Raw genomic sequence first — 129,535 nt, 5'->3', positions numbered from 1 at the left:
GGAGAGGGTGATGGAGAGGGAGGAAGGGAGGGAGTGGGAGGAAGTGAGTGGTGGAGAAGGAAGGGAGAGAGAGGGAGGGAGGGGAGAGAAAGGAAGGGAAGGAGGGAGGGAGAGAGATAGGAAGGGAGCAAGAGAGCTGGAGAGAGAGGGAGGTAGAAATAGGGTGAGGGAGGTAGGGAGAGAGAGAGTGTGTCAGAGGGAGGGGGAGAAAGAGGGAGGGGGAGAAAGAGGGAGGGGGAGAGAGATGGAGGGAAGGAGGGAGGGCGAGAGAGAGGAAGGGAGCAAGAAAGTTGGAGAGAGGGAGGGAATACAGGGAGAGGGAAGAAGGGAGGAAGAGAGAGAGGGAATCAGAGGGAGGAGGAAGGGACAGAGTGGGAGGGAGGGTGAGAGGGAGGGTGAGAGGGAGGGAGGGTGAGAGGGAGGAGAGGGGAGGGAAGAAGGGAGGGAGGGTTGGAAGGATAGAGTGAGAGAGAGATGGAGAGGGAGGGAGGGAACGAGAGGGGAAAGAGAGGGATGGAAAGAGAGGGAGGAAAGGAAGGAGAGGGAGGGAGAAAGTGAGAGTGGGGTGGGGAGAGAGGGAGAGAGAGTGCAGGAGAGGGAGTGAGGGTGAGGAAGGGAGGGAAAGGGAGAGAGAGGGAGAGAGAGGGTGGGAAAGAGGTAATGATATGCATATGCAATTCTGTATGTTAACATGTTAGACCTCCAACCAGCAGGTGGCAGCAGAGCTACACCATGTGACACTGCAACCTTGAGAAGTCTGGGTGAGGAGTTGTCATGGAAAGTTGTGTTTAGTATTAGCTCTTGTATTCTAGCTGTTAACAGTTTACAATTCATTAGTAGTATTAGTATTGTTTTCTACCCACGTTATTGTAATTTAATAAATCTTAACTAATCACAAACTAGACGTTCTTTGGTGCACTGACTCAATCATTGCAATGCACTAGAACGTAAGATGGTACTAGGAGTCGTGATCTACGAGTTGAAGAACTTAGGAAACGGTACTACTACCAAAAATCCACTAATCGACGAAGAGCATCAACAGAACACATCTCAACGCTCAATTGGTGACCAAAGAAAATGATGGATAGTTTGAAAACACCAGAAAGTCTTTGTGTAACTGGGTAATGTAAATTGGCACGCTTTTAAGCTGGAGTTCCTTGTACATGGCAGCTCTAGGTTCACAGGCACAGCCTGATGAGAGCAAAATAACGCTGCTGCTCACTGTAGCAGGTCCACATGCGATCAAAATCTTTAACACGTCTGTATTTGAGCGAGAGGCAGATAGTGAGAACTTTAATGCCATCGTTAAAAATTTCGATCAGCATTGTACCCCGAAGAAGAGCGAAACTTTTGAAAGGTACATTTTCAGAACGTGCACGCAGCAAATTAGGCAGTTCGACATTTTTCTCATGGATCTAAAGTTAAAGGCTCAAACTTGTAATTCGGCACATTAAAATTATCAATGATCAGGGATCAAATCGTATTTGGCATAAAAACAGTAAAGTGCGTGAACGCCTTTTGAGGGAAAATGTGCTCCAGCTCCAAGACACAATAACAATTTCCCATGCCAGCGAGTTAGCTGTGCTGCAAATAAATACGTTAAACATGAAAGGTTTAGCCACAAAAATCGGGAATGAAGCCGACACCAGACGTTGTGATGCAACCAAAAGTAAAATATGGTCTCAACAGCGGTGACCATTTTTAACTATTGGCAAATGCCATCATTGGCGCTGGAGCGAGGCAACTTCCTGCAAACTGTGCCCAGCATACTCTCTAATTCTATCTTTTACTCTCATTCCATGCTTACATTCTGCAGTCTCTCCTTCCTTCCCTATGTACGGTATGCATTGTCTGTATAGCATACAAGAAACAATACTTTTCACTCTATACTAATACATGTGACAATAATAAATCAAATTAAATCAAACCATTTTGTGTAAGCAGTGTGGAAATAGGTACTTACAGAGGCAATGTCCCGCATTTGGGAAAATTTGTGTGAAGTGCAAAAGCAAAAACCACTTTGCCAAGCAGTGTTTTTCCAACAGAAAAGTCGACTCACAAAAATGTATAAACACTTTTGAAGAAATTAATTTAGAAGATACATTCCTTATTGATGTCATTACTAATGAAGACAGGGCCAACATAGCCAAGCATAATGTAATGTCTTTGACGAACATAAGAAGTTGTAATAATGAAGTATGCACTGTAAATAAAGATAACTGAACAGTATCTTTCCTCATAAGAACATAAGAACATAAGAACTAGGAGCAGGAGTAGGCCATCTGGCCCCTCGAGCCTGCTCCACCATTCAATGAGATTATGGCTGATCTTTTGTGGACTCAGCTCCACTTTCCGGCCCGAACACCATAACCTTAATCCCTTTATTCATAAATCAAACGTTTATAATGCCAAACTCGACACAGGAGCGAGAACGAATGTAATCAGTATCACGGAAATTGAAGCAATGAGAATCAAGCCGAAGATTTTGAACAGACCAGTATTTTAAAAAGATTACAATGGTCAAAGGATTAGTTCTTTAGCCGTGTGTGAGCTTAAAGTTCAAGTCAAAGATAAAATCCATAAAGTGAAATTTTCAGTTGTAGCCACAGATTGTAAATTGTCACTAGATGCTTGTGAAACACTTCAGTTAGTTAAGAGAGTACGTGGTGCTGACTATGCTTTGAATGATCACAGTGGATCGATGGTGCTGACTATGCTTTGAATGATCACAGTGGATCGATGGTGCTGACTATGCTTTGAATGGTCACAGTGGATCGATGGTGCTGACTATGCTTTGAATGATCACAGTGGATCGATGGTGCTGACTATGCTTTGAATGGTCACAGTGGATCGATGGATTCAATGGCACCAGCATTACCGGAGATTTCTCAAGATTTCAGTGACTTGCCATTTACTTTCCGAATTCAACTAAAGGATAATGTGCAACCCATAATACATACTGCAGGAGAGTACCTGCACCATTAAGGGAGCAGTTGAAAGCTGAATTTGATAGAATGAGGAATCTGGGGGTCATTAAGAAACTTGAAAAGTGAGGGTGGTCCCGAGTCCAGGGGTGGCAATTTTTTGGTGTATCAGAAAACCCGGGGGTCCAGTGGGACGAGAGAGGCTGATGTCTTGGCCTTTGCCTCCCTGGTAGCATGGAGACGGATCTTGCTCGAATGGAGAGACTCGGACCCCTCAAAGGCAGGGGTGTGGGTGAGTGACATGGCAGGGTTTCTCAGGTTTGAGGAAATTAAGTTTGTTTAAGAGGAGCTCGGTGGAAGGATTTGCTCGGAGGTGGCAGCCATTTATCGAAGCAGGGGGAGGCGGACAAGGTAGGAGTGGTTTGGTGGGGAATTCTTGTTGGGGTGTTGGTTATGTAAAGCCAGGTTGGCTAGATTGGGCTGTGTTGCTGTCCACTGTCTTATTATTTATAATATAAATGCCTCAATAAAATATTTTTCAAAAAAAACAAGAAAATCGAAGAATCAACAGATTGAGTAAATTCAATGGTGTGTGTTAAGAAACGCAATAACGGGGCAGCACGGTGGCACAGTGGTTAGCATTGCTGCCTACGGTGCTGAGGACCTGGGTTCGAATCCCGGCCCTGGGTCACTGTCCGTGTGGAGTTTGCACATTCTCCCCGTGTCTGCATGGGTTTCACCCCCACAACCCAAAGATGTGCAGGGTAGGTGGATTGGCCATGCTAAATTGCCCCTTAATTGGAAAAAAATAATTGGGTACTCTAAATTTTAAAAAAAAGAAACGCTATAATGATTTAAGAATATGCATAGATCCTAAAGCCTCAATGCCAACATCAAGCAAGAACACCAAACGTAAAGAAATAACGAACGAAACATCGGGTGCGATGTGCTTCAGTAAACTGGATGCTCAGCAGGGTTTTTGGCAACTCAAATTGGATGAAGAGAGTACAAAGTATTGTGGGCGAAATTCTCCGCCCCCCACGACGGGTGGGAGAATAGCGGGAGGGCCTTCCCAACATTTTTGCCGCCCTCCCGCTATTCTCCCCCCCCCCGCCGAAGTCCCGACCCGAATCGCTGCCGCCGTTTTTTTACGGCCGGCAGCGATTCTCAGCTGTTAGATGGGCCGAAGTCCCAGCCCTTTACGCCGTTTTTACGAACGGCAAACACACCTGGTCTTGCCGTTCGTAAAAACGGCGTGACTAACTCGCTATTAATAACCATGGCACCGATTGGCACGGCCGTACCACGGCCGTGCCAAGGGTGCCATGGGCCCACGATCGGTGGGCACCGATCGCGGGCAGCGGGCCCGATGCCCGCGCACTACTTGTCCTTCCGCCGCCCCGCAGTATCCATTCGCGGGGCGGCTGAGGGGCAACCCGGCCCGCGCATGCGCGGGTTTCGCGCAAAAACGCGATGACGTCACCCGCGCATGCGCGGGTTGGAGTCTTCCAAACTGCGCATGCGCGGCTGACGTCATATGACGCGTCAGCCGGCGCTAACTCCGGCAAGCGGGCTTAACGATTTTCGTTAAGCCCGTCTTGCCGGAGCCTACGGCGTCGGGCTGCTAGCCCCGACCGGGGACCAGAATCGGTCCCCGGTCGGGAAGGGGCGCGCTGCCGTAAAACCCACCCGGGTTTTACGGCAGCTTTACGATTTCTCCCGTATGTTTAACACTCCATTTGGGCGCTTCTGTTTTCTTTGAATGCCTTTCGGAATAATATCCGCATCTGAAATCTTTCACAAGGCAATGGAGCACATTGTGGAATGTGTATGTTGATGATATAATAGTATGGGCTTCTACAGAGTGTTAAGAAATGGGCTAAAGTTGGACAAAGCCAAGTGTCAATTTGTCAGCTAAGACAACGTGTCTGAGAGAAGTTATCAACAAGATGAGTACGTTTCAATGGACAGAGATGCATGAGCTTACTCTGAAGACAGCTTTGGCAACATCTCAGGGCTAGCAATTTTTGACCGTACGAAGAAAGCAAAAATCTTGACTAATGCATCAAAGGATTGGTTAGGTGCATTTTTGTTGCAGAAGGAAGATGGAGAGGATTGGAAGCCAGTTGCCTCTGCGTCTAGATCCATGGCTGATTCAGAGTGCGGGTCGATACGTTCAAATTGAGAAGGAATGTCTTGGACTAGATAATGGCTTGGAAAAATTTCATAGCTATGTGCAAGGCCGACAAAGTTTTCTGGTAGAAACGGATCACAGACCACTGTTAGCCATTGGCAAAAAACCCCTAAGTGAGATGTCACCACGCATCCAAAGAATGATGATGAAGCTCCAGTGGTATGATTTTGATCTAATTTATACTCCAGGTAAGCACATTGTAGTTGCAGATGCGCTATCAAGAGCTACAGCCATGTTGGAAGACAATCATATGGAAGAAGATGTGCAAGTTCATTGTAATCTGATAACAGAGACACTGCCGGTATCTGATGAAAAATCAAAACTAATTGTGGCAGAAACCAAAAAAGATGAAGTTCTGCAGATAGTAATCAAGAATCTCAATGAGAGATAGCCAAAAGGGTGTTCAAAGTACCACAGCATCAGAGCAGAACTAAATGTAGCCAATGGATTCCTACTAAGGGAACAAAGAATAATAATACCACAGTCTCTGTGAACTGAAATTTTACCAAACATTCACGAGAGCTACCTCAGAATTGAAAAGTGTAAAAGGAGAGAATGAGACATGGTATATTGGCTAGGGATCAACAGAGGTATTCAAAGGATGGTAGAGGAATGCGCGACATGTCAAAAATTCCAACAGAGGACTTCCAGTTGCGGCTATGCGGAGCTAAGCCGCACGTTTGGCAGCTCCCGCTATTTAGGGACTTTTGGGCCGTTTCGAGGGACCCAAACGGCGCTGTTTTAACGCATCCCGGTGGGGGAAGGTGCCTGGAGGAACTTGCCCCACACTATATGGTGCTCACCCGGAGTGGGACGAAGAAAGAAGCTGCAGCAGCTCCCCAAAAAAAACGGGGGAAGGAAAACAAAATGGCGGCCGGCGCAACACCCGAGGACTGGTGGAAGTGGGCGCAGGAGCAGCAGGCCTCTCTCTTGCGTTGTTTTGCGGAGCTGAAGGCTGAGCTGCTGGACTCCATGAATGCAACTACGAACAAGCTGCTTGGGACCCAGGCGGCCCAGGAGGTGTCTATTCGGGAGTTGCAGCAGCAGGCCGTTGAAAGGGAGGAGGAGGCCGTGGTCCTCGTGGGGAAAGTGGAGTTGCACGAGGCACTTCATAAAAAGTGGCAGGACCGCTTGGAGGAGCTGGCGAAAGAATCTGAGGATCCTGGGCCTGGCGGAGGGGCTGGAGGGGTCGGATCTCCCGGCATATGTGACCACGATGCTGAGCTCGTTGATGGGAGCGGGGTCCTTCCATTTGCCCCTGGAGCTTGAGGGAGCTCACAGAGTGATGGCCAGGAGGCCCAAATGAGCCCCCGAGGGCGGTGCTGGTGCGGTTCCATCGATTCAGTGACCGGGAGTGTGTGCTGCGCTGGGCCAAGAAAGAGAGGAGCAGTAAATGGGAGAATTCGGTAGTGAGGATCTACCAGGACTGGAGTGCGGAGGTGGCTAAGCGGCGGGCCGGGTTCAACCGGACGAAGGCGGTGCTTCATGCCAAGCAGGTAAGGTTTGGAATGTTGCAGCCTGCGCGCCTGTGGGTGACATACAAGGACCGGCACCATTACTTCGAGTCCCCGGAGGAGGCGTGGGCCTTTGTACAGGCGGAGAAGCTGGACTCGAACTAGGGTCTGGGGACATACTTTGGCCGTCGTTGTTTCCGCTGTTGCAGTTTTGTTTCAACTTTTTTAACTTCGACATGTGTTATGTATGCTGGTTTTCTGTTTGCTCTGTTTACGGGTGGGTTTGTTGTTGGGTATGGTTGTGGGTTAGGTGGGGAATGTTGGGGGTTTGTGTTTTATATGTTCTCTTCTGTACGGGGCTGGGGATTGAGGTGAAACTGGATTTTGGGGAACTGTGTCAGAAGGGTGGGGTCGGGCAGTGTGAAAGCGCGGGCTTTCCTCTGGTTTCCCGCGCTGCGGGGCAGGGGGGGTGGAGCTGGCGGTGGGGGCGTGGCCTCTACTGGTCTTCTTTCCCGTGCTGAAGCGGTGCCAAGGAGGTGTGGCAGGAGGGGGGATGACCCCATGTCGGGAGGGGCCAGGTTTTGGCGGGCGTTGCCGGGGTCAGCAGAAGTCAGCTGACTCACGGAAGTACCATGGAGGGTGCGTCGTGGCTAGGAGGGGTCCTAGCCTGGGGGGGGGGGGGGATACCGGGTTGCTGCTGGAATGACTAGGAAGGAGCCGGTGGGGCCGGGGGGGAAGAGAAGAGGCGTTATCGCCATGGGGAACGGGTCAGGCGGGGCGAGCTGGCCTGGGGCGAACATCTGATAAGCTATGGCTAGTCGGCGGGAGAGGGGGGGGCGGGTTGCCCTCTGATCCGGCTGATTACCTGGAATGTGAGGGGGCTGAACGGGCCGGTTAAGAGAACCAGGGTATTTTCCCATCTGAGGGGGTTGAAGTCGGATGTGGCTATGCTCCAGGAGACCCACCTGAAGGTGGCGGACCAGGTTCGTCTGAGGAAGGGGTGGGTGGGGCAGGTTTATCACTCAGGATTGGACGCGAAGAACCGGGGGGTGGCGATTCTGGTGGGGAAGAGGGTGGCGTTTGAGGCGGCTGAGGTGGTGTCGGACAAGGAGGGCAGATATATCATGGTGAAGGGTAGGCTGCAGGGAGAGAAGGTGGTGCTGGTGAACGTATATGCCCCGAATTGGGATGATGCTGGCTTCATGAGGCAATTGTTGGGCCGCATCCCGGACCTGGAGGCAGGGGGCCTGATCATGGGGGGAGATTTTAACACAGTGCTCGATCCCACACTGGACCGGTCCAGTTCAAGGACGGGCAGGAGACCGGCGGCGGCCAGAGTGCTGAGGGGGTTTATGGACCAGATGGGAGGGGTGAATCCCTGGAGGTTTGGGAGACCGAGAGCGCGGGAGTATTCCTTTTTCTCTCATGTCCATAGGGTTTATTCCCGGATAGACTTTTTTGTCCTGAGCAGGGGATTGATTCCGAGGGTGCAGGATGCCGAGTACTCGGCCATAGCGATTTCGGACCATGCCCCGCACTGGGTTGATCTGGAGATGGGAGAGGCGGGGGACCAGCGCCCGCTCTGGCGCCTGGATGTGGGGCTGCTGGCGGAGGAGGAGGTGTGTTAGAGGGTTCGGAGAAGCATTGAGGGGTATCTGGATACCAATGATACGGGGGAGGTCCGGGTGGGAATGGTCTGGGAGGCTCTGAAAGCAGTGATCCAGGGGGAGCTGATCTCCATCCGGGCCCACAGGGAAAGGAGGGAGAGGAAGGAGAGGGAGAGACTGGTGGGAGAGCTCCTGGATGTGGACAGGAGATATGCGGAAGCACCGGAGGAAGGGTTGCTGGGAGAACGGCGCAGTTTGCAGGCCAAATTTGACTTGTTGATCACCAGAAAGGCGGAGACACAGTGGAGGAGGGCGCAGGGCGCGGTATATGAGTATGGAGAGAAGGCGAGCAGGATGTTGGCGCATCAGCTCCGTAGGCGAGTTGCGGCTAGGGAAATTGGTGGAGTGAAGGATGGGGGTGGAAATGTAGTGCAGAAGGGGACAGAAGTAAACGGGGTCTTTAGGGACTTTTACGAGGAACTGTACCGGTCGGAACCTCCGAGCGGGAGAGAGGGGATGGAGAGCTTCATGAACAGGCTATGTTTCCTAAGGGTTCAAGAGAGGCTGGTAGAGGGGCTGGGGGCGCCGATAGAGCTGGTCAGGGGGATCGGACAAATGCAGTCAGGTAAGGCCCCGGGGCCGGACGGGTTCCCGGCGGAATTTTACAAAAAGTATGTGGACCTGTTGGGTCCCCTGCTGGTGCGAACCTTCAATGAGGCATGGGGGGGGGGCTTTGCCCCCGACGATGTCGCGGGCATTGATCTCTTTGATCCTAAAGCGGGATAAGGACCCCTTGCAGTGTGGATCATACAGGCCTATCTTGCTCCTCAATGTTGACGCTAAGTTGCTGGCGAAGATCCTGGCTACCAGGATAGAGGATTGTGTGCCAGAGGTGATTCATGAAGATCAGACAGGGTTTGTCAAGGGGCGGCAGCTCAACACAAATGTGCTGAGACTGCTCAATGTTATCATGATGCCGGCAGTGGAGGGGGAGGCGGAGATAGTGGTGGCGCTGGATGCAGAGAAAGCGTTTGATAGAGTTGAGTGGGGGTACCTGTGGGAGGTGCTGGAGAGGTTTGGATTTGGGGAGGGATTCATCAAATGGGTGAGGTTGGGGGGGGGGACGGGGACGATGACTATGTTTGTTTATTTTATTTAAATTTGATTTATTTAATTTTAATTTATGGTTAAGTTCTCTTGTTGGGGTGAGGGGGGGTGGGATACATGTGTTGTTACGGTTTGGGGGGAGTTGCGGGTGTTATGGGGCAGTTTGTTGCATATTATTACTTGTTGTTATATTTTTATATTTTCTGTAAAAAATTCCAATAAAAATTATTTTTAAAAAAATAAAAAAATTCCAACAGAGACAAATAAAAGAACCAATGCAGGTGGGCGGCATAGTGACACTTCCGTGGCAGAAAGTAGTAATAGATTTGTTTTATCTTGAAGGGAAAGAGTATTTATTGGTTGTAGATTACTTTTCCAATTTTCCTGACGTGGCACAGTTATCCAGTTCGTCAGTAAGTGTGTTATAATGCATACTCAAGCTATCTTTGCTCGTCATGGCATTCCACAAAGAGAACAAAGAACAAAGAACAATACAGCACAGGAACAAGCCCTCCGGCCCTCCAAACCTGTGCCGGTTATGATACCAACCTTTGCCAACCCTCAGTACTTCCTTGTGTCATATCCCACAATACCCATCCTAGCCATGTGTTTGTCAAGATGCCTTTTGAATGTCGTTAATGTATCTGCTTCCACAACCTCCCCTGGCAACACGTTCCAGGCACTCACAACGCTCTGCATAAAAAAAACTGCCTTGCAGATCTCCTCTAAACTTTGCACCAAGGGCCTTAAATCTATGGCCCTTGGTGACTGACCCCTCCACCCTTGGAGAGTGCCTGCCCATCCACTCTCTCCAGGCCCCTCATAATCTTGTAGACCTCTATCAGGTCACCCCTCAATCTCCATCTTTCTAATGAAAACAGTCCAAGTCTACTCAGCCTCTCCACATAGCTAACAACCTCCAGACCAGGCAACATCCTGGTAAACTTCCTCTCCACTCTCTCCAAAACCTCTACATCCTTCTGGTAGTGTGGTGACCAGAATTGTGCGCAATATTCAAGTGTGGCCTTACCAATGTTCTATACAACTGTTGCATGACTTGCCAGTTTTTATATTCGATGCCCTGCTCAATGAAGGGAAGCATTCCGTATGCTTTCTCGACTACCTTGTCTACTTGTGTTGCCACCTTCAAAGACTGGTTGCCATGGGTGACAGTGGTCCATGTTGCAGTTAAGAACATAAGAACATAAGAACTAGGAGCAGGAGTAGGCCATCTGGCCCCTCGAGCCTGCTCCGCCATTCAATGAGATCATGGCTGATCTTTTGTGGACTCAGCTCCACTTTCCGGCCCGAACACCATAACCCTTAATCCCTTTATTCTTCAAAAAACTCTCTATCTTTACCTTAAAAACATTTAATGAAGGAGCCTCAACTGCTTCATTGGGCAAGGAATTCCATAGATTCACAACCCTTTGGTGAAGAAGTTCCTCCTAAACACAGTCCGAAATCTACTTCCCCTTATTTTGAGGCTATGCCCCCTGGTTCTGCTTTCACCCGCCAGTGGAAACAACCTGCCCGCATCTATCCTATCTATTCCCTTCATAATTTTATATGTTTCTATAAGATCCCCCCTCATCTTTCTAAATTCCAAGTACAGTCCCAGTCTACTCAACCTCTCCTCGTAATCCATCCCCTTCAACTCTGGGATTAACCTCGTGAATCTCCTCTGCACACCCTCCAGTGCCAGTACATCCTTTCTCAAGTAAGGAGACCAAAACTGAACACAATACTCCAGGTGTGGCCTCACTAACACCTTATACAATTGCAGCATAACCTCCCTAGTCTTAAACTCCATCCCTCTAACGATGAAAGACAAAATTCCATTTGCCTTCTTAATCACCTGTTGCACCTGTAATCCAACCTTCTGTGACTCATGCACTAGCACACCAGGTCTCTCTGCACAGCAGCATGCTTTAATATTTTATTGTTTAAATAATAATCCCGTTTGCTGTTATTCCGACCAAAATGGATAACCTCACATTTGTCAACATTGTATTCCATCTGCCACACCCTAGCCCATTCACTTAACCTATCCAAATCCCTCTGCAGACTTCCAGTATCCTCTGCACTTTTCGCTTTACCACTCATCTTAGTGTCATCTGCAAACTTGGACACATTGCCCTTGGTCCCCAATTCCAAATCATCTATGTAAATTGTGAACAATTGTAGGCCCAACACGGATCCCTGAGGGACACCACTAGCTACTGATTGCTAACCAGAGAAACACCCATTAATCCCCACTCTTTGCTTTCTATTAATTAACCAATCCTCTATCCATGCTACTACTTTACCCTTAATGCCATGCATCTTTATCTTATGCAGCAACCTTTTGTGTGGCACCTTGTCAAAGGCTTTCTGGAAATCCAGATATACCACATCCATTGGCTCCCCGTTATCTACTGCACTGATAATGTCCTCAAAAAATTCCACTAAATTAGTTAGGCATGACCTGCCCTTTATGAACCCATGCTGCGTCTGCCCAATGGGACAATTTCTATCCAGATGCCTCACTATTTCTTCCTTGATGATAGATTCCAGCATTCTCCCTACTACCGAAGTTAAGCTCACTGGCCTATAATTTCCCGCTCTCTTGCTACCTCCTTTTTTAAACAGTGGTGTCATGTTTGCTAATTTCCAATCCACCGGGACCACCCCAGAGTCTAGTGAATTTTGGTAAATCATCACTACTGCATCTGCAATTTCCCTAGCCATCTCTTTTAGCACTCTGGGATGCATTCCATCAGGGCCAGGAGACTTGTCTACCTTTAGCCCCATTAGCTTGCCCATCACTACCTCCTTAGTGATAACAATCCTCTCAAGGTCCTCACCTGTCATAGCCTCATTTCTATCAGTCGCTGGCATGTTATTTGTGTCTTCCACTGTGAAGACCGACCCAAAAAACCTGTTCAGTTCCTCAGCCATTTCCTCATCTCCCATTATTAAAACGTTGTCAGGAATGGAGGGAATTTGCGCAGAGGAACGACTTTAGGCATGTCACATCCAGTGATTTATATCCACGGTCAAATGGAAAGGCAAAGAAAGGTGTGCAAATAGTAAAACCATTCCTTAAAAATGGATGGACAGCCAGTATGATCCATATCTGCCATTTCTTGGTTATCGAGCATCACCTTTGTGCAATGGTTTGTCATCATCATAATTACTGATGAACAGGAAGATAAGAACAATGTTGCCATGTCTTTCAAATCAACAAGCAAGTCACAAAATAAAACATCAACTGCAGTCTGAAAATACCAGGTTAAAATCCAAAAGGTTTTTATCAAATGACCAGCTTTCGGAGTGCAGCTCCTTTCTCAGGTGAGGAAGGAGCAGTGCTCCGAAAGTTAGCGATTTGAAACAAACCTGTTGGACTTTCACCTGGTGCTGTAAGACTTCTTACTGTGCCCAGCCCAATCCAACGCCGGCATCTCCACATCACAGTCTCAAAGGAGGAAGCAGAAGAGATACTATGACAGGTCAACCAGGTCGCTACAACCTTTAGAATGCAATGGTATCGGCATCCAGGTACATAAATCCCTGAAAGTTGCCACCCAGGTTAATAGGGCTGTTAAGAAGGCATATGGTGTGCTAGCCTTTATAAGCAGGGGGATTGAGTTTCGGAGCCACGTGGTCATGCTGCAGCTGTACAAAACTCTGGTGCGGCCGCACCTGGAGTATTGCGTGCAGTTCTGGTCACCACATTATAGGAAGGATGTGGAAGCTTTGGAAAGGGTTCAGAGGAGATTTACGAGGATGTTGCCTGATATGGAGGGAAGGTCTTACGAGGAATGGCTCAGGGACTTGAAGTTGTTTTCGCTAGAGAGGAGAAGGCTGAGAGGTGACTTAATAGAGACATATAAGATAGTCAGAGGGTTAGATAGGGTGGACAGTGAGAGTCTTTTTCCTCGCATGGTGATGATCAACACGAGGGGACATAGCTTTAAATTGAGGGGTGATAGATATAGGACAGATGTCAGAGGCAGTTTCTTTACTCAGAGAGTAGTAGGGGTGTGGAACGCCCTGCCTGCAACAGTAGTAGACTCGCCAACTTTAAGGGCATTTAAGTGGTCACTGGATAGACATATGGATGAAAATGGAATAGTGTAGGTCAGATAGGCTTCAGATGGTTTCACAGGTCGGCGCAACATCGAGGGGCGAAGGGCCCGTACTGCGCTGTAATGTTCTATGTTCTATGTTCTAAGGGTGGAGGATTCTGATGGCTGGCTAAAGTGTGCGAAAGTGATATAGAAGATAGGTCCAAAGTCCTATACAGTCAAGGACAGGTACTCAGGAGGAACAGAAGAGCTTTGTTAAAAATTCAGCAACCTGTTACTTCACTGTCAGCAGATGATGTGTGTGAAAACTTCTGACTATCCAAACCAACGCAACCTGACCACAAATCAACTGTACAACCTGAAGATGCACAGAGTAATGCAGTTCCAACAGAGGCATCTTCAGCGGCACTAGAATATCAAGCAGACTTGGCGGATCAACAAAAGCTTCGAAGGTCAACGAGACATCCAAATAAACCTGACAGACTGAATCTGCAGTGGACACTGTAATTGTAAATAATCTGAATTGTTATGCTGTGCATACCATATGTAATTGGTTGAAATGTTGTATATTATACCGTTGTTAAAGGAAAGGGGATGTAATGATATGCATAAACAATTCTGTATGTTATTATGTTAGACCTCCAACCAGCAGATGGCAGTAGAACTACACCACGTCACACTGCAACCTTCAGGAGTCCGGGTGGAAAGTTGTGTTTAGTATTAGCTCTCGTATTCGAGTTGCGAACAGTTTACACTTCGTTAGTGGTATTAGCATTGTTTCCTACCCACGTTATTGTCATTTAATAAATCATAATTATAATAATAATCTTTATTGCCACAAGTAGGCTGACATTAACACTGCAATGACGTTACTGTGAAAAGCCCCCAGTCGCCACATTCCGGCACCTGTTTGGGTCCACAGAGGGAGAATTCAGAATGTCCAATTCACCTAACAGCACGTCCTTCAGGACTTGTGGGAGGAAACCGGAGCACCCGGAGGAAAACCCACGCAGTCATGGGGAGAACGTGCAAACTCTGCATGGACAGTGACCCAAGCCGGTAATTGAACCTGGAACCCTGGCGCTGTGAAGCAACAGGGCTAACCACTGTTCTACCGTGCCGCCTCATAAATGAGACTATCTTTGGTGCACTGACTCAATTATTGCAACGCACTAGAACATACTAGGAGAGATAGGGAGGGAGGGAGATGGAGTGAGTGAGTGAGGGAGTGACAGAGAGGGAGAGAGAGAACGAGAGAGAGGGGAGGGAGAGTGAGGGAGCAAGTGAGAGAGGGAGTGCAGGAGTGAATGAGAGAAGGAGTGAGGGAAAGAAAGGGTGGAATTGTGGGAGAGAGAGGGCGGATGTGAGGGAGAGCGAGGGCAGGGATGAGGGAGAGAGTGGGTGGGAGAGAGTGGGCGGGAGGGAGGGAGAGTAGGCGGGAGCCAGAAAGAGAGAGAGGGAGGGAGAGGGTGGGAGGGGGGAGAGAGTGGGCGGGAGGGAGGGAGAGAGTGGGCGGGAGGGAGGGAGAGAGTAGGCAGGAGGGAGAAGGAGAGAGAGGGAGGGAGGGAAACAGGGTAGGATGGCGAGAGAGGAACAGGAAGAGGGAGGGGGAGAAATAGGGCTGGATGGAGGGGGAGAGCGGGAGTGAAGGAGGGGGAGAGATGGGGATGGATGGAGGGAGAGAGCGGGAGTGAGGGAGGGGAGAGATGGGGATGGATGGAGGGGGAGAGCGGAAGTGACGGAGGGGGAGAGATGGGGATGGATGGAGTGAGAGAGGGGGAGAGAGGATGAGGTGAGGCAGGGAGGGCAGGCTGGATGGAGAGGGAGGGAGGGCTGGGACGGAGAGGGTGGGCGGGCTGGGGCGGAGAGGGAGGGAGGGATGCACGGAGAAGGAGGGAGTGCTGGACGGAGAGGGAGGGATGGGGCGGAGAGGGAGGGAGGGCTGGGGCGGAGAGGGAGGGAGGGATGGACGGAGAGCGAGGGAGGGCTGTACGGAGAGGGAGGGATGGCTGGGGTGCAGAGTGAGGGTGGGATGGGGCAGAGAGGGAGGGTGGGCTGGGACGGAGAAGGTGGGTGGGATGGGGCGGAGAGGGTGGGAGGTATGGGGCAGGGAAGGTGGGTGGGATGGGGCGTAGAGGGAGGGAGGACTCGGGAGGAGAGGGAGGGATGGATGTGACGGAGGGAGGGAGGGATGGGGCGGAGAAGGTGGGAGGTATGGGGTAGAGAAGGTGGGTGGGATGGGGCGGAGAGGGAGGGAGGACTCGGGAGGAGAGGGAGGGATGGATGTGACGGAGGGAGGGAGGGATGGGGCGGAGAGGGGCGGCTGGGATGGGGCGGAGAGGGAGGGAGGGATGGGGCGGAGAGGGAGGGAGGGCTGGGGCGGAGAGGGGTGGCTGGGATGGGGCGGAGAGGGAGGGAGGGATGGGGCGGAGAGGGAGGGAGGGCTGGGGCGGAGAGGGGTGGCTGGGATGGGGCGGAGAGGGAGGGAGGGATGGGGCGGAGAGGGAGGGAGGGCTGGGGCGGAGAGGGAGGGAGGGCTGGGGCGGAGAGGGGTGGCTGGGATGGGGCGGAGAGGGGTGGCTGGGATGGGGCGGAGAGGGAGGGAGGGATGGGGCGGAGAGGGAGGGAGGGCTGGGGCGGAGAGGGAGGGAGGGCTGGGGCGGAGAGGGGTGGCTGGGATGGGGCGGAGAGGGGTGGCTGGGATGGGGCGGAGAGGGAGGGAGGGATGGGGCGGAGAGGGAGGGAGGGCTGGGGCGGAGAGGGAGGGAGGGCTGGGGCGGAGAGGGAGGGAGGGATGGGGCGGAGAGGGAGGGAGGGATGGGGCGGAGAGGGAGGGAGGGCTGGGGCGGAGAGGGGTGGCTGGGATGGGGCGGAGAGGGAGGGAGGGATGGGGCGGAGAGGGAGGGAGGGCTGGGGCGGAGAGGGGCGGCTGGGATGGGGCGGAGAGGGAGGGAGGGCTGGGGAGGAGAGGGAGGGATGGCTGGGGCGGAGAGGGGTGGCTGGGATGGGGCGGAGAGGGAGGGAGGGATGGGGCGGAGAGGGAGGGAGGGCTGGGGAGGAGAGGGAGGGAGGGTTGGGGCGGAGAGGGAGGGAGGGATGGGATGTTGTGAGGGTGGGAAGGGAGGAGGGCAGCTTGCTCTGTTCCCTCACCTGAATTCGCTCGCTGGGTTTGCCACCGCCTCTGTCCAACAGGCCGCATCCTCTGGGTTTCGGAGACACTCACCTCCCTGCACTGCAATCCTCGGGGCATCTCCTGTCTCGCTGCCACCTGCGGGGAGGGGTGCGGCACATCCCAGCCGAATACCTCGGCCGAGAAGCACGCATGGAGAAACAGGGTGTTAGAGATAGATGGTGATCCGATGTCAGAACTGGGCTGATATCACCAAAAAAAGACAATATCCCTTCAGCTGAGAAGAGTTAAAATCGCAAACCCGGTCCTCCCCGCAAAAGAAAACCTGCGGACACTGAGAGGAGGGAAAATTTCATAACTGAGACAATAAACAGTACTTTGTGTTGGGGATGAAGGATCCAGAACCAATTGGTAAATGGACTGAGGGCTATCGTTCCCTGAATAAGCAGCGGAAAACGTAGAACAAACAGTGTAGAAGGACGCCATTCAGCCCATCGGGTCTGCACCGACCCACGTAAGCCCTCACTTCCACCCTATCCCCGTAACCCAATAACCCCTTTTAACCGTTTTGGTCACTAAGGGCAATTTATCATGGCCAATCTACCTAACTTGCACGTCTTTGGACTGTGGGAGGCAACTGGAGTACCCGGAAGAAACCCACACGCACACGGGGAGAACGTGACCCAGTGGAGACTCGAAGCTGGGACCCTGGCACTGTGAAACCACGGTGCTGTCTACTTGTGCTATCATGCTGTCCTCAATGTTCCAGCGATAGGGGATGTTGGCTTCTTGCTGTGCTCCCTGTGGAACTCAGGACCTGCAAGGGGCCGGGGTTCAGCCGTTTCCCTTCTCTGCCCGGACTTACCTGCTTGTGCAGTGTGACATCCGAGCCAGGAGAAGGAGGGATGGAGTGGAGATTTCGACCGGAAGTGCGCCTGCACGACGGCCCTCGCTCGCTCGCTCGCCTGGTAGTAGAGCTGGGCATAGTCTGGACGGAGGAGCCCCTCGTGAGCGAACTGCGGGCAAGCAAGCAAGAGAGAGGGGTGGGGTGGTGTGATTAAAGGAGCGGTCGCAGTTATACATGCCCCCTGGGAGTCAGACGCAGAACCCATCCTGGCACACTCACCTTAAGGGCTCGGAGGATGGTGAGGGTCTCTGGGTGTTTGCTCAGAAGGCGCGTGGATGAACCCGATACGGAAAATGTTCCCAGGTCTGTCGCAGCCTGCATGAGGATGGGGAGTGGGCAGTGGGTGGCAGAAGGGAACAGAGAGGGGGAAAGAGGGGAAATGGTTAATGCCTGAAGGTGACCATCAATACACTCACACTTCCCCCACCACTGTCAGACTGCCAACACACACATCTCCCCTCCACCTTTGCCTTGGGGATGGGTTGAAGGTCACAGTGTGGGACAGGGTTATGTAAAGGGTCGAGGGTCAAGGTGTGGCCACGCGTTGGGGAAGGGTCAAGGTAACTAGTGTAGGAGAGGTGTCAGGAAAGGTTGAGGGTAAAGGTGAGGCACAAGGGATAAGGTAAAGGGTGAAATTGTGGCACAGGGGTCAGGAAAAGTCATGGGATGCGGTGTGGTTGAAGGGAAGGGCTGAGGTTAATGATGTGGGAAAGCTCGGTGGAAAGGTCGAGGTTACGGTGTGGAACAGGGGTCAGAGGAAGGGCTGAGGGTCATGGTGCAGGACAGGGGTCATGAGGAGGGTCTAGGGTCATGCTGTGGGATGTGGTCAGGAGAAGGGTCGAGGGCCAAGATGCAGGACAGGGGTCATGGAAAGGTAACGATGCAGGACAGGGGTCAATGGAAGGGTTGGAGTTCAGGATGCAAAATGGGGATTAGGGGAAGGGTCAAGAATCACAATTTGGTGCATTCATTTTGTGTGTATGAGGGTTCACTCCCGTTGCAGAGGGGTGTGGGGTGAATTCAGTTCCCCCACATCGCCCTCCCGTCGGATTCACACTCACCCCCTTCCCCAATAACTCACGTTAGCTAGGCTGCGAATAGCCGCACACTCCTCGGGTGTCAGGACACCATCGAAAACCACTCGCTGGTTCCCACTCAACTGGTTCGAATCCATCAGCACTTTCAGATTGGCAAAGAGTGATGAAGAGGCTGCAGAGAGAAGAAAAATGAGACAGAACAGGGGCAAGCCATTTACCTTTCTCGATTCAATGAAGGGATGGAATTACACCATGTTGGATACAGAGAAAAGCTCTTCATAAACTGTCCCCGTCAAACACTCCCAGGACAGGTATAGCACGGGGTTAGATACAGAGTAAAGCTCCCTCTACACTGTCCCCATCAAACACTCCCAGGACAGGTATAGCACCGGGTTAGATACAGAGTAAAGCTCCCTCTACACTGTCCCCATCAAACACTCCCAGGACAGTACAACACGGGGTTAGATACAGAGTAAAGCTCCCTCCACACTGTCCCCATCAAACACTCGCAGGACAGATACAGCACAGGGTTAGATACAGAGTAAAGCTCCCTCTACACTGTCCCCATTAAACACTCCCAGGATAGGTACAGCACGGGGTTAGATACAGAGTAAAGCTCCCTCTACACTGTCCCCATCAAACACTCCCAGGACAGGTACAGCACGGGGTTAGATACAGAGTAAAGCTCCCTCTACATTGTCCCCATCAAACACTCCCAGGACAGGTACAGCACGGGGTTAGATACAGAGCAAAGCTCTTCCTAAACTGTCCCCGTCAAACACTCCCAGGACAGGTACAGCACGGGGTTAGATACAGAGTAAAGCTCCCTCTACACTGTCCACATCAAACACTCCCAGGACAGGTACAGCACGGGATAGATAAATTCTTGATGTCGCGAGGAATTAAGGGCTACGGGGAGAATGCTGGTAGGTGGAGTTGAAATGCCCATCAGCCATGATTGAATGGCGGAGTGGACTCGATGGGCCGAATGGCCTTACTTCCACTCCTATGTCTTATGGTCTTATCGGGACGCTAAATGGCTTTAAGGCAGAGATACCGAGTAAAGCTCCCTCTACACTGTCCCCATCAAACACTCCCAGGACAGGTACAGCACGGGGTTAGATACAGAGTAAAGCTCCCTCTACACTGTCCCCATCAAACAATCCCAGGACAGGTACAGCACGGGGTTAGATACAGAGTAAAGCTCGCTCTACACTGTCCCCATCAAACACTCCCAGGACAGGTACAGCACGAGGTTAGATACAGAGTAAAGCTCCCTCTACACTGTCCCCATCAAACACTCCCAGGACAGGTACAGCATGGGGTTAGATACAGAGTAAAGCTCCCTCTACACTGTTCCTATCAAACACTCCCAGGACAGGTACAGCACGGGGTTAGATACAGAGTAAAGCTCACTCTACACTGTCCACATCAAACACTCCCAGGACAGGAACAGCAGGGGTTTAGAAACAGAGTAACGCTCCCTCTTCACTGTCAACAAACACTCCCAGGGCAGGTACAGCAAGGGGTTAAATACAGAGTAAATCACCCTCTACACTGTGTGGTAGTCACCACTGATGTATATATTGTATATAGAGGATGTTGTTATAGGTGCTTTACGGTAAAGCCCCTGTACTACAGGTACGGGGGTAGATCCCTGCCTGCTGGCTCCACCCAGTAGGTGGAGTATAAATATGTGTGCTCCCCGTCCAGCAGGCATTTCGTCTGCTAATGTAGGAGGCCACACATCTCAGTGTAATAAAGCCTCGATTACTTCCTACTCTCGTCTTAGCGTAATTGATAGTGGATCACACTGTCCCATCAAACACTCCCAGGACAGGTACAGCATGGGGTTAGATACAGAGTAAAGCTCCCTCTACACTGTCCCCATCAAACACTCCCAGGACTGGTACAGCACGGGGTTAGATACAGAGTAAAGCTCCCTCTACACTGTCCCCATCAAACACTCCCAGGACAGGTACAGCACAGGGTTAGATGCAGAGTAAAGCTCCCTCCGCACTGTCCCCATCAAACACTCCCAGGACAGGTACAGCACAGGGTTAGATACAGAGTAAAGCTTCCTCTACACTATCCCCATCAAACACTCCCAGGACAGGTACAGCACGGGGTTAGATACAGAGTAAAGCTCCCTCTACACTGTCCCCATCAAACACTCCCAGGACAGGCACAGCACGAGGTTAGATACAGAGTAAAGCTCCCTCTACATTGTCATCATCAAACACTCCCAGGACAGGTACAGCACGGGGTTAGATACAGAGTAAAGCTCTCTCTACACTGTCCCCATCAAACACTCCCAGGACAGGTACAGCATGGGGTTAGATACAGAGTAAAGCTCCCTCTACATTGTCCCCAACAAACACTCCCAGGACAGGTACAGCACGGGGTTAGATGCAGAGTAAAGCTTCCTCCGCACTGTCCCCATGAAACACTCCCAGGATGGGTACAGCACGGGGTTAGATACTGAGTAAAGCTCCCCCTACATTGTCCCCATCAAACACTCCCAGGACAGGTACAGCACGGGGTTAGATACAGAGTAAAGCTCCCTCTACACTGTCCCCATCAAACACTCCCAGGACAGGTACAGCACGGGGTTAGATACTGAGTAAAGCTCCATCTACACTGTCCCCATCACACACTCCCAGGACAGGTACAGCACAGGGTTAGATACAGAGTAAAGCTCCCTCTACACTGTCCCCATCAAACACTCCCAGGACAGGCACAGCACGAGGTTAGATACAGAGTAAAGCTCCCTCTACATTGTCCCCATCAAACACTCCCAGGACAGGTACAGCACGGGGTTAGATACAGAGTAAAGCTCTCTCTACACTGTCCCCATCAAACACTCCCAGGACAGGTACAGCATGGGGTTAGATACAGAGTAAAGCTCCCTCTACATTGTCCCCAACAAACACTCCCAGGACAGGTACAGCACGGGGTTAGATACAGAGTAAAGCTCTCTCTACACTGTCCCCATCAAACACTCCCAGGACAGGTACAGCACGGGGTTAGATACAGAGTAAAGCTCCCTCTACATTGTCCCCATCAAACACTCCCAGGACAGGTACAGCACGGGGTTAGATTCAGAGTAAAGCTCTCTCTACACTGTCCCCATCAACCACTCCCAGGACAGGTACAGCACGGGGTTAGATACAGAGTAAAGCTCCCTCCACACTGTCCCCATCAACCACTCCCAGGACAGGTACAGCACGGGGTTAGATACAGAGTAAAGCTCCCTCTACACTGTCCCCCATCAAACACTCCCAGGACAGGTACAGCACAGGGTTAGATACAGAGTAAATCTCCCTCTACACAGTCCCCATCAAACACTCCCAGGACAGGTACAGGACGGGGTTAGATACAGAGTAAAGCTCCCTCTACACTGTCCCCATCAAACACTCCCAGGGCAGGTACAGCACGGGGTTAGATACAGAGTAAAGCTCCCTCTACACTGTCCCCATCAAACACTCCCAGGACAGGTACAGCACGGGGTTAGATACAGAGTAAAGCTCCCTCGACACTGTCCCCATTAAACACTCCCAGGACAGGTACAGCACGGGGTTAGATACAGAGTAAAGCTCCCTCTACACTGTCCTCATCAAACACTCCCAGGACAGGTACAACACGGGGTTAGATACAGAGTAAAGCTCCCTCTACACTGTCCTCATTGCCCTGAATAGGATCAAAATACAAACCTCTCAGAAGCTGAATGTCGTCGTTGATCTGTGTGACGATCTCCAACGGTTTACCCTGCATGGTGTCGATCTCTGGTGAATCTGGCGGGCTCTCTGAGCTCTCTGGCCTGAAATAGAAAAGACTCAAGATCCTCTGCCGGGGCAAGAATACATACACTATGCCTACCGCACCACCCAATCACTGTCGGAGTGTTAGTACTGGGGGAGCCCTGCACTGTCAGAGGGTCAGTACTGAGGGAGTGCCGCACTGTCGGAGGGTCGGTACCGAGGGAGCGCCGCACTGTAAGAGGGTCAGTACTGAGGGGGTGCCGCACTGTCAGAGGGTCAGTACTGAGGGAGCGCTGCACTGTCGGAGGGTCAGTACTGAGAGAGTGCTGCACTGTCAGAGGGTCAGTACTGAGGGAGTGCCGCACTGTCAGAGGGTCAGTACTGAGGGAGTGCTGCACTGTCAGAGGGTCAGTACTGAGGGAGTGCCGCACTGTCAGAGGGTCAGTACTGAGGGAGTGCTGCATTGTCAGAGGGTCGGTACTGAGGGCGCCCTGCACTGTCGGAGGGTCAGTACTGAGGGGGTGCTGCACTGTTGGAGGGTCAGTACTGAGGGAGTGCTGCATGGTCAGAGGGTCGGTACTGAGGGTGCGCTGCACTGTCAGATGGTCAGTACTGAGGGAGCGCCGCACTGTCAGAGGGTCAGTACTGAGGGAGTGCCGCACTGTCAGATGATCAGTACGAGGAAGCACCGCATTGTCAGAGGGTCAGTACTGAGGGAGTGCCGCACTGTCAGAGGATCAGTACTGAGGGAGCACCGCATTGTCAGAGGGTCAGTATCGAGGGAGTGCCGCGCTGTCAGAGGGTCAGTACTGAGGGAGTGCTGCACTGTCGGAGGGTCAGTATTGAGGGAGTGCCGCACTGTCGGAGGGTCAGTATTGAGGGAGTGCACACTGTCGGAGGGTCAGTACTGAGGGAGTGCCGCACTGTCGGAGGGTAAGTACTGAGGGAGTGCTGCACTGTCGGAGGTTCAGTACTGAGGGAGTGCTGCATTGTCAGAGGGTCAGTACTGAGGGAGTGCCTCACTGTCAGAGGGTCAGTAATGAGGGAGCGTTGCACTGTCAGAGGGTCAGTACTGAGGGAGTGCCGCACTCTCAGAGGGTCAGTACTGAGGGAACAACGCACTGTCGGTGGGTCAGTACTGAGGGAGTGCTGCATTGTCAGAGGGTCAGTACTGAGGGAGTGCTGCACTGTCAGAGGTCCAGTACTAAGGAAATGCCGCACTGTCAGAGCGTCAGTACTGAGGGAATGCCGCACTGTCAGAGGGTGAGTACTGAGGGAGTGCCGCACTGTCGTAGGATCAGTACTGAGGGAGTGCTGCATTGTCAGAGGGTCGGTACTGAGGGCGCCCTGCACTGTTGGAGGGTCAGTACTGAGGGGGTGCTGCACTGTTGGAGGGTCAGTACTGAGGGAGTGCTGCATGGTCAGAGGGTCGGTACTGAGGGCGCGCTGCACTGTCAGATGGTCAGTACTGAGGGAGCGCCGCACTGTCAGAGGGTCAGTACTGAGGGAGTGCCGCACTGTCAGATGATCAGTACTGAGGAAGCACCGCATTGTCAGAGGGTCAGTACTGAGGGAGTGCCGCACTGTCAGAGGATCAGTACTGAGGGAGCACCGCATTGTCAGAGGGTCAGTACTGAGGGAGTGCCGCACTGTCAGATGATCAGTACTGAGGGAACACCGCACTGTCAGATGATCAGTACTGAGGGAGTGCCGCACTGTCGGAGGGTCAGTACTGAGGGAGTGCCGCACTGTCAGAGGGTCAGTACTGAGGGAGTGCCACACTGTCAGAGGGTCAGTACTGAGGGAGTGCCGCACTGTGGGAGGGTCCGTACTGAGGGAGCGCTGCACTGTCAGAGGGCCACTACTGAGGGAGCACCGCCTTGTCAGAGGGTCAGTACTGAGGGAGTGCCGCACTGTCAGAGGGTCAGTACTGAGGGAGTGCTGCACTGTCAGAGAGTCAGTACTGAGGGAGTGCTGCACTATCAGAGGATCAGTACTGAGGGAGCACCGCATTGTCAGAGGGTCAGTACTGAGGGAGTGCCGCACTGTCAGAGGGTCAGTACTGAGGGAGTGCTGCACAGTCAGAGGGTCAGTACTGAGGGAGTGCTGCACTGTCAGAGGATCAGTACTGAGGGAGCACCGCATTGTCAGAGGGTCAGTACTGAGGGAGTGCCGCACTGTCAGATGATCAGTACTGAGGGAACGCCGCACTGTCAGATGATCAGTACTGAGGGAGTGCCGCACTGTCGGAGGGTCAGTACTGAGGGAGTGCCGCACTGTCAGAGGGTCAGTACTGAGGGAATGCTGCACTGTCAGAGGGCCAGTACTGAGGGAGCACCGCATTGTCAGAGGGTCAGTACTGAGGGAGTGCCGCACTGTCAGAGGGTCAGTACTGAGGGAGTGCTGCACTGTCAGAGGGTCAGTACTGCGGGAGTGCTGCACTGTCAGAGGATCAGTACTGAGGGAGCACCGCATTGTCAGAGGGTCAGTCCTGAGGGAGTGCCGCACTGTCAGATGATCAGTACTGAGGGAACGCCGCACTGTCAGATGATCAGTACTGAGGGAGTGTTGCACTGCCAGAGGGTCAGTACTGAGGGAGCGCCGCTCTGCCAGAGGGTCAGTACTGAGGGAGTGCTGCACTGTCAGAGGTTTAGTACTAAGGGAGTGTTGCACTGCCAGAGGGTCAGTAATGAGGGAGTGCCGCACTGTCAGAGGGTCAGTACCGAGGGAGTGCCGCACTGTCAGAGGGTCAGTACTGAGGGAGTGCCGCACTGTCAGAGGGTCAGTACTGAGGGAGTGCTGCACTGTCAGAGGGTCAGTACTGAGGGAGTGCTGCACTGTCAGAGGGTCAGTACTGAGGGAGTGCCGCACTGTCACAGGGTCAGTACTGAGGGAGTGCCGCACTGTCAGAGGGTCAGTACTGAGGGAGTGCCGCACTGTCAGAGGGTATGTACTGAGGGAGCGCCGCACTGTCAGAGGGTCAGTGCTGAGGGAGCGCTGCACTGTCAGAGGGTCAGTACTGAGGGAGCGCTGCACTGTCAGAGGGTCAGTACTGAGGGAGTGCCGCACTGTCAGAGGGTCAGTACTGAGGGAGCGCCGCACTGTCAGAGGGTCAGTACTGAGGGAAAGCCGCACTGTCAGAGGGTCAGTACTGAGGGAGTGCCGCACTGTCAGAGGGTCAGTACTGAGGGAGTGCCGCACTGTCAGAGGGTCAGTAATGAGGGAGTGCCTCACTGTCAGAGGGTCAGTACTGAGGGAAAGCCGCACTGTCAGAGGGTCAGTAATGAGGGAGTGCCTCACTGTCAGAGGGTCCGTACTGAGGGAAAGCCGCACTGTCAGAGGGTCAGTACTGAGGGAAAGCCGCACTGTCAGAGGGTCAGTACTGAGGGAGTGCCGCACTGTCAGAGGGTCAGTAATGAGGGAGTGCCACAGAGTCAGAGATGCTGCTTTGGGGCGTGACTAACCCGCTAGTTCACAGAAACTGCCGTCAAGCGTGTCGGTTGCTGACCCCCAGGTAGTGGCTAAATATTTCTCGCAAGGTCAGATTGATTGCGAGGCACATCGCGAAACTCATTGTCAGAACTCGTTTGCAGAGCTCTCAGAGATTCTGCTCTGAAGAAGCTGCAGGCTGACTTTACCTGCGTTTTCCTTGAAGGGACTGTGGGATCAGTTCAGCTGGAGTCCAGGAATCCTTGGGAAAGGGAAAAATGGGAAGAGGAACGGGATGACAATGGGAAAAAAGGTCAAAACAAATTCATAGAATTTAAAGTACAGAAGGAGGCCATTTGGCCCATTGAGTCTGCACCGGCCCTTGGAAAGAGCACCCTACCTTAGCCCACACCTCCACCCTATCTCCGTTACCCCAACTAACATTTTTTGGACACCAAGGGTAATTTAGCATGGCCAATCCACCTAACCTGCACATCTTTGGACTGTTGGCACGGTAGCACAGTGGTTAGCATTGTGGCTTCACAGTGCCAGGGTCCCAGGTTCGATTCCCCGCTGGGTCACAGTCTGTGCGGAGTCTGCACGTTCTCCCCGTGTCTGCGTGGGATTCTTCCGGGTGCTCCGATTTCCTCCCACAGTCCAAAGACGTGCAGCTTAGGTGCTTTGGCCATACAAAATTGCCCTTAGTATCCAAATAAACGTTTAGGAGGGTTATTAGGTTATGGGAATATTGAGGGCTTAATTGGGCTTCATTGAGAATCTGGAGGCAGTTTCGCCAACACTTCGGGTTTGGGGCAGTGTCAAGGAAAATGCCGATTCGGATCGGGGGAACCACAAATTTGAGCCAGGGAGGTGGGATGGAAATTTCCGGAAATGGGAAGAGAAGGGGATTAAGATGCTAAAGGATTTGTTTCATAGGGGTCGGTTTAAGGGGTCATGGTTAAAGGATGGTCACGACTGGGAGTTAAATATCCGAGGGTATCAAACTATTCAGAAGGACAGAGTGGATGGTAAGGGAGGTGGTGTTGCTCTGTTATTTAAGGATGACATCCGGGCAATAGTAAGGGATGACATCGGTGCTATGGAGGATAAGGTTGAATCCATTTGGGTGGAAATCAGGAATAGTAAGGCGAAAAAGTCACTGATAGGAGTAGTCTATCGGCCACCAAATAGTAACGAGATGCTGGGGCAGGCAATAAACAAAGAAATAACTGATGCATGTAGAAATGGTACAGCAGTTATCATGGGGGATTTTAATCTACATGTCGATTGGTTTAACCAGGTCGGTCAAGGCAACCGTGAGGAGGAGTTTATAGAATGTATCCGCGATAGTTTCCTAGAACAGTATGTAATGGAACCTACGAGGGAACAAGCGGTCCTAGATCTTGTCCTGTGTAATGAGACAGGATTGATTCATGATCTCATAGTTAGGGATCCTCTCGGAAGGAGCGATCACAATATGGTGGAATTTAAAATACAGATGGAGGGTGAGAAAGTAAAATCAAATACTAGTGTTTTGTGTTTAAACAAAGGAGATTACAAGGGGATGAGAGAAGAACTAGCTAAGGTAGACTGGGAGCTAAGACTTTCTGGTGGAACAGTTGAGGAACAGTGGAGAACCTTCCAAGCGATTTTTCACAGTGCTCAGCAAAGGTTTATACCAACAAAAAGGAAGGACGGAAGAAAGAGGGAAAATCGACCGTGGATATCTAAGGAAATAAGGGAGAGTATCAAATTGAAGGAAAAAGCATATAAAGTGGCAAAGATTGCTGGGAGATTAGAGGACTGGGAAATCTTTAGGGGGCAACAGAAAGCTACTAAAAAAGCAATAAAGCAGAGTAAGATAGAGTATGAGAGTAAACTTGCTCAGAATATAAAAACAGACAGTAAAAGTTTTTACAAATATATAAGACAAAAAAGAGTGGCTAAGGTAAATATTGGTCCTTTAGAGGATGAGAAGGGAGTTTTAATAATGGGAAATGAGGAAATGGCTGAGGAACTGAACAGGTTTTTTGGGTCGGTCTTCACAGTGGAAGACACAAATAACATGCCAGCGACTGATAGAAATGAGGCTATGACAGGTGAGGACCTTGAGAGGATTGTTATCACTAAGGAGGGAGTGATGGGCAAGCTAATGGGGCTAAAGGTAGACAAGTCTCCTGGCCCAATGGAATGCATCCCAGAGTGCTAAAAGAGATGGCTAGGGAAATTGCAGATGCACTAGTGATAATTTACCGAAATTCACTAGACTCTGGGGTGGTCCCGGTGGATTGGAAAATAGCAAACGTGACGCCACTGTTTAAAAAAGGAGGTAGGCAGAAAGCAGGAAATTATAGGCCAGTGAGCTTAACTTCGGTAATAGGGAAGATGCTGGAATCTATCATCAAGGAAGAAATTGCGAGGCATCTGGATAGAAATTGTCCCATTGGGCAGACGCAGCATGGGTTCGTGAAAGGCAGGTCATGCCTAACTAATTTAGTGGAATTTTTTGAGGACATTATCAGTGCAGTAGATAACGGGGAGCCGATGGATGTGGTATATCTGGATTTCCAGAAAGCCTTTGACAAGGTGCCACACAAAAGGTTGCTGCATAAGATAAAGATGCATGGCATTAAGGGTAAAGTAGTAGCATGGATAGAGGATTGGTTAATTAATAGAAAGCAAAGAGTTGGGATAAATGGGTGTTTCTCTGGTTGGCAATCAGTAGCTAGTGGTGTCCCTCAGGGATCCGTGTTGGGCCCACAATTGTTTACAATTTACATAGATGATTTGGAGTTGGGGACCAAGGGCAATGTGTCCAAGTTTGCAGATGACACTAAGATGAGTGGTAAAGCGAAAAGTGCAGAGGATACTGGAAGTCTGCAGAGGGATTTGGATAGGTTAAGTGAATGGGCTCGGGTCTGGCAGATGGAATACAATGTTGACAAATGTGAGGTTATCCATTTTGGTAGGAATAACAGCAAACGGGATTATTATTTAAACAATAAAATATTAAAGCATGCCGCTGTTCAGAGAGACTTGGGTGTGCTAGTGCATGAGTCACAGAAGGTTGGTTTACAGGTGCAACAGGTGATTAAGAAGGCAAATGGAATTTTGTCCTTCATTGCTAGAGGGATGGAGTTTAAGACTAGGGAGGTTATGTTGCAATTGTATAAGGTGTTAGTGCGGCCACACCTGGAGTATTGTGTTCAGTTTTGGTCTCCTTACTTGAGAAAGGACGTACTGGCGCTGGAGGGTGTGCAGAGGAGATTCACTAGGTTAATCCCAGAGCTGAAGGGGTTGGATTATGAGGAGAGGTTGAGTAGACTGGGACTGTACTCGTTGGAATTTAGAAGGATGAGGGGGGATCTTATAGAAACATTTAAAATTATGAAGGGAATAGATAGGATAGATGCGGGCAGGTTGTTTCCACTGGCGGGTGACAGCAGAACTAGGGGACATAGCCTCAAAATAAGGGGAAGTAGATTTAGGACTGAGTTTAGGAGGAACATCTTCACCCAAAGGGTTGTGAATCTATGGAATTCCTTGCCCAGTGAAGCAGTTGAGGCTCCTTCATTACATGTTTTTAAGGTAAAGATAGATAGTTTTTTGAAGAATAAAGGGATTAAGGGTTATGGTGTTCGGGCCGGAAAGTGGAGCTGAGTCCACAAAAGATCTGCCATGATCTAATTGAATGGCGGAGCAAGCTCGAGGGGCCAGATGGCCTACTCCTGCTCCTAGTTCTTATGTTCTTATGTTTGCAGGATTGAAGGAGCTGGAAGCAAAGTATGGGCTGGAGCAGGGAGAAATGTTTGGATACATGCAGGTTCGGGATTTTGCCAGAAAGGAGCATGCCGGAGGAACCGGCCTCCACATTGCTGGAGGAGGTGCTGACGACAAGGGGACTGGAGAAGGGGGTAGTGTCAGCGGTGTTCGGAACTATTTTGGAAGAGGATAAGGCACGACTGGAAGGGATCAAAGAAAAGTGGGAGGAAGAGTTGGGAGAGGTTATAGAGGAGGAGATCTGGGGCGAAATTCTCCGACCTCCAGCAGGGTCAGAGAATCGCCCGGGGCCGCCGAAATTCTCCGCCACCCGGGAATTGGCGGGGCCAATGCTATGGGCCGAAGTCCTGCCGCTGGGAGGCCTCTCCCGCCGCCGAGGTTTGAACCACCTCTGGTGGCGGCGGGATCTGCGGCACGAGCAGGCCCCTGGGGTCCTGGGGGGGCACGGGGCGACGGATCCCGGGGCCCCACGATGGCCAGGCCCGCGATCGGGGCCCACCGATCGGCGGGCGGGCCAGTGCCGTGGGGGCACTCTTTCCCTTCCGCCGCTGCCACGGCCTCCACCATGGCGGACGCAGAAGAGAATCCCCCAGCGCGCATGCGCCGGTGGTGACGTCACCACTGGCGCATGCGCGAACCGGCGAAGGCCTTTCGGCCAGCCCCGGCGCCGGGCGGTGGCCGTCAAAGGCTGCTGGTGCTGGTTTTGGCGCCAGTCGGCGTGGTGCCAACCGCTCCGGCGCGGGCCTAGCCCCTCAATGTGAGGGCTTGGCCCCCAAAGGAGTGGTTGGCGCCACTCCGCTGCGCCAGGACCCCCCGGCCCGCTGGGTAGGGGAGAATCCCGACCCTGGTGTGAGGTGCTCCGGAGAGTAAATGCCTCCACCTCATGTGTGAGGCTGGGGCTGATACAGCTGAAGGCGGTATACAGAGCACACTTCACGAGGGCGAGGATGAGCCGGTTCTTTGAAGGAGTAGAAGATGTGTGTGAATAACTATGGGTAATCCCTGATTCCTTTTTGTCAGTTGTTTATGTAAACATACGGGCTAATGCTTGGGGGTTGGTGGGAGGATGGGATCGTTGTTATTGTTATGGGGATTGACATATTTGTTGCTGATTATTGTTTATAGTTGCTGGGTGTAAATTTGGGAGAAAATGTGAAAAAGGAGAATAAAAATATTTTTAAAAAAACTTTTGTTTTCACATCCCATGGGAGGCTTCAACCCTGTCCGATTGTGTGGCCAAGGAAAGTGACTTGGGCTTTTCCAAATTCACTTTTGGCCAGGTTTGTCACCAAACCCGCCTCCTGAAGTTGATCGAATAACTCCATCAGATGCTTCAAATGTTCTTTCCATGTCTGCCTGAAAATTACCAGGTCGTCGATGTATACCGCACAATTGGTAATCCTGAAACAATTTTGCTAGTGAACCATTGAAATCAGGTTGGGGCATTTTTCATGCCAAATGGCATAACTTTGAATTGGTATATACCATTCGGAGTCCCAAAAGCTGAAATCTCCTTCGCCCTTTCGGATAAAGGTACCTGCCAGTAACCTTTAAGTAAATCCAGTTTGGAAATAAAAGCTGATTGTCCCACTTTCTCAATGCAATCCTCCAAGCGTGGGATAGGATAAGAGTCCGTTTTTGTAACTGCATTAACCCTTCTATAGTCCACACACAACCGTCCGGTTTTGGTACCATCACTATGGGTGAGCTCCATTGGCTGCAACCCACTTCAATTATGCCATTTTTAAGCATCATTTCAATCTCTTTGTTAACCTGTGCCAATTTTAAAGGGTTAAGTCCATATGGATGTTGTTTGATAGGAACAGCATTTCCCACATCTGCGTCATGTATAGGCATTTTAGTACTTCCCAATTTATCTCCACAAACCTGCCCATGTGATATCAATAACTCTTTCAGGTCAGTCCGTTTTTCCTCTGGAAGGTAACTCAACAATTTATCCCAATTTTTAAGAACATCCTCATTTTCCAATTTAATTTGAGATATGTCAAATTCAGAGTCATCTGGATTTGGGTTCGTCACTTTGAGTTAGAATCATTAAAACCTCCTCCTTTTGCTCTCCATCCCTTTCAAAGTACCTTTAAGCATATTCACATGACACACTCGGTGAGTTTTCATTCTATCTGGTGTTTTTACCACATAATTCACCTCACTTAATTTCCTTTCAATCTGATAAGGTCCACAAAACCTTGCTTTTAAAGGCTCCCCTTCCACTGTTAACAACACTAAAACTTTATCTCCACTGGCAAAACTTTGGATTTCTTGTCCGCTACCCATTCCTTCACATGTTGTGCAATTTTAAAATGTTGTCTAGCCAATTCACCTGCTCTATTTAATCGTTCCCTAAAATTTGACACGTAATCCAATAATGTAAGTTCCGATTTCTCACTCACCAATTTTTCCTTAATCAATTTAAGTGGTCCTCTTACCTCATGACCAAAAATTAGTTCAAAAGGGCTGAATTTGGTTGACTCATTAGGTGCATCCCTAATTGCAAACAGTACAAATGGAATTCCTTTATCCCAATCCTCTGGATAATCTTGACAATGAGCCTTCAACGTTGAATTTAGTGTCTGATGCCACCTTTCTGACGCTCCCTACGATTCTGGATGGTACGCAGTTGATTTAAATTGTTTTATTCCTGAGCTATCCATACCTTCTTTGAATAACTTTGAAGTAAAATTTGATCTTTGGTCTGATTGTATTTCTGTGGGTAGTCCACAATCTTTGTAGTTGTAATATTAGGTACTGGAATGGCCCCTGGCTAGCGTGCTGCCCTATGCCGATGAGGGAGAGATACAGAGAAACAGACAGCGAGAGAGACACACAAAGGGAGTGAGACAAAGAGAAAGGGAGGGAAAAAGATAGATGGAGAGAGAGAGACAGACAGAGAGAAAGAGAAACAGGCAGAGAGAAAGACAGAGAGACAGAGAGTCAGAAACAGAGCTCAAGACAGAAACACAGAGAGAGAGAGAGAGAGACAGAGAGTCAGAAACAGAGAAAGGGATAGAAACAGAGCAAGGGATAGAAACAGAGACAGAGAGGCAGAGAGAGAGAGAGAGAGACAGACAGACAGAAAAGGAGAGGGAGGGAGACTGAAAGACCTAGCAAAACAGACAGAGAAAGAAAGGCCAAGAGAGACAAGAGAAAAAGGCTGAGAGGGAGGGAAAGAAAAAGTGAGAGAGAGAGAGAGAGGCAGACAGAGGGAGAGATAGTGAGACAGAGACAGAGAGATTGAAAGATGCAGTGAGAGATAAAGGGACATAAAGAGAGGCAGAGGGAGACAGAGAGACCTAGAAAAATTGACAGAGTGAAAGAGAGGCCATGGGAAACAGAGACAGAGAGAGGGAGATGGAGAGTGGGAGATAGAGAGAGGGAGAAGGAGACAGGGATAGGGAGTGAGGGACAGGAAGAGAGGGAGATGGAGAGAGGGAGACAGGGAGAGGGAGATAGTGAAATAAAGAGGGAGAGATAGACAGAGACTGAAAGGGAAGGAGAGAGAGAGAGAATGAGCGAGACAGACAGAGAGAGAGACAGGTAGGCAGAGAGAGAGAGAGACAGACAGGGAGACTGAGACAGAGAGACAGAGAGAGATGGTGAGAGAGATTGAGAGACAAAGTGAGACGGAGGTAGAGGGAGATAGAGAGAGGGAGAGTGACAGACAGAGAAAGAAGGGCAGAGACAGGGAAAGAAAGAAAGAGAGGGAGAGAGACAGAGAGGGAAAGAGTTAGAGAGGGAGAGAGAGACAGAGACAGAAAGAGAAACAAAGAGCGTGAGAGAGACAGAGACAGAGACAGAACGAAGCACAGAAAGAGAGACAGTGACAGAAAGAGTGCCAGAAAAATAGACAGAAAAAGAGACAGACAGGGGGTGGAATTCTCCGACCCCCGCAGGGTCGGGGAATCGCCTGGGGCCGGCGTAAATCCCGTCCCTGCCGTAGCCGGACTTCTCCGCCACCGGGAATCGGCGGGAGTGGGAATCGCGCCCCGCCGATCGGCGTGCCCCCCGCGGCGATTCTCCGGCCCTTAGAGCAAGGGATAGAAACAGAGACAGAGAGGCAGAGAGAGAGAGACAGACAGACAGAAAGGGAGAGGGAGGGAGACTGAAAGACCTAGCAAAACAGACAGAGAAAGAAAGAAAGAAAGAGAGAAAGAAAGGCCAAGAGAGACAAGAGCCAAGAGGCCGCTGTCAGGCCTCTCCCGCCGACGTGGTTTAAACCACCTCTGTGCCGGCGGGATTGGCGGCGCGAGCGGGCCCCCGGGGTCCTGGGGGGGGCACGGGGCGATCGGACCCCGGGGGGTGCCTCCACGGTGGCCTGGCCCGCGATCGGGGCCCACCGATCAGCGGCGGGCCTGTGCCGTGGGGGCACTTTTTTTCTTCCACCGCCGCCACGGCCTCCACCATGGCGGAAGCGGAAGAGACCTCCTCCACCGCGCATGCGCCGTTGGTGACGTCAGCGGCCGCTGACACTCCGGCGCATGCGCGGACCGGCGAAGGCCTTTCGGCCAGCCCCGACGCCGGGAGGCGTAGCACCAAAGGCCATTGGCGCCAGTTTTGGCTCCATCGGCGGAGCGGGAGCCACTCCGGCGCGGGCCTAGCCCCTAAAGGTGCGGAGAATTCTGCACCTTTTGGGGAGGCCCGACGCCGGAGTGGTTGGTGCCACTCTGCGACGCTGGGACCCCTCGCGCCGCTGGGTAGGGGAGAATTTAGCCCAGGGAGAGAGACACAGGTGGATGGAGAGAGACAAAGAGAGAGAAAGCAACAGGAAGAGAGACAAACAGAGAGAGTGAGAAGGGGAAGAGTGAGGGGGGGAGAGAGAGGAAGGGAAACAGATGCAACATGGAGGGAAAGAGACAGAGAGAGACGGAACATGGAGAGAAAGAATGAGAGAGAAAGACAGAAAGAAACAGAGAGAGGGGGAGAGATGGGGGAGCGAAATGGGGGGAAGAGAAACAGGAGGGAGAGAACTAGAGGGGAAGAGAAATAGGAGGAAGAGAAATAGGGGGGCGGAGAGAGGGGGGCAAATAGAGAGGACAGTGAGAGAAGGACAGGTAGAGAGGGAGAGTATTCAAGAGACATTGATCCTCGCTGTCACCTGCAGTCCAAATTTTGTTTTTCTTACCGGATCATTGAAGGGCACACCCAGAGACTCCATGGCAACGTACAGCATCTGTTTCTGTAATAGGGACTCGTTGATATGAAGTTTAATATCCTGAAACAAAGGGGCAAGATGTGAAATATCCTGAAAGAGAGGGGCAACATGTGAGAAAGAGAGGGGCAAAATGTGATAGAATTATCATAGAATTTACAGTGCAGAAGGAGGCCATTCGACCCATGGAAAGAGCATCCTAGCCAAGGTCAACACCTCCACCCTATCCCCATAACCCAGTAACCCCACCCAACACTAAGGGCAATTTTGGACACGAAGGGCAATTTAACATGGCCAATCCACCTAACCTGCACATCTTTGGACTGTGGGAGGAAACCGGTGCACCCGGAGGAAACCCACGCACACACGGGGAGGATGTGCAGACTCCGCACAGACAGTGACCCAAGCAGGAATCGAATCTGGGACCCTGGAGCTGTGAAGCAATTGTGCTATCCACAATGCTACCGTGCTGCCCATAAAGACACAGAGAGAGTCTCTGTATCACCAGGACAGGATGATATCTGCATGGAGTAGACCCAAGGCCCATAATCGCACAGGATTAATATCAGATAAAGTGTTGAAGGTCACATTGTTATTCAGGGGAGGCTCAGGTGTCATGCAGGGGGTCAGCAGGAGAGTCGAGGATCCAATCAGGTCAGGATTGGGTTGAGGGTCACACTGGGGTGAGGGGGAGGGTTGAGGGACCAACAGGGGTTAGGGTTCGGTCAAGGGTCACACTAGATACCAGGGGGTGTCGAGGGTCAGATAGGGGTCAGGGTTGGGTGGAGGGTCAAACTGCGCATTAGGGGGAGAATCGAAGGCCCTATAAGATTCAGGGTTGGTCAAGGGTCACACTGGGAGTCAGGGGTGTTGAGGGTCAGATAGGGGTCAGATTCTGGTCATGGGTCACAGTTCAAGGGTCTCATTAGGCATCAGGGGTGATTCGAGTATCGGTCACAATTAGGGCCAAGGGTCTGATTGGGATCAAGGTTAGGTTGAGGATCACAGGCCGAGGGTCTGAAAATGGTTAGGGTTTGGCCGGAGGTCACACTGGAGGTCAGGAAGAGGGTCAGAGGGTCAGGGTTGTACTGAGAATCACAGGCCGAGGGTCTGGCAAAAGTCAGGGCTGGGTCGAAGGTCACAGATCGAGGGTCAGGTGGGTTAGGCTTCAGTCAAGGATTACAATTTGAGGGCCTGATAGGAGTCAGGAGGGTCATAAGTCGAGCATCTGATCGGGGTCATGGTTTGGTTTGGGATCACAGGTTGAGGGTCTGATATGGGTCAGGGTTGGGTAGAGGGTCACACTGGAGTCGGGGATGGTTGAGTGTCTCAGCTATTCTGTTCCCCTACAGTGTAAGTAGACAGCTCAGCACCACTTCTCAAGTGGCAATTAAAAATAGGGGGAAGTTGACTCACCTCTCTGGGCAGGATCTCATCTGCTCTACCAGCTGGGAGCTTCGATTGGTAATATTCCAGGTTCTGACATACGGAGCCATCCTCGGGTTGGAAGAGGAGAAAAGTTCTGGAACACTCCACAGCTTTCTCGTAATTCCCAACTATCCGTGTGGAAAAAACGGAGCGTCAGTGACTGGAGGTCGACACAGTCTGACCCTATCTGACTCACGACCGCCCTCATCTGATCCCGACCTCAGACATCTTTGCCCAAATCCCCCAAAACTCCCATGCTAAACGTTCGTTCCTGCCCGACCAGTGAGCCCCATCCTTTAAACTTGTCTCATTCCATTGTCTGAATCTCGATTGCCTCATCTGACCCCAAACCCATCACATAAGAACATAAGAACATAAGAACATAAGAACATAAGAACTAGGAGCAGGAGTAGGCCATCTGGCCCCTCGAGCCTGCTCCGCCATTCAATTAGATCATGGCAAATCTTTTGTGGACTCAGCTCCACTTTCCGGCCCGAACACCATAACCCTTAATCCCTTTATTCTTCAAAAAACTATCTATCTTTACCTTAAAAACATGTAATGAAGGAGCCTCAACTGCTTCACTGGGCAAGGAATTCCATAGATTCACAACCCTTTGGGTGAAGAAGTTCCTCCTAAACACAGTCCTAAATCTACTTCCCCTTATTTTGAGGCTATGCCCCCTAGTTCTGCTTTCACCCGCCAGTGGAAACAACCTGCCCGCATCTATCCTATCTATTCCCTTCATAATTTTAAATGTTTCTATAAGATCCCCCCTCATCCTTCTAAATTCCAACGAGTACAGTCCCAGTCTACTCAACCTCTCCTCATAATCCAACCCCTTCAGCTCTGGGATTAACCTAGTGAATCTCCTCTGCACACCCTCCAGCGCCAGTACGTCCTTTCTCAAGTAAGGAGACCAAAACTGAACACAATACTCCAGGTGTGGCCGCACTAACACCTTATACAATTGCAACATAACCTCCCTAGTCTTAAACTCCATCCCTCTAGCAATGAAGGACAAAATTCCATTTGCCTTCTTAATCACCTGTTGCACCTGTAAACCAACCTTCTGTGACTCATGCACTAGCACACCCAAGTCTCTCTGAACAGCGGCATGCTTTAATATTTTATTGTTTAAATAATAATCCCGTTTGCTGTTATTCCTACCAAAATGGATAACCTCACATTTGTCAACATTGTATTCCATCTGCCAGACCCTAGCCCATTCACTTAACCTATCCAAATCCCTCTGCAGACTTCCAGTATCCTCTGCACTTTTCGCTTTACCACTCATCTTAGTGTCATCCGCAAACTTGGACACATTGCCCTTGGTCCCCAACTGCAAATCATCTATGTAAATTGTGAACAATTGTGGGCCCAACACAGATCCCTGAGGGACACCACTAGCTACTGATTGCCAACCAGAGAAACACCCATTTATCCCAACTCTTTTCTTTCTATTAATTAACCAATCCTCTATCCATGCTACTACTTTACCCTTAATGCCATGCATCTTTATCTTATGCAGCAACCTTTTGTGTGGCACCTTGTCAAAAGCTTTCTGGAAATCCAGATATACCACATCCATTGGCTCCCCGTTCTCTACTGCACTGGTAATGTCCTCAAAAAATTCCACTAAATTAGTTAGGCATGACCTGCCCTTTACGAACCCATGCTGCGTCTGCCCAATGGGACAATTTCTATCCAGATGCCTCGCAATTTCTTCCTTGATGATAGATTCCAGCATCTTCCCTACTACTGAAGTTAAGCTCACTGGCCTATAATTTCCTGCTTTCTGCCTACCTCCTTTTTTAAACAGTGGCGTCACGTTTGCTAATTTCCAATCCACCGGGACCACCCCAGAGTCTAGTGAATTTCGGTAAATTATCACTAGTGCATCTGCAATTTCCCTAGCCATCTCTTTTAGCACTCTGGGATGCATTCCATCAGGGCCAGGAGACTTGTCTACCTTTAGCCCCATTAGCTTGCCCATCACTCCCTCCTTAGTGATAACAATCCTCTCAAGGTCCTCACCTGTCATAGCCTCATTTCTATCAGTCGCTGGCATGTTATTTGTGTCTTCCACTGTGAAGACCGACCCAAAAAACCTGTTCAGTTCCTCAGCCATTTCCTCATTTCCCATTATTAAAACTCCCTTCTCATCCTCTAAAGGACCAATATTTACCTTAGCCACTCTTTTTTGTCTTATATATTTGTAAAAACTTTTACTGTCTGTTTTTATATTCTGAGCAAGTTTACTCTCATACTCTATCTTACTCTGCTTTATAGCTTTTTTAGTAGCTTTCTGTTGCCCCCTAAAGATTTCCCAGTCCTCTAATCTCCCAGCAATCTTTGCCACTTTATATGCTTTTTCCTTCAATTTGATACTCTCCCTTATTTCCTCAGATATCCACGGTCGATTTTCCCTCTTTCTTCCGTCCTTCCTTTTTGTTGGTAACCCTGATCTCTCTGTACGACCCTCAAACCCGCTGTATGACCCTTGAATCCACTTTACGACCTCTAAATTCAGTGTAAGACTCTGAACCCACCAGATACCATATGACCCCTGATCCCACTGTCTCACCCCTAACCCACTGAAGAACCGCTGAATCAAGTATGTGACGCCTGGTCTCACTGTATGACCGCTGAACTCACTGTACAACCCTTGAACCCACCAAAGACCCCTTGATCTAGCTGTATAACCATTGGATTTACTGTTATGACCGCCAAATCCACCATTCAACCCCTGAATGTCTGTACAATCCTCAAATACACTTAGTGACCTATGAACCCATTACACAATTTCTGAACCCACTGCCTGACCCCCAAGCCCACTGTATGACCTCCGAACCCAGCCTCCAACACCCATCTCTGCCTCTGACACTGCCGTCTCCAACGCCAAGACATTCCCGACCCCTGATCTGGAATTCGGAACGCTCTCAGCTGCTGCCACAGTTAATCCGCTCTCCCAGCCATCCACATGGCCTTGCACCCACCTTTATGATAGGCGGACTGCAGCAAATAGAAGTGGGAGGGGAGGAAATTTTTGTGGGTCTTGCCGCTGCCCGGTTTGGTGGCGAGCTCCCTGACACAGTCCTGGCTGCAGCCCAGTACCTGAACGTAGTGATCTGGGGAGGAGACAACAGTTAGACCAACTGTCCTGCAGCTTCACATGCCCTCCCCCATCAGAAACCCTCAGCCCTTGACCTTTCCCCTCACTGCAGTAACTGTAAACACTTTCACCTTATTTACTCGATCCCTTTGTGATTTTGAACGTCTCAATTACATCTCTCCCTTCACTTTCCCTGCTCTACGGCGAACAATCCCATCTTCTCCTCGTCTCTCTCCACATCAGCTCTGGGAACATTCCCGTGAATGTTCTCTGAACTCCCTCCAAAAGGAAGCTTCACAATGACCTGGGGCGAAATTCTCCCCTACCCAGCGGGGCGGGGGTGTCCCGGTGTAGGGGAGTGGCGCCAACCACTCCGGCGTCGGGCCTCCCCAAAGGTGCGGAATTCTCCGCACCTTTGGGGGCTAGGCCCGTGCCGGAGTGGCTCCCACTCCGCCGACTGCCGCCAAAGGCCTTTGGTGCTATGCCGATTGGCATCGGGGCTGGCTGAAAGGCCTTCGCCGGTCGGCGTGAGTCTGCGCATGTGCCGGAGCGTCAGCGGCCGCTGACGTCACCACCGGCGCATGCGCGGTGGAGGGGGTCTCTTCCACCTCTGCCATGGTGGAGACCATGGCGGCGGCAGAAGAAAAAGAGTGCCCCCACGGCACTGGCCCGCCCACCGGTCAGTGGGCCCCGCTCGCGGGCCAGGCCACTGTGGGGGCACCCCCCGAGGTCCGATCGCCCGGCGCTCGCGCCGCCAATCCCGCTGGCATAGAGGTGGTTTAAACCACGTCGGCAGGAGATGCCTGACAGCGGCGGGACTTCGGTCCATCGTGGGCCGGAGAATCGCTGCGGGGGGCACGCCAATCAGCGCGGCGTGATTCCCGCTCCCGCCGATTCCCGGGTGGCGGAGAATTCCGGCCACAGCGGGGGCGGGATTTACGCCGGCCCCAGGCGATTCCTCGACTCTGCGGGGGGTCGGAGAATTCCGCCCCTGAAGTGCGATGCTCCTAGCTGGATATAATTCCTCAGACACTGAAGCAGTCCATGTCCAAAATGCAGCAAGACCTGGACAATATCAAGGCTCGGGCTGACCAGTGGAAGTAACATTCCGGCCACACAAGTGCCAGGCAATAACTATCTTCAACAAGAGAGGATCTAACCATCACAACTTGACATTAAATGGCATTACCATCACTGAATCATCCCCCAACTATCAACATTCTGGGGGTTACCATTGACCAGGAACTGAACTGCGACCAGCCATATAAATACTGTGGCTACCAGAGCAGGTCAGAGGCTGGGAATCCTGTGGAGAGTAACTCACCTCCTGACTCCCCTTGTAGATGGTAGACCAGCATCTAAAAGGCACAAGTCAGGAGTGTGATGGGAAACTCTCCCACTTGCCTGGATGTGTGGCTCCCAACAACACTTGAGAAGCTCAACACCATCCAGGACAAAGCAGTCCTGCTCGATCAACATCCTAACCACAGATTTTAACTCCCTCCATCACCGACGCACAGTAGCAGCCGTGTGTACCGTCATCAAGATGCACCGCAGGAACTCGCCAAGACCCCTTTGACAGCACTTTCCAACACTCACACTCAACCGCTACAATCTAGACGGACAGGGCAGCTGGTACCTGGGAAACATCTGGAGGTCCTCTCCAAGTCGCTCACCATCCTGACTTAGAAATATATCGCCGTTCCTTCACTGTCGCTGGGGCAAAATCCTGGAACTCCATCTCTGACATCACCATGGGTGTACATACCCATGTCAGTTCAAGATGGTGGCTCCCCCACCACCTTTACAGGGGGGCAATTAGGGTTGGGTCTAGCCAGAAACCCACCAACCAGAAAAGATTAATGGCGCGATTATCCAGCATCATTATGCTCTCGCTCAAGCGTAACGAGGCCGGTGAATAGTGGGAGAGGCCAAAAACGAAATCCATGCTGGGAACCAAACAATGTGTGATGCAACCGACCCACTCCCAAACGCAAAATCGGGATCGCGCCATAGCATGGCGAGAAACCAATTATCACCACTTAAACCTCATTTCCACACTATCAATGATAGCGACCCCATATCCAATGGCCTCCCATCATCCAGCAGCCTCCCCAGGAAGTGCTCACACTGGCGCTGATTAGTACTCCTTTTGAAAAACATGAACCTGGCAGAAAGGCTTTTGTGGGAAGCCGAGGAGGTGAGTAGCCATCTTTGCTCACATGCAAGCAGCCTGGTGGCGCCGGTTGGGGTTGAGGAAACCCTCCGTAGGGGTGGGTCGGCATGGAGGTTTTCGGAGGGTGGGGGTTAGGCGCTGGGGGGGGGGGGGATTGGGGAGCAGCCGCTCACAACACCACCATGCCAACCCTGGAACGTGTGTTCCATTCTGGGGGCAACCCTTGTCCCTACCCGTCTGCCCCAGTGACCACCCATTACCCCCACTGACTGCCGAGACCTCTGCAGCTGAAGGCTATTGCTGAAAGAGAATTGGCAATCGTGAGCACTTCACACATCCCAAGTGTACTCCCGTGGGCGGGAGGGCCATCTAGCATATGGGAGTCGTTACCTAGCATCCCAATCACACCTTGATGCCTGGACACTGTACCTGAACACAGCGGGAGGCAACACCATACACACACCAGGCAACACCCAGGGAATGAGACACAGCTCTGGGAACATGTACACGGCCGGTAGGTGGGTGGGTACTATGGGATGGAGTGGGAGGGGGGGAATGCCTGGAGAGATGGGAAAAGGGTCCGGGTTTCAACCTGCATTGCAGAAGAAAGCAACAGAGGCATCCTAATGGTTGTGCAAAAAGGAGTTTAATGTGCTGTACAATACCCCACTCCCGATGGTGCAACCCCCCACAACTGCCAACGTTCCCCTCCCCCCCACTACCTACCCCACCGCGCGCCACCCCACTACATCTAGGTGTTTCCCCAGGATGCACATCTGAGGTGGAGGCAACCAGATGCTTACCTTGTCCGGTGGCCTTCGATGCCACTGGCGGGCGTCCTCTGGAGGCTCTGGGGCCAGAGAGCCCTGGCTCATTTGTCGGCAGCACATTCACAGCCATGCCACCCTGTCCGTGTGCTGACACTGAGATGCGGCCTCATCACAGGGATGGAACTCAGGGGAGCTGGTGCCCACCGTCGCCACTCCATGGGACGGGTCAGCCTGGCACTCAGCGCACCTCCTCCCGGTCGGTGCCCACAGGGCCCTGGGGTCCACTTTGGGACGGAGGGGTTGCTGGTTCGAGCTGCGGCTACCCCTGCATCATCTGGCTCTGCCAGACCTGGCGGTTCCCCAATGTCTGCACCACTGTGTCGGCGCCCTCGGCGATACTCCTCAGTGACTCGGACAAGCACCACAGCACCTCGGCCATGCCCACCTCTGACTGGGAAAAGTCCCGCATGTTAAGTAATGGATTAACAGACATTGCAATTAGTTGTCTCATTTATGTTAAGTGTCCAATAATTGACACTGATATGTAGAGGAGCTTCAGGTGGCCTCCGGGTCTGGTGATGTGTAGAGTTTTGTGCAGAGTCTGTTGGAAGAAATAAAAGTGTGTTGGTGAAAAAGGAACAGAACTTTTGTCTCTTCATACCCCAGCATCTAATACGTCTAAGACCGCTGTACCTCATCAAGGTCAGCCTGGTACTTGGTGACATTCCCCAGCAAGTCGGACATTCTGCCGAGACCCACAGCCATGGCTGTCACCGACTGCGCGATGGCTTGGACATCTTCACTGATGGTGTCAACGTCATGCACCAGACTCTCCACTGCGGTCGCCACCCTAGCAGTGTTGGCCTTGGTGCCGCTCATTGCTGGCGCCATCTCCCGCATCCGTAGCCTCTGGGACTCCTTCAAGCGACTATGGGTCTGCTGGAGTGCCGCTGACATCTCCCTCTGAATGTCCCGGCCGCTCCCTAACGTCGCCATCAGCTCCGGGTAACCCTGTTCCAGAGGCTCAGCACAGGCTGGGACCCAGATGGGTGCATCAGCAGCAGTGTGGTGCTCATCAGATTTTGCCCCAGACGCCTGTCCACTAACACGTCCCACCGAGGTGTGTGTATCTGCGCTGGTGCAAGGTGGGGATGACAGCTGTGCCGGGGTGTTCTCCCCGGAGTCAGGAGAGGGTGCCCCCCCGCCCCCGGGATGGGCCGGTGCTGTCGGCTGGCGGACCTGCAGGAGAATGGACATGTGGTCAGTGGGAAGGATGGGTTAGTCAGAAAGGCAATCAGTACTCATGCTTGACAGGTCCTCCGTGTAGAGCCCGGTGGTTCCTCACCTCTTCGGCATTTGCCATCCTCCGCAGTGGTGACCACCCTGTCTTCAGCCACACCGATCACCTCCAAGAGGAGGTGAGGATTCTGATGACACTACGCCACCAGTCTGGGCCCTCTCCTGCCGATTGTGGGAGAGCTTTACCTGAGGAGACACAGAGAGGGCATCATTAGCCACACACATGGGTCACAGTGGTGGGAGAGCGTGTGTGTGAAGGAGGAATTGGGGGTTGAAAGAGGGAGGGATGGAGTAAGGGTTGAGGGAGTTCAAGGAGGAGGGGGGTTAGATGTCCCATGGTGGGGGGAAAGAGGTCTTTGGGGGGCATTGGTGTCCACTCACTCGTGCTGCCCGGTGTAGGCTGTTGACCTTCTTCCTGAAGGCCAGTTCTCCTGGTCACACTTCCCGAGCTGACTGCTGCCACTGCCTTGTCCCAGGCAGCACTGGCGGCCTTGTGGCTCCCCCTCTCCGAACCTTGGGGCTGGTCTCCTCGGCGCCATTGTTGCGAGCTGGCTGGGGTTGGCTGAGTAAGTGCAGCTTAAGTGCTACTCGACCTTATTAGAGGGGAGCTGGCGAGCGTGGTCCCGTCAAATCAGCTGGCGAACTGTCATTTGCGGCGAGAAGCTCTAGAGGCCTTGTTAAGTGGATCAATTAGCTTAGAATAGCGTTGCCGGCCACGCTGGGCTGAGTGCCGGGAAGCTCGCGGCAATTCCTGCTCACTGGCACACTTAGAAATTTTTCCAGAAAATCGCGCCCTAAATTTTAAATTTGAGGTTGAACCACTGTTTTATTGAGTTTAACACAACTTCCTTGTGATGATGGTAAGGATTTCAGACATATATTTTACCATATGTAACTGGTGCGGTAATGGTTAAAAGCCTGGGTTAGGGTATGTATGTATCTGCTGCGGTAACGATTTAAAAATCCTGGTGTTACAAGACAGGAAGGCACTGTGGCTGGTAATTGAGGGGGTAATTGTTGAGGGGGTAATTGAAGCATCATAAAAGTGAGATCATTCTTATTTCAAACCATACTTTTGTTTACAAACAAATGCCAAATGGGTTCTGGTTATGATTTCTGAGGAATAGATAATTAGAAAAATTTGGCGTGATTTAGTGGCAATTCATTCAAATACGCATTTGCCGGATTCTCTCAGCGCCCAGGACCCCATGGACTGTCTGGGAGGTCTTGCCAGGGCACCTGGTTTTCACCAATGTGGACCAGTCATACTGTCACCTGGGGGGATCTCCAAGGCTATTAGAGACCCTCGGGTGATCGGGCACAGGCAGGGTGGCACCCTGGCAACCAGGCACCTTGGCACTACCACCCTGGCATTGTCAGGGTGCCAGGCTGGCAATGTCGGGTGGCCAGGTGCCAGGTTGGTACTGCCAGCGATTCCATCTGGCGAGCCTTACCAGGTGGAGGGGCGTGGGATGTGAGAGAGTGTTCGCGGGGGCATCGCCATGGGTGGGGGGAGGAGGGATTGTAGAAAACAGGCTGGGGGGGGGGGGGGGGGGGGGGGGGGGGGGGGGGGGGGGTTGGGAAGTTGAAAGATGAAAAAATCAGACAAAATGGCGCCCCGATCTGTGAGAAGCCTTTCCTGCTCGGCTCACTTGCAGGAAATACCTTGTGCGGCTTCAGCAGAGAGAAACTCCAGGAGGCCAAATATATAGCAAAGTACCATTGAATAGCCGGGGTGATGCAGACGAGAACTGGTCAAAGATGTTTTCCCCATTGAATCCCACCCATGATTAATCATGGGATTGGAGTGAGATAAAAATGATATACCTAATGGGAGGAGCCATGTCTGTACCAGCTCTCTAGCAGTGGGTCATTGTAGTTTAGATTTCGTTGTGAAAAGAACAGCAGTTTCTGGAAAGAATTGTCAAGTTAAAAGGTGGTTTGACATAGACAAGAATCTGCAGGCTGTTTTCTGAAGGATCTCTCTCTGTTTCTCTCTCCAAGCAGTCATTCCAAGACATCTCGATACTGTAAGTATTTCTGTATTTAAAATTGGTGTTTTGCCCTGAGATGGGTTTTGCTCGATTGGAGATAAAGAAGAAAGCTGTTAGGATTCAAATGTTTCATTGTATGCTTTAGCATTGTTTGACTGGTAATTGTAATCTATCTCTTTTATGATGTTAAAGTTAATTTAATAGTGTGTTAATAACAGAGTTTGTTTTAATATACCAAATCCCAGATTGAGCATGGAATAACTCCTAGAACAAAGTATTTTTTAATCGCAGATTTACAAATTAAATAAAAATATTGGGCTTCTGCAAAGACATCTTTGCAGCATCCTTGAGCACGGGTGAGGTCCCGGAGGACTGGAGAATTGCTAATGTTGTCCCTTTGTTTAAGAAGGGTAGCAGGGATAATCCAGGGAATTATAGACCTGTGAACTTGACGTCAGTGGTAGGCAAACTGTTGGAGAAGATACTAACGGATAGGATCTATTCACATTTGGAAGAAAATAGACTTATCAGTGATAGGCAGCATGGTTTTGTGCAGGGAAGGTCATGTCTTACACACCTAATAGAATTCTTTGAGGAAGTGACAAAGTTAATTGATGAGGGAAGGGCTGTAGATGTCATGTACATGGACTTTAGTAAGGCGTTTGATAAGGTTTCCCATGGCAGGTTGATGGAAAAGGTGATGTCGTATGGGGTTCAGGGTGTACTAGCTAGATGGATAAAGAACTGGCTGGGCAACAGGAGGCAGCGAGTAGTGGTGGAAGGGAGTGTCTCAAAATGGAGAAGGGTGACTAGTGGTGTTCCACAGGGATCCGTGCTCGGACCACTGCTGTTTGTGATCTACATAAATGACCTGGAGGAAGGTATAGGTGGTCTGATTAGCAAGTTTGCAGATGATACTAAGATTGGTGGAGTTGCAGATAGCGAGGAGGACTGTCAGTGAATACAACAAAATATAGATAGATTGGAGAGTTGGGCAGAGAAATGGCAGATGGAGTTCAATCCAGGCAAATGCGAGGTGATGCATTTTGGAAGATCAAATTCAAGAGCAGACTATATGGTCAATGGAAGGGTCCTGGGGAAAATTGATGTACAGAGAGATCTGGGAGTTCAGGTCCATTGTACCCTGAAGGTGGCAACGCAGGTTGATAGAGTGGTCAAGAAGGCATACAGCATGCTTGCCTTCATCAGACGGGGTATTGAGTACAAGAGTTGGCAGGTCATGTTACAGTTGTATAGGACTTTGGTTCGGCCACATTTGGAATACTGCGTGCAGTTCTGGTCGCCACATTACCAGAAGGATGTGGATGCTTTGGAGAGGGTGCAGAGGAGGTTGTTGCCTGGTATGGAGGGTGCTAGCTATGAAGAAAGGTTGAGTAGATTAGGATTGTTTTCGTTGGAAAGAGGGAGGTTGAGGGGGGACCTGATTGAGGTATACAAAATTATGAGAGGTATGGACAGGGTGGATAGCAACAAGCTTTTCCCAAGAGTGGGGGTGTCAGTTACAAGGGGTCACGGTTTCAAGGTGAGAGGGGGAAGTTTAAGGGAGATGTGCGTGGAAAGTTTTTTACGCAGAGGGTGGTGGGTGCCTGGAACGCTTTACCAGCGGAGGTGGCACGATAGCATCATTTAAGATGCACCTGGACAGGTATATGAATGGGCGGGGAACAGAGGGAAGTAGACCTTGGAAAATAGGAGACAGGTTTAGATAAAGGATCTGGATCAGCGCAGGCTGGGAGGGCCGAAGGGCCTGTTCCTGTGCTGTAATTTTTCTTTGTTCTTTGTATCCTGAGGTTTGGGAGGGGGGAGGGGGTTACCTGATGCGGGATCGCAATGCTGCACTTGAGGTTGCTTAACCGCAAACATGCAGTCAGCTTTAATAATTATTCAGTCTTGAATTCAATCAAGAGTGGAACATTGCTCAGCGCCCACTGTGTTAAATCCACCTCAGCATTCCCCGGCCCGCACGCCCGCACCATCGTATCAGACCAACGCTTTCCTCCACCTGTCTCACTCACCGCTGATAGCTTCATACAGGTGGCTCTGATATTCCAGGTAGGCATAGTCAGGGGGGTGGTACCAACCCTCACACTGGGCTCGACACTCGCTCAACTCTGCCATGTACTCCCGGATGGCAGCCTCCAGCCGCGGGATGGACTCTGCAAACTGCTCAGCCTGGTGCAGCTCCATCCCTTCTCTGTAGGACACCTACATGGGGGAGGTGAGGGACAGAGTGTGTGTGTGAGAGAGAGACAGAAGGAGGTCAGACAGGGAGAGAGCAAGAGAGACAGTGAGACACACACACAGAGAGGGGGAGGGAGACCGAGGAGAGAGACAGATTGAGAGAGAGAGAAATATACAGAGAGAGAAAAACAGACAGAGAGACAGATGCAGAGGCAGAGACAGAGCGAGGCAGACAGACAGAGACAGAGAGCGAGGCAGACAAACAGAGACAGAGAGAGAGAGACAGACGAGAGAGAGAGAGCGAGACAGACAGACAGAGACAGAGAGAGAGATAGACAGACAGAGAGAGGCACAGAGAGAGAGATAGATAGAAAGAGAGAGTGAGACACACACAGAGACACAGAGAAATAGAGAGAGGACAGAAAGACAGACAGAGAGAGATCGACAGGCAGACAGAGAAGAAAGAGACAGACAGAAAGACAAAACATATATATGTAGAGAAAGACAGAAATAATCTGGATCACTCCTCACTCCACTTTCCTTCTCCCTCTTACCCAGTCACTCAGCCTCTCCTATGCACACTACCCGGTCTTACCCCCTCCCTGTCTCTCCTCATCCCCTTCTCTGCCTTCCCTCACCTCCCCTTCCCACATTCATAGAATCTCTACAGAGCAAAAATAGGCCTTTTGGCCAGCGTGTCTGCACCCACATTTAAAAGGCCACGTAACTAGGCCCAATCCCCCACCTCTAACCCAGTTAATGGGAAATTTTAATTCTGGGCCAACATGATTAGCATAGAATTTACAGCGCAGAAGGAGGCCATTCTGCCCATCGAGTCTGCACCGACTCTTGGGAAAGAGCACCCTACCCAAGGGTTAACACCTCCACCCCTATCCCCATAACCCACGTAACCCCACCCAACACTAAGGGCAATTTGGATACTAAGGGCAATTTAGCATGGCCAATCCACCTAACCTGCACATCTTTGGACTGTGGAGGAAACCGGAGGACCCGGAGGAAACCCACGCAGACACGGGGAGAACTTGCAGACTCCACACAGACAGTGACCCGAGGTCGGAGTCGAACCCAGAGGTTTTTCACCGTGTTTCACCATGCCGCCCCCCCATCTCTCGCTGTCCACTCCCTTTCCTGCTTTCTCATCCCTTAAAATACCTATCACCTCTCCTGCCTTTCTTCCCGTCTCTTCCTCATCCTGCTAAAATTCATAGTCCCTCTCTCCTCCAACTCCCTCGCTCCAACACCGCCCCACCTCTCATTCTTCTTCTCTCCCTCACCGCCCCCTCCTTTTTTAAAAATTCATTACAGGATGTGCGGGTCGCTGGCTAGGCCAGCATTTATTGCCCATCCCTAGTTGCCCTTCAGAAGGTAGTGGTGAATTGCCTTCTTGAAACCGCTGCAGTCCTTGAGATGTAGGTACACCCACTGTGCTGTTAGGGAGGGAGTTCCAGGATGTTGTCCCAGCGACAGTGAAGGAACACTGATATATTTGCAAGTCAGGTGGAGAGTGACTTGCAGGGGAATTTCCAGGTGGTGGGGTTCCCAGGTATCTGCTGCTGCTTGTCCTCCCCTTCTTTGTTCTCTCACTCCACCCCCCCCCCCCCCCAATCTACCGCCCCTATCCTTTTCTTCACACTCTCACTCGCCCCCCTCGACTGCCTCAACCCGGAGGTTGGGCCTCCAGGTCTTTGAAATCTTCCTCCTTCACTCCTTCCATCTGTCGGTACTTCTCCAGATTTTCCTGCATCTCCTGATGATCTGGATTTGCTTCAAAGAAGGTCTGAGCCGCTGCTGCTGCTTTATCCAGTTGTTCCAGCTGAGGAAGAGGGAAAGAGACCTCAGGACAGGCACTGGAATGCATCCTCCATCACAGGCCCCGGCCCTGAACTCAAGGACAGACCATGAACCTGAGGACAGGCCCGGAACCCGAGGACAGGCTCTGAACCCAAGATCAGGCCCTGAACCCTGGACTTGAGGATAGATCCTGAACCAGAGGGCAAGCCCTAAACGCAAGGGCAGGCCCCGAATGCAGGGGCAGGCCCCTGAATCGTGAACTCGAGGACAGGCCACGAAACTGGGTGACAGGCCCCGAATTCAAGGACAGGGCTTCGAAACGCAAGCATAGGCCTTGAACCCTGAACGCAAGGACAGGTTCTGTACCTGAGAACAGGCCCCGAACCAGAGGACAGGCCACAAATCCTGAACCCAAAGACAGGTCCCAAATCCTGATCCCAAGAAAAGGCCCGAACCCTGAACCCGAGGACTGGCCCCGAATCCTGAACTCTAGGACAGGCCCTGACCCAATTGAATGGTTATCCCATCACACTGCTCCAGCTTTTATGAAGGTACGGTATAATAGCGGTTAAAGTTCCACAACTAGACTATTGAACAGCAACTTTATGAACAATTTAAACCTGATCATGTTAGTTTGTGAAATTAAATCCAATAAAATACTTCAGAACAAAATGACCATGAGAACAAATTCAAAGGAAAAATACTGGAGCTGCTGGAAATCTGAAATAAAAACAGAAAATGGTGGGAACACTCAGCAGATCTGACAGCATCTGTGGAGAGAGAACTAAGCTAAGGTTACAGGGTGACGACCTCGGACAAAATGTTATCAATTTGAAATGTTAACTCTGCTCGCTCTCCACAAGTGCACACGTACCTGCTGAATTTTTTCCCAGCATTCTCCATGAGAATTGTCAGATTGTTGTGTAAAATCCATTTGGTTCTTTAAAGAAGACCATGCCACCACTTTGGGTCTAGCTGCAAGTGACACCAACCCCACAGTATATGCTGACTCTTTATGCCTTCTGAAATGGTCTATCATTTCAAACAAAGGATGGGAAAGGAAACACCGCCTTGTCAGTGTGGTCCACGCTAAAAGTGTGCCCCTGTCGGTGATGCAAACCAGGATCGATTCTCTTCAAAAGTATAATATATTTCTGTTCTGTATTATCTAATTTTATGATAGCTAGTTACTGGAGTGTTTTAAATGGAAGCAGTTGTGAGCTTTGAGATTTCTTTCTGTCCTTTACTTGTCATTAGGACAAGAGATGAGTATCTACATAACATTGTTTCTGAGTTTGCCATTGAAGGCCCAAGAATATGGTCATTTGTTCAAATTGGTTGGCAGAAACCCCCGGCTTGTAAAATATATGCAAGATTATATTTGTGCGAGGGATGCATAATTGGTCACTCTCTGTCAACCTGTTGGTGATGTTTGTGAAAGGTTCAAAATGCTATCCATTAATGTTGCATCTATCACCCTGGAAAGCCTAACTGATAACTGCTGAAAAAGGATCTGGGATTCCTATAAGAAACATACGAATGAAAAGAAAGTTCTCTTGAATACGTTCCTAGATGCAACAAGCAGACAGGCAAAATTAGATTTAGTTATGAGTAATGAGCCCAATTCAATTAGTAGCCTAATTGTGCGTGAATGTTTATCAAACATGATCACAGTTTAGCGTTTGAAAGTGAAAAGCACATTTCAGACACTAGAATTTTACACTTGGGGCTGACTTTAACAGGGTGCGGTCGAAACTGTCCACAACTAAGAAGATTTGTTAATGGATCAACCAACTGAAGATCAGTGGAGCATATTTAAAGAAACATTTAAAGAGATGCACAGCAAGTATATTCCCCTGAGAGAAAAAGGCTCCGCTTCACAAAAAAAGTAGATGTGGACAACGAAGGGGACAACGAATGAGGGCAGCACGGTAGTATAGTGGTTAGCACAATTGCTTCACAGCTCCAGGGTCCCAGGTTCGATTCCGGCTTGGGTCACTGTCTGTGCGCAGTCTGCACATCCTCCCAGTGTGTGCGTGGGTTTCCTCCGGGTGCTCCGGTTTCCTCCCACAGTCCAAAGATGCGCAGGTTAGGTAGATTGGCCATGCTAAATTGCCCTCAGTGACCAAATTGCACCTTAGTGTTGGGTGGGGTACTGGGTTTATGGAGATAGGGTGAGGTGTTGACCTTGGGTAAGGTGCTCTTTCCAAGAGCCGGTGCAGACTCGATGGGACGAATGGCCTCCTTCTGCACTGTAAATTCTATGATTCTATGAAAGAGGTTAGGGGCAGCTCACACAGCTTTACACAGAGGTTAGTGGGTGCCTGGAACTCGCTGCCGGAGGGAGGTGGTGGTGGAACCAGGGACGATAGTGATGTTTAAGGGGCATCTTGATAAATACATGAATAGGATGGGAATAGAGGGATACAGACCCCGGAAGTGTAGAAGATTTAGTTTAGACGTGCAGCATGGTCGGCGCAGGCTTGGAGGGCCAAGAGCCTGTTCTTGTGCTGTATTTTTCTTTGTTTTTTGTTCTTTGACAGGCCCTGAACTCCAGGACAGGCTCTGAACGCAAGATCAGGCCCCGAATCCTGAACTGGAGGCAAACCCCCGAACCAGAGGGACAGGTCCCAAATGCAAGGGTAAGCCCTGAACCTTGAACTTGAGGACAGGCCACGAATCCAGGGACAGCCCCCAAATGCAAGGACAGGCCTCGAACGCAAAGATAGGCCCTGAACGCAAGGACAGGCTCTGTACCTGAGGACAGGCCCCGAACCAGAGGACAGGCCTCAAATCCTGAACCCAAAGACCAGGCCCCGAACCCTGCACCCAAGAAAAGGCCCGTACCCTGAACCCGAGGATAGGCCCTGAATCTTGAACCCGAGGACAGGCCCCAAACCCCGAACCCGAGGACAGGTTCTGAACCCATGATCAGGCCCTGAATCCTGAACTGGAGGACAGACATCAAATCAGAGGACAGGCCCCAAATGCAAGGGCGTGCTCAAACGCTAAGGGCAGGCCCTAAACCCTGAACTTGAGGACAGGCCACGAACAGGGGGACAGGCCCAAAATGCAAGGATAGGCCCTGAACACTGAACGCGAGGACAGGCTCTGTACCTGAGGACAGGCCCCGCACCAGAGGACAGGCCCCAAATCCCGAACCCAAAGACAGGCCCCGAACCCTGAAACCAAGAAAAGGCCCTGAACCTTGAACCCGAGGACAGGCCCTGAACCCGAGGAAAGGCCTCAAACCCGAGGGCAGGCCCCAAACCCGAGTACAGGCTCTGAACCCAAGATCAGGCCCTGAACCCTGAACTGGAGGACAGACACCAAACCAGAGGACAGGATCCAAATGCAAGGGTAGGCCCCTAATGCAATAGCAGGCCCTAAATCTTGAATGTAAGGACAGGCTCCATACCTGAGGACAGGCCCTGAAACAGAGGACAGGCCCCAAACCCTGAACCCAAAAAAAGGACCCACAACCTGAGCCGAGGACAGGCCCCGAACCTTGAACCTGAGGATAGGTCTCAAACCCAAGGACAGGCACCAACTAAAGGATTGACCTGAATCCTAAACTCTGAACTGGAGGACAGGCCCCACGCATGAGGACAGGCCCAGAATGCGAGGATTGACTTCAAACTCACAGGCAAGCTCCGAACCCAAGGACGGGTCCCAAACCCTGAACCCAGGGACATGCCCTGAACCTTGAACCCAGGACTGAACCCCAAACAATGAGCCCAAGGACAGGCCCAGAATCCTGAACCCAAGGACAGACCCTGAACTCTGAAACTGAGGACAGGCCCCGTATCCTGAAACTGAGGACAGGCTCCGAATCCTGATCCTGAGGTCAGGCCCAGAAACCAGAGCCCAAGGACAGGCCCTGAACCTGAGGAGAGGCCCCAAATCAGAAGAGAAGCCCTGAACCAGAGGACAGGCCCTGTATCCTAAAACTGAGGACAGGCTCCGAACCCTGATCCTGAGGACAGGCTCAAAAACCAGAGCCCAAGGACAGGCCCCAAACCTGAGGACAGGCCCTGAACCTGAGGAGAGGCCCTGAACCTGAGGACATGCCCCAAACCCAAGGACAGGCCCTGAACCTGAGGACAGGCCCTGAACCTGAGGAGAGGCCCTGAACCTGAGGACATGCCCCAAACCCAAGGACAGGCCCTGAACCTGAGGACAGAGCCCAAATTCGAGGACTGGCCTTGAACTCGATGACGGGCCCCAAATCCGAGGACAGGCCCCAAACCCGAGGATAAGCCCTGAACCCGAGGACATGCCCCAAACTCGAGGACAGGCCCTGAATCTGAGGACAGGCTGCAAACCCAAAGACAAAATCCAAACCCTGAACTCTTCATATCACACCTCTGCCGAACTCCCAAATTCCACAACTAGAATTTAAAAAAATTAACATTCCTGCATTCATGATCGCAGGGAGTTAACATTCTCAAGATCCCAATCACAGCGAGTTAACCTTCCCGAGATCCCAATCACAGGGGATTTACATTCCCAAGATCCCAATCACAGGATGTTAACATTCCCGAGCTCCCAATCTCAGCAGTCCAACGTTCTCAAGATCTCAATCACAGCAGGTTAACATTCCCGAGATCTCAATAACAAGGGGTTAACATTCCATGATCCTAATCACAGGCAGTTAATATTCCTGAGATCCCCATCACAGGGAGTTAACATTCCCCAGATCCCAATCACAGGGAGCCAACGTTCCTGAGATCCCAAGACAGGGTTAGCATTCCTGAGATCCTAATCACAGCAAGTTAATATTCCCAAGATCCCAATTATAGGCAGTTAACATTCCCCAGATCCCAATCACAGGGAGCCAATGTTCCTGAGATCCCAATAACATGGGGTTAATATCCCAAAGATCCCAATCACAACAAGTTAACATTCCCAAGATCCCAATCACAAGAAGTTAACATTCCCAAGATCCCAATAACAAGGAGTTGACATTCCTGAGATCTCAATCAGAGGGAGTTAATATTCCTAAACTCCCAATCAAAGGGAATTAACGTTCCCGATGTCCCAATAATAATATTATTATAATATTTACTGATGTCACAAGTAGACTCACATTAACATTTACTGTGAAAAGCCCCGAGTCGCCACATTCCGGCGCCTGTTCGGGTACACTGAGGGAGAATTCAGAATGTCCAAATTACCTAACAGCACATCTTTTGGGACTTACACAGCGCGTTAACTTTCCCAATCACAGGGAGCCGATGTTCCCGAGGTCCCAATCAGAGGGAGTTACCATTCCTGAGATTCCAATAACATGGGGTTAACTTTCCCAAGATCCCAATCCCAGTAAGTTAATGTTCCCAAGATCACAATCACAGGGAGTTAAATTTCCCAAGATCCCAATGACAGCAGGTTAGCATTCCAAAGATCCCAATCACAACGAGTCAATGCTTCCAACATCCCAATCACAGCAGGCTAACATTCCCAAGATCCCAATGACAGGGAGTTAGCATTCCTAAGATCCCAATCAAAGGGAGTTCACATTCCCGAGATCCCAATGACAGGGAGTTAACATTTCCCAGATCCCAATCATGGGGAGTTAATGTTCCAGAGACCGCACGGAATTCGCATTCCAAAGATCACAATCCCAGGGTGTTAACCTTCCCGAGATCCCAATCACATAGGGTTAACATTCCTGAGATCCCAATCACAGCGAGTTAACATTCCTGAGATCCCAATCACATTGGGTTAACATTCCTAATATCACAATCACAGGAAGTTAATATTCCGTAATCCTAATCACAGAGAGTAAAGTGCCCTAGAACCCAATCACAGTGCGTTAATATTCCCAATCACAATCACATGGGGTAACATTCCCAAGATGCCAATTTCAGAAGGTTAACCATTCCTGAACTCCCAATCACAATGAACATTCCCAAGATCCCTATCACTGCTAGTTAACATTCGCGAGATCCTAATCACAGCGAGTTGGCATTCCAGAGATCCCAAAATAGGGAGTTAACAGTTCCAAGATCCCAATAAGATGAGGTTAACATTCCCGAGAGCCCAATCACAGCAAATTAACATTCCCGAGATCTCAATCACAGCAAGTTAACATTCCCGAGATCTCAATCACAGCAAGTTAACATTCGCACTATTTCATTAACAGGGAGGTTAACATTCCTAAGATCCAAATCACATGCAGTCAATGTTAACGAGATTCCAATCACGAGGAATTAACATTCCAAAGATCCCAATCACAGGGGGTTAAACATTCCCGAAATTGCAATCACAAGCAACAGGTTCCGCGATCCCAATCATAGGGGTGTTAACGTTCCAGAGATCACAAACCCAGGGGGTTACCCTTCCCGAAATCTGAATCACATGGAGTTAACATTCCCCAGATCCCAATTACAGGTGGTTAACATTCCCGAGATCCTAATCACAGGGAGTTAATGATCCCGAGATCCTAATCACAGGAGGGAGTTAATGTTCCCGAGATCCTAATCACAGGGAGTTAATGTTCCCGAGATCCTAATCACAGGGAGTTAATGATCCCGAGATCCTAATCACAGGGAGTTAATGTTCCCGAGATCCTAATCACAGGGAGTTAATGTTCCCGAGATCCTAATCACAGGGAGTTAATGATCCCGAGATCCTAATCACAGGGAGTTAATGTTCCCGAGATCCTAATCACAGGGAGTTAATGTTCCCGAGATCCTAATCACAGGGAGTTAATGATCCCGAGATCCTAATCACAGGGAGTTAATGTTCCCGAGATCCTAATCACAGGGAGTTAATGATCCCGAGATCCTAATCACAGGGAGTTAATGTTCCCGAGATCCTAATCACAGGGAGTTAATGATCCCAAGATCCTAATCACAGGAGGGAGTTAATGATCACGAGATCCTAATCACAGGGAGTTAATGATCCCGAGTTCCTAATCACAGGGAGTTAATGATCCCGAGATCCTAATCACAGGAGGGAGTTAATGATCCCGAGATCCTAATCACCGGGCGTTAATGATCCCGAGATCCTAATCACCGGGCGTTAATGATCCCGAGATCCCAATCACAGGGAGTTAATGTTCCCGAGATCCTAATCACAGGGAGTTAATGATCCCGAGATCCTAATCACAGGAGGGAGTTAATGATCCCGAGATCCTAATCACAGGGAGTTAATGTTCCCGAGATCCTGATCACAGGGAGTTAATGATCCCGAGATCCTAATCACAGGGAGTTAATGATCCCGAGATCCTAATCACAGGGAGTTAATGTTCCCGAGATCCTAATCACAGGGAGTTAATGTTCCCGAGATCCTAATCACAGGGAGTTAATGATCCCGAGATCCTAAACACAGGGAGTTAATGATCCCGAGATCCTAATCACAGGGAGTTAATGTTCCCGAGATCCTAATCACAGGGAGTTAATGATCCCGAGATCCTAATCACAGGAGGGAGTTAATGATCCCGAGATCCTAATCACCGGGCGTTAATGATCCCGATATCCTAATCACAGGGAGTTAATGTTCCCGAGATCCTAATCACAGGAGGGAGTTAATGTTCCCGAGATCCTAATCACAGGGAGTTAATGTTCCCGAGATCCTAATCACAGGGAGTTAATGTTCCCGAGATCCCAATCACAGGGAGTTAACATTCCCGATATCCCAATCACAGCGAGTTATCGTTCCCGAGAACCCAATCACAGGACGTATCATTCCCAAAATCACAATCACAGCTAGTTAACCACATGTGGTTAATGTGCCCAAGGTCCCAATCACCGGGAATGATCATTCTTGAGATTCCAATCACAGTGGGTTAACCATTCCCAAAATCCCAATCACAGGGACCTAACATTCCCAAGATCTCAATCACAATGAGTTCACATTTTCGACATCCCAATCACAGACCGTTAAAGCGCAGTTAACGTTCCCGATATCTCACCCACATGAGTTAACATTCCGATATCCCAATCACATGGGCTTAACATTTCCAAGATTCCAATCACAGGGGGTTAATGTTCCCGTGATCTCAATCACAGGAAGTTAACATTCCCAACATCCCAATCACAGGGAGTTAACATGCCTGGGATCTGATTGACAGTGAGTTAATGTTCCCACGATCCCAATGACGGATTTAATGTTCACGAGATCCCAATCACATGTGGTTAATGTTCTCGAGATTGTGGTCACAGGAGGTTAAGGTCCTGAGATCGGAATCAGGGAGTTAACGTTCCCGAGATCCCATTCACGGTGTGTTAACACTCGCGGATCCCAATCCCAGCAATTTAACAATCACAGAATTCCAATCTCAGCGATTTGACGTTCCCAAAATCACAATCATAGAGGGTTAACTTTCCTTAGGTCCCCGTCTCATTGAATCACAGCAAGTTAACATTCCCGCGATCCCAGTCACAGCAAATGGTTGTTCCAGATGTTGTGCAGAAGCCGTTAACATTCCTGCATCATGATTGAGATTGGAAACAGTCCTACTGGCTCAGAGAATGGCAGACCTCTTAGCTCAGAATGGCTTACATTTGCTAAAACCCCCACATTGCATTACACCAGGCCCACTACTCAACTCCCCCGACTCTGTCTGTCTCTCTCTCTCTGTTTGCCTGTCTCCCTGTTTGCCTCTCTCTCTGTCTGTTTGCCTGTCTCTCTCTCTCTGTCTGTCTCTCTCTCTGTCTGTCTGTCTCTCTCTATCTGTCTGTCTCTCTCCCTGTCTGTCTGTCTCTCTCTCTCTGTCTGTCTGTCCCTCTCCCTGTCTGACTCTCTCTCTCTCTCTCTGTCTCGGCCTATGTCTCGCTCTGTCTCTCTCTCTCGGTCTCTCTCTCAGTCTCTCTCTCTCGGTCTCCCTCCATTTCTCTCTCTCTCTGTCGGTCTCTCTATCTGTCTGTCTGTCGCTCTCTCTCTCTGTCTGTCTGTCTGTCTGTCCCTCTCCCTGTCTGACTCTCTCTCTCTCTCTGTCTCGGCCTATGTCTCTCTCTGTCTCTCTCTCACAGTCTCTCTCTCTCTCGGTCGCTCTCTCAGTCTCTCTCTCGGTCTCTCTCTCTCGGTCTCCCTCCATTTCTCTCTCTCTCTGTCTGTCTGTCCCTCTCCCTGTCTGACTCTCTCTCTCTCTCTGTCTCTCTCTCTCAGTCTCTCTCTCCATCTCTCTCTCAGTCTCTCTCTCTCGGTCTTCCTCCATTTATCTCTCTATCTGTCTCTCTCTCAGTCTCTCTCTCTCGGTCTTCCTCCATTTCCCTCTCTCTCTGTCGGTCTCTCTATCTGTCTCCCTTACTGTCTCTGACTGTCCCTGTCTCTCACTCTCTCTGTCCTCTCTCAATCTCTCGGCCTGCCTCTCTCTGCCTGCCTGTCTCGGCCTGCCTGTCTCGGTCTGTCTCTCTCGGCCTGCCTCTCTATCTCTCTCACTGTCTGTCTCTTTCTGCGTGTCTTGGCCTGCCTGTCTCGGTCTGTCTCTCTCGACCTGCCTCTCTTGGCCTGCCTGTCTCGGTCTGCCTGTCTCGGCCTGCCTCTCTATCTCTCTCACTGTCTGTCTCTTTCTGCCTGTCTCTCTCGGCCTGCCTCTCTATTTCTCTCACTGTCTGTCTCTCTCTGCCTGTCTCTCTCGGCCTGCCTGTCTCGGCCTGCCTCTCTATCTCTCTTACTGTCTGTCTCTTTCTGCCAGTCTCGGCGTGCCTCTCTTGGCCTGCCTGTTTCGGCCTGCCTCTCTCGGCCTGCCTGTCTCGGCCTGTCTCTCTCGGCCTGCCTGTCTCGGCCTGCCTGTCTCGGCCTGTCTCTCTCGGCCTGCCTGTCTCGGCCTGCCTGTCTCGGTCTGTCTCTCTTGGCCTGCCTGTCTCGGCCTGCCTGTCTCGGTCTGTCTCTCTCGGCCTGCCTGTCTCAGCCTGTCTCTCTCGGTCTGTCTCTCTCGGCCTGCCTCTCTCGGCCTGCCTCTCTATTTATCTCACTGTCTGTCTCTTTCTGCCTGTCTTGGCCTGCCAGTCTCGGCCTGCCTGTCTTGGTCTGCCTGTCTCGGCCTTCCTGTCTCGGCCTGCCTGTATAGGTCTGCCTGTCTCGGTCTGTCTCTCTCGGCCTGCCTCTCTATCTCTCTCACTGTCCGTCCCTCTCTGCCTGTCTCTCACGGCCTGCCTCTCACTGTCCATCTCTCACGGTCTGCCTGTCTCGGTCTGCCTGTCTCGGCCTGCCTGTCTCGGTCTGCCTGTCTTGGTCTGCCTGTCTCGGTCTGTCTCTCTCGGCCTGCCTCTCTATCTCTCTCACTGTCCGTCCCTCTCTGCCTGTCTCTCACGGCCTGCCTCTCACTGTCCATCTCTCACGGTCTGCCTGTCTCGGCCTGCCTGTCTCGGTCTGCCTGTCTTGGCCTGCCTGTCTTGGTCTGCCTGTCTCGGTCTGTCTCTCTCAGCCTGCCTCTCTATCTCTCTCACTGTCCGTCCCTCTCTGCCTGTCTTGGTCTGCCTGTCTCGGCTTGCCTGTCTCGGCCTGCCTGTCTCGGTCTGTCTCTCTCGGCCTGCCTCTCTCGGCCTGCCTCTCTATTTATCTCACTGTCTGTCTCTTTCTGCCTGTCTTGGCCTGCCAGTCTCGGCCTGCCTGTCTTGGTCTGCCTGTCTCGGCCTTCCTGTCTCGGCCTGCCTGTATAGGTCTGCCTGTCTCGGTCTGTCTCTCTCGGCCTGCCTCTCTATCTCTCTCACTGTCCGTCCCTCTCTGTCTGTCTCTCACGGCCTGCCTCTCACTGTCCATCTCTCACGGTCTGCCTGTCTCGGTCTGCCTGTCTCGGCCTGCCTGTCTCGGCCTGCCTGTCTCGGTCTGCCTGTCTTGGTCTGCCTGTCTCGGTCTGTCTCTCTCGGCCTGCCTCTCTATCTCTCTCACTGTCCGTCCCTCTCTGCCTGTCTCTCACGGCCTGCCTCTCACTGTCCATCTCTCACGGTCTGCCTGTCTCGGCCTGCCTGTCTCGGTCTGCCTGTCTCGGCCTGCCTGTCTTGGTCTGCCTGTCTCGGTCTGTCTCTCTCAGCCTGCCTCTCTATCTCTCTCACTGTCCGTCCCTCTCTGCCTGTCTTGGTCTGCCTGTCTCGGCTTGCCTGTCTCGGCCTGCCTGTCTCGGTCTGTCTCTCTCGGCATGCCTCTCTATCTCTCTCACTGTCCGTCCCTCTCTGCCTGTCTCTCTCTGTCTGCCTCTCGCTGTCCATCTCTCTCGGCCTGCCTGTCTTGGTCTGTCTCTCTCGGACTGCCTCTCACTGTCCATCACTCTCGGTCTGCCTGTCTCAGTCTGTCTCTCTCAGCCTGCCTCTCACTGTCCGTCTCTCTTGGTCTGCCTGTCTCGGCCTGCCTCTCTATCTCTCTCACTGTCTGTCTCTCTCTGCCTGTCTCTCTCACTGTCTGTCTCTTTCTGCCTCTCTCAGCCTGCCTGTCTCGGTCTGTCTCTCTATCTCTCTCACTGTCTGTCTCTTTCTGCCTGTCTCGGCCTGCCTGTCTCGGTCTGTCTCTCTCGGCCTGCCTGTCTCGGTCTGTCTCTCTATCTCTCTCACTGTCTGTCTCTTTCTGCCTGTCTCGGTCTGCCTGTCTCGGTCTGTCTCTCTCGGTCTGCCTGTCTCGGTCTGTCTCTCTCGGTCTGCCTGTCTCGGTCTGTCTCTCTCGGCCTGCCTGTCTCGGTCTGTCTCTCTCGGCCTGCCTGTCTCGGCCTGCCTGTCTCGGCCTGCCTCTCTCGGCCTGCCTGTCTCGGTCTGTCTCTCTATCTCTCTCACTGTCTGTCTCTTTCTGCCTGTCTCGGTCTGTCTGTCTATCTCGCTCACTGTCTGTCACTTTCTGCCTGTCTCGGTCTGTCTCTCTCGGCCTGCCTGTCTTGGCCTGCCTGTCTCGGCCTGCCTGTCTCGGTCTGTCTCTCTCGGCCTGCCTGTCTTGGCCTGCCTGTCTCGGCCTGCCTGTCTCGGTCTGTCTCTCTCGGCCTGCCTGTCTCGGTCTGTCTCTCTCGGCCTGCCTGTCTTGGCCTGCCTGTCTCGGTCTGTCTCTCTCGGCCTGCCTGTCTCGGTCTGTCTCTCTCGGCCTGCCTGTCTTGGCCTGCCTGTCTCGGCCTGCCTATCTCGGTCTGTCTCTCTCGGCCTGCCTGTCTCGGTCTGTCTCTCTCGGTCTGTCTCTCTCGGACTGCCTGTCTTGGTCTGCCTGTCTTGGTCTGCCTCTCTATCTCTCTCACTGTCCGTCCCTCTCTGCCTGTCTCTCACGGCCTGCCTCTTACTGTCCATCTCTCTCGGTCTGCCTGTCTCGGCCTGCCTCTCACTGTCCGTCTCTCTCGGTCTGTCTGTCTCGGCCTGCCTGTCTCGGCCTGCCTCTCTATCTCTCTCACTGTCTGTCTCTCTCTGCCTGTCTCTCTCACTGTCTGTCTCTTTCTGCCTCTCTCAGCCTGCCTGTCTCGGTCTATCTCTCTATCTCTCTCACTGTCTGTCTCTTTCTGCCTGTCTCGGTCTGCCTGTCTCGGTCTGTCTTTCTCGGCCTGCCTGTCTCGGTCTGTCTTTCTCGGCCTGCCTGTCTCGGTCTGTCTCTCTATCTCTCTCACTGTCTGTCTCTTTCTGCCTGTCTCGGTCTGCCTGTCTCGGCCTGCCTGTCTCGGTCTGTCTCTCTCGGCCTGCCTGTCTCGGTCTGTCTCTCTCGGCCTGCCTGTCTCGGTCTGTCTCTCTCGGCCTGCCTGAATCGGTCTGTCTCTCTCGGCCTGCCTGTCTCGGCCTGCCTGTCTCGGTCTGTCTCTCTCGGCCTGCCTGTCTCGGTCTGTCTCTCTCGGCCTGCCTGTCTCGGCCTGCCTGTCTCGCTCTGTCTCTCTCGGCCTGCCTGTCTCGGTCTGCCTGTCTCGGTCTGCCTGTCTTGGTCTGCCTGTCTCGGTCTGTCTCTCTCGGCCTGCCTCTCTATCTCTCTCACTGTCCGTCCCTCTCTGCCTGTCTCTCACGGCCTGCCTCTCACTGTCCATCTCTCACGGTCTGCCTGTCTCGGCCTGCCTGTCTCGGTCTGCCTGTCTCGGCCTGCCTGTCTTGGTCTGCCTGTCTCGGTCTGTCTCTCTCAGCCTGCCTCTCTATCTCTCTCACTGTCCGTCCCTCTCTGCCTGTCTTGGTCTGCCTGTCTCGGCTTGCCTGTCTCGGCCTGCCTGTCTCGGTCTGTCTCTCTCGGCATGCCTCTCTATCTCTCTCACTGTCCGTCCCTCTCTGCCTGTCTCTCTCGGACTGCCTCTCACTGTCCATCACTCTCGGTCTGCCTGTCTCAGTCTGTCTCTCTCAGCCTGCCTCTCACTGTCCGTCTCTCTTGGTCTGCCTGTCTCGGCCTGCCTCTCTATCTCTCTCACTGTCTGTCTCTCTCTGCCTGTCTCTCTCACTGTCTGTCTCTTTCTGCCTCTCTCAGCCTGCCTGTCTCGGTCTGTCTCTCTATCTCTCTCACTGTCTGTCTCTTTCTGCCTGTCTCGGCCTGCCTGTCTCGGTCTGTCTCTCTCGGCCTGCCTGTCTCGGTCTGTCTCTCTATCTCTCTCACTGTCTGTCTCTTTCTGCCTGTCTCGGTCTGCCTGTCTCGGTCTGTCTCTCTCGGTCTGCCTGTCTCGGTCTGTCTCTCTCGGTCTGCCTGTCTCGGTCTGTCTCTCTCGGCCTGCCTGTCTCGGTCTGTCTCTCTCGGCCTGCCTGTCTCGGCCTGCCTGTCTCGGCCTGCCTCTCTCGGCCTGCCTGTCTCGGTCTGTCTCTCTATCTCTCTCACTGTCTGTCTCTTTCTGCCTGTCTCGGTCTGTCTGTCTATCTCGCTCACTGTCTGTCACTTTCTGCCTGTCTCGGTCTGTCTCTCTCGGCCTGCCTGTCTTGGCCTGCCTGTCTCGGCCTGCCTGTCTCGGTCTGTCTCTCTCGGCCTGCCTGTCTTGGCCTGCCTGTCTCGGCCTGCCTGTCTCGGTCTGTCTCTCTCGGCCTGCCTGTCTCGGTCTGTCTCTATCGGTCTGTCTCTCTCGGACTGCCTGTCTTGGTCTGCCTGTCTTGGTCTGCCTCTCTATCTCTCTCACTGTCCGTCCCTCTCTGCCTGTCTCTCACGGCCTGCCTCTTACTGTCCATCTCTCTCGGTCTGCCTGTCTCGGCCTGCCTCTCACTGTCCGTCTCTCTCGGTCTGTCTGTCTCGGCCTGCCTGTCTCGGCCTGCCTCTCTATCTCTCTCACTGTCTGTCTCTCTCTGCCTGTCTCTCTCACTGTCTGTCTCTTTCTGCCTCTCTCAGCCTGCCTGTCTCGGTCTATCTCTCTATCTCTCTCACTGTCTGTCTCTTTCTGCCTGTCTCGGTCTGCCTGTCTAGGTCTGTCTTTCTCGGCCTGCCTGTCTCGGTCTGTCTTTCTCGGCCTGCCTGTCTCGGTCTGTCTCTCTATCTCTCTCACTGTCTGTCTCTTTCTGCCTGTCTCGGTCTGCCTGTCTCGGCCTGCCTGTCTCGGTCTGTCTCTCTCGGCCTGCCTGTCTCGGTCTGTCTCTCTCGGCCTGCCTGTCTCGGTCTGTCTCTCTCGGCCTGCCTGAATCGGTCTGTCTCTCTCGGCCTGCCTGTCTCGGCCTGCCTGTCTCGGTCTGTCTCTCTCGGCCTGCCTGTCTCGGTCTGTCTCTCTCGGCCTGCCTCTCCATCTCTCTCACTGTCCATCCCTCTCAGCCTGTCTGTCTCTGCCTGCCCCTCACTGTCCGTTTCTCTCGGTCTGCCTGTCTTGGCCTGCCTGTCTCGGCCTGCCTGTCTCGGTCTGTCTCTCTCGGCCTGCCTGTCTCGGTCTGTCTCTATCGGTCTGTCTCTCTCGGACTGCCTGTCTTGGTCTGCCTGTCTTGGTCTGCCTCTCTATCTCTCTCACTGTCCGTCCCTCTCTGCCTGTCTCTCACGGCCTGCCTCTTACTGTCCATCTCTCTCGGTCTGCCTGTCTCGGCCTGCCTCTCACTGTCCGTCTCTCTCGGTCTGTCTGTCTCGGCCTGCCTGACTCGGCCTGCCTGTCTCGGTCTGCCTGTCTCGGTCTGTCTCGCTCGGCCTGTCCCTCTCTGCCTGTCCCTCTCTGCCTGTCTCTCACTGTCCCTCTCTCTCGGTCTGCCTGTCTCGGTCTGCCTGTCTCGGTCTGTCTCTCTCGGCCTGCCTGAATCGGTCTGTCTCTCTCTGCCTGTCTCTCTCGCCTGCCTGTCTCGTCCTGCCTCTCTATCTCTCTCACTGCCCGTCTCTCTCTGCCTGTCTCTCTCGGCCTGCCTGTCTCGGCCTGCCTGTCTCGGTCTGTCTCTCTCGGCCTGCCTGTCTCGGTCTGTCTCTCTCGGCCTGCCTCTCTATCTCTCTCTCTGCATGACTCGGACTGCCTGTCTCGGTCTGTCTCTCTCGGCCTGCCTCGCTATCTCTCTCACTGTCCGTCCCTATCTGCCTGTCTCTCTCGGACTGCCTGTCTAGCCTGCCTGTCTCGGTCTGTCTCTCTCGGCCTGCCTCTCTATCTCTCTCACTGGCCGTCTCTCTCTGCCTGCCTCTCTCGGCCTGCCCCTCACTGTCCGTCTCTCTCGGTCTGCCTGTCTCTGTCTGTCTCTCTCGGCCTGCCTGTCTCGGTCTGTCTCTCTCGGCCTGCCTGTCTCGGTCTGTCTCTCTCGGCCTGCCTCTCCATCTCTCTCACTGTCCATCCCTCTCAGCCTGTCTGTCTCTGCCTGCCCCTCACTGTCCGTTTCTCTCGGTCTGCCTGTCTCGGTCTGTCTCTCTCGGCCTGCCTCTCTATCTCTCTCTCTGCATGACTCGGCCTGCCTGTCTCGGTCTGTCTCTCTCGGCCTGCCTCGCTATCTCTCTCACTGTCCGTCCCTATCTGCCTGTCTCTCTCGGACTGCCTGTCTAGCCTGCCTGTCTCGGTCTGTCTCTCTCGGCCTGCCTCTCTATCTCTCTCACTGGCCGTCTCTCTCTGCCTGCCTCTCTCGGCCTGCCCCTCACTGTCCGTCTCTCTCGGTCTGCCTGTCTCTGTCTGTCTCTCTCGGCCTGCCTGTCTCGGTCTGTCTCTCTCGGCCTGCCTGTCTCGGTCTGTCTCTCTCGGCCTGCCTCTCCATCTCTCTCACTGTCCATCCCTCTCAGCCTGTCTGTCTCTGCCTGCCCCTCACTGTCCGTTTCTCTCGGTCTGCCTGTCTCGGCATGTCTCTCTCGGCCTGTCTCTCTCTGTCTGCCTGTCTCGGCCTGCCTGACTCGGCCTGCCTGTCTCGGTCTGCCTGTCTCGGTCTGTCTCGCTCGGCCTGTCCCTCTCTGCCTGTCCCTCTCTGCCTGTCTCTCTCGGCCTGTCTCTCACTGTCCCTCTCTCTCGGTCTGCCTGTCTCGGTCTGCCTGTCTCGGTCTGTCTCTCTCGGCCTGCCTGAATCGGTCTGTCTCTCTCTGCCTGTCTCTCTCGCCTGCCTGTCTCGGCCTGCCTCTCTATCTCTCTCACTGCCCGTCTCTCTCTGCCTGTCTCTCTCGGCCTGCCTGTCTCGGCCTGCCTGTCTCGGTCTGTCTCTCTCGGCCTGCCTGTCTCGGTCTGTCTCTCTCGGCCTGCCTCTCTATCTCTCTCTCTGCATGACTCGGCCTGCCTGCCTCGGTCTGTCTCTCTCGGCCTGCCTCGCTATCTCTCTCACTGTCCGTCCCTATCTGCCTGTCTCTCTCGGACTGCCTGTCTAGCCTGCCTGTCTCGGTCTGTCTCTCTCGGCCTGCCTCTCTATCTCTCTCACTGGCCGTCTCTCTCTGCCTGCCTCTCTCGGCCTGCCCCTCACTGTCCGTCTCTCTCGGTCTGCCTGTCTCTGTCTGTCTCTCTCGGCCTGCCTGTCTCGGTCTGTCTCTCTCGGCCTGCCTGTCTCGGTCTGTCTCTCTCGGCCTGCCTCTCCATCTCTCTCACTGTCCATCCCTCTCAGCCTGTCTGTCTCTGCCTGCCCCTCACTGTCCGTTTCTCTCGGTCTGCCTGTCTCGGCATGTCTCTCTCGGCCTGTCTCTCTCTGTCTGCCTGTCTCGGCCTGCCTGACTCGGCCTGCCTGTCTCGGTCTGCCTGTCTCGGTCTGTCTCGCTCGGCCTGTCCCTCTCTGCCTGTCCCTCTCTGCCTGTCTCTCTCGGCCTGTCTCTCACTGTCCCTCTCTCTCGGTCTGCCTGTCTCGGTCTGCCTGTCTCGGTCTGTCTCTCTCGGCCTGCCTGAATCGGTCTGTCTCTCTCTGCCTGTCTCTCTCGCCTGCCTGTCTCGGCCTGCCTCTCTATCTCTCTCACTGCCCGTCTCTCTCTGCCTGTCTCTCTCGGCCTGCCTGTCTCGGCCTGCCTGTCTCGGTCTGTCTCTCTCGGCCTGCCTGTCTCGGTCTGTCTCTCTCGGCCTGCCTCTCTATCTCTCTCTCTGCATGACTCGGACTGCCTGTCTCGGTCTGTCTCTCTCGGCCTGCCTCGCTATCTCTCTCACTGTCCGTCCCTATCTGCCTGTCTCTCTCGGACTGCCTGTCTAGCCTGCCTGTCTCGGTCTGTCTCTCTCGGCCTGCCTCTCTATCTCTCTCACTGGCCGTCTCTCTCTGCCTGCCTCTCTCGGCCTGCCCCTCACTGTCCGTCTCTCTCGGTCTGCCTGTCTCTGTCTGTCTCTCTCGGCCTGCCTGTCTCGGTCTGTCTCTCTCGGCCTGCCTGTCTCGGTCTGTCTCTCTCGGCCTGCCTCTCCATCTCTCTCACTGTCCATCCCTCTCAGCCTGTCTGTCTCTGCCTGCCCCTCACTGTCCGTTTCTCTCGGTCTGCCTGTCTCGGCATGTCTCTCTCGGCCTGTCTCTCTCTGTCTGCCTGTCTCGGCCTGCCTGACTCGGCCTGCCTGTCTCGGTCTGCCTGTCTCGGTCTGTCTCGCTCGGCCTGTCCCTCTCTGCCTGTCCCTCTCTGCCTGTCTCTCTCGGCCTGTCTCTCACTGTCCCTCTCTCTCGGTCTGCCTGTCTCGGTCTGCCTGTCTCGGCCTGTCTCTCTCGGCCTGCCTCTCTATCTCTCTCACTGTCCGTCCCTCTCTGCCTGTCTCTCTCGGCCTGTCTCTCATGTCCCTCTCTCTCGGTCTGCCTGTCTCGGTCTGCCTGTCTCGGCCTGTCTCTCTCTGCCTGCCCCTCGCTGTCCGTCTCTCTCGGTCTGCCTGTCTCGGTCTGTATCTCTCAGCCTGCCTCTCTATCTCTCTCACTGACCGTCCCTCTCTGCCTGTCTTGGTCTGCCTGTCTCGGCTTGCCTGTCTCGGCCTGCCTGTCTCGGTCTGTCTCTCTCGGCCTGCCTCTCTATCTCTCTCACTGTCCGTCCCTCTCTGCCTGCCTCTCGCTGTCCATCTCTCTCGGCCTGCCTGTCTCGGTCTGTCTCTCTCGGAGAGCCTCTCACTGTCCATCTCTCTCGGTCTGCCTGTCTCGGTCTGTCTCTCTCAGCCTGCCTCTCACTGTACGTCTCTCTCGGTCTGCCTGTCTCGGCCTGCCTCTCTATCTCTCTCACTGTCTGTCTCTCTCTGCCTGTCTCTCTCACTGTCTGTCTCTTTCTGCCTCTCTCGGCCTGCCTGTCTCGGTCTGTCTCTCTATCTCTCCCACTGTCTGTCTCTTTCTGCCTGTCTCGGTCTGCCTGTCTCGGTCTGTCTCTCTCGGCCTGCCTGTCTCGGTCTGTCTCTCTATCTCGCTCACTGTCTGTCTCTTTCTGCCTGTCTCGGCCTGCCTATCTCGGTCTGTCTGTCTATCTCTCTCACTGTCTGTCTCTTTCTGCCTGTCTCGGTCTGCCTGTCTCGGCCTGCCTGTCTCGGTCTGTCTCTCTCGGCCTGCCTGTCTCGGTCTGTCTCTCTCGGCCTGCCTGTCTCGGCCTGCCTGTCTCGGTCTGTCTCTCTCGGCCTGCCTCTCTCGGCCTGCCTCTCTCGGTCTGTCTCTCTCGGTCTGTCTCTCTCGGTCTGCCTGTCTCGGGCTGCCTGTCTCGGCCTGCCTGTCTCGGCCTGCCTCTCTATCTCTCTCACTGTCTGTCTCTCTCTGCCCGTCTCTCTCACTGTCTGTCTCTCTCTGCCTGTCTCTCTCACTGTCTGTCTCTTTCTGCCTGTCTCTTTCTGCCTGTCTCGGCCTGCCTCGCTCGGCCTGCCTGTCTCGGTCTGTCTCTCTATCTCTTTCATTGTCTGTCTCTTTCTGCCTGTCTCGGTCTGTCTCTCTATCTCTCTCACTGTCTGTCTCTCTCGGTCTGCCTGTCTCGGTCTGTCTCTCTATCTCTCTACCTGTCTGTCTCGGTCTGCCTGTCGCGGTCTGTCTCTCTCGGCCTGCCTGTCTCGGTCTGTCTCTCTCGGCCTGCCTGTCTCGGTCTGTCTCTCTCGGCCTGCCTGTCTCGGTCTGTCTCTCTCGGCCTGCCTGTCTCGGTCTGTCTCTCTATCTCTCTCACTGTCTGTCTCTTTCTGCCTGTCTCGGCCTGCCTGTCTTGGTCTGCCTGTCTCGGTCTGTCTCTCTCGGCCTGCCTGTCTCGGTCTGTCTCTCTCGGCCTGCCTGAATCGGTCTGTCTCTCTCGGCCTGTCTCTCTCGGCCTGCCTGTCTCGGTCTGTCTCTCTATCTCTCTCACTGTCTGTCTCTTTCTGCCTGTCTCGGTCTGTCTGTCTCTTTCTGCCTGTCTCGGTCTGTCTCTCTCGGCCTGCCTGAATCGGTCTGTCTCTCTCGGCCTGCCTGTCTCGGTCTGTCTCTCTCGGCCTGCCTCTCACTGTCCATCTCTCTCGGTCTGTCTCTCTCGGCCTGCCTCTCTATCTCTTTCACTGTCTGTCTCTCTCTGCCTGTCTCTCTCGCCTGCCTGTCTCGGTCTGTCTCTCTCGGCCTGCCTGAATCGGTCTGTCTCTCTCGGCCTGCCTGTCTCGGTCTGTCTCTCTATCTCTCTCACTGTCTGTCTCTTTCTGCCTGTCTCGGTCTGTCTCTCTCGGCCTGCCTGAATCGGTCTGTCTCTCTCGGCCTGCCTGTCTCGGTCTGTCTCTCTCGGCCTGCCTCTCACTGTCCATCTCTCTCGGTCTGTCTCTCTCGGCCTGCCTCTCTATCTCTTTCACTGTCTGTCTCTCTCTGCCTGTCTCTCTCGCCTGCCTGTCTCGGTCTGTCTCTCTCGGCCTGCCTCTCTATCTCTCTCACTGCCCATCTCTCTCTGCCTGTCTGTCTCGGCCTGCCTGTCTCTCTCGGCCTGCCTGTCTCGGTCTGTCTCTCTCGGCCTGCCTCTCTATCTCTCTCGGCCTGCCTGTCTCGGTCTGCCTCTCTCGGCCTGCCTCTCTATCTCTCTCACTGGCCGTCTCTCACTGTCTGTCTCTCTCTGCCCGTCTCTCTCACTGCCCATCTCTCTCGGCCTGCCTGTCTCGGTCTGTCTCTCTCAGCCTGCCTGTCTCGGTCTGTCTCTCTCGGCCTGCCTCTCTATCTCTCTCACTGCCCATCTCTCTCTGCCTGTCTCTCTCGGCCTGCCTGTCTCTCTCGGCCTGCCTGTCTCGGCCTGCCTGTCTCTCTCGGCCTGCCTGTCTCGGTCTGTCTCTCTCGGCCTGCCTCTCTATCTCTCTCGGCCTGCCTGTCTCGGTCTGCCTCTCTCGGCCTGCCTCTCTATCTCTCTCACTGGCCGTCTCTCACTGTCTGTCTCTCTCTGCCCGTCTCTCTCACTGCCCATCTCTCTCGGCCTGCCTGTCTCGGTCTGTCTCTCTCAGCCTGCCTGTCTCGGCCTGCCTCTCTATCTCTCTCACTGTCCTTCCCTCTCAGCCTGTCTGTCTCTGCCTGCCCCTCACTGTCCGTCTCTCTCGGTCTGCCTGTCTCGGCCTGTCTCTCTTGGCCTGTCTCTCTCTGTCTGCCTGTCTCGGCCTGCCTGTCTCGGTCTGCCTGTCCCTCTCTGCCTGTCTCTCAGTGTCCATCTCTCTCGGTCTGCCTGTCTCGGCCTGTCTCTCTCTGCCTGCCCCTCACTGTCCGTCTCTCTCGGTCTGCCTCTCACTATCCATCTCTCTCGGCCTGCCTGTCTCGGTCTGTCTCTCTCGGCCTGCCTCTCTATCTCTCTCACTGTCTGTCTCTCTCTGCCCGTCTCTCTCACTGCCCATCTCTCTGGGTCTGCCTGTCTCGGTCTGTCTCTCGGCCTGCCTGTCTCGGTCTGTCTCTCTCAGCCTGCCTGTCTCGGTCTGTCTCTCTCGGCCTGCCTGTCTCGGTCTGTCTCTCTCAGCCTGCCTGTCTCGGTCTGCCTGTCTCGGTCTGTCTCTCGGCCTGCCTGTCTCGGTCTGTCTCTCTCAGCCTGCCTGTCTCGGTCTGTCTGTCTCGGCCTGCCCGTCTCTCTCACTGCCCATCTCTCTCGGCCTGCCTGTCTCGGCCTGCCTGTCTCGGTCTGTCTCTCTCAGCCTGCCTGTCTCGGTCTGTCTCTCTCAGCCTGCCTGTCTCGGTCTGCCTGTCTCGGCCTGCCTCTCTATCTCTCTCACTGTCTGTCTCTCTATCTCTTCCCGTTTCTCTGTCTCAATCTTTCTTTCCCCCTGTATCTCTCTGTCAATCTCCCTTTCTCTTGCTCCCTCTGGGCTGGTATTTCTGTTTCTGAGTCTATGTGCTGATGCCAATGGAGAATCTGTGGACTTTCACGCTAAAAAAAGCGGCTGCACATCTGCACCGCTTCTTCTCCAGGTGAGGGTTTAGTACCAGCGCCGCATGGAACACCCTCCAAACACACGGAAAACAGTGCAGGAATCGTCAGGTCCGTGATCGACAGTCGCAGGGCTGACTCTGCAGCCGCGCTTAAACAACACACACACAGATCGGTCCCGAAAAGATGGGACAGGTTGTGTGGGCACCCTGACAGCTATGAGTCGGCTGGGGCCGAGCGCCCACACAGCTATGAGTCGGCTGGGGCCGAGCGCCCACACAGCTATGGGTCGGCTAGGTGCCGGGGAGGGGGGGGGGGGGGCTATGTGATCCAGGGCACCAGTTTTAAAGGGGTTGTCAGCGGCATGCGCAGCTGCATGGCTGCCTTGCCAGCTGCAGTAATGCTGTTGCGTACCCATCCACCCCGACCCCACAGCCCACCTCTTGACCACCCCCCACTCCCCTCCCCAGTCCTGGCAGAGGCCCTCCCCGGCCAGGCACAGCTGTCAGTGAAGTTTAGCAATGCGCGACACTGTCCATGCGCCCTCTCTCTGACTCAGCAGCCATGAAAATGAAATGAAAATTGCTTGTCAGGAGTAGGCTTCAATGAAGTTACTGTGAAAAGCCCCTAGTCGCCACATTCCAGCACCTGTTCGGGGAGGCTGTTACGGGGATCAAACCATGCTGCTGGCCTGCCTTGGTCTGCTTTCAAAGCCAGCGATTTAGCCCTGTGAGCTAAACAGCCCCCATCACAGCAGGTTGACGATTTGTGAAGCATTGGGAATCGGCCCATTGGAGGTGGAGGTGGGCCCACTAATGATATGTAAATAGTGTTTAAACTATGCGCATTGACACTGTTCTTGAGGAGGCGGAGCATCGTGATTTGGCATCAAACCGGCGCCTGCCTCGATTCCGGTGGCGGGTGCGATTCTCCGCCCGCTTGCACACCCGCTTTCGGCGTTGGCTAACGGAGAATCCTGCTCTGCCTCTCACTCTCTCTCTCTATCTACCTGTGTGTCTCTCTCTGTCTGTCTCTCTCTTTGCCTGTGTGTCTCTCTCCCTATTTCCCACTCTGTTAATCTCACCCCCTCTCAAGTCTCTCGCTCGCTCTATCTGTCTCTCTCCCTGCCTCTCTCTTTCCCTCTGTCTGCCTCTCTCTCTGTGCCAATCCCCCTTTCTTTCACTCTGTCTCTTGCTCTCGGTGTCACCCCCACCCCTCCCTCCTTACCCTCCACCCTCTCCTCCTCCCTCTCCACCCTCCTCCTCCCTCTCCCTGGCTCCTCACCCTGTAATAAATCAGTTGGAGATAGTTATAAGGAGTTCTCCTCTGGAAGTCTGCCTGCACTGTTTCAGTCACCATGTGGCGGGATTGTTGACCCAGACTGGCTGTCACACAGTGCTGGAGGCAGGCGGCTCGGTGCAGGAGGCTCTGGAAGAATTGTAGAGAGTCCAGGGGGTCCCAGGAGTTGCCCCCTGGATCCTGCTGGACACACAGCCGCTGGCAGCGGGTCCGTAGGCGGCGAAGGGCCGAATGGCTGAGGAGAGCTCTCTCCAGCAGGGAGACTGCCTTCGCCCAGTGATACTGGTGGTATTCCCGCAGCCCCCCGGCGTACAGCAAGTCGTAGGGCTGCTGGAGGAGAGGGTCCGATCCCAGGGTCTGCCCCCCATAGTCGAGCAGCCCCGCAGAGCTTAGCTGCCTCCCGCAGCCGAACAGCAGCAACAGCAGCAGCGGCAGAAACTCCATTCCCGAGCCCGATGCAGCTGGCTGGACACGTCCCACAGAACAGAGAGGAAGGGGAAGGGCTGGGGGAAGGAAATGGGAGGAAGAGAGGGGGACTGAATAGAGAGAGGGCGACAGAGAGAGAGGGAGAGACAGACAGAGAGAGAGGGAGAGACAGATAGGGAGAGAGAGAGTGACAGAGAAAGAGTGGGAGGGACAGAGATAGAGGGTGAGACAGAGAGAGAGAGAGGGATGGACAGAGATAGAGGGTGAGACAGAGAGAGAGAGACACACACAGAGAGATGGCTGGACAGAGATAGAGAGAGAGACAGAATGAGAGAGACAGAGAGAGAGAGATACACAGAGAGATGGCTGGACAGAGATACAGGTGAGACAGAGAGAGAGGGATGGACAGAGATAGAGGGTGAGACAGAGAGAGAGGGATGGACAGAGACAGAGAGTGAGACAAAGAGAGAGAGAGAGACACACACACAGAGAGATGGCTGGACAGAGATACAGGGAGAGACAGAGAGGGGTGGACAGAGATAGAGGGTGAGACAGAGAGAGATACACAGAGAGATGGCTGGACAGACATACAAGGAGAGACAGAGAGGGGTGGACAGAGATAGAGGGTGAGACAGAGAGAGATACACAGAGAGATGGCTGGACAGACATACAAGGAGAGACAGAGAGAGAGGGATGGACAGAGATAGGGGGTGAGACAGAGAGAGAGAGAGAGACACACACAGATAGATGGCTGGACAGAGATACAGGGAGAGACAGAGAGAGAGGGATGGACAGAGATAAAGGGAGAGAGAGAGAGAGAGACACACACAGAGAGATGGCTGGACAGAGATAGAGGGAGAGACAGAGAGAGAGGGATGGACAGAGATAGAGGGTGAGACAGAGAGAGAGACACACACAGAGAGATGGCTGGACAGAGATACAGGGAGAGACAGAGAGGGGTGGACAGAGATAGAGGGTGAGACAGAGAGAGATACACAGAGAGATGGCTGGACAGAGATACAGGGAGAGACAGAGAGAGAGGGATGGACAGAGATAGAGGGTGAGACAGAGAGAGAGAGAGAGACACACAGAGAGATGGCTGGACAGAGATACAGGGAGAGACAGAGAGGGGTGGACAGAGATAGAGGGTGAGACAGAGAGAGATGGCTGGACAGACATACAAGGAGAGACAGAGAGAGAGGGATGGACAGAGATAGAGGCTGAGACAGAGAGAGAGACACACACGGAGAGATGGCTGGACAGAAATACAGGGAGAGACAGAGAGGGGTGGACAGAGGTAGAGGGAGAGATAGAGAGAGGGAGACACACACAGAGAGATGGCTGGACAGAGATACAGGGAGAGACAGAGAGGAATGGACAGAGATAGAGGGAGAGACAGAGAGGAATGGACAGAGATAGAGGGAGAGACAGAGAGAGAGAGAGACACACAGAGAGATGGCTGGACAGAGATACAGGGAGAGACAGAGTGAGAGAGACAGAGAGAGAGAGATACACAGAGAGATGGCTGGACAGAGATACAGGGAGAGACAGAGAGGAATGGACAGAGATAGAGGGAGAGACAGAGAGAGAGAGAGACACACAGAGAGATGGCTGGACAGAGATACAGGGAGAGACAGTGAGAGAGACGACTGGACAGAGATACAGGGAGAGACAGAGAGAGAGGGATGGACAGAGATAGAGAGAGAGAGAGAGAGAGAGAGGGATGGACTGACAGAAATAGAGGGTGAGACAGAGAGAGAGAGAGAGACACAGAGAGAGATGGCTGGACAGAGATACAAGGAGAGACAGAGAGGGGTGGACAGAGATAGAGGGAGAGACACACACAGAGATGGCTGGACAGAGATACAAGGAGAGACAGAGAGAGGGGGATGGACAGAGATAAAGGGAGAGAGAGAGATTCTCCGTTTTGTTGGCAACCTGGGGGTTTTCGACTGGATGGGGCTGTCCCACAATGGGAAACCCCATTGACCAGCCAGCGTAACGGAGCATCCAGTCCGTGGGGTGAAACAGAAATGTGGCGCAGCGGGACGGAGAATCCAGCCCATTGTGTTTGGGTCTGTTGCACGTTTTACTTGAGTGTATTACGCGTTTATTGGAGTGTATTAACACGCCTCCGTTTAAAGGCCGTGTGCTTAACACTGCTACAGCTCTGTGTGTGTAATTTCAGCTCGGAGTCGCCAGGTGCCGTATATAGACACCTCACAAGTGTCTCAAGGTCAGGTTCAAAGTAATAAAACTATACACCGATTAGTAAGTTCCAACGATCAATATTTATTATACAAATATAATAAATACGCATGCACACGCTAAAAACTAATACCTATTTCTACTATTAAACGACTAAATACTTATCTAAGTGGGAACCAGCAAGGTCAGGGGACAAGGCCTTTGTTCCTTTCTAGGCTGCACCTTCTGTTCGTTACTAGTCGAATACTGTATAAGTAAGGCCGGGTTCACGTAGCGAGCGTCGTTTTGGGACTTACTGAACGATGGCTGGTGCTCAACGGCTGGTGATGGAAAACAGGATCAACGGCTGGAGTCGGAGTCAGGATACAACAGCAGATCTGGGTCGAAGTCAAAGCGGAGCCGGAGCAAAACAGACAGAACCATGTGCGGGGTCTATCTTTATAGGGCCCCCAATGTCCGTGCCTTTTCGGGGCGGTCTTTACCTGCCATGTATCGATTGGATCATTTCCCAATCGATGTCTCACAAATCCCCCAATCTGAGGGTCTCTTCTCGATGGGTGGGGCGGTCTCTAGGGTCTTTTATGATGGATACTTCTGGTGCCGTTTCGTCTGGGCGTCCACTCAAAGTATCCATTCAAAACCAAATGTTGCTATTGTGTGTGCCCAGATCTGGATTGCCTCATTACTATGCAAAGCGTTTTGCTATTTACACCTTTGGTTGAGATCTTCCACCTGGCCATAAACTAGTTTTGCTACGTGCAGAATGCTAATTAGCTTTTGCAGACTGCTTGTCCTGGCTAAACTGTTTTCTCCATTTTGTTAGCCCAGTGTCCGTCTTAGGTGGCTACATTCCCTCCTTGTGATCCTCACAATTAAAAATATTGTGAAGGATCACCTATGCACGTTGCTTTGAGTGCTTCTGGGTGCCTTCTTGGTGTTCCCTGACCTCGGCAAGTTCCTGGGCGTCTATTCTGTCCTTGACTATGGGAAGAAAATTTTTTACCTGACATCTCTACTTGGCGCTATGTCAAAGGGGACATGCATTACCAAAACCGGGAACCTCTACCTGTCACAACTATCCTTATCTTACCTTAAACATTTTATTACAGACTAAACCTTATTCATTCATACCACATTACATAACATTTCCTGACTCGGCAGTCGAGTCCAGGACAATATAATACATGGGTATTTTTTTATTCACATAGTGCTTTATTCATTGAGGGGCTGGGGGGATTGGTGGAAACCGAAGATAGGAGATTGAACTCCATAGACGGTTGAGGGGCAGGAACGGGAGGCTCTCCTTTTCCATTTCCTCAACCTGAGGGTCTGTACGATTATGCAGAGGATTGCAATCACTAGCAGTGATTCAATCACATATGACATGGAGTACCATGTCATAAATTTTGTGCACCAGGTCTGAACTTCACTGATCAGAGCTGAGCACGGGGGAGTTGGTGTGAGGGAAACATTGACGGCGGGGGTTGTGGGGGAAACGTGCCTTGCTTCCACACAAACAAATATAACATTTAACAGTAATAGGTAGGCTTCCATCATGGTCTTCTCTTCGTTCTCTTTCTCTTCCTCCTGTATGGCCGATCCTTGCTGTGAACCCTCTTTCGTCCTTTGAAAGCTATGGGATCAAGCACAGTATCTGTCAATACACAGTTTAATATCCGTACTTGTTAGTGTATCTGTCTTCTAATTCCAATTGACCCATTAAAATGACTGGCCAAGTCACACCCTGTGACTCCCCTCATTTTTTTTTTCAAAAGCGAATTTAATGAACAGAATACACCTAACAACTTTCCTCCTGCGAGCCGTCTCGCAGGCTTTGCTAATTTACCATCCGAATGTTCCTGGATGTAAATAGCATGTGGGATGGCGGCCTAAGGGCTGCCTAACGAAAAATGAAAACAAATTTGAAAGAAAAGGTTGAATGGGTTGCGTATGGGCCGCTACGGGTACGATTTGAATGGGATCCCCGGGTAAGGCGTGCTGTGCCATACCCGAGCTTGGCTGACCAAAGTGGGTTCTCAGACAGGACGGGTCCTCAGTGCCGTTTGTCCACTGCCTGAGTAACCTGGATTAAACGGGCAAGAATGTGTTTACCGTGGATTTGCAGCCTCTATTCGCCGAATAGAGGGGCACCTAAAAACAAGGGAGGAGCCAAGATGCTCCTTTTGAAAATTGAGCTGGGCTTCAGACATTTCAGACGATAAGGTGAGCTGGTCACCATAGAAAGTTCTCAGAGGTATCTGCGGACAAGCTAAAGTGCGTGCGAGGTGGTCACAATCTTTTCAGCTGAAAAGAAGGTGTCCAGCCTCCAACTGAACCAATAACATTCAATACAAACAAACATAAACTGACAAACAAAACATACGTGCAGGTTCCATCAGTGGTGGCGTGGGGCTGTGAAAAGCTGTTTAAATTTAAACACTGAACATTTAACAAACACATACAAACAAACATGCAACGAATATCGTACAGGTTCCATCAGAACAAAGGATACTGTAAATTACATTTGGCTGGGGGTGTAACTAGCATATGGAGTCAGTGCAGTGTGACCGAAGAAGAGGGGAAGGAGAGAAACAAAAAGGAACTGGCATTGCTGAGGTATCCCTGCCATGAGAAGTGGTGGGTAAGCGCTCATAGTTTGCATGGGCAGCTGGGACCTTGTAGCTGCTGTGGGTGGTGTTCTCTTTCATATCTGGGGGCGGGTCTAGCTGGTGCTGGGTGTCTCCTGCAGTCTCGGGAGAAGTGTCCTGGCTGCCTACAGTTGTAACATGACCCCTGAGGCACATAAGGCGGAGCAGGCACTCTGGTGCATTGTTCCCTTGTGTACTGTTCCCTGAGAGGGGGGTCTGGGCTGTTGGTTTCATTGCTGCTTCGGGGGGCATTGGTGGGCTGATTCTGTTGCTGTTTCGGGGGGGCTTGACATTCTCGAGCGTAATGTCCTAACTGTCCACAGTTAAAACATTCCTTTGACTTGATCTGCTGTGGGCTGTTCCTTCCCTCATTTACACATGTGGGGTTTTGATGTGTTTTAACTGGATTCATGTCTGCATCTGCCTGCTCTCGTGAGCACACGTAAGAAGTCTTACAACACCAGGTTAAAGTCCAACAGGTGTTTGTTTCAAACACAGCTTTCGGAGCACGCTCCTTCTTCAGGTGAATGGAAAGGCTTGTTCCGGAAATGTTTATATAGACAACAGTCAGAGATGCCCCGGAATGCGAGCACCTGCAGGCAATCAAATCATCCTTCAGGCCTTCAGGAGACGCGACAACGCAAAATTTGCTGAGCAAAACTTATAGCTAAGTTCCGCACTCATGAATGCGGACTCAAACCGGGATCTGGGATTCATGTCGCATACTTCGGCCCCCGCAACAAGCCTGGACTTGCAGAGGCCTACCGACTGAACTGGCTTTGGGACAATTCACACCTCTTTAAAACCTGGAGTTACCTCTCTCTCTGCATCTTGATGATTTGATTGCCTGCAAGGTGCTCGCATTCCGGGGCATCTCTGACTGTGTCTATATAAACATTTCTGGAACAAGCCTTTCCATTCACCTGAAGAAGTTTATAAATGCTATTTTATTGTGGACGGATTGCTGCCAAATGCGGGACAATCTTTTCAAGACCCATTTTTCATTATGGGCCTCTTCTGAGGGGTCATAATTGCTGCAAGCACTCTGTCCTGCATCTGTGGCATGGGAAATTATGGTGCGCGTCCATTTAACCATGTTTTCACGGTTCAAATGGGCTCTATTTAAATCGCCGAAAACTGCGTTAAAATGGATCCACAGCCTTCCTGCAAATGTTGTGGGGTGCTCGGTTTTCTTTTGTCGGCACTTGTTAAGTCCTTCGACTGGGCCACCTCGGTTATACCCTATGGCATCTAAAATGGAGGTGTACATTTCCTCTAGGGTGCCTCCGCCAACGTTCTGTGGGTCGGGGAGGGCTGCTACTACCGATTGGTCTAAACTCAGAACTGTGAGCTTAACCTGCTCTCTCTCGTCCAGGCCGTACATGGTTGCCTGTTGCTTTACTTTTGCGAAAAATTGGTGGGGGTCTGCGGTGGGGAGAAACGGAGTGATCTTTTCACATGCGTCCCTGAGTTGGGTTACAGTTAAGGGGGTGGTGTAGGTGATATCGGGTGCGCCTTCTGTGGTCGCCTTTCTTTGGGTGGTGACTGGATTCATTGGTGCGGTAACTATCTGATCTGTGGGGGGTTGGGGTGCTTGTCTTTTCTGCTGCGCTGCTGGCGCACATGTTCCCTGAACATAACGCTGCGCTGTCTCGCTTAATTCTTTCCAGTCTGGGGCATTCTCCTCATCTAACTGCGTTCCAAAGGTGCTTTGGAACCCATTTTGCACTGAAAGCAGCGATTGCAGCTCCGCAATCTGCTTCCTGCATTTTGCATGGTCTATTGTACTCTGTCTTTGTTCTGTGGTGGCAGCATGGAGTGCTCTTAAAGCTGCTTTAAGGTCAGAGCATTGCCTCTGCAAAGCCTCTACCTGCTTCTCTGATTCTTCTCTTATCAGGACGGCACGTTGCACGTCCTGATAGGCCTTTTCGTACTGGGTCTGGGAACTGCTGAGATGGGCGAGACAAGACTGATGTGCCCTCTTGGCATCATCCACCTCTCTACCTTTCTCTGCCAACTTCCCTCTAAGATCCATATTTTCCTTCTCGATGTCCCTGACATCCACTTTACTCATTCGATTTCTCTCCTCTAATTCTGCCCGGAGCATCTGAACGACCTCCTCTGTGCCTCGCAATTGTGCCAAACAGGACACGATTGCCATCGGCTTGCGTGCTTTACTAAGGGTTTTCTTATGAATTTGAGAGAGGTTCTCCCACCAAGTATGTCCTATACTTCCGGGACCTGTCTCCTCATTCAAACAAAACTCTTTCTAAAGGGGCCATCCCTTTCCTTGCAGATATTTGCGGAGTTCCAGCTCCCACACGGGACACTGACCTACTCGGCTACTGCTGGTCGCTGCGACCACAAACCGTTCTGGGTTCATGAGGCGTTCCATTGCCTGCATGGCCATTTTCTCTGACTCACTTAAATTTGGAACAGGGGGGTGTTGAGGTTATGTCTCACGAAACGGGTAAGGCTTACGCTATGTTCCGTTCACAAAACTGCCGAAAGTTTGTCGCAACAAAAATGCTTTCAGGTTTTCCTTACAACCCTGTTAGTACGCATGCACTAAACACACTTCCGAATTACGTTTATTCGTTTGAACACGTTGAATACTTGTGATTTCTTTCCGTTTTCTTTACCAGATTTCTAATTCAAATTTCAGGGTCCTCGACGGAGTGGGGGTGCCACTTGTAACCGCGTCCCGTCAGGATGTCGCCACTAAATGTTGCACGTTTTACTTGAGTGTATTACGCGTTTATTGGAGTGTATTAACACGCCTCCGTTTATAGGCCGTGTGCTTAACACTGCTACAGCTCTGTGTGTGTAATTTCAGCTCGGAGTCGCCAGGTGCCGTATATAGACACCTCACAAGTATCTCAAGGTCAGGTTCAAAGTAATAAAACTATACACCGATTAGTAAGTTCCAACGATCAATATTTATTATACAAATATAATAAATACGCATGCACACGCTAAAGACTAATACCTATTTCTACTATTAAACGACTAAATACTTATCTAAGTGGGAACCAGCAAGGTCAGGGGACAAGGCCTTTGTTCCTTTCTGGGCTGCACCTTCTGTTCGTTACTAGTCGAATACTGTATAAGTAAGGCCGGGTTCACGTAGCAAGCGTCGTTTTGGGACTTACTGAACGATGGCTGGTGCTCAACGGCTGGTGATGGAAGACAGGATCAACGGCTGGAGTCGGAGTCAGGATACAACAGCAGATCTGGGTCGAAGTCAAAGCGGAGCCGGAGCAAAACAGACAGGACCATGTGCGGGGTCTATCTTTATAGGGCCCCCAATGTCCGTGCCTTTTCGGGGCGGTCTTTACCTGCCATGTATCGATTGGATCATTTCCCAATCGATGTCTTACAAATCCCCCAATCTGAGGGTCTCTTCTCGATGGGTGGGGCGGTCTCTAGGGTCTTTTGTGATGGATACTTCTGGTGCCGTTTCGTCTGGGCGTCCACTCAAAGTATCCATTCAAAACCAAATGTTGCTATTGTGTGTGCCCAGATCTGGATTGCCTCATTACTATGCAAAGCGTTTTGCTATTTACACCTTTGGTTGAGATCTTCCACCTGGCCATAAACTAGTTTTGCTACGTGCAGAATGCTAATTAGCTTTTGCAGACTGCTTGTCCTGGCTAAACTGTTTTCTCCATTTTGTTAGCCCAGTGTCCACCTTAGGTGGCTACAGGTCCTTTGTACTTCATGAAGGAATCCACCAAACCCTTTGACTTGTCCAAACCAGAATCTTTTATTGAGTCTCGTATGGTAAGATAGCAATCTGATACAGAGAACATTATCATGGAGTCTGCCAACTACTCCTCTCAAACTTGAACCTTGCAGTGACCAGTCGCTTCTATGTCTTATTAACTTCTCAATCTCCTTCTGAAGATGGCCAGATGGTTCTCCCCTTATATCGGAGTCACATGTCACATGACCCTGGTCTAGCAACCACAGGGTCTATCTGTACCGCCACCTGCTGGTTGGAGGTCACACACCTTTCAACTGTGATATAACCCATAGGCATATCACTGCAGTGGGGAGGGTGACACTTTGGCACAGTGGTTAGCACTGCTGCCTCACAGTGCAGAGAAGCCGGGTCTGATCCCGTTCCCAGGTCACTGTCTGTGTGGATTTTACACATTCTCCCCATGTCTGCGTGTGTAAAAACCGTTGGTCTCTGACCATCCCCCCGAGGTGGATCGAGCGCACAGGGTGTTGAGGAGGAGGCCGAAGATGGGGGGGAGCAGCCAAGGTCGATAGTGGTGCAGCTGCAACATTTTCTCAATCAGGAGAAGATTCTGAAGTGGGCGAAGGAGACGAGAAAATACACCTGGGAAGGGAACGTGCTGAGGATCCACCAGGGCTTGGGTATGAAGTTGGCCAAGCGGCGGGCTAGTTTCAGTCAGATCAAGGCTGCCCTCAACAAGAAAGAAGTGAAGTTTGGAGTGTTGTATCTTGCCCGTCTGTGGGACATGCACCAGAATCAAGAATTCTATTTTGATATATTGGAGGAGTGAGTGAATTTATGAGAGACTATAGACTGTGAGGCGTGTGAGGACATTGAACAGTGAGGAGGTGCTAATGTGGGTGTGTATGCCGGGTGGATTGTTACATTTACTGTGTTTAGGTGCAGATTGGGGAAGTGTGTTTTACTGTTTTTGACGGTTTGAGGGGGAAGGGAGTAGGCAGCGGCTTTGAATGGGGGCCACCATGCTAACTGGTTGACTAGTAAATGGGAGTGAAGAGGTGGGCAATCTGTGTAAGGAGTGGGGAAGGGTGGTTGGGATTTATTTTTCTTTGTTCATGAGAGGAGGGCGATGGTGAGGGATGCTGACGTGGGTGGACTTGAGTGGCGTAGTTGGTAAGGGGAGATGCCAGCAGACACCTTGGGGAGGGTCCAAGGGTGAGGCGAGGCATGGAGCTGGGGGAGCTGGTTAAAAAGTGTCTTTGGCTGATTAGCGAGTGGGGGGGGGGGGGGGGGGGGGGGGGGGCTTCAAGTGGGGTTCATGCGGTTCAAGTGAAGTCTCGCAACACTATAGAACTCAGTAGAAATTTGAGTTACACTTCTCGGATGCAAATAAGAATCTTTTATTGCCTCCACTGATTACAATTGAGAGAAACCTAAATCTATTCTCAATAAAGTCTTGCTAGCAAAAGGCTTAAAGAGAAATAATTTATAAAACAATTTAACTTTCAAAATAATACAGAAATAGTTTCTTGCTTACGACAAATAGCTTGCATGAACTTTAAGAGTTAGAGTGGAAAAGTGAAAATACGAAAATAAGGAGAGCAAGTAGTTAGATCAAAGTATAGAGCAATCCAGGATAGAAAATGGCTGTGTGGACCTTCATGTTTAAGGAGAATGTTATCTGTCTATACCTCTATGTCACCCTAATTGGTTTGGGTAAGTTTCAATGGTTCAATGGTTAACTGTCAATCCTCAATGTGTAGCATAAGTTTGAAATGTTTCATGTTTGAATATCTGTATGTGCTATTACCATGGAATATGATTTTGTGCTGTGATCAAGTCTATTTTTTACTGGTTTTCTGCTGACTTCACTTTATCCATATTCTGAACAATGGTAGTTTCATATTGCTATTTTGACCTTGATCTTGATTACTGGTACAGCTCATTTCAATATGAAACTTACTTTAAAAAACAATAGTCCGTTCATATTGTCAGCAAAAATGTTTTTATTTCCAATTAGTTTGTGGGTGTGCCAGACTTTGTGCAAAATGTTATGTGTTTTGTCATGACCTAAGGTTATAAATACTGAAATCCTTATTTTAAAATGGGTATTAAAACTATGGTTTTAAGGGGTTTAAAGGCTGATGTGTTTCTTCAGGAGAAGCGTCTGAAGTTGGGGTCTAGATGAGGCTGAGGAAGGGCTAGATGGGACAGGTGTTACATTTGGGTTAGAATATGAAGGCAAGGGGGTTGGCAGTGTTGTTCAATATGAGGGTGGCTTTTGAGGTGGGGGTATTGTGATTGAACGGGGGGGGGGGGGGAGTTTTGTGATGATGAGTGGGAAGTGGGAGTGAACCAGAGGGGTACCAATATCCTGGGGGGGAGATTTGCTAGTGCTCTTCGGGGGGGTTTAAACTAATTCAGCAGGGGGATGGGAACCTAAATTGTAGTCCCAGTGTACAGGATGTTGAGAGTAGTGAGGTCAGGGATAGGGTTAAAAGTTCGAAAGAGGGCACCGGCAAGCAGGACGCTGGTTTGAAGTGTGTCTACTTCAACGCCAGGAGCATCCGGAATAAGGTGGGTGAGCTTGCAGCATGGGTTGGTACCTGGGATCTCGATGTTGTGGCGATTTCGGAGACATGGGTAGAGCAGGGACAGGAATGGTTGTTGCAGGTTCCAGGATTTAGATGTTTCTGTAAGAACAGAGAAGATGGTAAAAGAGGGGGGGGTGTGGCATTGTTAATCAAGGAAAGTATTACGGCGGTAGAAAGGACGCTTGAGGACTCGTCTACTGAGGCAGTATGGGCCGAGGTTAGGAACAGTAGAGGAGAGGTCACCCTGTTGGGAGTTGTCTATAGACCTCCGAATAGTCCCAGAGATGTCGAGGAAAGGATTGCAAAGATGATTCTTGACAGGAGCGAGAGTAACAGGGTAGTTGTTATGGGGGACTTTAACTTTCCAAATATTGACTGGAAATACTATAGTTCGAGTACTATAGATGGGTCAGTTTTTGTGCAGTGTGTGCAGGAGGGTTTTCTGACACAGTATGTAGACAGACCAACAAGGGGCGAGGCCACATTGGATTTGGTACTGGGTATGAACCCGGCCAGGTGTTAGATTTAGATGTAGGTGAGCACTTTGGTGATAGTGATCACAACTCGGTTATGTTTACTTTAGCAATGGGCAGGGATAGGTATATACCGCAAGGCAAGAATTATAGCTGGGGGAAAGGCAATTATGATGCTATTCGGCAAGATTTAGGAGGTATAGGATGGGAAGGAAACTGCAGGGGATGGGTACAATCGAAATGTGGAGCTTTTTCAAGGAACAGCTACTGCGTGTCCTTGATAAGTATGTACCTGTCAGGCAGGGAGGAAGTTGTCGAGCAAGGGAGCCGTGGTTTACTAAGGAAGTTGAAGCACTTGTCAAGAGGAAGAAGAAGGCTTATGTTAGGATGAGACATGAAGGCTCAGTTAGGGCACTTGAGAGTTACAAGTTAGCCAGGAAGGACCTAAAGGGAGAGTTAAGAAGAGCGAGGAGAGGACACGAAAAGTCGTTGGCGGATAGGATCAAGGAAAACCCTAAGGCTTTCTATAGGTATATCAGGAACAAAAGAATGACTCGAGTAAGATTAGGGCCAATCAAGGATAGTAGTGGAAAGTTGTGTGTGGAATCAGAGGAGATAGGGGAAGCATTAAATGGATATTTTTCGTCAGTGTTTACACTGGAGAAAGACAATGTTGTCGAGGAGAACACTCAGGTTCAGTCGACCAGGCTAGATGGAATTGAGGTTCAAAAGGAGGAGGGTGTTAGCAATTTTAGAAAATGTCAAAATAGATAAGTCCCCCCTGGCCAGATGGGATTTATCCTAGGATTCTCTGGGAAGCCAGGGAGGAGATTGCAGAGCCTTTGTCCTTGATATTTATGTCGTCTTTGTCGACAGGAATAGTGCCGGAAGACTGGAGGATAGCAAATGTTGTCCCCTTGTTCAAGAAGGGGAGTAGAGACAACCCTGGTAATTATAGACCTGTGAGCCTGACTTCGGTTGTGGGTAAAATGTTGGAAAAGGTTATAAGAGATAGTGTTTATAATCATCTTGAAAAGAACAGTGATTAGCGATACTCAACACGGTTTTGTGAAGGGTAGTCATGTCTCACAAACCTTATTGAGTTTTTTGAGAAGGTGACCAAACAGGTGGATCAGGGTAAAGCTGTTGATGTGGTGTATATGGATTTCAGTAAGGCATTTGATAAGGTTCCCCACGGTAGGCTATTGCAGAAAATAAGGAAGTATGGAATTGAAGGTGATTTAGCGGTTTGGATCAGTAATTGGCTAGCTGAAAGAAGACAGAGGGTGGTGGTTGATGGCAAATGTTCATCCTGGAGTTCAGTTACTAGTGGTGTACCGCAAGGATCTGTTTGGGGCCACTGCTGTTTGTCATTTTTATAAATGACCTGGAAGAGGGTGTAGAAGGATGGGTTAGTAAATTTGCAGATTACACGAAGGTCGGTGGAGTTGTGGATAGTGCTGAAGGATGTTATAGGATACAGAGGGACATAGATAAGCTGCAGAGCTGGGCTGAGAGGTGGCAGATGGAGTTTAATGCGGAAAAGTGTGAGGTGGTTCACTTTGGAAGGAGTAACAGGAATGCAGAGTACTGGGCTAATGGCAAGATTCTTGGTAGTGTAGATGAACAGAGAGATCTCGGCATCCAGGTACATAAATCCTTGAAAGTTGCCACCCAGGTTAATAGGGCTGTTAAGAAGGCATATGGTGTGCTAGCCTTTATAAGCAGGGGGATTGAGTTTCGGAACCACAGGGTCATGCTGCAGCTGTACATAACTCTGGTGCGGCCACACCTGGAGTACTGCGTGCAGTTCTGGTCACCACATTATAGGAAGGATGTGGAAGCTTTGGAAAGGGTTCAGAGGAGATTTACTAGGATGTTGCCTGGTATGGAGGGAAGGTCTTACGAGGAAAGGCTCAGGGAATTGAGGTTGTTTTCGTTAGAGAGGAGAAGGCTGAGAGGTGACTTAATAGAGACATATAAGATAGTCAGAGGGTTAGATAGGGTGGACAGTGAGTCTTTTTCCTCGGATGGTGATGACCAACACGAGGGGACATAGCTTTAAATTGAGGGGTGAGAGATATAGGACAGATGTCAGAGGCAGTTTCTTTACTCAGAGAGTAGTAGGGGTGTGGAACGCCCTGCCTGCAACAGTAGTAGACTCGCCAACTTTAAGGGCATTTAAGTGGTCACTGGATAGACATATGGATGAAAATGGAATAGTGTAGGTCAGATAGGCTTCAGATGGTTTCACAGGTCGGCGCAACATCGAGGGCCGAAGGGCCCGTACTGCGCTGTAGTGTTCTATGTTCTATGTTCTATGTTCTAAGTTGGAGGGGACACCTCCAGAACTATGTGGAGTAGAATAAGATGGGGAGGTTTTTGCTTCCACGTTTTGGGAGGCACTGAAGGCGATGGTAATCACAGAATTTACAGTGCAGAAGGAGGCCATTCGGCCCATCGAGACTGCACCGGCTCTTTTTGAATGAGCACCCCATCCAAGCCGGCACCTCCACATTATTGTGGAGGAATTCATGTATTTTCTTGAATTCTGTTCAATTCCCTTTCTTCCCATGTACTGAATGATCTGTTGAGCTGCTTGCAGAAAAATACTTTTCACTGTACCTCGGTACACGTGACAATAAACAAATCCAATCCAATCCAATTATCCCCATAACCCAGTAACCCCACCCAACACTAAGTGCAATTTTAGACACTAAGGGAAATTTAGCACGGCCAATCCACCTAACCTGCACATCTTTGGACTGTGGGAGGAAACTGGAGCACCCGGAGGAAACCCACGCACACACGGGGAGAACGTGCAAACTCCGCACAGACAGTGACCCAAACCGGGAATCAAACCTGGGATCCTGGAGCTATGAAGCAATTGTGCTAACCGCTATGCTATGGTGCTGCCCTTTTTTTTTTCTCCGAGCTTCTCGTACCGCCTTCATCCACGGATTTAGCCGCGGAAATACGCCGGCCCCTGAGTGTCATTCCCGTCCCACTCGCCATGAGCTTCCTGCTTCCCCACACTCGATACAAATGTTGCTGCAACTCTCAGCGTTCGAAAAGAGAACGTGATCGCCTGCACGCGCCTGGTCACGTGGGGAGGAGTTTATATCCATTTGGGCATATAGGGAGAGGATGGAGTGGGCTAAGAGGATGATGCTTGTGGAGGCCATTCTAAGGGTGGACCGGTGCTATTAAAGGAGAGGCAAAGGCTTCAGATAGAGTTTGGGCTGGTATCCACAGGAAAGATGGTGGGGCAATTGCCTAGAGCCAGATGGGCGGTATATGAATACGGGGAGAAAGCCAGCAGCTAAGGAAGCAGGTGGCGATGAAGGAGATTGAGAGGATGAGAGATGATAGGGGTACAGAAGTATCGGAGCCGAACGGGATGAACAAGGTTTTTGAGGCTTTTTATCAGAATTTGTATAACTTGGAACCTCCGGTGGGGGAGGAAAGGATGAGGTGGTTTTTGGAGGGTGGTGGAGGCGAAGATGCAGCGACTGGGGGTTCTGATTGGGTTGAGAGAGGTGATGGACTGTGTAGGGCTGAAGCAGGCTGGGAAGGCCCCAAGTCGGGATGGGTTTTCAGTTGCGTTCCATAAGTGTTCTATTGCGTCAGAGCTGGGTGCCCTGCTAGTGGAGAACTAGAGAGGACTAGAGAACCCATGCTGTCTCAGGTTTCGATATTGCTTATGTTAAAGAAAGACAAAAGACCTGGAGCAGTGTGGACTGTACCACCTGATCTTGCTGTTGAATGTAAATGCAGAGTTGTTGGCTAAGGTGCTGGCGACATAGATCGAAGATTATGTTTCGGGGGGTATAGGTGCGGAGCAGATGGGATTTGGGGTCGGGGGGGGCGGGGTGGAGTTGAGCACTGAGTTTCTTTGTACGTGGATGATCTCCTGCTGTACATTTTGGACCCAGTCGGGAGCTTTGCTACGATCATGGGGATTTTGGCCGCTTTTCGGGCTTAACATGGGGAAAAGTGAGGCATTTCGAATTAATCCCCTGGGACAGGAGAGGAGGTTGGGGGAGCTGCCACTCCGGTTGGTAGGGGCAGGCTTTTTTACCTTGGGATACAGGTGACACGGAGCTGAGCCCAGCTGCATAAATTGAACCTGGCATGATTGGTGGATGGAATGAAGGCAGACTTTAAGGGGTGGGATGTGGTGCCAGTGTTGTTGGCTGGTCAGGTCCAGATGGTAAAGATGATGGTGTTGCTGAAGTTTTTGTTTGTGTTCCAGAACCTCCCTTGTTTTGTGTCCAAGTCCTTTTTCAGGGGATGATTTTAAGGTTCCTATGGGCGGGGAAGGCTTTGCGGGTTAGGAGGGTGATCTTGGCGAGGGATCGATGGGGGTGGGGGAGATGATGGTTAGAATTGCCGAGCTTGCTAACTACTATTGGGCAGCAAACATTGCAATGGTTAGGAAGTGGGCGGTGCAAAGTTTGGGTACAAATCAACGGCCATGACACTCCCTGCCTATTCGACTCCGGGAGCACGGAGAGCTTTATTCATCCAGACACGGTAAGGTGCTGCTCCCTGTGCACCCACCCCGCCTCCCAAACTATCGCCCTCGCTTCAGGGTCCCATTCGGTACAAATCACGGGGTATTGTGTCGCGGACCTCGCGATTCAAGGCGCTGAATACACTCGTTTTAAACTCTACATCCTCCCTCACCTCTGCGCCCCCCTGCTGCTCGGTCTGGACTTTCAGTGCAGCCACCGGAGCCTGACACTGAAGTTCGGCGGACCCCTGCCCCCACTCACGGTATGCAGCCTGGCGACACTTAAAGTTGCGCACCCCTGCTCTTCGCGAACCTCACTCCCGACTGTAAGCCCGTCGCCACTAGGAGTCGGCGGTACAGTGTCCAAGACATGACTTTTATCAAGTCAGAGGTTCAGCGGCTACTAGAAAAGGGGTTCATAGAGGCCAGTAACAGCCCTTGGAGGGCTCAAGTATTGGTAGTCCGCTCTGGGGAAAAGCAACGAATGGTAGTGGATTATAGCCAGACCATAAGCTGCTTTACGCAACTCGATGCTTACCCACTTCCCCGCATTGCAGAAATGGTGGCTCAAATCACCCAGTATCGGGTATTCTCCACGGTCGACCTAAAATCGGCCAATCATCAACTCCCTATCCGCCCAGAGGACCGCCCCTACACGGCTTTCGAAGCAGCCGGTCGGCTGTTTCACTTTCTCTGGGTCCCTTTTGGTGTCACAAACGGAGTCTCCATTTTCCAGAGGGCGATGGATCAAATGGTGGATCAGTACGGCTTACAGGCTACCTTCCCGTACTTGGACAACGTCACCATCTGCGGCCATGACCAGCAGGACCACGACGCAAACCTGAGGAAGTTCCTCCAGACAGCCCGGGCCCTCAACCTCACATATAACAAAGAGAAATGCGTGTTCCACACAACCCGGCTAGTCATCCTCGGCTATGTCGTGAAAAATGGGGTCCTAGGCCCAGACGCCGACTGCATGCCTCCCCTTAAGGAACTCCCCCTCCCCCGTAGCCTCAAGGCACTCAAACAATGCTTGGGGCTTTTCTCCTATTACGCCCAGTGGGTCCCCAGATATGCGGACAAAGCCCGGCCACTCATTAAGGCCACGGTTTTTCCCCTGACGGCTGAGGCCCAGTCGGCTTTCAGCCGTATCAAGGCCGACATCATCAAGGCTGCCTTGCACGCGGTGGACGAAGCCATTCCCTTCCAGGTAGAAAGCGACGCATCAGACGTCGCCCTGGCTGCCACCCTCAACCAGGCGTGCAGACCAGTAGCGTTCTTCTCCCAAACCCTCACCGCCTCGGAAATTCGGCACTCTGCAGTCGAGAAGGAGGCACAAGCCTTAGTGGAGGCCGTGCGGCACTGGAGGCATTACCTAGCCGGTAGGAGGTTCACCCTCGTCACCGACCAACGGTCGGTTGCCTTTATGTTCGATAACGCACAATGGGGCAAAATAAAGAATGACAAAATTCTGAGGTGGCAGATAGAGCTCTCCACCTATACGTACGATATTAAATATCGCCCAGGGAAGCTCAACGAACCCCCGGATGCCCTGTCCCGTGGCACGTGCGCCAACGCGCAAAAAGACGGCTTGCCCATTTCATCAAGTCCCGCAACCTACCTTACTCCACAGAGGAGGTCAAGGCCATGACTAAGGCATGCCAGATCTGTGCGGAGTGCAAACCGCACTTCTATCGACCAGACAGGACTCGCCTGATAAAGGCCTCTGGGCCCTTTGAGCGACTAAGTGTGGACTTCAAAGGGCCCCTCCCGTCCACCAACTGCAACATCTATTTCCTCACCGTTATCCATGAGTTCTCCCACTTCCCTTTTGCTGTCCCCTGCCCCGATATGACCTCGGCCTCCATGATCAAGGCACTGCACAGCATCTTCACACTGTTTGGTTTCCCCACTTATATCCACAGCGACCGGGGTACATCGTTCATGAGCGATGAGCTGCGTCGATATCTGCTCAGCAAGGGCATCGCCTCGAGCAGAACGATGAGCTATAACCCGCGGGGAAACGGGCAGGTGGAGAGGGAGAACGCGACAGTTTGGAAGGCTGTCCTTCTAGCCCTACGGTCAAGGAGTCTCCCATTCGCCCGCTGGCAGGAGGTCCTACCCGATGCCCTGCATTCCATTAGGTCTCTCCTCTGTACGGCCATGAACGAGACCCCTCACAATCGTTTGTTTGTCTTCCCCAGGAAGTCCACCTCTGGGGTCTTGCTTCCACGCTGGCTGACGACTCCAGGACCAGTCCTACTCCGGAGACACATGAGGAGCCATAAAACAGATCTGATAGTCGAGAGGGTCCAATTGCTACATGTAAACCCTCAATACGCCTACGTCGAGCACCCCGACGGCAGGCAGGACACTGTCTCCCTGCGAGACCTGGCACCCGCCGGCATCCCCACCGACCCCCCCCTACTGACGCTCCCCTCCCCGCACCAACTGCCGACCCCAACAGTGCCCCCCATAGCGCCCCCTGCCCCCCAGCCGGCGCCGGCACCAATCACCCTAGTCACCCCGGATACCCCCCCACCCCCCACTCCAAAGCGGGCAAAGGCTCAGTCAACCGTGCTCCCGGATATACATCACCAAAACCGACCGTATCCACGGCACCACCACCGGAGCTGAGAAGGTCAGCACGGACGGTCAGACCACCCAAAAGACTGAACCTATAACTCCACTTTCACCCCCGATGGACTATGTGTTTTTTTAAACAGGGGGTGAATGTGATAAATGTTATCGGTAACTGCTGTAACTGTACCTTGCCTTTAATACATTGGCCCTTTAAGACCGGGCTTGGAACCCTGGGGGACTCCGCCTCTGGCTCCGCCCCCAGGAAACGGTATATAAGGTGATGCTCACTGGGCAGCGTGCTGTGAGCACACTTCTCGGCAGCTGTCCGGTTCTCTGGTAATTAAAGCCTTTGAATTACCAATCTTCTCTCCTGTAACGTAATTGAGGGTATCTCACAAAGTTTGTGATTTTTTTTTGTCCACATCTCCAGGCACTAAAGGGCAATTTAGCATGGCCAATGCGCCTAACTGCACATCCTTAGACTGTGGGAGGAAACCCGAGCACCCAGAAGAAACCCACGCAGGCACAGGGAGAACGTGCAGACTCCACACAGACAGTCACCCAAGATGGGAATTGAACCTGTGACCCTGGAGCTGTGAGGCAGCAGTGCTAACCCACTAGCAGAATGTGGGGATCAGCCAAATAACTATTGATTGGTTTGCCAGGCTGGAGGGGCCGAATGGTCTCCGCCTGATTCATATATTGGTGTACGCCTCAACTCAACAAAAGCATGTGTAACACATCACTAGATTTTCATCTGATTCCTCACAATACAGGCAAAAGTCTGGGCTGATGTGAAGTGAGTGGCTAACTGACTTGCAACCTCGATAGGAGCATCCCACATTGCAAGTGCAATGATTTAACAATTAGGTCCATTTCTGCTTGGGGTCACTCACCTGCTACCATGATTCTCACGGCCTTGCTGAAGTGGAGCCACAACTAACTCCTGTCGATGAAGGTTCCACATTTGCATTTGCCCTGTTGACTTAGCGGAGACTCTGAATTTTCCAACTTTTCCCTTTGCAAATATTACAGGAAAGTCGGTTCCCTTAGTAAAAATAGAAATCTTTATTGTGAATATCCCTGGCCATTCTGCAGTTAATGGTGACCGTCTCTCCGACCACATACAGGTCAGTCTACTGATCAAGCAATATCCCTGGAGTTGGTAGTGAATCTGTGGGAGAATGAATGGTAAGACGAATTTGAAACAGACCTAACAATGTCTTGAAATGAAATGAAAAATGAAAATTGCTTATTGTCATGAGTAGGCTTCAATGAAGTTACTGTGAAAAGCTCCTAGTCGCCACATTCCGGCGCCTGTCCGGGGAGGCTGGTACGGGAATCGAACCATGCTGCTGGCCTGCTTGGTCTGCTTTAAAAGCCAGTGATTTAGCCTAGTGAGCTAAACCAGCAGTAGGTGATTAGAGGCTCATTACTGAACACACCGTGTTAACGGGAAGGGTCTTTTTATTCTGAGATTCTATAAATCGAGTTACCAGATCCCCTGAAATAATGCATCTCACATCACAGAATGACAGGATTGAAAACATACAAAACATTCTGCCGTGAATCATCCGGCTATTGCGATTCACTTTTCCTGTCAGCAGCGCACCCCCCCTCCGCCCGCAGGTATCCAGGCGGGCATGGGGTGGCTTCAATGGGGAATCCCATTGACGAGCTGCGGGAAGATAGAATCCCAGCGAACAGTGCGTGGCCGAAAAACATGCGGCTGGGGGACCGGTGAATCCGGCCTGTATGTTTTCAAGAAGGTCTTAGATGTAGCTCTTGGGGTTAAAGGGATCAAATGATATTGGTGGGGGTAGGTGGGGAGGAGGTAGGGGACAGATTACTGAGTTGGATGATCATCATGATCCTAATGAAGAGACTATTCCTTCTCTTATTTTCGATGTTATGGTGCAGAAGGAGGCCCATTCAACCCAAGGTCCCTGCTCTCCAATAAGCATTATGACTTACTGCTATTCCCCTGCTTAACCTACTATACGTTGCCTCCATTCAAGTAATCATTTCATTCAGTCATTTTCAAACTCAGGGTCGCATCCCACAGGTGGGTTGCGGGCGGGTGTCGGGAGGGCCACGGAGCGATTGGTTGCAGGAAGAATGCCCAACGGCCACGACCTGCTTTTAAAAGTGCCGGCCGCAACCGGCTTTCAAGAGTACCGGCCATCCTGTGCACGTGTCCCCTGAGCCAAATGTAGCAGTGCGCAGGCCCAGAGCCCAGCGGGCAGACTGCCTTCTCCGTACATCAGCGCGTTGTTCCGGGAGCAGATTTATTTTTTAATCTATTTGTCTTCCCGCCAGAAGCGGCCACAGAGAGCAGATCACACGTGAAGAAAGGGCCAGAGACACAAAAAAAGGCCAGGATCTCACAAACAAATTTTCTGGAGAGAGTGGCTCAGGACAGTCCACAACAGGACAAAGCAGTCTTGGTGTGAGCTCCAGGACCTCTGATGAGCAACCCATACAGAAATGTAACATTGAATGACAAAGCAAGTGAGATTGTGAGGACCAAGCAGGCTCACCTGTCGCATTAACAGTAAGCAAAAATGGTGGGTCATGAAGTTCGGGCGGCATGGGTCGCGAAGGCTGACAGATGTGAGTAGTAAAGGTTGGCGGACGTTTGTCGCAAAGGTCTGCCTGTTGGTAAAAATGGGTCCCAGGAAAAAGTTATGAAAACACTGATCTAATTGCCCAGGATGCCCCAAGGTGTTGGCCAAAAACAGAGGGGGTGTGACACTCTGCTCAAAGGTTGCTGATCTAGGACAATCCACCTCCAATTAAAGTTGTTGGCTGGAAATCTCCGCCCGTTCGGATTCTCTTCTCCCGTCAACTAGTGGGCAGCACAGTAGCACAGTGGTTAGCACTGTTGCTTCACAGCTCCAGAGTCCCAGGTCCGATTCCCGGCTGGGTCACTGTCTGTGCGGAATCTGCACGTTCTCCCCATGTCTGAGTGGGTTTCCTCCGGGTGCTCCGGTTTCCTCCCACAGTCCAAAGATATGCAGGTGAGGTGGATTAGCCATGCCCCTTAGTGTACAACAAAAAAAGGTTTCGTGGGGTTACTGGGATACGTGGATAGGGTGGAAGTGTGGGGTTAGGTGGGGTGCTCTTGGCGGGTGTAGATTCGATCGGCCGAATGGCCTCCTGCACTGTAAATTCTAAAAAAAACAGTGCAGCCCCGCCTGCGGGTTTGCTGGCGGTGTGGGTGCTTCAATGGGAAATCCCGTTGACAAGAGGCAAGAAGATAGAATGCCACTGCCAGCAAGAGGTCCACCATCGAGAAACATCTGACATGGAGACTGAAGAATTCAGCCTGCTGGGTTACTTGGAAGGGTGTCAGGGAAACTTACCATAGAATCATCGAACCATAGAATTCCTATTGTGCAGAAGGAGGCCATTCGGCGCATTGAGTCTGCACCAGCCCTCTGAAAGAGCACCCTATACAGACCCACTCCCCCCTTTATCTACATAACCTATACATCCTGGACACTATGGGTCAATTTAGTGTGGCCAATCCACCTAAGCTGCACATCTTTGGACTGCCCTTCTAGTCTTCGGTGTGAGGGGTTACCAGGCCATTCACACAGTGGAGGTTAATTCCCAATGCCAGTGCTGTGTCCCTATACCTTAGCAGCTCCACGAAACGAGGTTAACACAGGCCCTAGGTGTAAGTTGGAGTTGGGCCATGAGAATGCCTTTTCTTTCCTTCTGCTATTGCTAAACTATGCCCTGCACCCAACTTAACTGGTGTCTGCTACTTTTCTGGCCTTACGCCAAGGTGGATCCCCAGAGCGATCTGTGACCTGGGTCCTGACGTGCTTCCTCAGGAGTACAGGGCCCGGAGTCTTCAGCCATGCCGGGAGTGAGACCCCCGTGGTAGTGCCCCTGGAAAAGATAAAGAGCCTCTCATGAGGGGTCTGGTTGGTCGCGGTGCATAAGAGTGACCTAATAGCGTGGAGCGCGTCTGGGAGGACATCCTGCCAATGGGAGACTGGGAGATTCCTGGACCAGAGGGTCAGTAGGACGGTCTTCCAGACCGTCGCATTCTCCCTCTCCACCTGCCCGTTCCACCTGGGGTTGTAGCTGGTAGTCCTGCTCGAGGCGATGCCCTTGTCGAGCAGGTACTGACGCAGCTCCTCGCTCATGAAGGACGAACCCCGGTCGCTGTGTACGTAGCTGGGGAAACCAAACAGGGTGAAGATACTATGCAGGGCCCTAATGACTGTGCGGGAGGTCATATCGGGGCACGGGATAGCAAAGGGGAAGCGGGAGAACTCATCTATGACGTTTAAGAAGTAAACGTTTTTTTTAGTTGAGGGAAGTGGCCCTTTGAAATCGATCGCGATGCGTTCAAAGGGCCTGGAAGCCTTGACCAGGTGGGCCCTGTCTGGTCTATAGAAGTGCGGTTTGCACTCCGCGCAGATCGGGCAGTCTCTGGTGACAGCTTTTACCTCCTCAGTGGAGAAAGGCAGATTTTAGGCTTTGATGTAGTGGGCGAGCCAGGTGACTCCCGGGTGACAGAGTTCGTTGTGGATGACTTTCAGGTGGTCGTTGTGCGCGCTGGCACACGTCCCGCGGGATAGGGCATCTGGGGGCTCATTAAGCTTCCCCAGTCGATACTTAATATCGTAGCTACAGGTGGAGAGTTCGATCCTCCACCGCAGAATTTTATCATTTTTAATTTTGCTCCTTTGCGATTTGTCAAACATGAAGGCAACCGATCTTTGGTCGGTGATGAGGGTGAACCTCCTACCTGCGAGGTAGTGCCTCCAGTGACGAATAGCCCCCACAATAGCTTGTGCTTCTTTTTCGACTGACGAGTGTCGGAGTTCCGAAGCGGAGAGGGTTCGGGAGAAGAATGCGACTGGTCTCCCTGCCTGATTTAAAGTGGCTGCAAGAGCTACCTCTGAGGCGTCGCTCTCAACCTGAAAGGGGGTGGATTCATCCACCGCCCGCTTGGCCGCTTTGGCGATGTCCTCCTTGATGCAGTTGAAAGCCTGGCGCGCCTCAGCAGACATAAAGAGTGGGCGGGCTTTGTCCGCATATTGAGGGACTCACTGGGCGTAATACGAAAAGAATTCCAAGCACCGTTTGAGGGCCTTGGGACAATGAGGGAGAGGGAGTTCGCAAAGGAGCATACGGTCCGGGTCGGGACCCAGGACTCCGTTTTCCACGACATAGCCGAGGATAGCTAGTCTGGTCGTGCGGAAAACGGATTTCTCCTTGTTATAGGTGAGGTGTAGTTTCTGAACCATCTGGAGAAAACGTTAGAGGTTGGCATCGTGGTCCTGCTGGTCATAGCCGCAGATGGTAACGTTATCCAAGTACGGGAACGTGGCCCGCAACCCGTACTGGTCCACCATTCGGTCCATTGCTCGTTGGAACACCGAAACCCCATTAGTGACGCCGAAGGGAACCCGGAGGAAATGGAAGAGGCGGCCATCGGCCTCGAATGCCGTGTAGTGGTGGTCCTCGGGGCGGATTAGGAGCTGGTGGTATGCAGACTTCAGATCCACCGTGGAAAAGAGCCGATACTGGGCGATCTGATTTACCATGTCTGCAATCCTGGGGAGGGGGTACGCGTCGAGGAGCGTAAATCTATTAATGGTCTGACTATAGTCTACGACCATGCGGAATTTTTCCCCGGTCTTGACGACCACCACGTGAGCTCTCCAGGGGCTGTTGCTGGCCTCTATGATCCCCTCACTGAGAAGCCTTCGGACCTCTGATCGGATGTACACCCTATCCTGCAGGCTGTATCGCCTGCTGCGAGTGGCTACGGGTTTAGAGTCCGGGGTGAGGTTGGCAAAGAGAGGAGGGGGGGGAGATTCGCAACGTGGCTAGGCTGCAGATAGTGAGTGGGGGTAGGGGTCTGCCGAAACTGAGGGTGAGACTCTTGAGATTACATTGAAAATCGAGTCCCAATAAGAGTGGGGTGCAGAGTTCGGGCAGAACATTGAGTTGGAAGTTAGAATAGCTAGCGCCTTGGATTGTGAGAGTCGCGGCGGTGCGCCCTTGGATCTGAGCAGAGTGGGAGCCCAAAGCGAGGGAGATAGTTTGCCGCGCAGGGAAAACGGGGACTGAACAGCGTCTTACCAGATCTGGGTGTACAAAGCTCTCAGTGCTCCCGGAGTCGAAAAGGCACGGCGTGCTGTACCCGTTGATTTGGACCGTCGCCATCGAGTTGTGGAGGTGCTTTGGGCGCGATTGGTCCAGTGTGACTGCGCTGCGTTGCGGGTAGTCGGCGGCTCGATCAGCTGTGCTGGAGTGGCCCAGTGATGACTGCCCTCTGAGTTCGTAGTCGTCGAGGTAAGTTTCAGAGTTTGGAGGGGATGGATCCCAAGATGGCCGCCACCATGAGTCGCACATGGCCGGCCTCATGGAGGAGGATTGCCAAGATGGCCACCCCCATGAGTTGCACATGGCCGGCCGCATGGAGGAGGATTGCCAAGATGGCCGCCCCCATGAGTCGCACATGTTGGGTGGGGGTGGAGTCGGCATACAGGCTGCAGCATTTCGGGGCCTGCTGGCCTGTGAATTCGGGGAACGAATGCTTTGAGCCGTGGGAGGGTTAGAGGCTGGGGCTTCTTCGCCAGACACACTCTGGCATAGTCTCCTCTTCGCCCGCAGCTGCTGCAGGTCACGTTGCGGGCCGGGCAGGGCTGCCGCGGGTGCTGGAGCTGGCCACAAAAGTGGCAGGCTGGGGCAGCATTGTGGCTGGGCAGCCGCGCGGCGCAGGCCTAGGGGAGTCGCTGGTCGGGGGCCCATGACAGGGTCACGGGGAGCGAGGTGAGGCTGCGAAATGAGACCTCCATAGTCGTAGCAAGTTCAACAGTATCTTCAAGATTTTGGGCCCCCTTTTCCAGCAGTCGCTGGCGCACGTAATTTGATCTCAGGCCTGCAACAAAGACATCGCGGACAGCAAGTTCTCTATACTCTGCAGCAGTTAGTCTGATAGTTATAGTCCCGAGATAGAGTTTTTAGTTCTCTGAGGAATTCTTCGAGTGATTCCGTAGGCCGCTGGCAGCGAGTAGTAAACACGTGTCGTGCATAGACCTCCTTTACAGGCCTCACATACATTTTGTCGAGTAGCGCTAGGGCTTCAGTATATGAGCCGGTACAGTTTAGTTGAGTGGAAATTCTGTGGCTTACCCTCGCGTGCAGTAGGCTAAGTTTCTGCTCCTCCGTCGTTTCAGCTGTGCTAGCTTCAGCCAGATAGGCTTTAAAACATCGGAGCCTATGCAAAAAGATTTATTTTGCCTCTGCAGCGTGTGGGTCGAGTTCCAATCGCTCAGGCTTGAGGGCTGTTTCCATGATTGTTCCTCACTGTTTCTTAAGAAGATTAAATTGATGAGACCATCAATTCACGAGACACGTGCTTTAAGATACGAACAGTGGTTTTAATCTGCTTACTACAGAGCCAGTCTGTTACACGTTGAACTCTCGAACTGGTCGGCTGGCTCTGGGCATCGATATTTATACAGCAGTCCAGGGGGAGGAGCCGTGGGCGGAGCCGAGGGTGGAGCCCTGTATAAACTCCTAAGCATCCCCAGCGCTACTCCCCCTAGTGGTCGGGCAACGCAACTGCGCTTACAATCGTACGGTCTCATATATATATCACAGTGTGAATTACAGAGTTACATTCACCACAGCTACTCCATGGGACTCACTCGAGTGCTCGGGTTTCCTCCCACAAGTGCCAGAAGATGTGCTTATCAGGTGAATTGGACATTCTGAATTAGCCCTCGGTGTACATGAACAGATGCCGTAGTGTGGCAACTGGGGAATTTTCACAGTAACTTCATTGCAGTGTTAATGTAAGCCTACTTGTGACACTAATAAAGATTATTATTATTTTATGTGACGTTCTGGGGAATTGGTCCATATCAGAGATTCAGTTTGGTGAAATTCTGACCTCCGACCACCAGATGTAACCCCCTGAGATATTACCGGAAGTTTAATCCTGAGAATTTTTACTGTGTTTTCCATTTGCCTGATCTCTGTACAGAAACTCCTTCTGTATTTTTTAAGAGTGCTCTCAGATTGGGGTTTTTCCAGCCATTCAGACAGAGGATTAAAGACCTGGTTGAGTGGTTGAGAAACTGCTTTTAATTTTCCACTCCAGATGTTTCCCTTTACAGATCTAACTAGAAGTTTTAAAATTTGCCTGGCAGAGAGGGAGAGAGAGAGAGAGCAGAGAGAGAATATTCAAGCTGCTTCCTGGCTGAACTTCTCTCTAGAACTAGAGTTTGACAAATGACCCACCTTTCTTCTTCAAGATTCTGAATGGCTCCACCAATTGCAAGCAACAACAGGAGATAGTTCAGAATTTCAGGTTCACCAATTGACTGCTTGCCAAATCACGGGCTCTGACACAGAACCTAAAAGGGAAGTCCTGGGCAAATCCTTAAACCCGGGGTGTTTCAGGTTTGTCAGTCAGTTTAAGCAAAAATCTCAGTGTTGTAGCCACTAGAAAGAAGGCGGAAGATGGAAGACAGTCTGCAGGACAGGGACTAAGAAGGAAACACAGGAGAGACAAAGGGCGCTATTCTCCGCTCCCACGCCGGGTGGGAGAATCGCGGTAGGGCCGCTCTGGCACCCCCCGCGATTCTCCCACCCCCCCAAAATGGCGTGTCGCAATTTGCAACACGCCGCTCGGAGAATCGCGGGTCGCCGTTTTTGGGCCGAGCGGCCTGCCGTTCCCGACCTGTTCACGCGGCGGCAAACACATCTGGTCGCTGCCGGCGTGAACATGGCGCAAAAGGTGAGTTTCGGGCCTGTGGGGGGGCGGAGAGGGGATCGAGCACCACGGCCGTGCTCGGGAGGGGACTGGCCTGCGATCGGTGGCCACCGATCGTCGGGCCGGCGTCTCCAAGGGAGGCACTCTTTCCCCTCCGCTGCCCCGCAAGATCAAGCCGCCATGTCTTCAGGGGAAGCGGAGGGCAAGACGGCAACCGTACATGGGCGGGCAGGAGCCGGCCAACCTGCGCATGCACAACTGACGTCATTAGGCGTCGCCGGCCATATCATTCTCGGCGCGCCGCCTTAATACCAGCATCAAGGCCCGGCGGCCGAGTTTTACGGAACGCCGCTCCTAGCCCCCCCTGGGGGGGGAGGGGGGTTGGAGAATAGGGGGCGAGGAGCGGCCTCCGACGCCGTTGTGAAACACTCCGGGTTTCACAACGGCGTCGGGCGTTGCGGATAATTCCGCCCAAAGTGTTTACAACATCCGAAAAACACGCTGATATATCCCACACCCCTCACGGTAACACTCTGATATATCCCACACCCCTCACTGTAACACTCTGATATATCCCACACCCCTCACTGTAACACCGATAGATCCCACACCCCTCACTGTAACACACTGATATATCCCACATCCCTCACTGTAACACTCTGATATATCACACACCCCTCACTGTAACACTCTGATATATCCCACACCCCTCACTGTAACACTCTGATATATCCCACACCCCTCACTGTAACACCCTGATATATCCCACACTCCTCACTGTCACATTCTGATATATCCCACACCCCTCTCTGTAACACTCTGATATATCCCACATCCCTCACTGTAACACTCTGATATACCCCACACCCCTCACTGTAACACTCTGATATATCCCACACCCCTCACTGTCACACTCTGATATATCCCACACCCCTCACTGTAACACTCTGATATATCCCACACCCCTCACTGTAACACTCTGATATATCCCACACCCCTCACTGTAACACCCTGATATATCCCACACCCCTCACTGTAACACTCTGATATATCCCACACCCCTCACTGTCACACTCTGATATATCCCACACCCTCACTGTAACACTCTGATATATCCCATACCCCTCACTGTAACACTCTGATATATCCACATCCCTCACTGTAACTCTGATCTATCCCACACCCCTCACTGTAACACTCTGATATATCCCACAACCCTCACTGCAACACTCTGATATATCCCACACCCCTCACTGTAACACTCTGATATATCCCACACCCCTCACTGTAACACTCTGATATATCCCACATCCCTCACTGTAACACTCTGATATATCCCACACCTCTCACTGTAACACTCTGATATATCCCACACCCCTCACTGTAACATTGATATATCCCACACCCCTCACTGTAACACTCTGATATATCCCACATCCCTCACTGTAACATTCTGATATATCCCACACCCCTCACTGTAACACTCTGATATATCCCACATCCCTCACTGTAACACTCTGATATATCTCACATCCCTCACTGTAACATTCTGATATATCCCACATCCCTCATTGTAACACTCTCATATATCCAATATCCTTCACGGTAACACTCTGATATATCCCACATCCCTCACTGTAACACTCTGATATATCCCACATCCCTCACTGTAACACTCTGATATATCCCACACCCCTCACTGTAACACTCTGATATATTCCACACCCCTCACTGTAACACTCTAATATATCCCACATCCCTCACTGTAACACTCTGATATATCCCACATCCCTCACTGTAACATTCTGATATATCCCACACCCCTCACTGTAACACTCTGATATATCCCACACCCCTCACTGTAACACTCTGATATATCCCACATCCCTCACTGTAACACTCTGATATATCCCACATCCCTCACTGTAACATTCTGATATATCCCACACCCCTCACTGTAACACTCTGATATATCCCACACCCCTCACTGTAACACTCTGATATATCCCACATCCCTCACTGTAACACTCTGATATATCCCACATCCCTCACTGTAACATTCTGATATATCCCACATCCCTCACTGTACCACTCTCATATATCCAATATCCCTCACGGTAACACTCTGATATATCCCACATCCCTCACTGTACACTCTGATATATCCCACATCCCTCACTGCAACACACTGATATATCCCACACCCATCACTGTAAGACTCTGATATATCCCACACCCCTCACTGTAACATTGATATATCCCTCACCCCTCACTGTAACACTCTGATATATCCCACACCCCTCACTGTAACATTGATATATCCCTCACCCCTCACTGTAACACTCTGATATATCCCACATCCCTCACTGTAACACTCTGATATATCCCACATCACTCACTGTAACATTCTGATATATCCTTTTTTGCACTGAGTGTTGAGCTTGTGGCATTTGAGTGCTACAGTGAGAGTTTGGTGACTGAGGGAGTATAAGGGTTATTTAAAGTCTAGTATTTCTTTTATTTAGTTAATTAACTTAAAAGTTGCTGTTTGGTCTATAAGAAGGTGAATTTTGAATCAGCTTTAAACAAGGTTCTACTTGGACTTACTTGCAGCTGGAGCTTGTTAATTAGTTAATTGCATTAGGCCAGTTTTTAGAAGCTAGAGTCACAGTATAAATAGGGGCTAGATACAGTGCAGACTTTGTTTGCACTGAGTGCTGAGCTTGTGGCATTTGAGTGCTACAGTGAGAGTTTGGTGACTGAGGGAGTATAAGGGTTATTTAAAGTCTAGTATTTCTTTTATTTAGTTAATTAACTTAAAAGTTGCTGTTTGGTCTATAAGAAGGTGAATTTTGAATCAGCTTTAAACAAGGTTCTACTTGGACTTACTTGCAGCTGGAGCTTGTTAATTAGTTAATTGCATTAGGCCAGTTTTTAGAAGCTAGAGTCACAGTATAAATAGGGGCTAGATACAGTGCAGACTTTGTTTGCACTGAGTGCTGAGCTTGTGGCATTTGAGTGCTACAGTGAGAGTTTGGTGACTGAGGGAGTATAAGGGTTATTTAAAGTCTAGTATTTCTTTTATTTAGTTAATTAACTTAAAAGTTGCTGTTTGGTCTATAAGAAGGTGAATTTTGAATCAGCTTTAAACAAGGTTCTACTTGGACTTACTTGCAGCTGGAGCTTGTTAATTAGTTAATTGCATTAGGCCAGTTTTTAGAAGCTAGAGTCACAGTATAAATAGGGGCTAGATACAGTGCAGACTTTGTTTGCACTGAGTGCTGAGCTTGTGGCATTTGAGTGCTACAGTGAGAGTTTGGTGACTGAGGGAGTATAAGGGTTATTTAAAGTCTAGTATTTCTTTTATTTAGTTAATTAACTTAAAAGTTGCTGTTTGGTCTATAAGAAGGTGAATTTTGAATCAGCTTTAAACAAGGTTCTACTTGGACTTACTTGCAGCTGGAGCTTGTTAATTAGTTAATTGCATTAGGCCAGTTTTTAGAAGCTAGAGTCACAGTATAAATAGGGGCTAGATACAGTGCAGACTTTGTTTGCACTGAGTGCTGAGCTTGTGGCATTTGAGTGCTACAGTGAGAGTTTGGTGACTGAGGGAGTATAAGGGTTATTTAAAGTCTAGTATTTCTTTTATTTAGTTAATTAACTTAAAAGTTGCTGTTTGGTCTATAAGAAGGTGAATTTTGAATCAGCTTTAAACAAGGTTCTACTTGGACTTACTTGCAGCTGGAGCTTGTTAATTAGTTAATTGCATTAGGCCAGTTTTTAGAAGCTAGAGTCACAGTATAAATAGGGGCTAGATACAGTGCAGACTTTGTTTGCACTGAGTGCTGAGCTTGTGGCATTTGAGTGCTACAGTGAGAGTTTGGTGACTGAGGGAGTTAGGTGAGGAGGGAGTAAGGTACTCCTTTCATTTAATTTCCTATATTTATCAAAGAGCGTGAAGGGAACCAGGAGTTTAGAGTACAGCTGACTGGGAGCAGAGTCGGAGGGCGGAGGTCCAGTTGGTCCACAGGGCAGCTAATTCTGTAAAGTAAGAGGGGATGGAGGCTAGGGCAGTTGCATGCTCCTCCTGTAGGATGTGGGTGGTGAGGGATACCACTGGTGTCCCCGCTGACTATACCTGCGGGAAGTGCACCCAACTCCAGCTCCTCAGAGACCGTGTTAAGGTACTGGAGCTGGAGCTGGATGAACTTCGGATCATCCGGGAGGCAGAGGGGGTCATAGAGAAGAGTTACAGGGAGGTAGCCACACCAAAGGTACTGGACAAGAGTAGCTGGGTTACAGTCAGGGGAAAGAAAACTAACAGGCAGACAGTGCAGGGATCCCTCGTGGCCATTCCCCTTCAAAACAAGTATACCGTTTTGGATGCTGTTGGGGGGGATGACCTACCGGGGGAAGGCCCCAGCGGCCAGGTCTCTGGCACTGAGTCTGGCTCTGGGGCTCAGAAGGGAAGGGGGGAGCATAGAAAAGCAATAGTAATAGGAGATTCAATGGTTAGGGGAATAGATAGGAGATTCTGTGGTCGCGAGCGAGACTCCCGAAAGGTATGTTGCCTCCTGGGTGCCAGGGCCAGGGATGTCTCTGATCGTGTCTTCAGGATCCTGAAGGGGGAGGGTGAGCAGCCAGAAGTCGTGGTGCACATTGGTACCAACGATGTAGGTAGGAAAAAGGGTGTGGAGGTAATAAACAAGTTTAGGGAGTTAGGCTGGAAGTTAAGGGCCAGGACAGACAGAGTTGTCATCTCTGGTTTGTTGCTGGTGCCACGTGATAGCGAGGCTAGGAATAGGGAGAGAGTGCAGTTGAACACGTGGCTGCAGGAATGGTGTAGGAGGGAGGGCTTCAGGTATTTGGATAATTGGAGCGCATTCTGGGGAAGGTGGGACCTGTACAAGCAGGACGGGTTGCATCTGAACCAGAGGGGCACCAATATCCTGGGGGGGAGTTTTTCTAGTACTCTTCGGGAGGGTTTAAACTAATTTGGCAGGGGAATGGGATCCGGATCTGTAGTCCAGCAACTAAGGTAGACGATAGTCAGGACGCCAAAGCACGTAGTGATGCAGTGGGGAAGGTAACAATGACAAAGGAGAGTACTTGCAGGCAAGGAGATGGGTTGAAGTGTGTATACTTTAATGCAAGAAGCATCAGGAATAAGGTGGGTGAACTTAATGCATGGATCGGTACTTGGGACTACGATGTGGTGGCCATCACGGAAACTTGGATAGAAGAGGGGCAGAAATGGTTGTTGGAGGTCCCTGGTTATAGATGTTTCAACAAGATTAGGGAGGATGGTAAAAGAGGTGGGGGGGGTGGCATTGTTAATTAGAGATAGTATAACAGCTGCAGAAAGGCAGTTCGAGGGGGATCTGCCTACTGAGGTAATATGGGTTGAAGTTAGAAATAGGAAAGGAGCAGTCACCTTGTTGGGAGTGTTCTATAGGCCCCCCAATAGCAGCAGAGATGTGGAGGAACAGATTGGGAAACAGATTCTGGAAAGGTGCAGAAGTCACAGGGTAGTAGTCATGGGCGACTTCAACTTCCCAAACATTGAGTGGAAACTCTTTAGATCAAATAGTTTGGATGGGGTAGTGTTTGTGCAGTGTGTCCAGGAAGCTTTTCTAACACAGTATGTAGATTGTCCGACCAGAGGGGAGGCCATATTGGATTTAGTACTTGGTAATGAACCAGGGCAGGTGATAGATTTGTTAGTGGGGGAGCATTTTGGAGGTAGTGACCACAATTCTGTGACTTTCACTTTAGTAATGGAGAGGGATAGGTGCGAGCAACAGGGCAAGGTTTATAATTGGGGGAAGGGTAAATACAACGCTGTCAGACAAGAATTGAAGTGCAGAAGTTGGGAACATAGGCTGTCAGGGAAGGACACAAGTGAAATGTGGAACTTGTTCAAGGATCAGGTACTGCGTGTCTTTGATATGTATGTCCCTGTCAGGCAGGGAAGAGATGGTCGAGTGAGGGAACCATGGTTGACAAGAGAGGTTGAATGTCTTGTTAAGAGGAAGAAGGAGACTTATGTAAGGCTGAAGAAACAAGGTTCAGACAGGGCGCTGGAGGGATACAAGATAGCCAGGAGGGAACTGAAGAAAGGGATTAGGAGAGCTAAGAGAGGGCATGAAAAATCTTTGGCGGGTAGGATCAAGGAAAACCCCAAGGCCTTTTACACATACGTGAGAAATATGAGAATGACTAGAGTGAGAGTAGGTCCGATTAAGGACAGTAGCGGGAGATTGTGTATTGAGTCTGAAGAGATAGGAGAGGTCTTGAACAAGTATTTTTCTTCAGTATTTACAAATGAGAGGGGCCATATTGTTGGAGAGGACAGCGTGAAGCAGACTGATAAGCTTGAGGAGATACTTGTCAGGAAGGAAGATGTGTTGCGCGTTTTGAAAAACTTGAGGATAGACAAGTCCCCCGGGCCTGACGGGATATATCCAAGGATTCTCTGGGAAGCAAGAAATGAAATTGCAGAGCCGTTGGCAATGATCTTTTCGTCCTCGCTGTCAACAGGGGTGGTACCAGAGGATTGGAGAGTGGCGAATGTCGTGCCCCTGTTCAAAAAAGGGAATAGGGATAACCCTGGGAATTACAGGCCAGTTAGTCTTACTTCGGTGGTAGGCAAAGTAATGGAAAGGGTACTGAGGGATAGGATTTCTGAGCATCTGGAAAGGCATTGCTTGATTAGGGATAGTCAGCACGGATTTGTGAGGGGTAGGTCTTGCCTTACAAGTCTTATTGAATTCTTTGAGGAGGTGACCAAGCATGTGGATGAAGGTAAAGCAGTGGATGTAGTGTACATGGATTTTAGTAAGGCATTTGATAAGGTTCCCCATGGTAGGCTTATGCAGAAAGTAAGGAGGCATGGGATAGTGGGAAATTTGGCCAGTTGGATAACAAACTGGCTAACCGATAGAAGACAGAGAGTTGTGGTGGATGGCAAATATTCAGCCTGGAGCCCAGTTATCAGTGGCGTACCGCAGGGATCAGTTCTGGGTCCTCTGCTGTTTGTGATTTTCATTAACGACTTGGATGAGGGAGTTGAAGGGTGGGTCAGTAAATTTGCAGATGATACGAAGATTGGTGGAGTTGTGGATAGTGAGGAGGGCTGTTGTCGGCTTCAAAGAGACATAGATAGAATGCAGAGCTGGGCTGAGAAGTGGCAGATGGAGTTTAACCCTGACAAGTGTGAGGTTGTCCATTTTGGAAGGACAAATCTGAATGCGGAATACAGGGTTAATGGTAGGGTTCTTGGCAATGTGGAGGAGCAGAGAAATCTTGGGGTCTATGTTCATTGTTCTTTGAAAGTTGCCACTCAAGTGGATAGAGCTGTGAAGAAGGCCTATGGTGTGCTAGCGTTCATTAGCAGAGGGATTGAATTTAAGAGCCGTGAGGTGATGATGCAGCTGTACAAAACCTTGGTCAGGCCACATTTGGAGTACTGTGTGCAGTTCTGGTCACCTCATTTTAGGAAGGATGTGGAAGCTTTGGAAAAGGTGCAAAGGAGATTTACCAGGATGTTGCCTGGAATGGAGAGTAGGTCATACGAGGAAAGATTGAGGGTGTTAGGCCTTTTCTCATTAGAACGGAGAAGGATGAGGGGCGACTTGATAGAGGTTTATAAGATGATCAGGGGAATAGATAGAGTAGACAGTCAGAGACTTTTTCCCCGGGTGGAACACACCATTACAAGGGGACATAAATTTAAGATAAATGGTGGAAGATATAGAGGGGATGTCAGAGGTAGGTTCTTTACCCAGAGAGTAGTGGGGGCATGGAATGCACTGCCTGTGGTAGTAGTTGAGTCCGAAAATTTATGGACCTTCAAGCGGCTATTGGATAGGTACTTGGATTAGGGTAGAATAAGGGAGTGTAGGTTAACTTCTTAAGGGCAGCACGGTAGCATTGTGGATAGCACAATTGCTTCACAGCTCCAGGGTCCCAAGTTCGATTTCGACTTGGGTCACTGTCTGTGTGGAGTCTGCACATCCTCCCCGTGACTGCGTGGGTTTCCTCCGGGTACTCCGGTTTCCTCCCACAGTCCAAAGATGTGCAGGTTGGGTGGATTGGCCATGACAAATTGTCCAAAATTCTATGATTAACCTAGGACAAAAGTTCGGCGCAACATCGTGGGCCGAAGGGGCTGTTCTGTGCTGTATTTCTCTATAAATCATTCTCTATCCCACACCCCTCACTGTAACACTCTGATATATCCCACACCCCTCACTGTAACACCGATAGATCCCACACCCTTCACTGTAACACTCTGATATATCCCACACCCCTCACTGTAACACTCTGATATATCCTACACCCCTCACGGTAACACTCTGATATATCCCACACCCCTCACTGTAACACTCTAATCTATCCCACAACCCTCACTGTAACACTCTGATATATCCCGCACCCCTCACTGTAACATTGATATATCCCACACCCTTCACTGTAACACTCTGATATATCCCACATCCCTCACTGTAACACTCTGATATATCCCACATCCCTCACTGTAACATTCTGATATATCCCACACCCCTCACTGTAACACTCTGATATATCCCACATCCCTCACGGTAACACTCTCATATATCCCACATCCCTCACTGTAACATTCTGATATATCCCACATCCCTCACTGTAACACTCTCATATATCCAATATCCCTCACGGTAACACTCTGATATATCCCATATCCCTCACTGTAACTCTCTGATATATCCCACATCCCACACTGTAACACTCTGATATATCCACACCCCTCACTGTAACACTCTGATATATCCAATATCCCTCACGGTAACACTCTGATATATCCCACACCCCTCACTGTAACACTCTGACATATCCCACATCCCTCACTGTTACACTGATATGCCCCACACCCCTCACTGTAACAATCTGATATACCCCACACCCCTCACTGTAACACACTGATATACCCCACACTCCTCACTGTAACAATCTGATATATCCCACACCCCTCACTGCAACACACTGATATATCCCACACCCCTCACTGTAAGACTCTGATATATTCCACACCCCTCACTGTAACATTGATATATCCCACACCCCTCACTGTAACACTCTGATATATCCCACATCCCTCACTGTAACATTCTTGTATATCCCACACCCCTCACTGTAACACTCTGATATATCCCACATCCCTCACTGTAACACTCTCATATATCCCACATCCCTCACTGTAACATTTTGATATATCCCACATCCCTCACTGTAACACTCTCATATATCCAATATCCCTCACGGTAACACTGATATATCCCATATCCCACACTGTAACTCTCTGATATATCCCACATCCCTCACTGTAACACTCTGATATATCCCACACCCCTCACTGTAACACCGATAGATCCCACACCCTTCACTGTAACACTCTGATATATCCCACACCCCTCACTGTAACACTCTGAAATATCCCACACCCCTCACTGTAACACCCTGATATATCCTACACCCCTCACGGTAACACTCTGATATATCCCACACCCTCACTGTAACACTCTGATATATCCCATACCCCTCACTGTAACACTCTGATATATCCCACAACCCTCACTGTAATACTCTGATATATCCCACACCCCTCACTGTAACACTCTGGCATATCCCACACCCCCACTGTCACACTGATATACCCCACACCCCTCACTGTAACATTCTGATATACCCCACACCCCTCACTGTAACACACTGATATATCCCACACCCCTCACTGTAACACTCTGATATATCCCACACCCCTCACTGTAACACTCTGATATATCCAATATCCCTCACGGTAACACTCTGATATATCCCACACCCTTCACTGTAACACTCTGACATATCCCACATCCCTCACTGTTACACTGATATGCCCCACACCCCTCACTGTAACACACTGATATACCCCAAACCCCTCACTGTAACAATCTGATATATCCCACACCCCTCACTGCAACAAACTGATATATCCCACACCCCTCACTGTAAGACTCTGATATATCCCACACCCCTCACTGTAACATTGATATATCCCACACCCCTCACTGTAACACTCTGATATATCCCACATCCCTCACTGTAACATTCTGATATATCCCACACCCCTCACTGTAACACTCTGATATATCCCACATCCCTCACTGTAACACTCTCATATATCCCAATTCCCTCAATGTAACATTTTGATATATCCCACATCCCTCACTGTAACACTCTCATATATCCAATATCCCTCACGGTAACACTCTGATATATCCCATATCCCTCACTGTAACTCTCTGATATATCCCACATCCCTCACTGTAACACTCTGATATATCCCACACCCCTCACTGTAACACCGATAGATCCCACACCCTTCACTGTAACACTCTGATATATCCCACACCCCTCACTGTAACACTCTGATATATCCCACACCCCTCACTGTAACACCCTGATATATCCTACACCCCTCACGGTAACACTCTGATATATCCCACACCCTCACTGTAACACTCTGATATATCCCATACCCCTCACTGTAACACTCTGATATATCCCACAACCCTCACTGTAATACTCTGATATATCCCACACCCCTCACTGTAACACTCTGGCATATCCCACACCCCCACTGTCACACTGATATACCCCACACCCCTCACTGTAACATTCTGATATACCCCACACCCCTCACTGTAACACACTGATATATCCCACACCCCTCACTGTAACACTCTGATATATCCAATATCCCTCACGGTAACACTCTGATATATCCCACACCCTTCACTGTAACACTCTGACATATCCCACATCCCTCACTGTTACACTGATATGCCCCACACCCCTCACTGTAACACACTGATATACCCCAACCCCTCACTGTAACAATCTGATATATCCCACACCCCTCACTGCAACAAACTGATATATCCCACACCCCTCACTGTAAGACTCTGATATATCCCACACCCCTCACTGTAACACTCTGATATATCCCACACCCCTCACTGTAACACACTGATATATCCCATATCCCTCACTGTAACTCTCTGATATATCCCACATCCCACACTGTAACACTCTGATATATCCACACCCCTCACTGTAACACTCTGATATATCCAATATCCCTCACGGTAACACTCTGATATATCCCACACCCCTCACTGTAACACTCTGTCATATCCCACATCCCTCACTGTTACACTGATATGCCCCACACCCCTCACTGTAACAATCTGATATACCCCACACCCCCACTGTAACACACTGATATACCCCACACTCCTCACTGTAACAATCTGATATATCCCACACCCCTCACTGCAACACACTGATATATCCCACATCCCTCACTGTAACATTCTGATATATCCCACACCCCTCACTGTAACACTCTGATATATCCCACACCCCTCACTGTAACACTCTGATATATCCCACATCCCTCGCTATGACACTCTTGATATATCCCACACCCCTCACTGCAACACACTGATATATCCCACACCCCTCACTGTAACACTCTGATATATCCCACATCCCTCACTGTAACACTCTGATATATCCCACACCCCTCACTGTAACACTCTGATATATCCCACATCCCTCACTGTAACACTCTCATATATCCCACATCCCTCACTGTAACACTCTGATATATCCCACATCCCTCACTGTAACACTCTCATATATCCCACATCCCTCACTGTAACATTCTGATATATCCCACACCCCTCACTGTAACACTCTGATATATCCCACATCCCTCACTGTAACACTCTCATATATCCCACATCCCTCACTGTAACATTTTGATATATCCCACATCCCTCACTGTAACACTCTCATATATCCAATATCCCTCACGGTAACACTCTGATATATCCCATATCCCTCACTGTAACTCTCTGATATATCCCACATCCCTCACTGTAACACTCTGATATATCCCACACCCCTCACTGTAACACCGATAGATCCCACACCCTTCACTGTAACACTCTGATATATCCCACACCCCTCACTGTAACACTCTGATATATCCCACACCCCCACTGTCACACTGATATACCCCACACCCCTCACTGTAACATTCTGAAATACCCCACACCCCTCACTGTAACACACTGATATATCCCACACCCCTCACTGTAACACTCTGATATATCCCACACCCCTCACTGTAACACTCTGATATATCCAATATCCCTCACGGTAACACTCTGATATATCCCACACCCTTCACTGTAACACTCTGACATATCCCACATCCCTCACTGTTACACTGATATGCCCCACACCCCTCACTGTAACACACTGATATACCCCAAACCCCTCACTGTAACAATCTGATATATCCCACACCCCTCACTGCAACAAACTGATATATCCCACACCCCTCACTGTAAGACTCTGATATATCCCACATCCCTCACTGTAACACTCTGATATATCCCACATCCCTCACTGTAACATTCTGATATATCCCACACCCCTCACTGTAACACTCTGATATATCCCACATCCCTCACGGTAACACTCTCATATATCCCACATCCCTCACTGTAACATTCTGATATATCCCACATCCCTCACTGTAACACTCTCATATATCCAATATCCCTCACGGTAACACTCTGATATATCCCATATCCCTCACTGTAACTCTCTGATATATCCCACATCCCACACTGTAACACTCTGATATATCCACACCCCTCACTGTAACACTCTGATATATCCAATATCCCTCACGGTAACACTCTGATATATCCCACACCCCTCACTGTAACACTCTGACATATCCCACATCCCTCACTGTTACACTGATATGCCCCACACCCCTCACTGTAACAATCTGATATACCCCACACCCCTCACTGTAACACACTGATATACCCCACACTCCTCACTGTAACAATCTGATATATCCCACACCCCTCACTGCAACACACTGATATATCCCACACCCCTCACTGTAAGACTCTGATATATTCCACACCCCTCACTGTAACATTGATATATCCCACACCCCTCACTGTAACACTCTGATATATCCCACATCCCTCACTGTAACATTCTTGTATATCCCACACCCCTCACTGTAACACTCTGATATATCCCACATCCCTCACTGTAACACTCTCATATATCCCACATCCCTCACTGTAACATTTTGATATATCCCACATCCCTCACTGTAACACTCTCATATATCCAATATCCCTCACGGTAACACTGATATATCCCATATCCCACACTGTAACTCTCTGATATATCCCACATCCCTCACTGTAACACTCTGATATATCCCACGCCCCTCACTGTAACACCGATAGATCCCACACCCTTCACTGTAACACTCTGATATATCCCACACCCCTCACTGTAACACTCTGAAATATCCCACACCCCTCACTGTAACACCCTGATATATCCTACACCCCTCACGGTAACACTCTGATATATCCCACACCCTCACTGTAACACTCTGATATATCCCATACCCCTCACTGTAACACTCTGATATATCCCACAACCCTCACTGTAATACTCTGATATATCCCACACCCCTCACTGTAACACTCTGGCATATCCCACACCCCCACTGTCACACTGATATACCCCACACCCCTCACTGTAACATTCTGATATACCCCACACCCCTCACTGTAACACACTGATATATCCCACACCCCTCACTGTAACACTCTGATATATCCCACACCCCTCACTGTAACACTCTGATATATCCAATATCCCTCACGGTAACACTCTGATATATCCCACACCCTTCACTGTAACACTCTGACATATCCCACATCCCTCACTGTTACACTGATATGCCCCACACCCCTCACTGTAACACACTGATATACCCCAAACCCCTCACTGTAACAATCTGATATATCCCACACCCCTCACTGCAACAAACTGATATATCCCACACCCCTCACTGTAACACTCTGATATATCCCACACCCCTCACTGTAACACTGATATATCCCACACCCCTCACTGTAACACTCTGATATATCCCACATACCTCACTGTAACACTCTGATATATCCCACACCCCTCACTGTAACACTCTGATATATCCCACATCCCTCACTGTAACACTCTCATATATCCCAATTCCCTCAATGTAACATTTTGATATATCCCACATCCCTCACTGTAACACTCTCATATCCAATATCCCTCACGGTAACACTCTGATATATCCCATATCCCTCACTGTAACTCTCTGATATATCCCACATCCCTCACTGTAACACTCTGATATATCCCACACCCCTCACTGTAACACCGATAGATCCCACACCCTTCACTGTAACACTCTGATATATCCCACACCCCTCACTGTAACACTCTGATATATCCCACACCCCTCACTGTAACACCCTGATATATCCTACACCCCTCACGGTAACACTCTGATATATCCCACACCCTCACTGTAACACTCTGATATATCCCATACCCCTCACTGTAACACTCTGATATATCCCACAACCCTCACTGTAATACTCTGATATATCCCACACCCTCACTGTAACACTCTGGCATATCCCACACCCCCACTGTCACACTGATATACCCCACACCCCTCACTGTAACATTCTGATATACCCCACACCCCTCACTGTAACACACTGATATATCCCACACCCCTCACTGTAACACTCTGATATATCCAATATCCCTCACGGTAACACTCTGATATATCCCACACCCTTCACTGTAACACTCTGACATATCCCACATCCCTCACTGTTACACTGATATGCCCCACACCCCTCACTGTAACACACTGATATACCCCAAACCCCTCACTGTAACAATCTGATATATCCCACACCCCTCACTGCAACAAACTGATATATCCCACACCCCTCACTGTAAGACTCTGATATATCCCACACCCCTCACTGTAACACTCTGATATATCCCACACCCCTCACTGTAACACACTGATATATCCCATATCCCTCACTGTAACTCTCTGATATATCCCACATCCCACACTGTAACACTCTGATATATCCACACCCCTCACTGTAACACTCTGATATATCCAATATCCCTCACGGTAACACTCTGATATATCCCACACCCCTCACTGTAACACTCTGTCATATCCCACATCCCTCACTGTTACACTGATATGCCCCACACCCCTCACTGTAACAATCTGATATACCCCACACCCCCACTGTAACACACTGATATACCCCACACTCCTCACTGTAACAATCTGATATATCCCACACCCCTCACTGCAACACACTGATATATCCCACATCCCTCACTGTAACACTCTGATATATCCCACACCCCTCACTGTAACACTCTGATATATCCCACACCCCTCACTGTAACACTCTGATATATCCCACATCCCTCGCTATGACACTCTTGATATATCCCACACCCCTCACTGTAACACTCTGATATATCCCACACCCCTCACTGTAACACTCTGATATATCCCACACCCCTCACTGTAACACTCTGATATATCCCACACCCCTCACTGTAACACTCTGATATATCCCACATCCCTCACTGTAACACTCTGATATATCCCACATCCCTCACTGTAACACTCTGATATATCCCACATCCCTCACTGTAACACTCTCATATATCCCACATCCCTCACTGTAACATTCTGATATATCCCACACCCCTCACTGTAACACTCTGATATATCCCACATCCCTCACTGTAACACTCTCATATATCCCACATCCCTCACTGTAACATTTTGATATATCCCACATCCCTCACTGTAACACTCTCATATATCCAATATCCCTCACGGTAACACTCTGATATATCCCATATCCCTCACTGTAACACTCTGATATATCCCACATCCCTCACTGTAACACTCTGATATATCCCACACCCCTCACTGTAACACCGATAGATCCCACACCCTTCACTGTAACACTCTGATATATCCCACACCCCTCACTGTAACACTCTGATATATCCCACACCCCCACTGTCACACTGATATACCCCACACCCCTCACTGTAACATTCTGAAATACCCCACACCCCTCACTGTAACACACTGATATATCCCACACCCCTCACTGTAACACTCTGATATATCCCACACCCCTCACTGTAACACCCTGATATATCCAATATCCCTCACGGTAACACTCTGATATATCCCACACCCTTCACTGTAACACTCTGACATATCCCACATCCCTCACTGTTACACTGATATGCCCCACACCCCTCACTGTAACACACTGATATACCCCAAACCCCTCACTGTAACAATCTGATATATCCCACACCCCTCACTGCAACAAACTGATATATCCCACACCCCTCACTGTAAGACTCTGATATATCCCACACCCCTCACTGTAACACTCTGATATATCCCACACACCTCACTGTAACACTCTGATATATCCCACACCCCTCACTGCAACACTCTGATATATCCCACACCCCTCACTGTAACACACTGATATATCCCACAACCCTCACTGTAACATTCTGATATATGCCACAACCCTCACTGTAACACTCTGGCATATCCCACACCCCCACTGTCACACTGATATACCCCACACCCCTCACTGTAACATTCTGATATATCCCACACCCCTCACTGTAACACTCTGATATATCCCACATCCCTCACTGTAACACTCTCATATATCCCACATCTCTCACTGTAACATTTTGATATATCCCACACCCCTCACTGCAACACACTGATATATCCCACACCCCTCACTGTAACACTCTGATATATCCCACATCCCTCACTGTAACATTCTGATATATCCCACACCCCTCACTGTAACACTCTGATATATCCCACATCCCTCACTGTAACACTCTCATATATCCCACATCCCTCACTGTAACACTCTGATATATCCCACATCCCTCACTGTAACACTCTCATATATCCCACATCCCTCACTGTAACATTCTGATATATCCCACACCCCTCACTGTAACACTCTGATATATCCCACATCCCTCACTGTAACACTCTCATATATCCCACATCCCTCACTGTAACATTTTGATATATCCCACATCCCTCACTGTAACACTCTCATATATCCAATATCCCTCACGGTAACACTCTGATATATCCCATATCCCTCACTGTAACACTCTGATATATCCCACATCCCTCACTGTAACACTCTGATATATCCCACACCCCTCACTGTAACACCGATAGATCCCACACCCTTCACTGTAACACTCTGATATATCCCACACCCCTCACTGTAACACTCTGATATATCCCACACCCCTCACTGTAACACCCTGATATATCCTACACCCCTCACGGTAACACTCTGATATATCCCACACCCTCACTGTAACACTCTGATATATCCCATACACCTCACTGTAACACTCTGATATATCCCACAACCCTCACTGTAATACTCTGATATATCCCACACCCCTCACTGTAACACTCTGGCATATCCCACACCCCCACTGTCACACTGATATACCCCACACCCCTCACTGTAACATTCTGAAATACCCCACACCCCTCACTGTAACACACTGATATATCCCACACCCCTCACTGTAACACTCTGATATATCCCACACCCCTCACTGTAACACTCTGATATATCCAATATCCCTCACGGTAACACTCTGATATATCCCACACCCTTCACTGTAACACTCTGACATATCCCACATCCCTCACTGTTACACTGATATGCCCCACACCCCTCACTGTAACACACTGATATACCCCAAACCCCTCACTGTAACAATCTGATATATCCCACACCCCTCACTGCAACAAACTGATATATCCCACACCCCTCACTGTAACACCGATAGATCCCACACCCTTCACTGTAACACTCTGATATATCCCACACCCCTCACTGTAACACTCTGATATATCCCACACCCCTCACTGTAACACCCTGATATATCCTACACCCCTCACGGTAACACTCTGATATATCCCACACCCTCACTGTAACACTCTGATATATCCCACACCCCTCACTGCAACACTCTGATATATCCCATACCCCTCACTGTAACACTCTGATATATCGCATATCCCTCACTGTAACTCTCTGATATATCCCACATCCCTCACTGTAACACTCTGATATATCCACACCCCTCATTGTAACGCTCTGATATATCCAATATCCCTCACGGTAACACTCTGACATATCCCACATCCCTCACTGTTACACTGATATGCCCCACACCCCTCACTGTAACACACTGATATACCCCACACTCCTCACTGTAACAATCTGATATATCCCACACCCCTCACTGCAACACACTGATATATCCCACAGCCCTCACTGTAAGACTCTGATATATCCCACACCCCTCACTGTAACACTCTGATATATCCCACACCCCTCACTGCAACACTCTGATATATCCCACACCCCTCACTGTAACACACTGATATATCCCACAATCCTCACTGTAACATTCTGATATATCCCACAACCCTCACTGTAACACTCTGATATATCCCACACCCCTCACTGTAACACTCTGGCATATCCCACACCCCCACTGTCACACTGATATACCCCACACCCCTCACTGTAACATTCTGATATACCCCACACCCCTCACTGTAACACACTGATATATCCCACACCCCTCACTGTAACACTCTGATATATCCCACACCCCTCACTGTAACATTCTGATATATCCAACACCCCTCACTGTAACACTCTGATATATCCCACACCCCTCACTGTAACATTGTGATATATCCCACAACCCTCACTGTAACATTCTGATATATCCCACAACCCTCACTGTAACACTCTGATATATCCCACACCCCTCACTGTAACACTCTGGCATATCCCACACCCCCACTGTCACACTGATATACCCCACACCCCTCACTGTAACATTCTGATATACCCCACACCCCTCACTGTAACACACTGATATACCCCACACCCCTCACTGTAACAATCTGATATATCCCACACCCCTCACTGCAACACACTGATATATCCCACACCCCTCACTGTAAGACTCTGATATATCCCACACCCCTCACTGTAACATTGATATATCCCACACCCCTCACTGTAACACTCTGATATATCCCACATCCCTCACTGTAACATTCTGATATATCCCACACCCCTCACTGTAACACTCTGATACATCCCACATCCCTCACTGTAACACTCATATATCCCACATCCCTCACTGTAACATTCTGATATATCCCACATCCCTCACTGTAACACTCTCATATATCCAATATCCCTCACGGTAACACTCTGATATATCCCATATCCCTCACTGTAACTCTCTGATATATCCCACATCCCTCACTGTAACACTCTGATATATCCCACACCCCTCACTGTAACACCGATAGATCCCACACCCTTCACTGTAACACTCTGATATATCCCACACCCCTCACTGTAACACCCTGATATATCCTACACCCCTCACGGTAACACTCTGATATATCCCACACCCTCACTGTAACACTCTGATATATCCCACACCCTCACTGTAACACTCTGATATATCCCACACCCCTCACTGTAACACTCTGATATATCCCATACCCCTCACTGTAACACTCTGATATATCCCACATCCCTCACTGTAACGCTCTGATATATCCAATATCCCTCACGGTAACACTCTGATATATCCCACACCCCTCACTGTAACACTCTGACATATCCCACATCCCTCACTGTTACACTGATATGCCCCACACCCCTCACTGTAACACACTGATATACCCCACACTCCTCACTGTAACAATCTGATATATCCCACACCCCTCACTGCAACACACTGATATATCCCACACCCCTCACTGTAAGACTCTGATATATCCCACACCCCTCACTGTAACACTCTGATATATCCCACACCCCTCACTGCAACACTCTGATATATCCCACACCCCTCACTGTAACACACTGATATATCCCACAATCCTCACTGTAACATTCTGATATATCCCACAACCCTCACTGTAACACTCTGATATATCCCACACCCCTCACTGTAACACTCTGGCATATCCCACACCCCCACTGTCACACTGATATACCCCACACCCCTCACTGTAACATTCTGATATACCCCACACCCCTCACTGTAACACACTGATATATCCCACACCCCTCACTGTAACACTCTGATATATCCCACACCCCTCACTGTAACATTCTGATATATCCAACACCCCTCACTGTAACACTCTGATATATCCCACACCCCTCACTGTAACACACTGATATACCCCACACCCCTCACTGTAACACACTGATATATCCCACACCCCTCACTGTAACACTCTGATATATCCCACACCCCTCACTGTAACATTCTGATATATCCAACACCCCTCACTGTAACACTCTGATATATCCCACACCCCTCACTGTAACATTCTGATATATCTAACACCCCTCACTGTAACACTGAAATGTCCTACATCCCTCATTGTGACACTCTGATATATCACATTGATGAACCATCAATCGAACGCGAGAGGAGTTGCTGGAAGCTAGAAGTTAGCCCTGCAGTCGACTACAGTAAATGGACGACCGCCGGGCGTTCTGGTTATTTATACCTCGCTCTGGAGGTGGGGTTAACTCTGCCTTTCGCCCAATCGGAGAGCCGTCACATGACTGGTCTCAACCAATCAGTCGAGAGGCACATGACCAACCAGGGCCAATGGTAAGCCAGTGTTCTGCACCAATGGCAGACAGCTCTGCAAATCATACCACCACATTCACCCCTTGCGGAGAAAGAAGCTGGGGTGGAGGTATGTCAACGGGAGCCGGGGGGGGGAGGTGGGGAGAGAGAACTGGTGGTATGAGTAGCAGCCAGAGAAGGGAGAAAATTTTTTTTGGCTTCCCACTGGCCCAGACAATTAACAGTAGTACAAAATGTCCCAACAAGGTCCATGGAATTGTTGTAAATTAAATAGACTCGATCAGTCTTTTCGTGGCCCGTGACCTCCTGGCAGACTGCCGCAGTGGAGTTGGTGACGTTGGTTCAGCCGATGGTGGTGGTTCCGCCGATGTCCTGGAGTCCGGGAGCGAATGCCCTTGAACAGTCTCCGTCACCCGGGCTGGCGGTGGAGACGCCATGGATGGGGAAGGGGTGACCAGGATGGGGCGCTGGGGGAAATAAAATAGGGGGGGTCTGAAGGGGGGGAAGGCCGCACGCCGGCGGGTGCCAGGTCCCGGAGGGAGACCGTGTCCTGCCGACCGTCGGGGTACTCCACGTACGCATACTGCGGGTTAGCGTGGAGTAACTGGACTTGTTCCACCAACGGGTCGGACTTGTGCACCCGCACATGCTTCCGGAGCAAGATGGGTCCGGGGGCGGCCAGCCACATCGGGAGAGGGGATCCGGAGGATGACTTCCTGGGGAAAACAAGAAGACGTTCATGAGGTGTCTGATTTGTTGCGGTACAGAGGAGTGAGCAGATAGAATGTAGGGCATTGGGGATAACCTCTTGCCATCGGGAAATAGGGAGATCTCTGGACCAGAGGGCCAGTAGTATGGTCTTCCAGATGGTACCATTCTCCCACTCGACCTGCCCGTTACCCCGAGGGTTATAGCTGGTCGTCCTGCTAGAGGCAATGCCCCTGTTGAGCAGGAATTGACGCAGCTCGTCGCTCATAAATTAGGACCCCCGATCACTATGTATGTATGCTGGGTAGCCGAACAGGGAGAAGATGGAGAGGAGGGCCTTAATGAGGGTCGATGTGGTCATGTCGGGGCAGGGAATGGCGAAGGGGAAGCGGGAGTATTCATCGATTACTGGCAGGAAGTAAATGTTGCAGTTGCTAGAGGGAAGGGGCCCTTGAAGTCAATGCTGAGACGTTCGAAGGGGCGGGATGCTTTGATCAGATGTGCGCGCTCGGGGTGGTAGAAGTGCGGTTTGCACTCTGCGCAGATGTGGCAGTCACGGGTTACTGTCCTGACTTCCTCGATGGAGAAAGGCAGGTTGCGGGCCTTAATGAAATGGTAGAAACGGGTCACCCCTGGATGGCAGTGGTCAGCGTGGAGGGAGCGGAGGCGGTCTATCTGCGTGCTGGCGCAGGTACCACGGGACAGGGCATCAGGAGGCTCATTGAGCTTCCCAGGACGATACAAGATCTCATAGTTGTACGTGGACAACTCGATCCGCCACCGTAAGATCTTGTAATTCTTAATCTTGCCCCTTTGTTCATTATCAAACATGAAGGCTACTGACCGTTGGTCTGTGAGGAGGGTAAACCTCCTGCCGGCCAAATAGTGCCTCCAATGTCGCACAGCTTCGACTATGGCCTGGGCTTCCTTTTCCACAGAGGGGTGGCAGAGTTCGGAAGCCTGGAGGGTTCTGGAGAAGAAGGCCACGGGTTTGCCCGCTTGGTTCAGGGTGGCCGCCAGAGCTACTTCTGATGCGTCGCTCTCGACCTGGAAGGGGAGGGACTCGCCGATGGCGTGCATCGTGGCCTTTGCGATGTCCGCTTTGATGCGGCTAAAGGCCTGGCAGGCCTCAGTCGACGGCAGGAAGGTCGTGGTTGCATGAGGAGACGGGCCTTGTCAGCGTAATTGGGAACCTATTGGGCGTAGTAAGCGAAGAAACCCAGGCAGCGTTTGAGGGATTTGAGGGTATTGGGGAGAGGGAGTTCCATCAGGGGGCGCATGCGTTCGGGGTCGGGGCCTATCACTCCGTTACGCACTACGTAGCCGAGGATGGCTAGACGGTCGGTGCTAAACACGCACTTATCCTTATTTTATGTGAGGTTAAGGAGATTTGCGGTTTGGAGGAATTTCCGGAGGTTGGCGTCATGGTCCTGCTGGTCGTGGCCGCAGATGGTGACATTATCGAGACACGGGAAGGTAGCCCGTAATCCGTACTTGTCGACCATTCGGTCCATCTCCCGTTAGAAGACCGAGACCCCATTTGTGACACCAAATGGAACCCTAAGGAAGTGGTAGAGGCGCCCATCAGCCTCGAACGCGGCCACTTGCGCGGAGGGGGAGCTGGTGATAAGCGGACTTAAGGTCCACAGTGGAGAAGACTTTGTATTTCGCGATATTGTTTACCATGGCGGAAATACGGTGGAGAGGATACGCGTCCAGTTGTGTAAACCAGTTGATGGTCTGGCTATAGCCGATGACCATCCGGTTTTTCTCCCCAGTCCGGACCACCAGCACTTGGGCTCGCCAGGGACTGTTGCTGGCCTCGATGACCCCTTCCTTCAGCAACCTATGGACCTCGGACCTGATGAAGGTCCGGTCCTGGGCGCTGTACCGTCTGCTCCGGGTCGCGACGGGTTTGCAATCGGGGGTGAGATTAGCAAACAAGGAGGGGGGTCCACTTTGAGGGACGCGAGGCTGCAGACAGTGAGGGGGGGTATAGGGCCGCCGAATTGGAAGGTCAGGCTCTGCAGGTTGCACTGGAAGTCCAATCCTAGGAGTGCCGGTGCGCAAAGGTCAGGGAGGACAAGGAGTTTGTAATTTTTAAAAACCTTCCCTTGCACCGTGAGGTCCGCGATGCAGCAGCCAGTGATGCGGACGGAGTGCGAACCTGAGGCTAAACCGATTTTGTGTTTTACAGGATGGACAGGGAGCGCGCAGCATCTTACCGTGGCAGGGTGAACGAAGCTTTCCGTACTCCCGGAGTCCAGCAGGCAGCCCGTCTCGTGGCCGTTGAGGTGGATCAGCGTCGTTGTTTTGGCGAGCGTGCGTGGCCGTGACTGGTCGAGTTGAATGGCCGCGAGCCGTGGAGAAGAACCATCGTCGCAGTCGTCGTCGGCCGAGTAGTAGTCCAGGAAGGTGGTGCCCAGGATCCGCACGTGTAGTCAGGGTCCCAAAATGGCGGCACCCAGTACCCGCACGTGGAGTCGGGGCCCCAAGATGGCGGCGCCCAGGACCCGCACGTGGAGTCGGGGCCCCAAGATGGCGGCGCCCAGGACCCGCACGTGGAGTCGGCGCCCCAAGATGGCAGCGCCCAGGACCCGCACGTGGAGTCGGGGCCCCAAGATGGCGGCGCCCAGGACCCGCACGTGGAGTCGGCGCCCCAAGATGGCGGCGACCAGGACCCGCACGTGGAGTCGGCACCCCAAGATGGCGGCGCCCAGGACCCGCACGTGGAGTCGGGGCCCCAAGATGGCGGCGCCCAGGACCCGCACGTGGAGTCGGCGCCCCAAGATGGCGGCGCCCAGGACCCGCACGTGGAGTCGGCGCCCCAAGATGGCGGCGCCCGCGGGGCCCTCGTGGTTGCTGGGGGCGACGTTAGCGGTGTCGACGGGCCGACCGGAGCGGCTGAGAGCGGGGGCAGAGAGGCGCGCAGGCCAGGCGCAGGGGCCCGGGGGTGGCGAGGAGAGAGTTGCGCGGTGCGCTGGGAGGGCCCGGAAGGGCCCGGAGGAGAGGGGGAGGCGCGCAGGCTGGGCGCAGGGGCCCGGGGGAAGGGGGGGGGAGAGCTTGGCGTGGCGTACTGGAAGGACCAGCAAGGGCCCGGAGGGGGGGATCCCCAGTCACTGCGCGGTACAGCAGCGACCGATTTGGCCTGGCAGACGGATGAAAAGTGGCCCTTCTTCCCGCAGCTCTTACAGAGGGCGGAGCGGGCTGTGCAGCGCAGGCGAGGGTGTTTTGCGAACCCACAGAAATAGCAGCGGGGCCCCGCGGACTTGTCGGGGCGTCCCGCGGCGCAGACCTGAGGTAGGTCGGGAGCGGCGGATGGCGGTGGGGAAGCGTGCCAGGAGGTCCAGGGTGCTGCAGCGCTGCTGGGGACATAGGCGCGGGCGTTTAAATCGGCGACCTCCAGGGAGGTGGAGAGAGTCCGTGCCTCAGTTAGGCTGAGGTCGTCTTTCTCCAGCATCCGCTGGCGGATAGCGGCAGACTGCATCCCAGCCACGTAAGCATCTCTAATCAGAAGTTCCATGTGCTCCGTGGCAGGAGCAATTCCTCCCCAGGACAGCGAGGGCCTGGTGAAATTGGTCAAATACTCAGCTGTTGTCTGGGAGCCAGCAGATGTCGGGCGAATACTCTGTTGACCGGTTTAAGAAACTGTCCATTCAGCTTAGGCATGGCCACATCGTAATCTTTTTCCTCCCTGATCATTGCGTAGGCTGCCGTGCCCACGCTGGAGTGGAGGATGTGAAGCTTCTGTGCCATGGTGGGGGGGCTGTTTGCGGACGCCAGGTATCCCTCGAGACATGCCAGCCAATGTTGAAAGATTTCTGAAGCGTTCTGAGTTTGTGGGCTGATGCGGAGGCATTCGGGCTTGATCCAGAGCTCCATCTTCAAAATTCTAGCTTATTAAATTGATGAACCATCAATCGAACGTGAGACGAGTTGCTGTACAAAAGTTAGGCTTTAATAAGCTAGCTGTTAGCCCTGCGGTCGACTACAGTAAATGGACGACAGCCGGGCGTTCTGGTTATTTATACCTCGCTCTGGAGGCAGGGTTAAATCAGCCTCTCGACCAATCAGAGAGCCGTCTCATGACTGGTCTCAACCAATCGGTCGAGAGGCACATGACCGACCAGGGCCAATTGTAAGCCAGTGTTCTGCACCAATGGCAGACAGCTATGCAAATCATACCACCACACACATACCCCTCAGTTTAACACTCTGATATATCTCAAACCCCCCACTGAAACATTCTGATATTTCCCAAATCCCTCACTGTAACACTTTGATATACCCTACACCCCTCACCATAACACTCTCATGCATTTTTTTCCCTTCAGTCGCTCCCTACACTCGGCCCAGACCATCTCTCTCTCGCTGTCTTTCACTGTCCGACTTGTCTCTCGCTGTCACTCTCTGTGCCTCATTTGCTGTCTCCCCCTCTCTCTCTCTTGCTGTTACTCTTTGCCTCTATCTCACTCTGACTGTTGCACAAGTCCTTCTCTCAACTGTCTCTCTCTGTCTCATCTCTCTCTCTTGCTCTGTCTCTCTCTCTCTCTCTCTCTCGTTTTTTAAAACTTGTTTTTTTTCCTGCTCCTGTTTTTTTTCACTCGGTTGCTAGGTAACTGCAGCATATTTTCCAGCAGGTTCAGGTGATGTCAGGTGCTTGTGGGAGAGTCCGCTCATAGATCTCACACTTCCGGGTTTTGCTGACAGCCCTGGCATTGTCGCATTATCTTCGCTGGAAATCCCCTCGTCCCTCACGAAGGAATGTCAAAGCCCCCCAGTCTGTGCCCAGGTGCAGTGGAGACTGGCACCAAGTTCTCGGCAGAGGTGGGAGACAATGAGACCACTGCCTGTCCACAGGAGGAATCTACGATCCCCGGCCTGGATGTGGGAATGTCAACGGCCCTCGTCACCCAAGTAGGAGAATCTGTGACACCCACCACCCACTTGGGAGAGTCTGTGAGCGCTGTCACCCAAGTGGGAGAATCCGCAACCCCCGACACCCAAGTGGGAGAATCCACGACACCCCTCCCACAGGTAGACTTATCCGAGACCCCCTTTCCCCAGATGCAAGAGCCCGAGCGCCCTGCTCAGCCAATGGGAGCTCCTGCCACCCTTCAGGTCCAGACGGAAGGTGCCTTCACCCCTGGCAAAAGCGTGCATGAGGCTCAAAACTCCGTATCCCAGGACGCAGGCTTGGGGAACCCCATTTCCAAGGACCAAGACTCCGGGAAGCCCATCTCCGAGAACGAGGAGTCGAGGAACCCTTTTTCCTGGAGGCTGGAGCCTTTGACCCCCCAAGACCTCTCTCGCTTTTATCCCCCCAACCCAAGGGGCAGCTACACCCCACCTCACATCACCCCACCTTGTGATCCCAGTCCCCGGGATGATTACTTTGTGTTGCGGGTAAGTGCCTGAATCTGTTGGTGTTTGGGTTAGCACGCAGGGCAGGGGAACGGTGGTGGGAGAGAGTGGTGAGTAAGTCGGGTGGGGGGGTGGTTGGAATTCTGCTGTTCTCTGAATACTGGCCTCAGTAACCATTCTTGACTGCACTTGCTGAGATCAATATGTGGGATCTTTCCATGCAATCTTCTTTCATTATTTCATGGGACATGGGTTTCGCTGGCTATGCTCAGCATTTGTTGCCCACCCCTAATTACCCCTTGAGAAGGTGGTGGGTGAGCTGCCTTTCCGAATCGCTGCAGTCCCTGTGTGCTGTAGGTACACCATGTCACTATTAGGGTGGGAGCTCCAGGATTTTGACTTGGTGACAGTGAAGGAACAGCCGATATATTTCCCAGTCGGGATGGTGTGTGACTTGGAGAGGAGCTTCCAGGTGGTGGGGTTCCCAGGTATCTGCTGCCCTTTGTCCTTCCAAACGGTAGAGGTCGTGTGTTTGAAAGGTATTGTCTGAGGAACCTTGGAGAGTCGCTGCAGTGCATCTCGTGTATGTTACACACGGCTGCCACCAAGCGTCGTGGTGGAGGGAGTGAATGTTTGTGGTTAGCATGTTGATAGAGCGGGGCTGCTTTGTCCTGGGTGGTGTCGAACTTCTCGAGTATTGTTGGGAGCTGCACTCATCCAGGCAAGTGGGAGAGTTTCCCATCACACTCCTGACTTGCGTCCTTGTAGATGATGGACAGGCTTTGGGGAATCAGGAAGCGAGTTACTCTCCACAGGATTCCCAGCCTCTGACGTGCACTGGTCCTAGTTCAGTTTCTGATCAATAGAAACCAAGTCCTCTTTAGCCAGTGATCACCCAACTCTGAGGTAGTCACACCTCAGGTAAAAGAAGAAGGTAGATGGGTTACCGTCAGGGGAACGAGAGGAAACTGGCAGGCAGTGCAGGGATCCCCTGTGGTCGTTCCCCTCAATAACAAGTATACCGTTTTGGATACTGTTGGGGGGGACAACTTACCAGGGGTAAGCAATGGGGCACAGGTCTCTGGCACAGAGTCTGTCCCTGTTGCTCAAAAGGGAAGGGAGAAGAGGAACAGAGCACTTGTCATTGGGGACTCCATAGTTAGAGGAACAGACAGGAGGTTCTGTGGGAACGAAAGAGACTCACGGTTGGTGTGTTGCCTCCCAGGTGCCAGGGTTCGTGATGTCTCTGATCGTGTTTTTGGGATCCTTAAGGGGGAGGGGGAGCAGCCCCAAGTCGTGGTCCACATAGGTACCAACGACAGAGGTAGGAAGAGAGATGGGGATTTGAGACAGACATTCAGGGAGCTAGGGTGGAAGCTGAGAGCTAGAACAAACAGAGTTGTTATCTCTGGGTTGTTACCCGTCCAACGTGCTAGCGAAGTGAGAAATAAGGAGAGAGAGGAGTTGAACACGTGGCTACAGGGATGGTGCAGGAGGGAGGGTTTTGGTTTCCTGGATAATTGGGGCTCATTCTGGGGTCGGTGGGACCTCTACAAACAGGATTGTCTTCACCTAAACCAGAGGGGTACCAATATCCTGAGGGGGAGATTTGCTAGTGCTCTTCGGGGGGGGGGGGGGGGGGGGGTTTTAAACTAATTCAGCAGGGGGATGGGAACCTAAATTGTAGTCCCAGTGTACAGGATGTTGAGAGTAGTGAGGTCAGGGATAGGGTTAAAAGTTCGAAAGAGGGCACCGGCAAGCAAGATGCTGGTTTGAAGTGTGTCTACTTCAACGCCAGGAGCATCCGGAATAAGGTGGGTGAGCTTGCAGCATGGGTTGGTACCTGGGATCTCGATGTTGTGGCGATTTCGGAGACATGGGTAGAGCAGGGACAGGAATGGTTGTTGCAGGTTCCAGGATTTAGATGTTTCTGTAAGAACAGAGAAGATGGTAAAAGAGGGGGGGGGGGGGGGGGGGGAGGGGGGGGGGGGGGGGGGGGGGTGGCATTGTTAATCAAGGAAAGTATTACGGCGGCAGAAAGGACGTTTGAGGACTCGTCTACTGAGGTAGTATGGGCCGAGGTTAGGAACAGGAGAGGAGAGGTCACCCTGTTGGGAGTTGTCTATAGACCTCCGAATAGTTCCAGAGATGTAGAGGGAAGGATTGCAAAGATGATTCTCGACAGGAGCGAGAGTAACAGGGTAGTTGTTATGGGGGACTTTAACTTTCCAAATATTGGCTGGAAATGCTATAGTTCGAGTACTATAGATGGGTCAGTTTTTGTGCAGTGTGTGCAGGAGGGTTTTCTGACACAGTATGTAGACAGGCCAACAAGGGGCGATGCCACATTGGATTTGGTACTGGGTAATGAACCCGGCCAGGTGTTAGATTTAGATGTAGGTGAGCACTTTGGTGACAGTGATCATAATTCGGTTATGTTTACTTTAGCGATGGGCAGGGATAGGTATATACCGCAAGGCAAGAATTATAGCTGGGGGAAAGGCAATTATGATGCTGTTCAGCAAGATTTAGGATGTATAGGACGGGGAAAGAAACTGCAGGGGATGGGTACAATCGAAATGTGGAGCTTTTTCAAGGAACAGCTACTGCGTGTCCTTGATAAGTATGTACCTGTTAGGCAGGGAGGAA

At 51.2% G+C, this 129,535-nt stretch overlaps 2 protein-coding genes across 3 annotated transcripts in view; one reads left to right on the top strand and one right to left on the bottom strand.

The window, feature by feature from the left end:
• Window positions 1-16,475: 16,475 nt before the first annotated feature.
• LOC119950811 (prolyl 3-hydroxylase 1-like) lies at window positions 16,476-72,632 on the bottom strand. Of its 2 annotated transcripts, none has more exons than XM_038773627.1 (13): window positions 72,122-72,632; window positions 49,238-49,385; window positions 48,304-48,308; window positions 47,386-47,575; window positions 38,995-39,126; window positions 35,984-36,123; window positions 34,541-34,630; window positions 25,830-25,882; window positions 22,144-22,250; window positions 18,475-18,602; window positions 17,613-17,708; window positions 17,352-17,502; window positions 16,476-16,624 (listed from the first exon to the last, which is right to left on the bottom strand). In XM_038773627.1, exons 1-13 carry the CDS (start codon window positions 72,578-72,580, stop codon window positions 16,503-16,505), a joined length of 1,821 nt encoding a protein of 606 aa, XP_038629555.1. In that variant the 5' UTR covers window positions 72,581-72,632; the 3' UTR covers window positions 16,476-16,502. The 2 variants fall into 2 exon arrangements, with proteins under 2 accessions (XP_038629555.1, XP_038629554.1); XM_038773626.1 differs by having other exon boundaries at window positions 16,476-16,667; window positions 17,353-17,502.
• Window positions 72,633-126,187: 53,555 nt separating this feature from the next.
• LOC119950973 overlaps window positions 126,188-129,535 on the top strand; it is a 7,324-nt gene continuing 3,976 nt past the window's right edge. Inside the window, exon 1 of the mRNA XM_038774004.1 lies at window positions 126,188-126,928. Within this exon, the coding sequence (XP_038629932.1) occupies window positions 126,287-126,928 (642 nt within the window). The 5' untranslated portion in view covers window positions 126,188-126,286. The remainder of the gene's footprint in view (window positions 126,929-129,535) is intronic.

The sequence above is a fragment of the Scyliorhinus canicula genome, chromosome 16, assembly GCF_902713615.1.
Source record: "Scyliorhinus canicula chromosome 16, sScyCan1.1, whole genome shotgun sequence".
Taxonomy (NCBI): domain Eukaryota; kingdom Metazoa; phylum Chordata; class Chondrichthyes; order Carcharhiniformes; family Scyliorhinidae; genus Scyliorhinus; species Scyliorhinus canicula.
Note: the sequence above shows the minus strand (reverse complement) of the source record. Positions and strands in the feature narration are given on the sequence as shown.

What these genes read in the sequence shown, in the direction of transcription:
- LOC119950811 (XM_038773626.1), bottom strand. Translation starts at nt 72,580, where the DNA reads ATGGAGTTTCTGCCGCTGCTGCTGTTGCTGCTGTTCGGCTGCGGGAGG. An exon ending in TCCAACTGATTTATTACAGG is followed by an intron (nt 49,386 to 72,121) that starts GTGAGGAGCCAG and finishes CCTCTTCCTCAG; the next exon opens with CTGGAACAACTGGATAAAGC. An exon ending in GCAGTCCGCCTATCATAAAG is followed by an intron (nt 36,124 to 38,994) that starts GTGGGTGCAAGG and finishes CCACACGGATAG; the next exon opens with TTGGGAATTACGAGAAAGCT.